Source organism: Haliotis rubra, unplaced genomic scaffold, assembly GCF_003918875.1.
Source record: "Haliotis rubra isolate DU_JTF1 unplaced genomic scaffold, ASM391887v1 Scf296, whole genome shotgun sequence".
In the NCBI taxonomy this organism is placed as follows: Eukaryota; Metazoa; Mollusca; class Gastropoda; order Lepetellida; family Haliotidae; genus Haliotis; species Haliotis rubra.
This window is the reverse complement of record NW_025766964.1, coordinates 184651-328829: the sequence shown is the minus strand read 5'-3', so window position 1 is coordinate 328829 and position 144179 is coordinate 184651. Positions and strand designations below refer to the sequence as shown.

The following is a 144179-nucleotide window of genomic DNA, read 5'->3' as shown; positions in this document are numbered from 1 at the left end:
ACATTGATGGAACATGGCGCCATTAAACTAAGCTGACTTACTATGTTTGCAGTTGAAGGCACGGATTGATGAGGTTCACATTGTTGAAATCAGCAAGCCGACAACAGGAAAGGTGAAGAAGGGGAAGGCTGAGATTGTCGTGCTGGATGATGATTGAGCTTTCATCCAATAAATCAAAGCCACTTTGTTGTCTTTCTCTTTTGTTTGTTTGCTGTTTTACGCCGCACTCAGCAATATTCCAGCTAACGGTGGTGGTCTGCATACAATCGAGTCGATCAACACAATTGGCAATCAACGTATATATAGTGGTACTCTGGCTGGCGGAGTGGTATCGCCGAATACCATTACAGATACACACCCAAATCAGTCATGTTGCCTTACAATGATTTTTGCGTAATATTCAATGGAACGCCCCAAGAAAATCTGAAATTATTACATGAGACCACTGGCGAATTCTCTAGTTACGCCCTAAAGAGCACCATAAGACTTTAGTGTATGCTGTGTGATTGGAGACAATATGTGCTAACTTCATACCCCGACGCACGCAGGCACGCACACAAACGCACGCGCGCGCACATACACACAACTAGACTAACCAAAGACAGTAGCTTAGCCTGTTCTGTTCTATAAGATTCCGGATTGCACTTGGCTCCAAAAGCATCCAAATATAATAACTTCCACACCACCTTTTCACCAGATAATAATACATTCCCGACAACTAACTGTTGTCAGAACACATTGTTCTGAACCTATCATGACCTTTACTGTATTGTAGTGCTGTAGCGATGCATCGAACTATCGATTGATTGCAATTGCTGAGTCTCCGACAGCAATTAATCGACAGAAGAAACGAAAAACTATCGACGCATAGATAGTATGTCACCGTGACTATCGATAGTTTAGCAACTGATTTCCGTTGATAAATGCGCAGCGCAAACTACAGGAAGTGCCAGATTCGTTCACTTTGATTTAGAGTTATCCGGCCCTGTAACCTCCTAAACAAACATGGCGGCAAACACGACATGCGACTGAAAATTGTTTGGAATTGTGACTAACAATAAGTTTATGTTTGAACTGTTTACTTGATCTGGGTATGAAGCAAGTGACAATTAAGCAACTCCCTGGTCACGACATCTTTGGAAGGAGGAAAACAGTATAGTGTTTAAATCTAAGTTTAAAGAGTTATATTATCTGTTAAAGGATGAAATTGATCACCTAATACCAACAGATGTGAACACTGCATTATGTTTATTTGTTAATGTTTATCAAGAAGCAGCATCTATAAACAAGAGAGTCTACTTCACTAGTTCTAACCATAATTCCAAGTCCAAAATATACAGTCAACCTTTCTGGTGGGACAGTGAACTTGAAGACGTAAAGAATGAGAAATATCGCGCACTGAGGGGGCAAAGAGACCATAACTTGGACTTTAACCTATTCAGTGAGCTACGTACTAAAGCATTTGCTATCAAAAGACAATCTTATTTGGATAAACAGAAACAAAAACTAATTGATTCAAGAGGAAACCCTAAAATATTTCGAAATTGCTGAAACAGGGGAGACAATCACACAGATGCCAGATGGAATCAGTACCCAGGAATGGACAGATCACTTTTCGTCCTTCCTCCAAACAGAAAATCCACCCACTTTACCTCCTACTATAGACGAAGATGACTGTGGAACCAAGCAGAATTAATAGCTTCCCAGAGTTCTAAAGCTATAATGGCTATAAATAGATATCAGAGGACACTGGGTCGGTCGGGTAGCCTAATGGTTAAAGTGTTGGCTCGTCACGCCGAAGACCCGGGTTCGAATCCCCACATGGGCACAATGTGTGAAGCCCATTTCTGGTGTCCCCCGCCGTGACGTTGCTGGAATATTGCTAAAAGCGGCGTAAAAACAAACTCAGTCAGTCAGTCAGTCAGTCAGAGGACACTTGGTGATATTCCTTGTAAAGATTTATTCAAGATATTTGACAGTATTGTTACTCCTATCCTGTGTTATGGTTCTGAAATTTGGGGGTTTAATTACAGCAAAATAATTGAAGATGTCCATGTGAAAATGTGCCAATCTTTTCTCAAAGTGTCGAAGAATACATGTAATGTAATGGTGCTAGGTGAGTGTGGTAGAGCTCCACTGCAGCTTACATATATGACAAGAGCTGTCAAGTACTGGCTGATACAAATAGGCCCTGTGAGACTCCCCACCAGTGCTATAGGATGCTCACTGCCCTTGATGACATCCTTGACTCATCACTTCCATCTCGCTTAAAAAGGATTTTATGACGCTTCACATACAGTAACTTTAGAATAGCATTCGAAGACACCAAGCTACACCATATGAAGAAAGACTCTGTCCTCCCTGTTTATCTAAAAAAGTATTTTATTGAAAATTAATATCATGTACTTTTAATCTGTGAAGCTTATAGGTTGTTTTTTTTCTGTTATACACTAGTACCTATTGGTAAATGCATCAATTCTACCTCTCCACGTACAAAACAACAAATATATTTATATAATTTAATCTCATGATTATGATATTTTGCTTAAAACTTCAATCTTTATATTTAAAGCACTACAAATAAGGCAAAGTAATATATAATATATTTATATCATACATTTGTACTATTTTATGCCATGGAATGTATGTAAATATGTATATATGCGCAGGGATATTTTTGTAACCCCAAACTTTCTGTATTTTGGGCCAAAGGCCTTATACTGAATAAATCTGTCTGTCTGTCTGTCTGATCTGGGTTTCAAAAAACACCAACTATTCCAATTGTATTGCTATCGAATTGTATCCCTATCGAATTTTGCAATAGACTATCGGTAGTAGTAATAGTGGTAGTGGTGTGATGGTAGAGCGTAGGACTTGTAATCGAGCGACGCGAGTTCGAGACGGAGTATCAGTGGAAACTTTTGCAAGTGAAACAAGATAGGACCGTCCTTGCGTAGTAAAACAAGATGTCCGTCCAGGCTAGTAACGCCGTGGCTGGCAGATACGTCGTTGCTAAGCCAAACAAAGATGGCGGCCGAGCTTAGCAACAAAGCAAGGCAAACAGCCAAAAAGGGCTGTTGGCTGGTCGTAGCGAAAAGGATGTTTGAAACCAGTCTTAAAACCGGTCAGTTAAAAGTTTCAAGGGAACCAGTCTATAGCTGAAAACAATTTTTAGAAGCCACAATCAATTATTTAAAAATCGGGTTACATAAGTTTGGAAAGCAAACAGGGTTTGGACTGGATTTAAATGTAGCCATAATATTCGGCGACGACTTTATGGAGTGGGTCTGCCATGAACTCGTCCAAGTAGGCTGTGGAGTAGGTGGAGTACGGGGTGGTGCGTTCCCTGGTTTGTTGATTAATGTATCCATGAGGCGTTGTAACCGTTCGGTGCCCACGAGACCTAAACTAACATACAGGCTGGTGAAATTCCCTCCACTTATGACTCGACGCAGGGTGGCGTAAATGTCGAGGCCACTGACGTCCACCCCGACACGTCTGAACAACTTTTTCTCGATCAATCTCCACATGTTGATAATGAGATACATAAGACGAATCTTTAATAAGAAGGGGGCAATACCGTGTCGTGAGGGACGATCATCAATTCCACTCGAATGAATCCCCTACCCAGTCCGTCTTGCAAGTAATACAAATTCGGTTCATCGTCTTTGATATCCACTTGGTTGATGCCGTATGTTTTCATGGACCATACGGGGTCTGTGGCGTGACGTTTGTCCCCTCCTTCATGTTCACCGGGCTGGTATAGATACCTCACAACGACCCGGTCCGGTAGTTTGTTCTCTCGGCCGTGACGCGATGGCGCAGCCGATTCGATCATCACAGATTTCATTCGAATGGCTTGACGGGTCTTTTATCGATGAGTCGAGTGACTTCGTTGTTGATCGCCGACACCACTCGCAGTAAGCGTACGACCCATTCCGTCAATCGTTTTTCTGGGTTGACCATCTGTCGGGCATACTGATGTCCGAACAAACACTCGGCTAAAGTCCTGTTGAATCTTTCGACGATGGCTTGGCTTCATCTCACCTGGACTTTATGCTTCGATAACAACTGTGGCATGGCTCCCATGAACTCGCGTCTGGGATCGACTTGTAATTTGGTCGGCCAGGTCAAGCGACTGCATTTGTAGATACGTTCTAAGGCCTTGGCGACTTGACTCGAATCTTTGGTCGTCAACGGCTCCGCTTCCTTGTAGCGACTGGCAACGTCCATGACGGTCAGGGCGTACTTGTACGTTTTGTTTCTCACCCTGTGTGCGGGAGAAACAGGAGGTCGGCTTGATGGGTACGATTGAGTGTAGAAATGTCAAACTTTCTTCTCTCGGGCTGTATCGGGGAGCCGGCAGGTACACTTGGCGGCGAGGGGAGTTTCCTTTATTGGGGGTCTCAGAAACTCCCAACACGTCGAGGTCAACTGTTGGTACCCATAGCTAAAAGTGTGGATGCCATCATTCGCAACCCATCGTTTGGTATCCAGGGGCGACAGCGAGGTCATGTCATCACCACCTAGACGTGCCCGGTTGAGCTTGATGCGGCTTTTGTTCAACTGTACAGGTTGCTGGCGTCGAGATACAGAAGATGGTTGGTGGGTTTGCTCGAGTCGTAGCCTTCCACATATTTGTTGTTGGCTTTCGTGTACCGTTTGGAGACCATGGAAATCCCACCGCGCATCCCTTTCTCGACGAACAGGTGCATGTCGTAATCCGTGAGCAATTCCAGTTTAACTCTGGTATTCTTCAGCAGCACATCCCACGAGAGACCGGGGCTGGTGTAGTACCAGGCAGGGTCGAGTTGATACTGTTTCAAACACGTTGTTCTGAACGTCTCGAACACGTCGGCCAGCAGCAGGACGTCCGTTTTCAAGTAGAGGTCGTGATAATCGCCCAAATGTTGACAGACCAGTTTCTCCCATATGTTCTGGGCGTGGTCGTTATCGTCCTGGGAGATGGTCGAGTCGTTTAAGCCACTGTAAAAGCAGTCAAGGGGAGATAATTGTGGCTCCTCGAATTTGGACCAATTGTCCATGTACTTGTACAGGAACACGCCCTTCCGTAGCAGCAGAGGTCGAGTCGCCGCATCGGTGTATCGATCGGTGATGGCGAAGTTATCGTTGGCTTTGACCAAACTATCGAGCGACGACAGGAGAAACTGAGCACTATCGATAAATCTCAGACCGTTGACGGAGAACGAGATGTATTTCTCCATGTTGTTGGGGATGCATGTTACCTTGCCCTCGATTTTTAGAGATGGCCTGCATGGTCAAGTGAGCATCGTACCCTCTCAAATTGTGAAACACCACGGGGATGGGAAGGGTTTGGGGATGTATTCTAAGCTGGAGGTTGCACGCGTTATGGGCGGAACCTCGCTATCGACCGATGATCTCTCACGACATCCCCGTTCAGGGGTTGGTACACACGTAGCAATTCTTAGCCTTTTTGTGATCGAGTTTATCCTCCGGCATCATATCCATGGGGGCAGGGTCCGACAAAGCTTCCCTGATGTTTCTCTCTTCTCGTTGTAAGAACATGAGTAACATTTCGGCCGCGTCGGGACCTCGGTATATCACGGGAGCGTTCGTTCGTCCGTCACATCGGACAACCACGTACCCAAACCCGCAGGCTTGGTGCTCTTGCATTTTGTACATGAAACTGCGATTCATGTCGGGCGGCGACGTGTTTGATGAGCGCTTCGAAGTCGGCGTAAATGACGTAAGGCACAGGCATTTGATGTTTGCGATTGATGAACATTAAGATGTTTGATGTTCTCAAGGCATGTCGATTCGGACGGCCGTCTCTCCCACGCCTCAGCAATCCTCCTGGTGCACTTCTAGCAGGTTTTCTCGCTTGAAACCGTGCAGGCATCGTTTGTAGAAATGTTTCTTTTCCTTGTGGTTTGACTGATCGTACAACAGTCGGCTCAGAGTTTTGATCCACGCGTAGTGATACCGGTCACCTTTTTCGATGAGAAATTTATTGATTCTGCACACATCATCGGGCCTGGAGCTGATTCGGTGCATGATCATCGTATTGCCTTTGTGGCCGAACACGTTGATGGCTAAACGGTTTTGTTTTTCCAACTTCGTCATTTGAGAGATGGGTGTGGGTGTGTCTACACCGTCCAAGTTCAGCCCATCGTCTGCAGGATAGCTCGAAGGTCTGTTTGCCACTTTAGAATCGACGGGGAATAAGGCAGATCTCAGCGCCCATCTTAAGCATTGATCGTCATTGTTTTTAACGTTCACGATGGCTTTTTTATTCTTCTAATACGGAGGCAAGTCTAGGTACGATCCGCCTCTGAACGGTACGTAGTTCGCTATATCAAAAAAGATGGTGTTGATACTTCCCACCACCCACCGAGAGCCCCTGTGCGTCCATCGTTCCAATGATTCTTGTATTTTTTGTAACGAGGTATCGAGGTCGAAGGGATCGAGTATGACTTCCTGCTTGCCTCTGAAGTAAGGCTCAATGGACTCGGTACTGCCATCCGTCTGCTGTTTGTTGAGCGACATGTGGATGGTCAACTGGTATGTGATACTTTTAAAATCATCCAACTCTTCTTTGACTTTGTAGGCGATCAGAGGTTTGACGCTGTTGATGTCGATGTTACACTGCACGGTCATTTTCCAACCTCTCAGATACTTACCCACGGCGTGGTCTGTCGGCACGAATTTCAACTCGACCGGCTCGGTGTCTTCCAACAAGGTGAGCAGTTGGGCTTTCCTCATGCGAGAATAATCTTTCAATCCCCGTTCTTTAGCTCGGAGTTTGAGGTCTCGCACGGTAGGTGGCTTGACATATTTCATGTCGAGCAAGGTGAGCAGTTGGGGTTTCCTCATGCGAGAATAACCCACCAATCCACGACTTTCAGCGAGAGCTTTGAGTTTGCCGACGGTAGTCATGATTGCTATATCCACTTGCAAAGTCAAATGTCTAATTGATTTGATATATCCACATGCAAAGTCAAATGTCTAATTGATATGTTTTGTTTTTCAAAGGGAGATAACTCCATCAGTCTTCTCTTATTGAAATGAAGCGCACATAAAATCTTTCCTTTTTAATTTTTTTTTATTCTGAGGAGTCAATTACATTCACTGAGATAATCTTTTTCTTTTCGTAAATCAGTTGGTTTCGGACCACGTCTGCTCCGTGGGCACTTCAAAAACCATAATGGCATTTCCCTCCAATACCACATACCGAGCCGGTGTAATTCATGAAACCCTTTCGCATGGACATCATGTGTATGCCGCAGTACTCCTCGGTCCTGCATTTCTTGCCGCAAGTCTCGGCTTTTCCTAGAAGCACGTTTTGACAACGATATGGAGCGGGTCTCATCTTCGCTATATGCACTTATATATATTTTTGTCTAATAGCATGGCGACGAATACGGTCGCGGCTAATCCTAAGGCCACAAAAAGCAGCTCCTGGTCTTGCTGTGCCTTGGGAGGGGTGTAATACTGGGAGAGGGTGGGTTCGCCACCGATGGGGTCAAAAGATCGACCCGATTGGAAGTGGCCTCCTCCTTCAGAGACGAGCTTCGATCCCAGATCAGCCTCATGCACGAAACCATCGACCGAGTGTTAAATGAGGACACCACATTGGCCGACAGGATCCAAACATTGTTCTGGAAACAAGGGATCACCATCGCCAGCATTCTGACGGCTTTGGGCTTCATCGTATCGACCCTCATCTTAGTGCTGACGGGCGGCTGTGGCGGTACGACACCAACACCAGCACCACCACCCAAAAAAGGTGGTGACGTTAGAGACTGGGTAAAAAAACAGTTGAAATCGCTCGGGGAAGCCCTGGCAAGACTGGCCTGCAAAGCCGCGGAAGCCCTGCCTGGCATCTTGGCAGCATCGTGTCCTGGTTGCTGGGCTTGTTGTCGAAAATGGTCACATGGCTCAGCCAGAACCTGTTGGCGGTCGTCGTTGGCATGGCCGGCCTGCTTTACACATCGCCACTAAAGAATTTTTAACCAAATGAGACACAATCCAATGACGATTCCACCAACAACAAGCGCCGTTTTGCGGTCGAGGTGTTGCTGATGTTCGACCTCCTCGCATGGTGATAGGCGTGGTGGTGATGTTTGAACGCTGGGCTCTGGTGCTGGTGGCGGTGTCATGATCCTCGTTTCGCCGGTACGCATGGGCGGTGGGACGTGAATCACGTTGACATCGGGGTTGACGCCCAGTTTCTGATCGCAATGACGATTTCGTTGTTGTAGCCCACCACTTTGTGGATCCTCAGTCGCATGTCGCTCAGAGCCATGTACAGTCCCACGCCGAACACGTAGTCGACTCTCAACTGGGCATATTCCAACATGTCCTGGTATCGCTTGATGGCCGTCGGTAAATCCATCAGTCTGGCGATGGCGTCCTCGACGTTTGACACGGACTGTTTCTGCACATCATAGGCCGCCCCCTAACTGAGGATGCCGGAACGCGTTTGCGCCTGCAGCCAAGCAGCGCCCACACGTACATTCGAATCGAATCGTTCAAACGGATGGTGCCAGCACGAGTAAACCCTTTGGACGTGTCCAGCATAAACATTTCCCAATTGTCTCCAACGTAGGGGGGTTGCTCGACCTTTTTGATGATGAAAGCAAGGTTGCCTGTAAAATCCATACGATCATCTCGCCATTCATTACTCGACAGAGCAAATTCTGGTCAAAGTAAACCTCGTTTAGATAAATCATCGCTGACTCCTTTCACCGTTTTCGGTCCACTGTATGTAGTTTTAGGGACGAGGTTGGAGAATGCATGGAAACAATTACCCGACCTAAACATATTGTGTTTGATAAAGTTTACCACTGTATCTTTTCGTAATGTTTTTACGGAGAGTCCATCACTGTACAGAATACCCAACCCGTGGTTTGTACCCGGTATATGCCAATCCGTGTTCGGATCGATTTCGAATTCACCGCAAATCCGTTCATAAGCCCGCCAATCGTACGGATTGTTCAACGCATCCCCACACCTTGTCTTGCAGAAGCGGTGCGCCGATCTCTTTCAGTATGCGTCTGATCTGGTAATGCACGTGGAAATAGAACACAGACCGACTCAGTGCATCACGACGCGTGTCTTTCAAGGTCACACCTACTCTGTCGTCGTGCACCACACGTAGAAATTGAATTGATTCTGACAGAATTGCATCGGGTTGTGAAACCATGCGTGGACTGCCTTGACGTTCATGACCGAATGCCTATACTTTTCAAATACATTGATAAATCGAGCTTGAAAGTGGGAACCCTCCTTCGCATCCACCACGATTTTCATGTGCGTGAGATCGGTAGCACTTAAATTATCGCTTTTAGGATAAATCACACCCGGCTTGTACTTGGGTGTAGCCATATTGAAAGTATACCGCAGTGTCCCGTATATGTGTAACATGTACGTCACGCTCCCGGGAATCCCGGCAAGCCCTTTTTAGTGCTGCATGCAATCGATAACAAGTCGGGGGACCTCAAAGTCGCGCTTTGCGATCTCACCTACTACCCGCGATGGACGAACATCAGTCAGCGTCAAGGGAACAACATGCTATTCATCGATGGAAATCGCCACGAGTTGTCCGATGGTTATTACAGAGTGTGCATGCTCAACGACGAAAGTTTCAAACCCATGGGAGCCAGGCTCAAACTCAATGAGTCGAATGGCACGCTGACGTTCACGAATGATGAAAAACCCATCCGAAAAACCCAGGCCCTTGGCGAGAACGCTCGGGTTTCCGTCGAACAACATACAACCCTAAGACACCGTTATGGGTTCGAAATTACCGAGCCTCGTGGTCTATCACGAGGTGTTTGTTCATCTCGATCAGGTAAGTACGATGGACAACATTCAAGGCGAACGCCCTTCCACGCTGCTGTGATCCGTGCCCATCAAAACGAAAAAGTGCAACGACAGCAGAACGGAATCGTTTTCGACCTTACAGTACAAAACGTTAAAGCGGGGCAACATCACGGAACTCAAACTATCTGTTTTAGATATGACATAAACTCATACATATCGGCTATCTTGGCGCAACTAGGAATCAAGCTTCGGGTCCAGGAACGGCCATGCGAGTGAGAAAATGCGCTAACCTAGCGATCTCTGACCTCGGGGTCGAAGGTAAGGTATACGCCTTAGAATTAAGAAACGACGTTTACAGACGAAAAGAAGTGGGCAGTGGTGGTGGTAACCTAGGAGATTTAGACGATATCGTCACCAGAGGTCCCTTATAAAACTCCCAGTACAATGTCGTCTTCAACGACAATGACAAATGGATGATGGTCCCGGCATTCGATGGCAATCTAGGCAATTTAGACAATTTCGAGACCAGAGGTCTCTTAAAATACACGTTGTACCAGTTCGTCCTAACCGATGATAACCAATGGACGTTGATCTCCCAAATCGACTGGCTACCCGTTTTCACCCTCGTTTCTCCCTACGTGTTTGCGGAGACGAAGGATCATTATTTAACGAAAGTCCTCAATAAGGGGATTCTCATCGCGTCTTACGTCCCCTCGCAATGAAGGAGTGTGCTCGTGAGCCTCATCCCTAGAAAAGCAGGTCATTTGCTAGCAAGTCGACCGGATAGCAGAAATACGAGTTTACAGTTGGTGCCTGACTTCAAAGAGGTGTCCAGTGTCCTAGAAAGGATTCCAACCAATTCAAGGCTTTATATCAAAGTCTTTCTCGGGGAGGCATCACCCAACCAAAATATTGATGTTATACCGGGAGTATACCTCCGTTGGCCTCGAAAACATCAAAATAATGTGTTCTCCATTTATATACAGAAAGACGTCAATGCTTCGGCGAGTCTCGAAGATTAACTTGGATAATATAATCGCTCTCACGAAGATTTTTAACCCTCCAAAAATCCATCTCATCAGCTTAAAGTTTACGCTCGAGAAATTATCGGAGAACCAATTGAAGGGTCTTCCCTAATACGAGAATAATCACCATGAGTAATGTGTCAAACCAGGCTACCATCGCGTTCTCCGATCTCGGGGACACGCGAGGATTCGACCAACCCGGTACGGAAAACACTTTGTACGTATTGCATTTACAAAACAGCGTGTACCAACGACGAGAGGTGATACTAAAAGTTGACTGGTTTATTAACCTTAAATTCATCTACCCCTACATAAGTTTAGATGATAATGGTTACGTCATCGAAATAAAAAATAAAGGGATTATTTGGACGACTGCCACTCCAGCACCTCATTCCATACAACTTTTGGAAATACCCGATCATAGTGGCTCTATGTTAGCCCCCACCCATAAACAAGCCGCACTGATATTTGGTATTCCCCCATATCAATTTGATTTTATAAATCCAGATTTCAGTATGAAATTATACATTCAACACTGATTATAGAATGCTATCTTGGAAATACCCCCGAAAATGAGGTGATCCTTTTGGATGGGTTCAACATACACTGGGTTAAGGAACATAAACATCAACGTTGCCGTATTTATATACAACCTGGAACAGTTCCCACGACCAACCTGGTGGGAGTTTTTGTTCGTATTCCTGATACCACGAAATTCATTATAGTATCAAGCGTTTATTTATATGACAATCTCAACCTCATTAGCTATAAATATATTAATCAAAGATTGACGGAGGACCAATTGAAGCTTATCTCCTAACTTCTAATATACTCGAGATGGGATTGTATCTGGCCATGGACGACGTGGCTCAAACGCTCGAAACCGTGGATAGTTTTCGTTTGCGACAGATCAGCGAGATTAAATGCCAAGTGGAACGAGAACGTGACGTGCGACTCAGATTGCACAAAAAATACCATCAACCGTCAATGCCATCAATGGTGTGGACACATCTCTCGTGGCAGCTAGCATGGGATTAGGCATAGCAGGCGTTTGCTTATTATCCACCATCGTGGCCACACTCGTCGTCCTCGGGTTAAATATAACCGCCGGCATATCGGGGCTGGCGGGTGTAGCCCTTACATTTATTTCACGTCGTCTGCAACGGAAAGCGCTGACGCATGACGAGATCAGGGTTCTGGTCGAAGCCAAGTTAAACACGATCAACGATCATATTTCCATCGTGATCACCAATATCAAAATCTCTGAGGAAGAGTTTCATTTGGTGATGTAGGACATCGCGAAATACCACTGAATGAAAGAACAGATTCGAACCAAGAACCGAAAAACCGCTGACATCGGGGAAGACGAGAAAAAAAGCTCATAGAACAGGGTCGACAACAAATCATTCAAACCTTCCTTACCAAGAACAAAGATCTCATCAAAGATTCACTTAAACTGTTTTGTTGATGTAAACATAACCTAGTAAAAAAAAAAAATCCTCATCGTACTACTACTTTTCAAGAAACCCACATTAGGTCAGCACGACCGTAGGCAGTCAGGCAAGAGCAGCTAGGCAACAGCTACTGTGTATATCAATGCACATCAAGCAAACTGTTTTTTGTAGATTTTAGCAATGTAACTCATACGCTTTCCAAGCTTATGTAACCCGATTTTAAAATAATTGATTGTGGCTTCTAAAAATCTTTTCAGCGTCTGGTTTCAAACATCCTTTTCGCTACAACCAGCCAACAGCCCCTATAAAGCTGTGTGCCTTGCTTTGTTGCTAAGCTCGACCGCCATCTTGTTTGGCTCAGCAACAACGGATCTGCCAGGCCATTCGTCACCACTTGCCCCTTTCGGTAACCTCCCAGAAGACTCGTCCCCCACTCGATACTTCTTATGTGCGAAAATACGACAAACCAATCAGAACGCGCGTAAATGAGCGGGTGCTTTGATAAAAATAATCCTGAGTACTTAAATTGTTTATGGCATTATGTCATTGTTTAAAGAATCATGAAAAATATACATCGTCATATAGAAAGTACAAAGAACGTAGCTAAAAAGATTTTGCTGGTTATTATGAAGTTTTTAATAAGAAGCATGCGATTGACGGTGAGAGATTCAAATACACGCACGTGCGTTTGTTGACATAACTGCTCTCATGGGTCCAACTAAGTGTATTTCTGACGATCTTGCGGGCTTGTTATGGAGATTGTACGTGCGCTTCGACCAATTTTAGGAAATGTAATTATAATCGCTACGAGTTTCAAAACAATAATATCGTATTTGTATGTAACTAATCAACCTTAATCTTTAACACTGGGCTTATATTTCATAGCTCTGGGATATTTGAGTCTGAGTGTTTTTTGGTCATTCATATTTTTTTCAGCGAATTCATTTGAAATTCCACCAGGGGTGTGACAGCAAGGTTACACGAATGTTCAGTTGGAGAAATATTTTAAAGTCATTTTTGAGTATCTGCTTTGGGATTTAATGTAGATGAAATATATTTTGTGTGTATTCAATAAAACAATTCCCATTTGTGATGATTAAACCCTATTAAGAAAATTAACATAATTGGAAATATAAGGTGAACAGCTGGTAATAATTACATTAGAATATGTTTTTAACTAATATGTTTTTCTCCTTCTTTCAGTTGTATCAAAGAGGTTTAATTCTTTAAAATAAATAAGTAAAAAAAAACCCCAAAACAACCTAGCAATACAATGTACATGTGCTTCAGTGATTTTTAGAAACATTGGAATCAAACAGGGATAAAGTTATCGTTCTTGTTTCAAGTAGTTCTGATGTTCATGCGCCAATATGAAATCCTTCCAGAGGGAGTCGCTATTGGGCTATTCGTGACCAACTCGTGTTATTCCGTGACAAGCCGAATAGCGGTTACGGAAAGGGGCGAGTGGTGACGAATGAGTAACGACGGATCTGCCAGGCACGGCGTTACTAGGCTGGACGGCCATCTTGTTTAAATCATCAATGACTGTCCTATCTTGTTTCACTTGCAAAAGTTTCCACTGATACCCCGTCTCAAACTCGCGTCGCTGGTTTACGAGTCCTACGCTCTACCATCGAACCACCGGGACTCCCGATCAGTCAATATTCGGAACTTTGTGTCTAGGCTGGAAACACATCGAAGGATGCCTCTCGATAGAACATCGCCGTTTTTAAGGGGGCTGGGGAACTTATTTCATAAAAATAAGCCTCTAAGCCTCTAATCTGGGACAACACCCACCCCCAACCCACCCCCACCCCTACCTACCGATAGTCTATTGCAACATCGCGATAGCGATAATCTAATCCGACCAACTATAGCAATACAATTGGAATAGTTGGTGTTTTTTTTATTGAATTGTCTCATTTATTTGAAAGCCAGATTAGACAGACAGACAGACAGACAGATTTATTCAGTATAAGGCCTTTGGCCCAAAATACAGAAAGTTCGGGGCTACAAAAATATCCCTGCGCATATATGCATATTTACATAAATTCCATGGCATAAAATAGTACAAATGTATGATATAAATATATTATATAATACTTTGCCTTATTTGTAGTGCTTTAAATATAAAGATTGAAGTTTTAAGCAAAATATCATAATCATGAGATTAAATTATAGAAATAAAGTTGTTGTTTTTTGTACGTTGAGAGGTAGAATTGATGCATTTACCAATAAGTACTAGTGTATTACAGAAAAAAACAACCTATAAGCTTCACAGATTAAAAGTACATGATATTCATTTTCAATAAAATACTTTTTTAGATAAACAGGGAGGACAGAGTCTTTCTTCATATGGTGTAGCGTGGTGTCTTCGAATGCTATTCTAAAGTTACTGTATGTGAAGCGTCATAAAATCCTTTTTAAGCGAGATGGAAGTGATGAGTCAAGGATGCCATCAAGGGCAGTGAGCATCCTGTAGCACTGGTGGGGCCCATTTGTATCAGCCTACACCAGTACTTGACAGCTCTTGTCATATATGTAAGCTGCAGTGGAGCTCTATCACACCCACCTAGCACCATTACATTACATGTATTCTTCGACACTTTGAGAAAAGATTGGCACATTTTCACATCAACATCTTCAATTATTTTGCTGTAATTAAACCCCCAAATTTCAGAACCATAACAAAGGATAGGAGTAACAATACTGTCAAATATCTTGAATAAATCTTTCCAAGGAATATCACTAAGTGTCCTCTGATATCTATTTATAGCCATTATAGCTTTAGAACTATGGGAAGCTATTAATTCTGTTTCGGTTCCACTGTCATCTTCGTCTATAGTAGGAGGTAAAGTGCGTGGATTTTCTGTTTGGAGGAAGGACGAAAAGTGATCTGTCCATTCCTGGGTACTGATTCCATCTGGCATCTGTGTGATTGTCTCCCCTGTTTCAGCAATTTCCCGAATATTTTAGGGTTTCCTCTTGAATCAGTTAGCTTTTGTTTCTGTTTATCCAAGTAAGATTGTCTTTTGATAGCAAATGCTTTCTTGAATTTAGTACGTAGCTCACTGAATAGGTTACAGTCCAAGTCATGGTCTCTATGCCCCCTCAGTACGCTATATTTCTTATTCTTTAGGTCTTCAAGTTCACTGTCCCATCAGGAAGGTTGACTGTGTAATTTGGACTTGGAATTATGGTTAGAACTAGTGAAGTAGACTCTCTTGTTTATAGATGCTGCTTCTTGATAAACATTAACAAGTAAACATAATGCAGTGTTCACATCTGTTGGTATTAGGTGATCAATTTCATCCTTTAACAGATAATATAACTCTTTAAACTTAGATTTAAACACTATACTGTTTTCCTCCTTTCAAAGATGTCGTGACCAGGGAGTTGCTTAATTGTCACTTGCTTCATACCCAGATCAAGTAAACAGTTCAAACATAAACTTATTGTCAGTCACAATTCCAAACAATTTTCAGTCGCATGTCCTGTTTGCCGCCATGTTTGTTTAGGAGGTTACAGGGCCGGATAACTCTGAATCAAAGTGAACGAATCTGGTACTTCCTGTATTTTGCGCTGCGCATTTATCAACGGAAATCAGTTGCTAAACTATCGATAGTCACGGTGACATACTATCTATGCGTCGATAGTTTTTCGTTTCTTCTTTCGATTAATTGCTGTCGGAGACTCAGCAATTGCAATCAATCGATAGTTCGATACATCGTTACAGCACTACAATGCAGTAAAGGTCATGATAGGTTCAGAACAATGTGTTCTGACAACAGTTAGTTGTCGGGAATGTATTATTATCCGGTGAAAAGCGTGGTGTGGAAGTTATTATATTTAGATGCTTTTGGAGCCAAGTACAGTCCGGAATCTTATAGAACAGCACAGGCTAAGCTACTGGCTTTGGTTAGTCTGGTTGTGTGTATGTGCGTGCGCGTGCGTTTGTGTGCGTGCCTGCGTGCGTCGGAGTATGAAGTTAGCACATATTGTCTCCAATCATACAGCATACACTAACGTCTTATGGTGCTCTTTAGGGCGAAAGTAGAGAATTCGCCAGTGGTCTCATGTAATAATTTCAGATTTTCTTGGGGCGTTCTATTGAATATTGAATATACTTATTATTGATAAGTTTTTTCAAGTTCAGCTGTGAAACTGTCTGATTATGGCAGACTTTCGGGAGGTGTGTGCGTGTGTATACATCAGTCTATTAGCAAGTTTTGTAAGTTCATAACTACAGATATCGACAATTTGATATGTATACACATGTCAAAAGCTCTATTTGCTATTGATAAGCATGTTATTTTGATATGCACATATATACCACCTGAAGGCTCTCCTTATTACAACCATGTTGATACCAGTTGTAGTCTAGATAAACTTGAGGAATTTTTATTAGATATACAATCGGAACTTAGTGATTCACATACTGTTTTGTGTGGTGATCTAAATTCCCGAACTGGTAATGCAAATAACCCTTCAACATCCTCACGTGATGATATATTACATAGATACTTTCCATTTCATGAAGATGATGATGTTAGTGTTGAAAATCGGAAGACTCACGATACATCTACAAACAAATTTGGCCAGAAACTTTTAGATATATGTTACGCATTGCAATTGTTTATCGTTAATGGGAGAGTATATGGCGATTTACAAGGGGAATATACATTTTGTGCGAATCAAGGTGCTAGTGTCAATGATTATTTTATATGCTCGCCCGATTTCTTCCAGTACATAGGCAGGTTGAATATTGGGGATCGGCATGAATCTGACCATTTACCTCTTGAATTAACTTGTAAGTTCCCCAATATTAATCATAGCATGAACGATGATAACGGGTCCACAAATATCAAACGACTTGTGTGGAATGATAATTTTGCAAGCACTTTCTTATCGAACGTGAAAGAAAACATAACTTCGTTTGGAGGAATTCTACTCGAAACAATTGATACAGATGTAAATGGAGCCATAAATGACTTTGTGGAACTGTTATCGACTTCAGCTAATTGTATGCTCAAAAATGGCAATCGCAAAGACCGAACAAATACTCTAAATACAGATTGTAGAAATGCGCGACGCAATGCTCGTAAACATCTTCGTAGATTCAGAGTGACTCGTAGTAATTATGATAGACGGAAATATTGCGAAAGTAGAAATAAGTATAAAGCTTGTTGTCGAAAGTATAAGTTTGATATGAGAATCCGCAGACAAGAAAGGTTAGAAAGATCTATAAACAGCCCGTCTGCATTTTGGAAAAGCATCCGCCATTTACAAAAAAGAAATACGTCCGGAAATAGCATAACTAAAACTCAATGGTTAAATCATTTCAAAGATGTATTTTCAAACGGTGAGATATTAGACTCAACATTCGACGATGAAATTAACACTGTAGATTCCAATAATGACTATTATACAGAAGTAGATCAGCTTGTACTAGACAGTCCTATTGCCGAACAGGAAATACTAGAAGCGATAAATCATCTTAAAATTGGGAAGGCTGCTGGACCTGACTTTATCATAATAGAAATGATAAAGTGTTCTAAATTCGAAATTATGCCGTTCCTTACAAAATGTTTCAATAAGCTGTATGAACATGGAATTTTTCCCTGCTGTTGGTCAAGCTCTATAATAAATCCACTTCATAAAAGGGCGACAGAAACGATCCAGATAATTATCGGGGTATATCATTAATGAGTATCTTGGGGAAAGTATTTACGTTGATATTGAACAATAGACTATCAAACTGGGCGAATATGCGTGATAAGATTCCTGAATCCCAGGCAGGATTTAGAAAGGGATATTCTACCACTGATCATATATTTACTCTGTATGCACTAGTCCAAAATCACTATCAAAAAGAAAACATAAGTTGTACATAGCATTTGTAGATTTTAAAAAGGCATTCGACTCAGTCAATCGTTTTAAATTATGGCAGTGTTTACGCAAGGCAGGTTTACGAGGGAAAATGGTTAGCATTCTCAAATCAATGTATTCTAACGTTCGATCTTGTGTGCGTTGCAAAGACGGGGTTACAGATTTTTTCGATTGCCCACTTGGTTTAAGACAAGGTTGCTGCTTAAGTCCACTCCTATTTTCCTTCTTCATTAGTGAATTATATCACGATATCAATTTAGCTGGAAAACATGGAATCCAAATGTACCCAGATCTTGTAGAAGTCCTAATGCTCCTTTTTGCTGACGACGTTATTTTAGTTTCGGATACTGTGGTCGGTTTACAAAATCAATTAAATATCTTAGAAAGTTATACTAAAGAATGGAAGTTAACAGTAAATTTAAGCAAAACAGAAATTGTGATATTTAGGAGGGGCGGTCCCGTGGCCAGAAACGAACGCTGGTTTTTTGATGGTCAGTTGATTAATGTATCCGATCAATATTCTTACTTAGGGTTTTTGTTTTCAAACAGAATGAACTTGAATAAATGTGCACATAACTTAACTTTACGTGGAAAAAAGGCTTTAATACAAGTTTTATCGGTTTTATACAAAGTTGGAACTATGTCACCCAATGTGTTTTTTAAGATATTTAATTCTCAGATTCAACCCATTTTATTATATGGATCTGAAATATGGGGTTTTCAGCGTTTTGATTGTATTGAGAGAGTGCATCTTTTAGCCTGTAAAAGTACCTCAATGTAAGCTCAAAGACACCTAACTGCATGGTATATGGCGAATGTGGCAGATTTCCTTTGTATATCAATTCTCACATAAGATGTTTAAAATATTGGTTTAAGGTTCTAAATATGCACGAACAACGTCTGCCAAAATTAGCTTACAATATGCTTTTAAATCTGGATAATTTGGGAAAACACACTTGGGTAACTGATATCAGAAATTTATTATTTTCTCACGGTTTCGGTTTCGTATGGTTGAGCCAAACAATTGGCGATGTGAACTGGTTTATTAATGAATTTCGTGTTAGATCAATAGATATGTTCAATCAAGAATGGAAATCCACCCTAGATTCAAGCTCACGATATGAATATTACAGGACCTTTAAAACGTTACTCCAGCCAGAAAAATACTTATCAATAATTACAACATATAGTTTAAGAACAATGTTCGTAAAGTATCGTTTAGGTTTGTTATCTTTAATGATTAATGAGGGTAGAAAAACCTCTGTCCAGAAAGAACGTCGATATTGTCCTTTATGTAACGTTGGAATAGAAAATGAAATTCATTTTACCCTGATATGTCCTTGTTATCACGAATTAAGACAGAAATATATACCGCACCATCTTCTTGCAAAGCAGCCCCATTATGCATATATATCTTTGTTACAAACCAATAATGAAAATATTCTTGCTCAATTGTCCTTATATATAAAATATGCATTAGCTAAAAGAGATCTTCTTATAAAGCGAATTGTATACCCTTAAATATATATGTAAATATCCAGAATATTCCTTTATCACTGTAAACTCTCATGTATATGGGCCGGAGGCCTTTTCATACAATAAACATCTTTTGACTTTGACTTTGTATTAGCAATGTTCCAGCAATATCACTGTGGGGGACACAGAAAAGGTGTACTCACGTGGGAAATCGAACCCAGGTCTTCGGGTTAACGTATGTATCAGTATCCTTTACATCGGATAACTATATTAATTGGGTAGCGTTTTATCAGTTCGGAAGTACAACACTGACTAACGTTATTACTGACAACGTCTGGTTCGTGAGTGCGACGTTCCGATTTAGAATTCCTGCTTGACAACGATACAAGAACATGTATCGGAACGTCATAATCACGAAATAAAATTTATCAATAAAAGTTGTTATCAATAAAATTTGTCATTATCGAATAAATAAAAAATCTGTAACAAGTATTCTCCACTAACGTTGTTGTTTTTGACTGGTACTTTAATGGTCGCCGTCATCTCGCCATCTTTAAAGAACACGCGACCCTTCAGTTTCTGTATTGCCAGGGAATTCGCGGCCCTTTTGGGGTTAATGCAGTAGTCGAGGCGGGCGACGCCTTTGTTTGTCGTCCTTGTAATGACGACCATAACTTCGCCTGCATCCTCCTTTACCGTCACACACTTGACGGAGTACTCGACCTCGTTGCCTGAAACAAGCGTTGGTTAGTTGGTTAGTTTGTTGTGTACCCCGCAATCAGCAACATTGCAGCTATATGGCGGCGGTCTGTAAATAATCGAATCTGGGCCAAACGATCCAGTGATCAACAGCATGAGCATCGATTTACACAACTGGAATACGATGACATGTATCAACCAAGTTAGTCGCCTGTTACGACACACATGGTTTGCTGACGATACCGGCATGAGTGAGTGAGTGAGTCTAGTTTTACCCGGATCTTCACGGGTAGATACCGGCATGAGTACGATGTGTGAAGCCCATTTGAAAAAGCGTAATAATATATATTCACTCACTACACCAATCTTATTATTGCGCCATGATCCCCTGAACCTTCTTTGCTGCATTCTTCTTTCAAAATCTGTCTTTATTATTATGTTTTGGCAAGAGACTATTCCTGAGCAGTACGTCAAAATACTTCTGTTTCAGTTTTAGGCCGGACTGACATTATTTTTGATAATTCACTGCCAAAGGTGTATCTCATTACTTCCCACGAAGATAAGGCTTAGAAATGCTCTTTAGCACCCATGCTTGTCGTAAAAGCCGACTAACGGGATCGGGTGGTCAGGCTTGCTGACCTGGTTGACACACGTCATCATGTCCCAATTGCGTAGATCGATGCTCATGATGTTGATCACTGGATTGTCTAGTCCAGACTCGATTATTTACAGACACAGTTGTAAATATTGCTGAGTGAGGCGTAAAAAACCCCAAGCAAGCAAACAAACAAATTCACTGCTACAAAATTAGTCAGATACATGTATGTGCAGACGTAATGAAGGTAGATAGAAGGGGTAACGGTTGAGAGGGAAACAACTACTGCGATAGCGATAGTCTGTTGCAACATACTATTGCAATACTATTGCAATACTATTGCAATAGATTATTTCTTCTTGAATTGTTTCATTTGAAGTTATTTCCCAAATGAATGTATAGTTTGTATGAAATAAAAACAAGTTGAAGTAAATTTAGTTTCTGTCTCTTTTAACAACTGACAAGAACTTTGAAACCCAGATCAAGTAAACAGTTAAAACATAAACGTATTGCAAAGACATATATTCGTCTTTGCTTATTGTTATTCACAATTGCAAGCTCCAAGTCGCATGCCGTGTTTGCCGCCATGCTTGTTTAAGGGCGGATAACTCTAAATCAAAGTGAACGAATCTTGTACTTCCTGTATTTTGCGCTGCGCATTTATCAACGAAAGTCAGTTACTAAACTATCGATAGTCACACATACTATCGATGATCAATAGTTTTTCGTTTCTACCATTGGCAAATAATTGCTATCGGAGACTCAGCAATTGCAATCCATCGATAGTTCGATGCATCGTCACAGCACTAGTAGATAGTCTCTGTAACGAAGTGTACTCACCGTTTTCATCGACGTTCGCCTCACACGTGACGTTGGTGTCAGGAGCGACTGTTGTTGTTTGTGCCGTCGTCATACCTGGTGTCAGAAATATAATGAATACATGACTGCGTTTGGTTTAACGCTGGTACAAACAATGCTTCAGTTAAATCAGAGAATCACAGCTACACGTAGGAGGAAAGGGTGGAGAGTGATGCTAGACCTATACTCCTACTACTTTAGTGAAAACCTGTAACACTGCTAACCACAGGCAAACTGTAGCGAAAAGGGTTGCGCAACTGAGAGAAAAATGACCAGTCTAAGCAAGCGAATTTTTCTCGGTGTTGCGCAACCTAATTTGCGCTACAGTTTGCCTGTGTGCTAACCAGCCTAAGAACATACGCAGGGCAAATCTAGGATTCGACCCGCCATCATGGGTTCCGAAGTGATGACAAGGTGTCCCCACCCAACACCCCACAAAACCCCAACCCCCACCCCCACCCCCTACCTTTCCCCAAACACCAAAACCTGGTCATGATTCATATGTCTGTTGATATGTTGTTTTACGCCGCACTGCATGGCCACGGAAGCAAGCATAGTTGGTGGGATCTCTTCTAATCCGGAATCACCCACGAAATTCCTATGTCTGATCGAATGAATGAATGGGACTTGACGTTAGTAAAATTGAATCTGGAGGAATATCTGACGGTATCTTAAAAGTGTAAAACGTGAAACAAATAAAATATTGTTCTTCTCCATGCACTCGAAAAGAACAAAACACGACAAAACACACAGATTCCTATTAAATGTTAATCTCCATTAATGGACGTATTCAAGTACAAATGTCCATATCTTCTCGGAACTTCAATTTTTGTTCAAATTTTAAATATGCATTAAAACCGGACGTACTTATAATTAAATAATAATAATAATAATAAGTGTTCTTGTATAGCGCACAAATCAAACTGCAAGGCAATTTCTCTAGGCGCTAAAGTTCATAAGCTTGTTTAAAAAGGAAAGTTTTCAGTTGGGACTGGAAAGATTCCACGGACGCGGCTTGTCGGATGTGAAGAGGCAGTGAGTTCCAGAAAAGGGGAGCTGTGTAAGAGAACTGTCTATGTCCATATGACTTTAATCTGACCTTGGGGACATTCAACTGACAATTAGAACTTGATCTTAAAAGCCGTGGTGGGACATATTCACTGAGGAGATCTTTCAGATAGATTGGAGCTTTGTCATGGAGGCACTTGAAAGCGAGAGTGAGGATTTTATATTTTATATTTTAATTATGTACTCTCGAATCATTTTTATAAGTTTATGACCAATCTATTTTAACGGTCTATTTTGAACATGCTATAATTCATCAGGTTGTGGTGTCCTGATTAACAAGGTCCGGAATAACGGAGGGGGGGGGGTGGGTGTGTGTGTGTGTGTGACGAACTGTTAGAATGGTTTTACTTACTTCCAACAGAGAGGACGCCCACCATGACGAGCAGCCAAAACCAGAGTCCTTTCTCCATCTAGGTAAAATACACAAAAACCTGTAAGCCGATGTCTTATTCAATTTTAATATTTAAATACCCAGAAACCAACCAGTGACAGAATCTAAGATGCGCCTTAAGGTTAAAAATGTGTATGTTTCTTGTCAAATTTGCACACCAAACCATTTAACTTATACAGATATATTTTCGTAGAGCTGATCACTGACCAGTGGGCGACGGTTCGTTTACAAAGTGTTTGGAAATAATATCTGCGAATACTTTTCCGTCGTTTTTCAACAGCGTGGCTTTCGTTTTTCGGAATATTTTGTCTTTTTAACCAATTGCGCTTTCGTCTCATCACATCGAGCTATTGCGTGCGTGAAACTGATGTCTGTTTTAACAGTTTCTCATTTTAGAATGAGAATTCAACAAAAAAGGGTTTTAGTAGTTGGCTTGTGAAGTCAAGCCCCTACCTATCAGCCGATTCGAAGATATAAAACGTTTATTCGGTACGAAATCTTTTCAAGGATTTAATTCACGAGAAACGTACACATTGGCAACGCTTCATGGCCCCGTGTGCAGGATACAACAGCAGCAGACAGAAAAAAACCCATTCAGATGAAGTTCACTGTTAAATGTTATCCGTGAAGATCCGGGTGAGAATTGATCTTCAGTGACCCATGCTTGTTGTAAAAGGCGACTAACGGCGGTCAGGCTCGCTGATTTCGTTGACACATGTCATCGTATCCCAATTGTGTAGATCGATGCTCGTGCTGTTGATCACTGGATTGTGGTCCAGACTCGATTATTTACAGACCGCCCCCATATAGCTGGAATATTGCTGTGTGCGGCGTAAAACTAAACTCACTCACTGTTAAATGTAACCGCTCGTAGTCATGTGATGTTCGAGTATTACCTGGCTATCACGTGATCAAAACACGATGATAAAATTTATCGTTAAGCAAGATGGAGATTTCTTGAAAAACACACATTTTTGTCATTAATGCAAAGAATATTCCTTCATGGCCAAATGGCTAGTTTTCACCTTATAAGCCTGCTGCTGTTAATCAATCATGGCGGTGTTTGTATTGTATTTGAAGTGGCGAAAACTAGAGCAGATTTATAACTAGACATTTATTCAGGTTTCCTGTAAGGTAAATACAAGACAGCATTCTATTCTGTGGGCCTGGTGTCTGTTCCCTTAACCAACGGATGGACCTCACACACCTCCTGATAAAGGGGCGGTGGGGTAGCCCAGTGGTTAAAGCGTTCGCTCGTCACGCTAAAGACTCGGGTTCGACTCCCCACATGGGTACAATATGTGAAGCACATTTCTGGTGTCCCCCGCCGTGATATTGAAAGCGGCGTAAAACTAAACTCACTCACTCCTGATAAACACCAGGCGGACCACTAAGAAGAACTTCATGGCGACTGTCGGAAGTCACGATGTCAGGGTACAGGTAACAAAGGATCATATTCCCTGGTGCAGAGTGTTGCATTGTGGGGATTTATCGAAGAAGAAGAACAAGAAGGAGAACAAAAACAGGAATAGGAAGAAGAAGAAGGGCGAAAGTGTTTACTGCAAAGACACCTTGAAAAGTGTTCCGCTCTATTTTGAAAGAGAGGAATTAAAGCAGGGTTTTAATTTTTATAGATCGGTTTTCCTTATATCGCCGTTGTTTATATTTCTTGAATATTCGTCAAAGCGGCTCGTTCACAGTCTTAAAGGGCTATCAATTTGTGAAACCCACGAGCATGGGTATGGTGTTGACATAATCTGGGTGAAATATACTGAACCACAAAAGAACGCCACACCGATAGAGGGTTCTTAAAACACACACACTTTAATTCGCTCTAATTAACAATCAAAACGGAGTATTGAGTTCAAACTGGACAATAATGGTTACCACATTTAGAGTTCACACAAACACCAAAAATGGTTTCACTAGGATACCTCAAAGTCAGTATCGTGTGTGGCAGCCATGGTATTGATGACGGCGTTGCATCGTCTGTACATGAAATGTATTAGCCGGTTGATGAAGGCCATAGGCACTTGGGTCCATACTCTGTGAAATGCCTGATCGAGTCGGTTTTGGTTGGAGGTCATTCAGTCTTCTTTGAATCTCGTCCCAAAGGTGTTTTTTAACTTACATCAAGACTGAGTGCAGGCCATTGTAGGGTTTGGATGCCATATTGTCACAGGAAGTCCAATGTTGTTCTGAGAGTGTTGGCACAAGCATTGTCTTGCTGAAAGATGTGATTTCTGTGACGTCCAAAATGTGAGTGAGTGAGTGAGTTTAGTTTTACGCCGCACTCAGCAATATTCCAGGTTTATGGCGGCGGTCTGGAAATAATCGAGTCTGGACTAGACAATCCAGTGATCAACAGCATGAGCATCGATCTGCGCAATTGGGAACCGATGACATGTGTCAACCAAATCAGCGAGCCTGACCACCCGATCCCGTTAGTCGCCTCTTACGACAAGCATAGTCGCCTTTTGTGGCAAGCGTGGGTTGCTGAAGACCTATTCTACCCCGGATCTTCACGGGCCTCCAAAATGTGGTACAACGTGGTACAACTTATGACTTGGTCAATATAGCGAGCAGCTGTCACGCCTTTTCCTCGTCCTGAGCCGAGATTCTGGAACATCACGGTGCTAACTGTCTGGTTCAGACCGATTGCACCCAACGCCATGATGCTTGGACCACCCCATGAGTCTCTTTCAACAATACACTCGGCTATATCGGCTTTCATGAGAAAAAAGATAGTTTCCCATTGTCGATAACGCCAATTTCGATGCTGAGTTGCCCATTGCAGTCGGTTTGGGCGGTGAAGAGCCGTGAGGACAGGACCAAGATATGGTCTATGACAGCAGAGGTTTCTTCGGCGGAAACGCCGACTCACTCTATCGGCACTGATGAGTCTGTTGTGAGTCCCAGTGGTCTGGCGTGCTGTTTCCGTCGCTCTGGTGAAGCGATCCTGCAGATGGTGGCGCACAATCTGTCAGTCTTGACGTTGTGATGTTACTAAAGGTCGCCCACTGCATGGACGGTCTTGGATGCTGTTAGTGGCCTGATACCACTCCTGCAGTCGGTAGATTGTCCTAACATGAACATTAAAATGATTGGCTACTCTCCGTGCAGTCGTCCCTAGGCCTTGTTCCTCTGATCCCTCGTAAGTCGTGGCATGGCGATTGTGTCAAAACAAGAATGATTTCAGGCAAGTTTGGGACTCGCTTTCATTGGTAGGGTTGTCACGATATGCACGTGCATTTTCATTTTCACGAATGTTATACCACGTCTGCCATTATAGGTACGGTTGGACCATATGCTTTTTCATCAGAAAAAAACCCCAACAAACACTGATGTTGGTAATAACTGTCATTTTGGATTGAAAACATGTTAACAAAACGGTACAATCATAATAAAACACCACCTTGTAAGAACAAAATGGGGCATTTGGTTTAGAAATGTGGTGTTTCTTTTGCGGTTCAGTATAGGCATTCGAAAACACTATCACTGGTAGAAGAAAAAGATATATATTATTTTTTTTGCATGGCTGATCGTATGTTTAAATACAATCATGTGGAAGTATTGCAAATGTCCGGCTGAACATACGTAGAACGTTTAAAAATACACGTCAAAAGCATGAGATTAAGAGACATGTATCATTTCTAATAACATTTATGGATGTAGAATCTATTGATTTATCAATAATTATAATTATTATATTTCGGCTTTCATCCGACATTATGTTGACACGTTGTGGTGTAACTGAATTCCTGTTAAAAACGTCCAACCAGATATAAGTTGTGTTTTTGCTACAAGGAGTGAGTAAGTGAGTGAGTTGGTTGGTTTTACGCCGCTTTTAGCAATATTCTAGCTACATCACGGCGGGGGACACCAGAAAAGGGAATCGAACCCGGAATCGCTACCCGACCGCCCCTTTGCCACAAGAAAATGAAACTAATAAATAACAACGCCAAAGAATATTAATTCTCGATTGTCGCCAACATTGCTTCTAGTGGGCGTGGCGTTCAAATGGCAGTGGAAATTGTATTGATGAGAGGCTGGGAAGGCGAGACGACACAGGTGTTCGTGAAGCGTTATGTCAGCTGTGGTGTGATCTCGGATCAAGCAGATCTAGGAATAGTAGTGTTATCGAATCACAGCTTGTGTAGAAAGCAAACTGGCACACGCCCAAACAATAAACACAGTGACATATTTATTACAAAAAGACAACAGAACTGAGAGCCTTTAACAACATAGAATATAGCAATCTAACTGCATCAAATAGTACAGTCACAATTTCAGAGAAACCATCTTCAAACCTACTGTTACGGAATGATTTCCAATTTGAAACGCAGAGGTAAATCCTGAAATACATGATGTTGGTATAGAAGCACGGCCACCAAAATATCTCTCATTTGTGCTGAGAAATTGTTATCATGAATGTTTGTGTTATTCAATGTAGAACGGCATTGGATATATAAACTATTTCGACCAATTTACAATTTAATTTACAATTTAACTTTATAATCATACGTGTGTTCACTATGTTCCTGTAACAAAAATATATTGTTCATTAAAAAGTTTGTTTCAATTAGGAAATTTATATTTATATTTTTTTTATAAATTTTATAAACGTTGTTCGTTGTTGTTGGTAATTCTTTTCATACACATGCTTATGTTGTTTTAGTTAATCTGCGCTGTACACCTTTTAAACCCCTACTGAAAACCAGTGGCAGGACCACTTAAAACAACAGGATCCTAGGTTTTTGTCTACAAAACCATTTGTGACTTCAGCAAAGTCTTTATATGTAAAACTTCCCACCCTACAAATGTCAGCCTAAATGAACACATACAGTAGTTGGCCATAAGTGAGTCATCATTAGTGAAATTTCCATAGTCTTACATGTTAATTATCTGTTGCAAGAATAATTTTCATAAACTGAGTAGAAGTCATTTTATTTTGATATTTTGCAAACATCTTGGAAATCATCTTCAGCTACGTGTACGTAATCTTCTTTCATCTTTCCGTTGAATAGTTATCGAATGACACCTGATTAAGCACCATATATAAGTACAACTTTTAATCTATCCCATATATGTCTAATGTATGTTGTTTAAATATTTGCAGTTTTCTTAATAATCATCGGAAAATTGAATGGAAATTATGTGTATGTAGCCGATATGAATTCCCAGCTGGTAGATAAGTACTGAAAGCAATTCGACCGAACTAAATTTATGAAAATTATTCTTGCAAGAGTTAATTAACAGGCAAGTCTATGGGGATTTCACTAATGATGACTCACTTATGGCCAACTATACTGTACATCCAACACAAACTCAGACCCAAAACCGGCGACATCATCAACCGCCAGAATCTATACTCGTGAAAGCCTAACGCTGCCATTTTTGTAGGTGTCTCGCCGACTTGGTTGACACATGTCATCATATCCCACTTGCGTAGATCGATGCTCATGCTGTTGATCACTGGATTGCCTGGTCCCAGATTCGAGTATTTACAGACCGCCGCCATATAGCTGGAATATTGTTGAGTACGGCGTAAAACTAAACTCACTTACACTCCCTTGTCTTAGTTAATCCCTATTAAAGGTATCTTGTCTTTACTGTTACTGACTAACTTATAAAATGCCAATTAAACAGTGCTTACCTTTAGCCTGTTACCTAGTAGCGGCGCAGTTAAACTCAGAACCGATGAACTTCAAATGTGTTCGCAAACTTTACATTTGAAATTTGGTCTCAAGGAAGTGATTTAACAACTATATATACTAATGCAACAAAATACGGACCAATCACAACATGCCACGCCCTGGAACTATCCAATGAACTTCAAGTGTTTTATCCGTAACGTCAGGTGCAATTATAGAGGAAATCGTGATTAAAAAAGTAGGACTTTGGTACGCCCTGATCCGAGGCGTGACGTCCTGTTTCGTCATGCGTGACTCTGCCCTGGTGCGAGACAACGTCGCTGTAGGGCCCGTAAGTCTCGCGAGGCACTACTTCCGCTACTAGATTTCCGGTGACAAGCGAATACGCAAGAACCAGTTGTGGTGCCAAATTGCGCGACCGCCTAATATGACCTTACTAGACCGGACCAAGTGTACTACCATGCTTGGCTGTCACAGCTGGTGACAGTCGTAATAATTGGATCATTGGGGGACAATAAGATCGAAAAATTATTATTCCTTCAAGGATTATCGGTTCCTTACTGACAACCGACAACCACGAGTCAATTCGAAAACATATGAGTACCTTTCTTTAGCCATAATATATTTTTGACAAACCAGTGCAGTTCTATCGCTAAACGTGATTCTTTTCAGTATCGCGGACAGTGTTTGTCACAAAACATATTTCGGGAATCAATGACATGGTTAACGTAAAATGCATTTGAGTAATCTGTATTTATATTGAATTAATAAAACTATTAATGAATATACTGTAATTCATAAAACAGCCATGTGTTACCAACTTTATCAAGTTGATGTTCTATTCATATTTGGCCGCATTGACTCTGTCATTTCCCTTTTCAATTAAAGTATGTAATTCCAAATTAGAATATTTTTGTTTGTTTAATTTGTTATTTATTTTCTAAATACATTTGTTATGCTGCAGCAATATTTTGTAACTATTCCAAATTAAAAACTATTTTTACATATTCAATATATTTATATGTGTTAGGAACTATTTGAGAACAAATAGTTTCTAACAAATATCAATATTGATATGTAAAAAATAGTTTTTTAATTTGGAATAGTTACAAAATATTCAATAGAGACAATTGGCTTTATGCAATGTAAAATGCATGTGTATAAATACTTGAGGTACTAATATATATACTTTGTAAATTAGTTGGGAGGCTTAATAATTTTACTCTCTTCCAAGTCCAAGGGATGACTGTATGCAAGTTCAGGTGACAGAATGACTCAAAGATACAAGAAATAAATTGTTTGTTGTTTTGCAAATGTGAAAGAAAATGCATTATAAATTTTACTTTGGATAGATGACAGGGATCTGCATGTGTCAAATTGTTTCTTTGTCATGCTGTAAATATACTGATAATGACATATTGAATACAGGGATTGGGATGGAGACCTTCGACAATTTCAGGATTATTAGCCATTTTCTGAATTTAGAATGGGCCACTGCCCTTGTTTCAATAGTAAACTTCAAAATTTTAATGGGGCATTTTTATTCTAATGTGCAAAATGGCCCCCGTCTTTCCCAATGCCTGGAATAAATAGCAGGTCTTGTAACATTATAATTTATTTTATAAATATATTAACTTTCCCATTTATGGTGACGTTTTTATTCACACAAGAAGTCATAGTGTCACAAATCAATCAACAGCTCGACAAAATAACCTTGATGGCATGGTTACACTTATTTCGGTTACTACTGTCAGATATTCAAAACAAAAATGTGAAAACCCTCAGCCATATGAATATTCATCATGAAACAATTATTTATCAAATTATGTAAACATTATTTTAGAGGTGATATATAAAAACTGATTGTTGGACAATATTTATTACACTTTGTACTAGATGTCTTGGAGTGAGTGAACTATGTACTATGATCTAAAGTACATGAGTGTTACTTAGTTCTTGGTTATGCAGGGGTGAAGTTCTGCTATGCTGTAAGCTAAATATGAAGCAGCACACAGCACCTTCAAGTCACAATTGGCAAAAATGCAAGAACAAATACACTCAAAATATGGAGTAATCACTCAAAGACATTTCCTGTATTGTAAAATATACTGATCAATACATGGGGCAACTAAATGCGCATATATACTATGTCAGGACTGTAGATTCTGCAGACACTGGCTGATAGCAGCATGAGTATGATTACTTGTTGGGTGTTTTTCACCCATTTTAAGTAACTTATATATTCCAAATATTCTGCCAGTGAGGCCAAGGTTGGTAACTGGCATTCCATATTTTCCACTATACAGTTAGACCAATATGTTGTAAAATAATTGAAAAGAATAACGTGTACTGGTTATTGTGCTATGAACCAGTGTTGTAATCTTACAGCAAATAAAAACATAGAATTTCATATTTCAACAAAATTCCATGTCATGTAGAATCACATGCCCATGCCATTGATTAAGTTTAACTTTTCATTGGTAAGCATGTTTTTTCATGGAAACTGGGGTAGTAGGGTAACCTAGTGGTTAAACTGTTGACACTTGTCACACTGAAGGCCCGGGTTTGATTCCCCACATGTGTGCAAAGTGTGAAGCCCATTGCTGCTCTCCCCAGCATGATGTTGCTGGAATATTGCTAAAAGCGGTGTAAAACCCAACTCTCTCACTTGGAAACCTTTGCCATATACACTGAAAATCTAATCTCCTACATCCATCGTTGTATATTTACTGTCAAATCAATATCATGGCTAAAAGCAGAAATCTTCCAAACCATTCAATTTGTGCTTGCTTTATCCACACTTAAAAAACAATAAACAAGTTTTAGAACTATTCTGCAATTTTATTCCAAAGACATAATTACTCATAACATATCAAACATTCTTTGCATTTCCCAGATGCTTAACCTGAAAAAAAATACTGTAACAGTATCATCTGGAATACAAATATTCTTTCATGGTCACTCATATAAATTCTCACTGAATTATCTGAGAGTCCCAAGATGTCACAAGACTTTCCACAACACCTTGCTGGTTACAAGCATTTCCTGTTCCAGCAAGTGTCCAAAAGATGATGTGTAGGGCTTTATATGTTTTATAACTGTATATACAACACTTCAATGACTTGCTGTTTCTTCATTTGCAATGTATATTGCTTGACCACCAGATGTTAAAAGAAATCTGAAGATCTGTTTCAGTTTGTGTTGCTCTTGATGTCAATGGTAATTGTGGTGATAAAGAAATCTATTCCTCCTTCTTTCTCCTCTTAAAGATGTGCATCTGTTCCAACTGAAAATAATACATAACACTCGTGAGACCAAGTATGGTATACTTAATAAAATGTAAACAGTTTCCTTATAATGTTGACATCAAGATATTATTGATAAATTAAGCATGTGGATGTTATGTTTAACTGAACATGCTGCACCATAACCAATTGCTAAATGGGGTTGTAATAATATATTAATCAAGCTCATATTACAGAATACATTTGTGAGAGACACCTATTCAGAGCTATTGGTATCAATCAAAGTGTGGATATAATCATCATTGTTTACGCGCTATTAAATTACTATTTAATTCATTCATTTATTTTTTTAGAATTACACCTGGATTTTCATTGCACATTAAGTTATCTTCTGGATAATTCCAACTGCAAGATACTTTATTTATTAACACAGTTTTTTGGGTACACATGCATTATACCGGATACCTGCCTTCCGTATTTTATTCGATCCCCTCTCCCTCTCACCAATCTGCACACATGTCAACTCCACCCTTACTGTGCGTGCCATGCTTAAACAATACCAGCCTTTAAATGAAAACAAAGAAATCCATGTAACAAACTTACCTCGAGTAATGAATGGGCCAGCCTGAAGACGGCGCTGTGACAACTCTACATCTGTTTGGCAAATATTCACGTGCTATTCATGCAACATTGCCTTAGTGCTTTAGGCTTAGCAGTCCATAGTCTGTTACATGGCATAGGTTTCTGATTCACACAGCCAGTGTCGAGTATGATTATCCACGGCATACCCCATGTAACAGTGTTATCGCCATTGCCGAAAAACGTTGTTCGTCACCGGAAGTACTAAACAACGTAATCTCTGGCGAAGTGCCGTGACCTACTTACGGGCCCTATAATAGACCGATCCAGTCCCGGCCGATACGCCCCGCCCACTTCGTTTTTGACGTTAGGGGGAACAACCACTGACTAATCACAATGGCGTCACCGCCGGCGAAACGTACGTGATTGCGAATGTTGTTGATGAATTCTGTTTGTTGTACTTTGGTATCCGTCGTTTGTGAATGATATTTAAAATGAAAACTTATACGTATTTCATTTTCAATATATTTTAGTTGACTGGTTGTATAATTGGCGAGTGAAAATGTAGTTAGATCTACATGCCCGATGAAAAATCGTCTCAGCCAGCTGCTGAGATTGGGAAGCGTATTTTCTACCAAATAATCTATCCGGCAATTCACGTTCGTCTAAGATATTAGCAGGGGAAAGGTAACTGAATTATACTGAGTCAAAAAAGAAACTTCACAAAATGTAATTTGAAAAATAATGAATAATTTTTCTCTGATGATACATCTATGTATCCGAAATGGGATCCCTATCTTTCGACTCTAGAAAAACGTCAGCAAAACCCACTCAAACCTATCCATTCGTCGTGCAAATGACGTTAGTGCCAAATCAGGTTTTGCACGTGTAGTCGATCACGTGATCTTCGCATCGAAGTTTTCTTCATATGCACGTGTTTGCATTGGCCTCAAGAATTGAAAAAACACTTTTAAACCACAGTTCTAACGGTACTTGAAATGCCACGATTGTCAAATGTGCAACGTGGACGTGCTGTTGGCATGTTGAAAGCGGGAAGATCAGTTATTGACGTCGCAAGAGCAATGGGATGCAGCCGTCGTACTGTGTATGACTTGCGAGGTCGTCTACAACACACTGGCACCACTTCTGATCGCCCAAGGTCGGGTCGTCCACGTGTGACGTCACGAGCAGAAAACCGTCAAATCGTCCTACGTCACCTACGTGACAGATTTCTGCCGGATACACGAACCAGGGCTGAGATGTTTAGAGGTCGACTGTCCTCACAGACCATTCGAAATCGGTTGCGGGCTGCCAATCTCCATTCTCGACGTCCATATCGTGGGCCAATATTGACGCCGTTTCATCAACGTCAACGTCTGCTGTGGGCCCAACGTCACCTCCGATGGACCCAGAGAGACTGGAATCGAGTCGTCTTTAGCGATGAATCCAGGTTTACCCTCAGATTCGCGGACGGCAGGCATAGAGTCTGGAGACGACGTCGTGAACGGTGTGCCCAATGTTGTGTACAGGAAGTCGACAGATTCGGGGGCGGAAGTTGCATGGTGTGGGGTGCTTTCTGTGGGAACAACCGTTCCCGACTTCTGGTCATCCGTGGAAACCTCACAGCTGCTGCTTACCGCGACCAGGTGCTCACCCCTGAACTCGTTCCTTTCATGGCGGCTCATGGCCCAGGTCTACAGTTCCAGCATGATAATGCTCGGCCGCATATCGCGATGTTGACACGAAATTTCGTTCAAAACGCTGGAATCAACGTCATGGACTGGCCATCGAGGTCCCCTGACCTTAATCCAATAGAGCACGTTTGGGATGCACTTGGGAGAAGGCTTCGTGGTCTTAGGAACCAACCTCAGAATTTGCAGGAACTTGGCGCTGCCTTGCAAGAGCAATGGCGCAGAATCCCCAACCACGTGTTCACAAGCATCAGGCAGTCGATGAGGAGACGGTGTTTGGCAGTGGTGAATGCGCGGGGCGGCCATACACGAGATTGAACTGAGAAATTTCGCATTTTTATTCTTGTGACTTGACATTCTGTATACCCATGTTTTGGAACGGCGGTGTAGCCTAATGGAACTGATTATGGCACTGTCAGTGTATCGAGTACATCACACAGATCTCAGCAATGAAATAATAACAATTTAACCATCTAACCATCTCTTGTTCTTTTATAGTGCCCTGAAGAAAGAATGTGAAGTTTCTTTTTTGACTCAGTATATGTTGTTTGTTGCTTATTCTCAAAATTTCCCATCGTAATATTATAAAAACCGTGAACACAACGACATGTGCAAGTTGCAGATCGTTTCGGTATCTATAAAGAGATTGTCAAAACTGCGCGTGCCGCCTTTATTTATTTATCCGTTGTTCAAATTTAGTTAAATTAGAAGTTTGTGAAAACATGGGTTTCTACCTTTCAAGGAACAACGCAGGAAAACAGTATCCCGTCTACTACTTCGTCAACCTTGTTTGTCTGTATATATTATCTGGAAAACGTTAGTGGACCTGTCAACACAGTATGTTTCCATGGATGTATCTGGACATACCCAGAAGCAAATATTCAGCAGCTAATCTGCAGCTATTCTCAGTAAAATTTCTCTCTTCAAAATCTGTACACCATCTTAAAATGACAGTGAATATAAGGAAATCCGTTTTTATTAATAATCCTTTCCAATTTATTTTTCTATGTGTACTTTGTTGTGGAATCCTAATCTACAAACCTCCACTATAATGGACTTTATGAACTACCAGCATTTGTCTACAGGTATGTCACACCACCATAAACACAAAGAATCCAAGATACAGTCTGCGCCTGTACACTGACACATCTTCCATAAATAGGAAACGTGTGATGCAAAATCTTTGAACAGAGGATCCACAGTTATCCCAACAGTTAACTAGCATTGAAATAGAATGTTACACAACATACAAATATACTGCTTTTTCTTCAGATATATTTAACTGCTAAGTACTAATGTAAATAACAGGCAAAGAATATATTCAAAGTTTAAAGCTTTTTGTCAATAAAATTACATATTGACATTATTGCTTCTTAAACAATGATAATCTTATTAGATCTGAGACCATATCCCTTAGGGACATAACACTAATTCTGATCTATTTCCTTTTCTGAGATACTTACTAGTGTCATCAAAATTATATTAAAGTTGCTTAAAAATTTGGTAAAAGTCATAACAAAAGTTTAGGAAAACATACATGAAAATGTCCTGAAGCTTTCACCTCCTGCAATTAAACCAGTGTGCAATTTAATATGAATTTAAGCTTATTTTCCAAATAAGCATCAACAAACCTTGAACAATTTGTCCAAAACCAACATCTTAATATACACTATTTTGGCTCAGTCTTCAAATATTGGTAACCTCCTCAAAAGGTGATGATTTCTAAGCAGTATTACATGAAATCGGGGTTGAATATTATGTTTCAATATACATTCCAGTTACATGAACAGTCAACTTAGAATTCTGTAAGTTATTTGGTTCCAAGACTGAATAATGCCTGGGTGTGAACAAAACGTAGCCTTTGTTTTTTTTCAAATTCTCTGGATGTTGAAATAACTTTATTATGAGTGATGATACTAGTGATCACTCTCTGAATAATCTTATTAGTAAACATATTATTTAAAGACCAAATATATCTTAAAACAAACTAGCTATCTTAGTACCAAGTGATTGTTCAGCCATGATATGTATATAGTGTTTGTTTGCCTAGTTCTGCCTTAAATTCACATGAATCTGATATGTGAGTCAATTAAGTAATTATTTATAATTGATTGGATTATTATCTATGTTATTACCTTTCCACGTTTCCTGAAGGAGGCAAGATTCTAAAAACATACCTTGCTATCATTTCCAGTGAATTATAATTAAAATGACAGAACTATGTTATTACTCCTAAAATGTACCAATGTACCCCAAACCCCACTCCCCCCACCCCAACCCCAATGTAAAAAAAAAAAAAGTATGCTGTGACAAAAAATCAAAACAAATAATGTTCTCATAGTTAGGAAATAAACTTATATTTCACTCCGTCCGATTTTCCAGAAACTCACTATTCTTCTCACATAGTTTTCGTCTCCGATCCACATGGAGTAAGCTAAATCAATTCAAGGTCCCATCTCGTTATAGAAATTCTGAAATATTTAAGACATGGTTTTACAGACACTCATTTGAATTAATTTTGATTTTTGGATATTGCGTGATAGGCAACTGCTGACACTGACAATATTTCCGTTTGGATAAAAAAATATTACTCCTCGAATATTTTGCACTATCAACAGATACTGTACTGTTCATAGGCTTTCAGATTGTGCTTTTGAAACTTTAAAACATCCTAAAATGTGTGACAAATTTAAGAATATCTAATCGCGAATGCAACCATATCCACCACATTGTTCTTTAATGTAACAAGCTTTGCAATTTCGGTCGACCCTAACCGAAATCAGCTCGCTGTCAGATTTGTTTTCATTGTGTCACGGCTTTCTCGCCTGTCTCATTTCAGGTTTATGGTGTACCAACTCAATGCCTAGTAGTGACTAAAAACGTGAAGCAAAAACAATTTTGTAGTTACAAGAATTGTCCGTGTTTATAACACTTGCAAAATCCTAAACTGCTATTTGTTGTCATCTATTGGTAATGCTTTTGCACACGTGCGGAAGTGTGTAAATTCGTGTAAATTCTCACCTTCGAGCAGACGTAGGTTTCGTGAACGACGGTGCCGACATTTAACTGCTCGTTAGGCCTATCGCATTCCTTGATCCGCCTCAATTTTTGTCTTGATCGTAATGGTTTTGGTAAAGGTACACATCAAATCACAGCAATATGTAATAGATATAGCGAGTGTAAATGGCATAATTCAAAGCCCATCGCTTCGGAGGCATCGTTTGACCCCGGAAATAAGTCTGACAAATCCACACAGCGCGCCCGGCCTGCTGATTGGCCCAAATTGACCCATGCGCCAGTTTTGATTGACAGACTGGATCGGTCTATTTCGTTGTGAATTGTCAAACTGAACGTGCGAATTTGCGATTTTAAGTTTAATACAAAAACGCTACATCCATAATCATAAAAATATCCACAATCCGTTCACATCTCCATCAATAGCATTTGTTTCTGAATCAATGCCAAAGAGCCACCATACCAGGTCGTACCGAAAAGATGGTCACATCGGTACCGCCTTGACCCGTTGTAAACACATTCAAAGACAAGTCAGTAACCCATGCTTGTCGTTAGAGGCGACTAACAGGATCAGGTGGTCAGGCTCGCTGGCTTGGTTGACACATGTCATCGGTTCCCAATTGCGCAGGTCGATACTCATGTTGTTGATCACTGGATAGTCTGGTCCAGACTCGATTATTTACAGACCGCCGCCATATTGCTGGAATATTGCTGTGTGTGGCGTAAACTAAACTAACTCACTCAACAGTCAGTTTCATTGGTTAAATACGGAAACAAATACAGACAAGTCAATAATAGGAAATTACATCGTACATCATTTTGTTACAGATGCTCAGCTGTATAGTATTCCCACAAAGAAATTATTAATACACGTTTATAAACTATGAAAGTTTTACTTAAATTAATATGTGGAGATATGATTCTCATACAGTCTAAGTGTCTTTTCAGTACTTTGTGAGACCCCCTTGCCCTGCAATACACGACTGGATGGGCCAAGGTACACTATCGATGAAAGTTTGTAGGAAATCGTGTGACAGCGTATCCCAATAATCGACCACTTCTTTCTTCATATCCTCAATATTTCTAAGTCCTTTTTGGTTTATACTGCTCTTTATTAGTCCCCACACATTCTAAAACTGGAACGTTGTTTTGAGTAGCCCGCAGTGTGTTTTTGGGTCGTTATCCTGATGGAAAATCCAATTATCTTAAAAAACAGTGTTCGGGCCATTGGAAGGAGGTGATCATTTAAGATGTCAACATCTTCGTCAAATTTCCAGTGAAAATACACAACGGCGTCACTCCACGTGATGATATCAATTTTCCCCTACTCACAATCTGAACGTCGCTGGCGATCTGAACTTCCTTGGCATTCCTTGCTCAATCCCAACTCCTGACTGAATATTCTTCAAGTTCTGTAAACTGTTGACAGAGGAATGTCATGTCTACTGTAGACGGAGGAATGTCATGTCTACTGTAGACGGAGGAATATCATGTCTACTGTAGACGGAGGAATGTCATGTCTACTGTAGACGGAGGAATGTCATGTCTACTGTAGACGGAGGAATGTCATGTCTACTGTAGACAGAGGAATGTCATGTCCATCAGCTAACTCTTTTGAATTAGTCACATCCCTTTCAAAATCATCTAGAACCAGCTTTCTTTTTTCATCTGCTGTCAAAACTGCTGGTCAACAAAGGCCAGGGGAGGTAACTTTTGATGTAAAACGGTTCACTCGTAAGTCTACAAGAGTTGCCTCCCATATTGAGTACCTTACTACGTAATGTAACACCTATATTAAATTTCTTTTATCAGTATTAGGAAGCAAAGATTTTCTCAATAATTTCTGGGAAAACTGTGTTATTATTATTATGCTAACATTTGTATAGCGCCGATATCCAGCTCAGCTGCTCAAAGGCGCTTTGTTTTTCCTCGATCACTGGATGTCAGTCTCAACGGCACATCGTATTATCAATCCCAACTCCATGGAGAGCACACAACTCTTGCAGCCACTAGACGCACCAAGTTAGTGTGGCTTTCCCATCCTTACGAGGAACCCATTCACAGCTGGGTGAACTGGGACACATAGTCACAGTGCTTTGTCCAAGTGTACTGCATGTTGCTGTGACCACCATCTGGTCATATACAAACGGATTCGTGGGTTCTTTTAAGTGCACAGGGTCGTGTACTGTACACTAGGGGTTGTGACAACACTGAAAGAGTCTGCACTAGGGGTGATCATGACTATTGAGGGGGAAACAACTATTGCGATAGCTATAGTCTATTGCGGCCAACTATTGCAATAATATTGCAATAGTCTTTTTCTCCTTGAATTGTCTGATTTGAAGTCATTTCCCAAATACAATCAAGCTGAAGTAGTTTCAGTGACAAGAAGCTTGAATCCCAGATCAAGTGTTGAAGAGGTAACAAGGGCGTGTAACTCTAAATCAAAGGGAACGAATCTGGTACTTCCTGTATTTTGAGCTACTCATTTATTAAGGGAAGTCAATTACTAAACCATCGATAGTCATACATACTATCGATGCATCGATAGTTGTTCGTTTCTACCATCGATTAATTGCTATCGGAGACTTAACAATTGCAATCCATCGATAGTTCGATGCATCGTTACAGGCCTGGTCTGCACACAAAGTGTCAGATTTTGAATTACTAATTTCTAAGGGAAGTGGCTTGGGAGTTGGGGGGTTTATGGAGAGACATTCTGATGACGTTTCATAATTTTGTCACATGGTCGAACCAAGAGCTCTCAAACCTGAAGATACATCCATTCCTCTTCTGTACTGGATTCTACTGAGAGTGGCTGAGTGAGTGAGTTTAGTTTTCGCCGCTATTAGCAATATTCCAGCAATTTCACGGCGGGGCGGCACAAGAAACAGGCTTGACACAAAGGCTACCCGTGAATATCCTGCTACTATGAACTCTCATACCTGAAGACATCCATTCCTCTTCTGTCCTGGATTCCAAAGCTACCCGTGAAGATCCGGGTTAGGATTGGTCTTAAGCAACCCATGTTTGTCGCAAGAGGCGACTACCGGGATTTGGTGGTCAGGCTCGCTGACTTGGTTGACACATGCCATCGTATACTGGCGTAGATCGAGGCTCATGATGTTGATCAGTGGATTGTCTGGTCGAGATCGATTGTTCAGAGACCACAGCCATATAGCTGGAATGCTGTTGAGAGAGTCATTACACAACAAACAAACAGACAAACAAACTGGTTTCCAAAGCTCCATAAAATGTACCACAGTAGCCCTGTCTCTATGATTAAACACAATCCTTATTACAATCCAGGAAGGGTTTTGCTTTTATTCACAGAATATGTTTGAGAACGTGGAATTAATACCCGAACTCCTGTGGAGTTTAGCAATGTCAGAACAAAAAGTATTAGTTCGGTAATGTGGACTAGAGGGATCGGGCGCTCATGTCATCGTACATCATTTTGTTACTGATGCCAACAAGAAGAAGACACAGTGTACCGGGGTTAAAACGTCTTGATACATGACATCATACACCCTTCATCGCCTGCCCTGTGGCTCAATAGGACCATCGTGGGTTACTGCATGCGATATGAGACGTTGCAGGTTCGATATACACTCAGGGGCAAAAGAAACGATACCAAACTTTTTACAATGATAATTTGTGTTTGGACTTTGATATTTTGAGTATTTATGGCTAGAAACATTCAACCGAACGCAACAAAGCTGACTCAATGAAACAGTGATGCACGTGCAAAGCAAGAACCCAGAAAATTGAACTTATTCACGAAGGTTTCGTGCACGTGCCCACATGACACACGTGACAAATATTCGGTATAAAAGCACGTGAAAATGTTAATGGACATCCACATTTTACGATTACATTTGCGACCATGCCGAGATTATCGCAAGAAGAGAGAGAAAGGGCAATTGGCATGATCCAGCTTGGCGCTACCTACAGTCACGTCGCCAGGATCTTCGGTTGTAGCCGATTGACAATAACCAGGCTGGTGACCCGTTACAGACAGACAGGCAGGACACAGGACAGGCCGATGAGTGGCAGACCTCGGGTCACGACCCCAGCTGAAGACCGTTACTTGCGTACCCTGCATTTGCGCAACCGATTCTTCACAGTGACATCATCAGCATCGACTGCGCTGGATCATCGTATCAGCCGAAGGAGGGTGTCCAGGAGACTTCGTCAGCATGGTATCCGAGCCTACAGACCCTACCGTGGTGTAGCACTGAGGCGCCTCCATCGACGTCGACGTGTGAGATGGGCACGTATCGTTCAAGGTTGGCAGCGCAGACAATGGGACAGAGTCTTGTTTACTGATGAGAGCAGATACCTCCTGAACAGACCTGACGGCAGGACACGAGTGCATCGACGCAGAGGAGAGCGGACGGCACGTTGCTGCGTGCAGGAGGTTGAGCCGTTTGGCGGTGGTGGCGTTATGGTGTGGGGAAAAAAGGGTGACAGAAAGACAGATCTGGTTGTTGTCGATGGGAATTTGAATGGGCAGCGTTATATCGACCAAGTCCTTCGGCCAGTTGTTCTACCCTTCCTACAACAGAATCCAAGAACCGTATTTCAACAGGACAACGTCCCATGTCACACAGCTCAACGTGTTCAACGGCTTTCTGAACGCCACAACGCTGTAGTCCTGCCATGGCCATCACGCTCTCCGGATCTTTCACCCATTGAGCATTTGTGGGACCATCTTGGGAGACAGATTCGTGCCAGACAGGTCGCCCCAGTGAACAGACAAACCCTTATCCAAGCTTTGAGGGAGGAGTGGAACAGGATACCTCCTCACGTGATCAGACGTCTGACCTCATCTGTTCGACGTCGTGTTAGAGCCTGCATCGATGCCGGTGATGACCACACTCGATAGTGACTCGCAGGAGTGTCTCTGTGTCGCAGACATTGACTTATCTCATCGTACTGGAGTGATCGAATACAGGACATATAATTATTATGTGTTTTTTTGCAACTATCTCAAACAATTATTGGCCTCGATTAATGAATTTGATTTTCCATGCTCCTCACCTATTTGTCTTCTCATTACAACATTAATTTTCTGTTTATCTTTTGTCATCTTTTATTAATTAGCCTCAATAATATGGTATCGTTTCTTTTGCCCCTGAGTGTACATGTACTTGCATGTAAAAATAATTAAAACTTTTAAGCATCTGCAAGTCAATATGAGAGTCACATTTAAAGGCCATTCTATAAAATAAATGTGTTTATTCAAATGAAAAATATTTCAGCAAGTCTCTGTTTAAAGAAGTACCTCTTATAAGGTTACTTTGAGACAGCAAAACACCTGCAATGCCATAGGCATAAATGACAGTGGGTTCATGACTATCGATTCAACTAATAATTGATCCTCGTACTTGCCTTACTTATATCATATCTAGGTCATTACACATATGCAATTTATTTCTCGACAAGGTAGTTATAATTCGGCATCTAATCCTTTTCATTACAAAACACGGCTGTCGGAAAGGCGTAACCATCGCGGAAGTGCTGCATGTTTTGTTTGTTGTTTAACGCCGCACTCACCTATTTTGCAGCGGTCTATAAATAATCGAGTCTGGACCGGACAATCAAGTGATCAACATCATGAACATCGATCTACACAATTGGATACGATGACTTGTGTTAACCAAGTCAGCGAGCCTGACCACCAGACCCCGATAGTCGCCTCTTAAGACAAGCATGGGTTACTGAAGACCAATTCTAACCCGGATCTTCACGGGTCAAGTGCTGCCAGTACGAAATGTGTTGTAAAACATCAATTATGTATACCCGTTTTATCGGTGTGAAATGTTCAGGAATGTCATATTGGACGAGGAATAATAGCTGCCTTAGGGACAATTAACACTCTCCCAAATTTGAACTAGGCTCATAGAATCAGTATCGTAAGCTGACAAAACCGAATAACACCAGGTGTTCGTGAAACTGGGGATCTCAACAACCAGCACGTGTCTTGGGATGGGACACCGCAGCTGATACTGCTGCGCCTGCTACGTCTGATATCACCACCACTCACTCACTACTACTACTACTACTACCAGTATTAGCAATAACAGTGGTAGTAGTAGTAGTAGTAGTAGTAGTTGTTGTAGTAGTAGTAGTAGTAGTAGTAGTAGTAGTAGTAGTAGTAGTAGTAGTAGTAGTAGTAGTAGTAGTAGTAATAGTAAGACTACAACCTGGTGTAACCATTCATCGCGACCTTGACGAACAACTACCGAATTATCCCACGAACCCATTATCCACGCTTGATAAACCATTAATTACGCCGCGCAACAAGCCGAGGCGGGTCTAGTTTAATGTCTACGATGGATTCCTAGTCCAGACGTAGTAACGATGTCACGCTTTGGTTAATGTTGATAAACTTCCGCAAGCGAGCACGTCCCTTTTAGGAATCCACAGGAAAGATAGCAAGTAGAGGACCTTCTTATTTTGACATTTCAAGACCATACAGTTCTATTAACTCTGAGGATTTCTGCTACAAATTCAGAAGATGCAGTTCACCATGGTTATAATACTATCGCTTCCCACTTGGCTTCTCATAGGATTTCTGGTGATGGTCATCCACCAACAGGCTTCTCTTCCCAGGACATGTCGACCACCATAGTGGTGCACCACATTGTCAGTGTTCTACCTTGCCTTGCCGGCTACTTGTCCATTCTTGCAATGTCATGAATGGGAACAGTATATACTGGAGATTCTAGATGCAGAGACACCAACACCTGTTCCCGCCATCTTTACTGATCACTTCATCGTGTTGGACTTGGTCATCACGAACTTTGACCCAAACATCACCTGTTCCCGCCATCTTTACTGATCACGTCCTTGTGTTGGACTTGGTCGTCACAAACTTTGACCCAAACATCACCTGTTCCCACCATCTTTACTGATCACTTCATCGTGTTGGACTTGGTCGTCACGAACTTTGACCCAAACATCACCTGTCCCCCTATCTTTTCTGATCACGTCCTTATGTTGGACTTGGTCGTCACGAACTTTGACCCAAACATCACCTGTTTCCACCATCTTTACTGATCACGTCCTTGTGTTGGACTTGGTCATCACGAACTTTGACCCAAACATCACCTGTTCCCGCCATCTTTACTGATCACTTCATCGTGTTGGACTTGGTCATCACGAACTTTGACCCAAACATCACCTGTTCCCGCCATCTTTACTGATCACGTCCTTGTGTTGGACTTGGTCGTCACAAACTTTGACCCAAACATCACCTGTTCCCGCCATCTTTACTGATCACTTCATCGTGTTGGACTTGGTCATCACGAACTTTGACCCAAACATCACCTGTTCCCGCCATCTTTACTGATCACGTCCTTGTGTTGGACTTGGTCGTCACAAACTTTGACCCAAACATCACCTGTTCCCACCATCTTTACTGATCACTTCATCGTGTTGGACTTGGTCGTCACGAACTTTGACCCAAACATCACCTGTCCCCCTATCTTTTCTGATCACGTCCTTATGTTGGACTTGGTCGTCACGAACTTTGACCCAAACATCACCTGTTTCCACCATCTTTACTGATCACGTCCTTGTGTTGGACTTGTTCATCACGAACTTTGACCCGAACATCACCTGTTCCCGACATCTTTACTGATCACATCATCGTGTTGGACTTGGTCATCACGAACTTTGACCCAAACATCACCTGTTCCCGACATCTTTACTGATCACGTCCTTGTGTTGGACTTGGTCATCACGAACTTTGACCCAAACATCACCTGTTCCCGCCATCTTTACTGATCACATCCTTGTGTTGGACTTGGTCATCACAAACTTTGACCCGAACATCACCTGTTCCCGCTATCTTTACTGATCACTTCATCGTGTTGGACTTGGTCATCACGAACTTTGACCCGAACATCACCTGTTCCCGCCATCTTTACTGATCACTTCATCGTGTTGGACTTGGTCATCACGAACTTTGACCCGAACATCACCTGTTCCCGCCATCTTTACTGATCACTTCATCGTGTTGGACTTGGTCATCACGAACTTTGACCCAAACATCACCTGTTCCCGCCATCTTTACTGATCACATCCTTGTGTTGGACTTGGTCATCACGAACTTTGACCCGAACATCACCTGTTCCCGCTATCTTTACTGATCACTTCATCGTGTTGGACTTGGTCATCACGAACTTTGACCCGAACATCACCTGTTCCCGCCATCTTTACTGATCACTTCATCGTGTTGGACTTGGTCATCACGAACTTTGACCCAAACATCACCTGTTCCCGCCATCTTTACTGATCACTCCCTTGTTGTGGACTTGGTCGTCACGAACTTTGACCCAAACATCACCTGTCCCCGCCATCTTTACTCGTCACCTCCTTGTGTTGGACTTGAACTTCACTAACAGAGAGAACACAGTAAAATCTTCCCGTCGTCTTTACCAGTGTCACGAAGACGGGTTTTAACATCTTCTAGCTCAAACAAATGTGGGTACAGATAGTTGTTAAATCAACATTCTAGACCATTGTTATGTGTGTCTGTAAGTGACTAGGTGGATTCTAACAACATCTCCATTCCATAGTTTGGGTAAATAATTTAACTAAAATCTGTTCCCCTTTTCAATTAAAAGACGAGTGTGGTTTGTTATCTATGCTCATAATCTGACTGTTTGCGGCAGATTTGGGTAGGAGAGTTTATTTGTCATATTAGAGGAAAATACTACAGTCCGTTTGAGAACGAAAAGCGAGATGCACGTGTATTAGTGACGTCAGAGACGTGTGATTACTGCTGATTGACAAAGTGAGAGAAAATGAAAGTCTATAATTTACAAAGTCTATGATTTCTTCAAGGATGAAAATGACAGGGGCTGACCCAAGTATGCAATTACTAAGTACATACAGCGCACTGCCTGTGCAGCCTGGGTACGTGTCATCTCGCCAGCTCAAAAAATTGTTGAGAACCCGTTAACGCACGTGCATCTCGCTTTTCGCGCTGTTCCTTTAGTTGCCCCTGCGCCCTGTAACAAACTTGGAAAACGCACAAATAAATGACATCTTTTCTATTCTTGTGACACAAATTATGCAATTTCTTCCTAGGGTCGGTCTGTTGGTTTCATTGCAGTCCGCGTTGGTTTGGTTCTTGTCTATTTGTTTTTGTGATAGATTGCAATTCATCGGTATCATTTTGTCTCAAAACGGACTGTAACAATTACCAACCCTGATGTTCTCGTTCCTCAAGTTCCAGCATTTATCCCAAGATGTGCCAGGTCTGTCTGTTCACAGTTCAGGTTTCATGTTCAGCCTCAAAACTTATTCAAAGAGCCCTGAGTTTTAGCCGATCAACTACAGTCTGTGTATCTGTGACTTGTGACATGTTAGCAACACGTTTGTCTGTTTGTCTGTCTGTCTGTCTGTCCGTTTGTTTATTGTTGAACGACGTAGTTTGCAATTTCCCAAATTTATATTAATCGAACTACACCCAATGCCAATCACCTGATAATGGCAACCTGCCAAATAGGTCACCGAACCCGCCACAAACAATCTGAAATATTTTCGAAAGCGGCACAATATATTGAATCGGCATAATTTTCACACCGTTATATAACAGTGTTTTAAACACAAGACGTGATAACAGTGCAAAGCACGTTCGCCAAAACATAAAAAAACAGATACAGGTAACAGATAAAATATTGAAGAGAGAAAGTAACTTTACACAGACAAAGCTCGAATTATTTACCCAATTTCTCTTCTGAAATATCAGGAGAGTTTCGTACAACGACAGCAATATTTTCCACTTTTATGATGGTGGTGTGTGGATGATCGAATCTTGACCACACCTATCAGTGAACGCTGTCCTGGGTGAGTTTAGTTTTACTCCGCTTTTAGCAATATTCAAGCAATATAACGTCGGTGGACACCAGAAATAGGCTTCACACATTGTTTCCATGTCAGGAATCGAACCCGGGTCTTCGGCGTGACGAGCGAACGCTTTATCCACTAGGCTACCCCACCGCCCACATGGGTGATATGTTCATATGGATAACTGGTACACACCGGCGCAGTGATGACTTAGCAGAACATCACTGCAACAGGCTAATTTGCATATCAGGTGACCGGACTGTCCGCTTGTTTGTAAACAAACGTGCGTAATCTGTAATCATTAAAGAGTGACCTCCCGGTGCGTTTTTCGTTTTGTTTTGCATAATTATATAGATATTCTGCTACGACTATGACAGGAAAGTATGACAATCCATATTCCCACAACCATTTTCCCACATCCAAGTGATTCTGTCGCCAACTCTCCGCGGGGCTTCGATGAAGCCTCACAACCAATGTAAACAAGGGATGGAAATAGTTCTTCACCTTCTTGGATATTTTCACAATGAAACTTAACTATTCTAGCCCATATGACTAACGATATTTATTGACACGTAAAAAAACAACAGATGAAAAAGCATATACAAGATCTTGACTGGACTGTGTAAGAGGTCACACGGAGGCTGGTGTAGCCGAAGTTCTGTGTTGGCCGCTTGGAACTCTGGGTAGGTGAGCGGATAATTGGATACCGTTACCAAAATATATACTTTTTATGTTTCTTTATGCAGGCGATTTTGCTTTGATAGTTTAAAAATCATAAAGAAAACTGCAGCTGTTGCACATCTATAAACACCACTTCATCCATTCTTGAGCCCATAAAGCGAATTTAAACCTGTAATCCAAAAGCGAGATATTACGCAAAAACGTGTGGAACGCCCAGACCAGTGTAAATACACCAAAAATAAAAAAACAAATCGTTCACGGTTTAGTTTTCAGTAAAGAGGTCATTTTCGAAGATTTGTGTTGCCGGTGTATTTTTTAACTTTAGCTTTTCGTTTTTATCACCACTACTTTTTTAAGTTAAGCTTTCCTTTTTTATCACGTTTACAATTCCATGTTTATCAACACTCACAACCGTCTAAAGAAGGACATACGTTCAACTGGGTGGTTCTCTTCTCTACTTGCATCGATTTCCACAAATCCCACTTTGATAACTTTGATTATTATATCATTAAACTGAGGCACATAAATGCAAGAAGAATCCTGTGTATTTAATGCTGAGCTCATACAACTGGTCACACCCGTTTTGCTATTGGCCTACAAAGTTCAATGATCTATCCGTCTTAAGTGGGGATATTTTCCATCGACTTTAGGATGTGATATCATATAGTAGACACAACAACTCCACTGACCGTGATGCATCACAAATAGTGTCATATGTTGACGTTTGGTCTGGTTCATTGTAAAGGAATCCTGAGTTTCTGTTGATGATGTTGATGCCACAAATCAACCAGCCAAGAACTGTTCCAGGAGTGATTCGGATCCAGAATACATTCAATAAGACATACAGCCAAATAACGTCGTCTCGAATTGACGGTTGTTTCGAAGTAAAAGCTAGCTCCATGCTTGTACCGAATTTAGTTATGGTTCTTCGGATGACTCGAGCACGGTGGTGTAGTGGTTAGCTTGCTGGCCTCTCACGCCAAAGGCCCGGGTTCGAATCCCGGTGGAGACACCAACATTTGTGACCTGGGTCTCATACTGTGTTGTGTCCCTGGCCAAGAAACTTCGTCCACATTGCACTCAGTCCACTCAGCTGTTCAAAATGGGTACCTGAGAAGCGAATGTACGGACCTATACGGTCGCGCTTAGCGCTTAGTAGCAGCTTTGAAAGCACAATTCCGTCAGGGTAATAATGTAACGCCAGAGAGCAACATCGTGTTGGATTCTAGGCGCAAAAATTAGCATTATTATTTACGCAGTCCCCTTAAACTTCGACACAAGGGTATTTGGCTGTGAGATAGTTGCCCTGTCAGAAGTAGAAGTGACACACCCATTAACGTGTGTTTAGTCTGAGATGTGGCATAATAAAGTAACTCGGTGAAACCGTCACTGTAAAGGTACTGAGACAAGCTTGCACAATATATTTGTGTTGCTCACTTCCGAACTTCCAGAACGTAACGAAATTTTGCTTTTTCATAAAAGGATTATGATGATGTAAATCAGATATATCATCACATACCAAATATAGCTATCCTACGACTACAGTGTAAATACCATGATTATTTCAGGTATCTCCATCGACGGTCCATGACAGTGTCCCGATCGGCATTATGAGACGAGATTCTTCTTTAAATCACTATGTACATATACGAAGTATAATATTGTGACTTTTGATGCTGTAAGGTATATCATCTGTTTTTTGTGAGTTTGGGCTCAAGTTACCAAATTTCGTTTCATCGATTACTCTGTGATTGATGTCAATCATGTGCAAAATAGCACTGACATAAAGAACATTATTTTGACTGAAAAATCACGTGGTGTGTGGTCCTGTGCACAGAGCTCGGGTCACAAATCAGTTGAAGTTAAGCAATGTTGGGTTCGGATAGTCCTTGGATGGGTGATCGAGTTAGGCAGCTTGACTCTTGAGAGTTTCTTGGACTACAGTACTGCCCCACAACAAAGCACATGTGATACATGTTGTCTCACCTTAGGCAAAAGAGTTTGTTCAAAATTGCCTCTGTTCACCCACCAGCAAGTGGGTACCCGGTGGATATGTAACCATTAACCATCTAGCGCCTCACAGGCAGCTTGGGTTATCCGGGGTAATAATTAATAGAAGCGCTTTCAGCATATTTCTGTGACGTGGAAAGGCGCTATAGAAATGGCCTATTATCATTATGTTAGAAGACCCACTCCTAGATTTGAAAAATGCCGCAAAAACCATGTGAAGCTCAAATGAATATATTAACAATACATCGGCAATATTCTTCTGACTTTCTTCCACTTATGAACGAAATTTATTGCGTGAACTGTACATATTCAGTAACAAAACACAAACTAAAATCCACGAAGAAGAAAGTATACTCAAGTTTGATGGTGGCGAAACATTAAACACACAGGAAAGGAATGTTTGATGGTGATGTTAGTGACCAACAGTGTTTAGGGCGTAACGTTTGATATGGTTTGGTAACTGTTTTCTTGAATTTTGGGGTATTCGGCTAACATCAGTAGTGTGCCACACAGTACGTTGGTAAAGCCGCATGTTTTTCTATAAGACGTGGATGCAGCTACAGATAATCTGGACTCTGGCTCCTACCTAGAAACAGTATTGGCAGTGTATAGCAGAACCAATACACGGGACTTCCTACAGCAGAACGGTGTCAACATTATGCAGTGGCCAGCCCTTAGTCCTGATTTAAACCCACTTGAACATCTTTGGGATGAAATTCAAAGGAGACTGAATAATGTCATACCAAGGCCGAAGAAAGCCGATTTATTGCGCCAGGCCTTTCTCAGAGTGTGGATCAAGGTGCCAATGGCCTTCATCAATCGATTAGTGCACTCCATGCATAGACGCTGTGCTGCAGTTATTGCCGCTCGTGGTGGTCACACTAGATACTGAGGTCAAGAGTCTGAATCAGTGAATGGACTGCAAACGTTCACGTAATGTCTTGAAATTCTGCCGAGTTATTCATTGATGTGTTATGATATTGTACACAAAAGATGTTTTTGATCCGCTTATTATGTCCATTTCTGTAATGATTTGATTACAGTGCCTCTCTAAATTTGAATTCGTACTGACGTTTTTTTTTGCTGCTGAGTATATGTAATGCTCTCTGGTTCACTGTTGTTCATGTGATCAATGTGTTTCCGGTGTGCTGATACCAAGAAGGGATAGCTGGGTTTTGTATGAGCAACATAACTGGGCTATGCAGCGTTCTCATTGTTCGTCACTTATCTATGCCCAGTTGCATGAGATGGAGAGTCGAAATAGTATGGAGACCCTCCTGTGAAATTTGTTTGGCTGCAGAGCTGTTACAATACTCATATATGTATTTATTTTCGTTGGTTGTAGTATGTGAGTGAGTTTAGTTTTACGCCGCTTTTAACAATATTCCGCCAATATCACGAGGGACACCAGAAATGGGCTTCACACATTGTACCCATGTGGGGAATCGAACCCGGGTCTTCGGCGTGACGAGCGAACGCTTTAACCACTAGGCTACACCACCGCCCCCTGTAGTTTGCGTACGCGTAAATGTTAGTATATTTATTGACAATGTACTGTGCGTCAAATCTTTGAATGGCCTTTAAAAGTGGAATGCATAAGAAAAGCAAGATTTCTGGATATCAACTTCTTGGGTACAACAAGGACTGGTCGGTTTGGAGTCAGTGTAATGTGTCTGAGTGGGGTATTCATGCTTCACTGCGGCATGGAATCTCAGTGGGCTGGCACTATAAAACCAGCTTCAGTCTGGGCTAGTACAAGCAGCCGCACATACACATACACACGCATGCACGTCGTCATATGAGCGAAATATTCTCAAGCAAGACGTTAAACCCAATTTCACCTCACCTCGCCAACATTGAGTGTATTTCAGACGATCTTGCGGGCTTATTTTAGAGATTGTACGTGCGCTTCTAACATTTATAGGAAACATAATGTGTTTTAAAACAATAATATTACATCTATACTGAACTACAAAAGAAACGTCTCCTTTCAAAACAAAATGCAAGATTTTGTTATAAAAAAAAATGGTGTTTTCATTATGATTGTATGATTTGTTAACATGTTTTTCAATCCAAATTGACAGTTATTACCAACAGTGTGTTTTCTGATGAAAAAGCATATCGACCAAACGCACCTAAAAAGGCAGACGTGGTAAAAGGTTCCGTCTGACATTCGTAAAAATGAAAATGCACGTGCATGTCGCGACAACCCTACCAATGAAAGCGAGTCACAAACTCGCCTGCAATCATTTTTGTTTTGACACAATCGCCATGGCACGACTTACGAGAGATCAGAAGAACCAAGTCTGCAAGTTGGCAAGACTGCACGGTGGGTAGCCAATCATTTAATGTTCATGTTAGGACAATCTACCGACTGCAGGAGTGGTATCAGGCCACTAACAGCATCCAAGACCGTCCACGCAGTGGGCGACCTTCAGTAACACCACAACGTCAAGACCGACAGATAGTGCGCCATCATCTGCAGGATCGCTTCCCCAGAGCGACGGAAACAGCACTCTGTACCATTGGGACTCACAACAGACCCATCAGTGCCGATACAGTGCGTCGACGTTTGCGCGGAAGAAACCTCTGCTGTCACAGACCATATCGTAGTCCTGTCGTCACCGCTTGTCACCGCCCAAACCGACTGCAATTGGCAACTCAGCATCGAATTGGCGTTATCGAGAATGGAGAACTGTGCTTTATGAAAGCCAATATTGTGTATTGACAGTCGATGACAGAGTGAGAGTATGGTGAAGACGTGGGGAACTTTTTATTGTTGAAAGAGACGCGTGGGGTGGTCGAAGCATCATGGTGTGGAGTGCAATCGGTCTGAACCTGATAGCTGGCAGCCTGGCACCGTGGTGTTCCACAATCTCGGTCCAGGATGTGGAAATGACGTAACAGCTGCTCGCTGTATTGACCAAGTCATAATACCACATTTTATCACATTTTCCAGCCAGGCAACGCTCGTGCGCCCACTGCCAGAGTAAAATTGGACCTCCTAAGACAACATGGCATCCAACCCGTACAAAAACTTGTACTCAATCCGGATTTGAGTCCAATAGAATACCTCTGGGACAAGATTTAAAGAAGACTGAAAGACCTCCACTCGATCAGGCATTTCACAGAGTATGGACCCAAGTGCCTATGGCCTTCATCAACCTGCTAATTCATTCCATGTACAGACGATGTAAAGCTTTCATCTATGCCCATGGAGGCCACACACGATACTGACTTTGGGGTATCTTAATGGTACCATTTGTGATTTTGTTTGTGTGAACTGTAAATGTGATTCCCGAAAATGTGTAAACCATAATTGTCAAGTTTGAACTCAATCCTCCGTTTTGATTGTTAATTAGAGTGCATTAAAGTGTGTGCTTTAAGAAACCGCTATCGGTGCGATATTTCTTTTGTGGTTCAGTATATATAATAAGGCTGGGACGGGTAACCCGGATACCCGGGACGGGTGGGTATTGGGTAATGATTTGGACCGGGTACCCGACTCAATACCCGGAGCCGTTATGATCATGTGACTGATAGATTAAACAATGTTATGTGTTAGTATTTCTTGATTAAAATGTTGTATTGTCTTTGAAACTTTAGACATTACAGTCACTTCTATTGAACAATAAACATGGATAAGATATTGAAAAACTCGAAATTTTAGCCTCCGAGCTGAAGAATATGTTGCCATTTCTTACAAGTTTGATATCAGGAATCAACATAACGGATATCCGGGTAGGGTTGGGTAATAGGGGGTGGTTACCCAGGTGGAAAATGTGGACCCGTCCCAGCCCTACTCTATAACTAACTTTAATCTTTAACATTGGCTTTATGTTTCAGATCTCTGGGGATCTCCAGGGGTATGACATGTAGATGTATCTAAGAGGTTTAATTCTTAGAAATGAATGGATAATAACAAACCAAAAAAACAAAGAAACAGCAATACAATATTCGAGTGCTTCGGTGATATTAAGTACCACTGGAATCCAGCCATTCGTCACCACTCGCCCCTTTCCGTAACCTCCAAGAAGAATCGACCCATTCGTGACCAACTCGTGTTATTCCGGGGAAAGCCGAATAGCGTCTTGGAGTTTACGGAAAGGAGCGAGCGGTGACGAATGGATGCCCCTTTCCGTAACCTCCAAGAAGACTCGTCCCCGTCTCGATGCTTGTTATGTGCGGAAATACGACAAACCAATCAGAACGCGCGTAATGGTTGCGGTGCTTTAATAAATATAGTCCCGACTACTTATGTCATATAGGTCGTCATATTGAAAGTACTGAGAACGTAGCTAACAGAATTGTGCTGTCTAATGTGAAGTTTTTTTTATAAGAATCATGCGATTGACGGTGAGAGATTCAAATACACGAACGTGCGTTTGTTGACATAGCGGCTCTCACTGGTCCAACTGAGTGTATTTCTGACGATCTTGCGAGCTTGTTGTGGAGATTGTACGTGCGCTTCCAACAGTTTTAGGAAACGTAATAATAAATCGCTACGAGTTTCAAAACAATAATATTATATCTGTATGTAACTAATCAACTTTAATCTTTAACATTGGGCACATATTTCACATCTCTGGGAATATTTTAGTCTGACCAAAAAAGGTCATTAATATATTTTTCAGCGATCACGAAATCATTTAAAATTCCAGTTAAGGTATGACAGCAAGGTTACATGTATTTCCAGTTTGAGGAATAAAGTCATTTTTGAGTATCTGCTTTGGGAATTAACGTAGCTGATTTGTTTCTGCATATTCAATAAAACAATTGCCATTTGTGACGATTAAATTGGAAATATAAGGTGAACAGCTGGTAATAATTACATTAGAATAGAATACATAGAATATGTTTTTCTCCTTCCTTTAGAGTTGTATCAATGAGGTTTAACGCTTTAAAATAAATATGTAAAAAATCAAAAACAGCAAAACAATGTGCGAGTGCTTTGGTGATATTGAGAAACATTGGAATCAAACAGAGATAGAGTTATCGTTCTTGTTTAAAGTAGTTCTGATACTCATGCGCGAATATGAAATATGCACGAGTCGCTATTCGGCTTGCCCCGGAATAACACGAGTTGGTCACGAATGCCCTTATAAGGTTGTGTACCTTGCTTTGCTGCTAAGCTCGGCCGCCATCTTTGTTTGGCTTAGCAACGACGGATCTGCCAGGCATTCTTCTTTCTCAGAAGACAAGGGCTTGTAACGCTAAAAACTGCCATCAAGGTATATACTGTCACTGACGGGGCCTTAGTACTATATAAATGGAAAGGGATGTAACGAGGTCAACACACCAAGTTCGTTTCAGGTCGAATTCAACAATACTCTATGTATCTATCCCATTTATCTTACTGTATGCACCCATTTCAAGCCAATAGATTTACCTACAAAATGAGACATACAGCACAAAAATCGAAGCAGTACTTTGGGAGCTAGGGTCTTCGGAAGCTCGAAAAATCGTGATTTCTCGATTCCGAGCCAAAATCCCTGCTCAGAATTTGTAGCGGTAACTCACCCATTTTCTTGTTTATTTCACAGTATACACAAACGACATGCACCAAAACATGTTGAACTGATCGCACCTATCAGCGCGCTAGTCGCCATTCTTACGGAGTCACTTACATCTCACTGTCATAATGAGTTTACGAACATTTATTCATCGCAAACAGAATTGTGTCGTGCCCGTTCGCCATTGACGACCTTGGCCTTAACCTACCCCGCACTTAAAAGAGCAAGGGAGCTCATTGGCTAAAAATAAATTATGTCCCATCAAATCGTTGACTCTTTTCAGTGCGGGGCAGATTTAGACCAAGGTCGTCAATGGCGAACGGGCCATTTATGGTATTTCATGGGCCCGTAGGATCACAGGTTTCCCAGATCCTTGTGCAGATATCCTGGTTATTAATGTTAAAGAATCAGCAATGAGAACTTGTGTTAAACATGTGGTTAGGAAAGATCCTGTCACCCCAGGTATATTTTTGAAGTTGCTGAATATATTTGGCGGAAGCAATGCTACTTTGCTTGATTTAAGGTTCTTATCAATGTCTTTGTTCTCATACGCAGGATTTTAAAAAATTCCGAAATAGTGAACATAAAAAGGAATTATATTACTTTTCAAAGGCTACATAAGTGTATTTTCAACAAAAATAAAACTGACCTTGGGAGAAATGTTTTGATCAGTCACTAGTTCTCCTACATGTCCAGTTACTATGTTAAAGAGGTATCTTAAGGCAGCAGATACAGTCAATTCGTCTGAAGATTAAACATATATATACTACAAACAAAAAGTATGGGAACACCTTAAAATTTCACAGTAATATATAAACTTTAACGTGGTGAGGTCATTTATACTCTTTTTGTGAGCTTAATGGGCACTTTAAACGACATTTTAAAACATGCACTGAAGCAACTGATACAATATTCGTTATGTTTGAGTGAAATGAAACATTGTCGAAATCAGCAAAAAACAAGGGTGCTGAAACACACCAGCACCATTTTTGATTCAGAGACAACATAAGGCGGTTACATTTAAGACGATGTGAATTCATTGCAATTAGTGACTGCGAATTTGGGAAATTGATTTTTTTTGTATTGTATGGTTGGACGTAAAGATGTTTTGCCCGTTCTTTTACAGGCCTGCAGACTGCAGCCTATATTACGAGTACGTTGAAAATATCGTATGTTTGTTTGAGCGTAAATACGGTAAAATAGTTTAATCTGACTATCGTGGATACATTCACTATTCAAAGTTCTGTTAATTTCAGTAATATAAACAGTGTTTTCATCGCAACCGTTTGTTTCATTGTACGGCAGTTGTAGTGGTATATTGAGTGGTATTCAGTCATGTGACCTTTCTGCGCGGACTGCCAGATCGCTGCTCGCACAGGCGAACCGCGTGGTCCTTTCAGCTTTTCAGCCAAACGTTAGTGAGAATGATGGACGACTCTCATAGTGAGACGCGTTTTCTTTCTACAGTAATTACAATCTCAAAACTTTTGCAGGATGTGCAAAAAAAGATGTGATCACTGGATAGTCTGGCCCATGCTCGACTCCGGCATTTAGGCCACATCAAAATAATTTCTTTTTTCTCATTACCGCCCGACCCTATCTTTTTTTGTACTGGTACATTTGCATGTATACTCCCCATCAAAGGTTTAGACTCACTAGTGTAAATGTACTGTAAATGTACTAGTGTAAAGTCAACTGTTCTGAACTAAATTTTGTATAATAATCCATACAGTTTAAAGGTACTATTTATACATGATACATTGTAAAACAAACTCGTGACGTTGAAACGTTGATTGTCATGTGTTCAATATTAATGATGAAACTCGGTGAAAAATTGCGATTTTTTATCAAAACTTTACTACGAAAACGCAGCTGTTGACGTGCACGATAATTGTAAGTGCTTTTCAGCAATTTGATGCATGATCCTCGTGCAATTAATCTGCATAAGGTTTGCAGATGTTTCCCCCCAAGTTAGTGGAGAAATTCATCTTCGTTGTAACCATATGCACATACATAACATATTGTGATTGATTTAAGCAGAGACCATATAATAGATTATATGGTCTCTGATTTAAGCGAGTCTAAACTTTTGATGGGTAGTATATAAAGCCGGCAGACTTCCGAAATCCGTCTCAGCTTCCGGCATTCCAAGTTTTCGACTATCATAGTATAGAAAAACAGAATGAAGTCATTCGTCACCACTCGCCCCTTTCCGTAACCTCCAAGAAGGGTGTTCGACTTGTCCCGGAATAACACGAGTTGGTCCATTCGTGACCAACTCGTGTTATTCCGGACAAGCCGAATAGCGACTCGTGCCCCTCTGGAAGGAATTCATATTGGCTCATGAACATCAGAACTATTTTAAACAAGAATGATAACTCTATTCCTGTTTCATTCCAATGTAACTTGACATCACCGAAGCACTTGTACATTGTATTGCTGTTTTTTGTTTTTGCTTATTTATTTTGCTGGTCGACCTGTACGTCGGTGGAAGCGACCTGACTGTGAGAGAGTGCTCTTTACGGATGAAAGTCGGTTCAATCTGTTCAGAGTTCGAGTTTTTCGAGAGGTTCAACCGTTCGACGTAGGAGGGGTCTGAATGCCCAGCGATACAGGGACGAAGTGTTGAGACCTTTTAATGTGCCCTTAATTTGACAACAGCCAAGAGCAGTCATTTTGCAGACAACAACGCAAGGCCTCTAAATTGTTCAAGAATATTGCCTTGGTCAGCCCGTTTTCCAGACATGAACCCGATTGAACATCTCTGGGATCATCTTGATCGTCAGCTGAAACAGCGTGTCCCACCTCCAGCGAACCGACAGGGACTTAACAGACTCTCTTGGACCTGCTGACGACGTCCGCCGACGTCCTCCTGTTGACGTGTATTTGATGTATGGATGCCCACACTCGCTATTGATGACGTGTCCCCTAACTCCTGTCTCATATGACTCTTGAGGCACTTTTGAATTGTAATTTTTTAAACCTTGACACTTTCTTAATGAATTGGAAAATGATTTCTGTTTGAAAAATAATTATCATTAATCTCTCATACGTCTCTGTTTCTAGTAGTTAAGTCGGTGATAATTTTCCTTTGCCCGGTAGTTTATAAAACCCCAGATATGTGAACAATATCATTCCGTTCAGACAGCGTCCAGTTTGTTTAACTGCGTCCAAGTTATGGTCAAGCATCAATGTACAACGTTATTCAACTAAATACCCTCAAGGGTAGATCTAGGCATATAGACATCTGGCTTCCATCGGTTAACTATTAAAGGACGTTTTGGGTGATAGGTTTGGGAGAAGCCGGGAAAAACTTATCTTTATTGGTATATTAAGTGTCCATGCTACACATTACCTATGGTATTCTCCAAATGACTGTCTTGACAAGGTGACACCATTAAACTCTATCGACTCCCACGTGAATGACTAATGCTGAAATCTATTAAATCAATCGGGATTACTGAATGTCCCTAAACCGACATTGCTCCCGATGTTATCGACGGGTTAATCACTAGTGATTGGACTGAAACCGCTGCTGCAGTGTTGGCGTGAACCATGTGGCTGAACATCAGTGAGTTGTTGTCGGTTTGTTGTTTAACGCCGCACTCAGCAATATTCAATCTATATGGGGGTGGTCTGTAAATAATCGAGTCTGGGCTAGACAATCCAGTGATCAACAGCTTGAGTGAGTGAGTGAGTGAGTGAGTGAGTGAGTGAGTGAGTGAGTGAGTGAGTGAGTACTTCAGTTATATAAGTAAGTGTGTTGTTAGGGGAAAGGCCAAATTGATCCAGGGCCTTCTTTCACAAAACACCAAGGTGATCGTAAGTCACTAAGGTAACCCTAGTGCAATGTTAAAGAATGGGAGTTAAGGTTAACCTTAGTGATTGAGTGAGTTTAGTTTTTTACGCCGCACTCACCAGTATTCCAGCTATATGGCGGCGGTCTGTAAATAATCGAGTCTGGACCAGGCAATCCAGTGATCAACAGCATGAGCATCAATATGCGCAATTGGGAACCGATGATATGTGTCAACCAAGTCAGTGAGCCTGACCACCCGATCCCGTTAGTCGCCTCTTATGACAAACATGGGTTACTTAAGATCAACATTCTAACCCGGACCTTCACGGGTGTTAACCTTAGTAAAGGTTGCTTCGTGAACGGAGTCCCAGGTCCTTTCACTTTGGTATCTATGGGGGAGGCGATAGATTAAAGAGTTCGCTCGTCATGTCGAATTCCCGGGTTCGATTCCAATATGGGCACAATGTGTAGAACGCTAAAATCCATTTCTTGTGGTCCCCGCCGTGATATTGCTGAAATATTGCTAAAAGCGACGTAAAACCATACTCACTCACTAACTGTATGGTCATCCCACTTAACCCATAGGGATTTGGGTAAAGACGAACAAATCTGTGACAACAGATAGCACTGGCATTTTATCCATATCACAGATTAAATGTACTTACTGAATCATTGAATTAAATCACAAAGCACAATACAGAAGTTACTAGAGTGCAGTTCTGTAGACAGTTGCAGTGCAGCGCTACATCAGTGCGGGCAATGTAAGTCGGACATGCAGTTCATTTTATATCAAGTCAGTAACGATTGTATCTTTGTATCATATCCTGTAGCCTGTATATGACGTAGCGTGTATATGGGATATGGATATATGGTGGAGCTTGTTTACAGGGTATGATTATATGGTGTGACTTGTATACAATATATGAGTATATGGATGAGCTTGTATACAATATATGAGTATATGGTGGAGCTTGTATACAATATATGAGTATATGGTGGAGCTTGTTTGCAGGGTATGATTATATGGTGTGACTTGTATACAATATATGAGTATATGGTGGAGCTTGTTTACAGGGTATGATTATATGGTGTAGCTTGTATACAATATATGAGTATATGGTGGAGCTTGATTATATGGTGTATTGTATACAATATATGGTGTGGACTTGTATACAATATATGAGTATATGGTGGAGCTTGTATACAATATATGAGTATATGGTGGAGCTTGTATACAGGGTATGATTATATGGTGTGACTTGTATACAATATATGAGTATATGGTGGAGCTTGTTTACAGGGTATGATTATATGGTGTGACTTGTATACAATATATGAGTATATGGTGGAGCTTGTATACAATATATGAGTATATGGTGGAGCTTGCAATATATGAGTGTATACATACAATATATGAGTATGATTATATGGTATGGTGGAGCTTGTATACAATATATGAGTATATGGTGGAGCTTGTATACAGGGTATGATTACAGGGTATGATTATATGGTGTAGCTTGTATACAATATATGAGTTTTTGGTGGAGCTTGTTTACAGGGTATGATTATATGGTGTGACTTGTATACGGGATGTAATATTCTGTAGCTTGTATGCGGGATATGAATATAAGGTGTTGCTTATATACAGGTTTCGGATATATGGTGTAGCTGTAGCCAAAAACATGAAATGTGAGCAAAGTACACATTCTCGCCCATTGAGTTTTCGAAAAGAAAATTTTCATTTCTTCATCCTTAGCATATGCTCATGATAACTGCATGTTGAATTTTTGTCAAATTCTTTGTCAGAAACTGGCCGCAGTACGGAAAGTTTCAGGACTTTGGGGTTTCCAGAATTAAATTGAGATCACGATGTGTTATATCTAAACCACTATATTGTTTGTTAATTCACAGCATGAAGGCTACCTGTGTCTGTATTTTGGCGGCCATCATTGCGATCAAAGCAGATCAAGCAGAAGGTTTGTTAACCATGAACTGTTTCAATTAAAGGTGATGGGCAAGCCTTCTGCGTGCGTGCGTGCGTGCGCTCGTTATAATCCGGACTTTTATAGGGCCAGCAAACATAAATATGTAACAGTTTAATATGGATTCCCAACTTTAAACTCAAGTCTGTGTTTATTGCCCAGGCAGGGTAATATCAAATACCATCCTTACGTCACGTTGTGTGACGTGGCAAAGGGATCCAACTGGATGAAATTTAAAGGCACAATGTCACAAATTTTCGACAATATTTTGGCCTATATTTTATATATTAGGGGCATATGCACTCACTTTAAGTCACCGACAACACCGCGTGCGACACATTCGTCACCACTCGACCCTTTCCGTAACCTCTAAGAAGCGGCATTCGGCTTGTCCCGGAATAACACTAGTTGGTCACGAATGAAGTGCGTGTTGGATATTCGTAAAAAGCGCTACAAGGGACATAACTCCATGGGGTTCGCTTGAATTAATGTTCGGCCGGTAGAGGATGCGAGAGTAGATTTAATGCAACGATGTATTAATTCATTCAAACATTTTAACTTAATATTGTTATCTACATACGTAATTCTTTTGGGAATAAATTATACGGTAGTTTCCCTGGGGGCTGATAGTTATTATTATTGAGAGAAATGCATGATGTTTTTTTTAGAGAAGTGTGCTGTGGCATTATGCCCTTAAAGACACTTTTACGAATGGTTAAATTTCAGAATGTCAGATTAATAAGTTCACAGTGACAGCCGTACACGTTAACACCTCTGCTGACAAGTAGACCCGTATAGTACATGGGACTTCTCCGAGAGCATAGTTTTGTCCATATTGGATAAAAGATAGGTGTCTCATACATCCGGCATTATGTTTCTGTGAGTTTCTACTGTTCAGAAGATACAAATGCGCTTTATTTGTACACCAGCCTTGGAATTCTCAATATCAACGCACAATTATAAACAGTAGTCTTGCGGAAAAATATAATGAAGCTGTTGCAGTAATGTTTAATAACGTCTTAATTACTGCCTGCTAATTATGACAATCTGTTCAAAAGATTAACATTTTTAACTTCAGGTTTATCAAAGACCTGGTATTCATATACACCGCTTATGTTTCAGTTTCTGATTTACAGGATCTTGGTCCCGATGCACATAGCGTTCGTAACGTTACGACCTGTCGTAACTCTATAGTTAACCTTTGGCGTACGAATGTCGTAGCGCTACGAATGCTTTGTGGATTGGGGCCAAAGTCCTATAAATCAGAACCTGAAACTTAAGCGGTCTATATGAATACGAACATCATGCACTGTATTCACAACCAGGCAACCGAGAGTCAGTGTTCATCCACTTTGAGCGCTATGCGGTGAACGAGGGTGATCCAGGTGCTGTGGCGAGGGTACGTGTTGACCGCGTGGGTCTGGCGAACAGGCGGACAACAGTCAGCTACTCTCTGCTAGAAGACACCGCCACAGCCGGTGACGACTTCGACGGGATACCAGGCACCGTTACCTTTGAGGCGGACGAACGTACACAGTACATCAGGATTCCCATCTTTGATGACAGCGTAAGTGTGTCGTCATCATCCCTCGAATAACTGTAAAACATACAACTGTGTCATCAGGTTGGAATGTTATTTTTTCCCCATTATAACTCTATTTTTTCCCATTCCAATGTTGTTTTACGCCGTGATTTGAATGCGCGATCTGAAACAAAGCTGCGAGTAATTAATGGAGAGTCTGCCAGACAAACAAGGTAATATCATTATGAATGACGTCTACCGTCTACTACGATGTGTAGGCAACCAAGTCAAAGTTGTTATCGACAATGTACATTATCTTGCCTCACACATAAATGCCGTTTTCTGGTTGGCTGAGCGCTCTTCTATTATTTTCAATGTATCCCGCTTACAAGCAAGTAACATTTTCTGTGTGCCCCGCTGGGAATGCCGAACTCATTTGGTACTTCGTAGTAGAAAGTCTTTATCTCGAATAACGTTGAATCACGTATGATGTACGGAAATTACCGAATGCAAATCGATGGAACGGAGATAACTCTAAATTTGTTTTTCTTTTCTTGTCGTCTGGTACTCCATACTATGATCCATTACCCGTGCTTCAAACAGTTCAAAATTACCATTGAAGTGTTCTGTATATACGTTGTTCACTGGTCCCTCGGGGCCCTTGGGTTGATGTACCCCTCGAGACCAGTGAACAAATAATTATGTTTTATGGACATGCTGACGTATCAACCATTTTGTTTTGACACTCAGCCTGATCAACCTTTACAACCACCCTCATACAAAATAAACGGATGATCTAATCCTGGGATGTACATGATAAGAATAGGTCGTGGGTACCTTCATTTCCAAGAATGGTACTGGCCAGACTAAGGCTGCACAGTCAGATTTAAGATCTTCCTCGAAAATTTGTTGCTGACAGGACTAGTTTATAAACGCCCATCGCCTCCACTCTGTGTAATATGTGCGTGCGTGCGTGTGTGTGTTTAAGCACTGTAATACTCCAGACGTACGAGGGATGTTAATAATCGATTTTAGACCAGACAATCCAGTGTGTAGGTCATGAGCGTCGATCATTGCAATTGGGATACGATATGCCATGTGTAACCAAGTCTGCGAGCCTGACCACCCGATCCCGTTAGTCGCCTCTTACGACAAGTTCGCTGACTTAGTTGGTCGACACATTTCATCGTATCCCAGTTGCGTAGATCGATGCTCATTCTCTTGATCACTGGATTGTCTGGTCCTGACTCGATTATTTACAGACCGCATATGGATGGAATATTGCTGAGTGTCGCGTATAACTAAACTCACTCATAACTGACTTTTTTCAGGAGTTGGAGAGTAACGAGATGTTTGAGGTACGTCTTGATCACACAGACAACGGCAGTCTCGGAGAAACAAGACAAGTGGCTGTGTACATCATGGACGACGAACTGAAAGCGTATCTGCAAGCTAACCAACGTTGAATCTGCTGTCATAGCCACGAAACGAAATGCAGGACTTACACTGAATGTATCATAGTTCCAGTGATTAAATATACCCATAACAGGCTTACGTATTGTCTGGTGTGTCGAATAAAAGGTTCAATGTGTAATCTCTACAGGGGTTCAGGTTATTGCGCTATGTGTTTTATAGGCAAGAGTTTTTTAAACAAACACTTGAACCGAGGTTCGATCTGGCCCTATTAGTGAGTATTGTTTTACGCCGTTTTTACCAAAATTCCACCAATAAGAAATGGGCTTCACACTTTGCATCCATGTGAGAAATCGAACCCGGGTTTTCGGAGTGACGAGCGAACGCTTTAACCACTAGGCTACCCCACCGCCTGACCTTATTAACTGAGCTCTGAAAGAGCTTCAACGTACAGTTGACGTTTCCGAAATAGCACCAAAACAGTTTTACCCTTTTTACATGTCATCATGTGTTGTCTTGGTTGTCGTTTACCGTCTCACTGCAGTACTCCTGCTGCATGACGGCAGTCTGCAAGTAATCCAGTCTGGATCAGACAAACCAGTGATAGAAATTATGAGGTGAGGTGAGGTGAGGTGAGGTGAAATTGGGTTTAACGTCGTGCTTGAGAATATTTCGCTCATATGACGACGTGCATGCGTGTGTATGTGTATGTGCGGCTGATTGTACTAGCCCAGACCTAAGCTGGCTTTATAGTGCTAGCCCACTGAGATACCATGCCGCAGTGAAGCATGAATACCCCACTCAGACACATTATACTGACTCCGAGCCGACCAGTCCTTGTTGTACCCATAAATGCCGAGCGTCAGGCAGGGACCAACAAGTGCCATATTTTAACGTCTTTTGGTATGACGCGGTCGGGGATCGAACCCGCGACCTTCCGCTCTCCGGGCGGACGCTCTAACCACTACACCACGGAGGCGGTAATAGAAATTATGGGATGCGACCTACGCAAATGGATTACGATGACATGCATCAACCAACGAACCCGTTTGTGGTTTCTTACGGCAGGATGGGAAGCTGATATTCGTGAAATTCTGGTAACTGAATCGCTAATCAACCCTATACTTGTCTCCTTAAAACTGACAGCCTAAAGATCATTAGAATGACCAATACTGGTATGAAACATTTATCGTTTAAGAGAGATAGAAAACGTGTGTATTTGTCACTTGCAATGTGGCAATATAGTATTACTGAACAAAAATGATTCGAAATCATGACAATTAATTATGTACCGTTAACATACGGAAACTCAGCTTTCACTGGATCTAAGTAATCCCCAAAATATTCAGGACCCAGGTGTTTTGCTCAATATATGAAACACTACTTGAATAACAATTACGACAACACATTTTGAATGTATTTAACAGATACATTTGTCATCAGCCTATATGACATGATGATTTAAATTAACTTCTAAAACAGCCATTATTTTTGTCGAAGAGGAACACTTTTTATGTAATGATACATTAACTTGATAACGGTGTTAGGATCTACACCGAAACGTCGCATCTATTACAATAGAGAAGTTGTCTAGCCATAAAAAGTGTTCCTCTACATCATACAGCTTCTTAATGCCACTTGGGGCGGTGGGGTAGCCTAGTGGCTAAAGCGTTGGCTCGTCACGCCGAAGACCCGGGTTCGAATCCCCACATGGGTACATTGTGTGAAGCCCATTTCTGGAGTCCCTCGCCGTGATGTTGCTGTAATATTGCTAAAAGCGGCGTAAAACCAAACTCAGTCAGTCAGTCTAAATGCCACTTAAGGAAGTTATCATTTTTGTTGCTCAGAAACAGGATCCTTAATTCCCCAATTACACTTTTGAATGTGAAATATTTTACATATTTTCTCCGCTAATGGTTAGCCGATGTATAATGAGAGAAGTGGTGTATAAATGACCTATTTAACACACTGACATGCATTACCATTCCTCTAAGTGAAGGTCCTGGGTGGATGACGGTGGTCTGCACATGGCCTAACTCCGATAATAAACTTACAGGGCGATGTAGAACTAACTTTCCTTACTTCATAGTGTAAAATTACTGGAAATATACTTAAATAACTTAAATTTCAGAGGTTGTTCAGTTAATTTCCTTGGCTCAAAATACAATGATTCCCTGCTGGATATATAAAGTATTTGTTTGTGCCTTATACCCTTTCCGCATGCGCATGATTTACATGAGTATATTTACATACATGCAAATATATGCAAATACATTGTACACAAACATATATACCCAACACCCTAGCCATAAATTATGGAGAGTCCTCGCATTTGAAAACAAATCAGACATTTTTGTTTGTTTATTCTCAATTGACGATTCGAGAGCGATTTTCTCGGCGACACTTTCTAAGTTCTTAATGTGGGACAACAAGTGCGTCTCGCTAGAGGAAGCGAAGTGCTTCATTTCTTTGAACATTTTGAGGAAGTCTCTCATTGTCATGGAGAGCTGCTTCCCTGGAACCTCTGTCTCTTCGTCGGAGTAAGAATGCACTGTGTCTTCTTCCTTGGGTGTTGCCGTCAACAGTTGGTCCTCCCACAAGTGCGTGTCGGGGTTTTCTGTAGGGATGGCCATGTCACTGGTGACGAAATCTGCTGACGTCATGTCAGGGTAGAGTATGGAAATGAGCCTAAACAGGGGAATGTCGTCATCTTCGTCATCGCTGCGATTTTATGCCGATAACTTAAATTACTCTTTCAAAGTAGAACAGGGCTACCAAATTTTAGGACAACAAATCCTATGTTACCAATAGAAACAGGCGCTGGCTAAATATTTTGAAAAAACACCGACTTTGTAAAATCTTTGTAATCAAGCTATATATGACGAATTCCCTTTTTTACTCATGTGTCCATCACTTGTTGAGCAACGAAAAATCTTTTTATCAAAATATTTCCGTGTGAATCCCTGTCTGTCAATATATTGATCTCGTGAAATATGATTATTAACCACTCATCCTCAAAATAGCCAAATAAAACCCTGTTTAATCCTCTTCAAATGACATCATGTGAATGTTTTATTTACATTTGTATATACCTGTATGTTTTCTATATCACCTTTTGGTTTTTTTAGAATAAAATTCTGTCCTGTTCTTCTGTTCTGTTAAGGGCCCGTGGGGTAGCCTACAGTTTGTTCAGCTTGACCTGATCAAGTGAATACTAATGCATTGCGTGATCGTGTCACAACTGGTTCGGTCTATTATTGGGAAGGGGTGCACCTTTGTCTGTTGATTGTCAACATTTCCTAACTTTCTTTAAACAAGAAGCTACAGCTGGTTTAATGTTTCCGATTCGGTCTTTAGGCAGCGAGCAGCAGCAGCAACTGGTACGCCGGTGTTTCCTGTGATAATTGAACTGGGTGTAAAGAGTGATAGTGAGAGTGAATCGGATTGCGAAAGTAACTGACGTGTGTACGTTGTAAAGTAAACCAAAATAGATAGCATATGACCATATAAACAATCCAATTAAAACATGAAATGATTGTTTTTTCAGAAGTGTTTTCCGGGACAAGTTCTGTAACGAATCCATGTATCCATGCTTCGCACGAACGCAACATTAATTACATTCTCTGTTCCCCTATTTAATGAAGTTAACTCGACCTGGAGTTTGTGCCATTTGACCTCCCGGGTCATGCATATGTAGAGTAGCTCAGGTCAAGCTGAACAAGCTGTAGTGGTTAAAGCGTTCGCTCGTCACACCGAAGACCCGGGTTCGAATCCCCACATGGGTACAATGTGTGAAGACCATTTCTGGTGTCTCCCGGCGTGATATTGCTGGAATATTGCTAAAAGCGGCGTAAAACCAAACTCAGTCAGTCTGTTCTGTTCGACACTTCACGGATTGGCCAGCCGCCTGTTTTGACAGCTTCCACTGTACTCAGTTGGTTTCCCTATGGGTTATGCTGCAGTAGGCCTTGTTCAAAATATTTGTACTAATCGAAGAGTAGATTAAATCTATGATTTATTTACATGTCGTTTAGGTGCAATATATTTTATTGTATGTTATTGTACCAAATAATGTTCTGGCTATGTACTCAGAGAGTACGAATTTTACATACATAATCAGAATATTTTGACTCGCATTTTCAGACTGGTCAGACAAGACTGTTTTTCTTTCCTCTGAAGTCAATTAAGTAAAAATCATACAAAAACAAAACATAAAACATCCACTGGGATAATTGCTTTTCACAATGAAGGCAAACTGAAAAAGGTAACATTTAGCTTATGGGAGATACTAGATGGCAGATTTACACTTAGGATAATTAATTGGGTTCACCTTTTTCGGTTGGTTATCCTGGTCCACATCAGTGACATTTAATCATCAGTCAATGTATTGGTGTCAGTAATGACTTTGTAACCTTTGCGTTTAAAACTGAGAATAGGAAATTTAAATATATGGTCGTCAATTTAGACTGGCAGCCCAAACTAGCCATTTTGGATTCCTACAGTAATAGAAGAACCAAAAGCAACGGAAATTTACCAATTTTATATCAAATTCAAACAAGACAGGGGAGGTATACAATTATTTAAGAACATTTACATCTGTTACCATAATGTAGAATATATAAGAATACACTTATGTATAAACCAATTGTTTTCTTGAATAAAGAGATTTAACCACAAGGCTTCCCCACCGCCCCTTTTAAGCATTAGCTTCCAGTTCCTTATGCTACTTGTACCACCTTAACACTTGAGGCGGAATGAGCCGGAACGGTGTCGGAATGAAAATTGCTGGAGATCCTTGTAAATTCGAAATGAATTCTAAAACTTCTTACTCCATTCCGAATGCACTCCAACTATTCGTGTCAATTCTTGTAACATGCCCGAATGTTTTGAACATGTTCAAAACTTTCGAGGTACATTCGAAGCGGAAGTATAGCGAATAGCATTTGAAGTGCATTCTAACTGCATTCTAAGTATTCTTACTGCATTCTAACTGCATTCTAAGTATTCTGAATGTATTTGAGGGAGAATCGAAAAGGCAAGCCACTGCAAAACCTGCAAGAATGACCCGAATGCACCTGGAATGTTCTTTGATTGCTGCTGGTATTTAGGTGGAATATTCTTCAAACGTATCGGAATATTTCGCTTGCACTTGGAATACAGCTCGAATGTACCTCGAATACACCTCGAATACAGTGCGAACGTCCCGAATGCTCTTCAAATGAGCCCTCGCGTCACAAAAACGTAGCCACCAAAAGTAGTGTAAAATGGGAATTACATTTAATTGAACTTAGAGAACTCAGAGGACACAAAGTGGCTGGTAATATCATAACACATTAAGATGTTGGTGTCATATATTTATAAGAAACCTTATCAATGATAAAAATATAGCAAATCGAATGCCCATATGTCACTTATCCATCAATCATCCTGTTCTGCCAGGGCACGGCTCCAACTGGGTTGTTGAAGTAATACTTGAGGATCTCCCGCTGATTCTTTCCAGCCTGGGTGTCTCTGTTTCCTCCTGCAACATGCTGCACACCTTTAAGCCGCGCAAGTTGTCTCCAGCCTCCTGGCACCACGTTGTGTTGCTCATCTTCCTCATCCACCATACCATTGTGGAGACTAGGATAACTAGTCCTCATCAAGTTGTGGAGGCAGACACAGCATTCAATGATGTCCTTCACAACGGAAGGCCTTGGAAGCATAGTGGTGAGGAGGATTTGCCACCTCTAGGGCATGATTCCAATGCATTTTCCACTACCCATCGGCCCCTGCTGATCCTGTAGTTGTAGATTCTCTCGTCTCTTTGGAGAGTCCTATGATCATACGGTTTCATCAAGAAGGTCCTTATTGCAAGGGCATCATCTCCCAGAATAACGCATGGCATACGCTCGTCGTCTTTGGGTAAGGGGAACGGGTCAGGATATCCTGAGCTCCCGTCTTCAAAACAATCCTTGAGCTCGCACTCGTTGAAGATCTGAGCATCAGACATACTTCCGTAAGCACCAACGTTCAACCATCCAGCCCTTGTTGTTGTGGTACAATGAGCCGTTCTTGGCAGGTTTCCTAATGGCCACGTGTTTGTCATCTAAAGCTCCTACGGCATGAGGAATAGTGCACCTGTTTCTGAATACCTCTTCAATGGGTGCCCATTCTTCTGGAGTGGTAGGGCAGATGATAACCTCATCCTTGTATTCCTCCACAATGGCCTTACATGCTTTTGGGATGATGAGGCTGATTGTGTTCCTTGCCACGCGGAAGCTGTACATGATGCTGAGGTACCTATCACGTGAAGCCAGGAACCTCAATGTGGTGGCTAGCTTCAAGCCCGGAGGTAGCTCCCTTCTCATATATGTTTCCTGCTTCTTTTTTCTTGGTCCCACTCTCTGCACCAACTCATCAAACATGGCAGGCTCCATCCTAAGGTAGTTGAAGAAAGACTGCGTGTCCCCAACTCTGAGCTCCTCCATCAGTCTTGTGTAATGTCCATACAGCCTCCACTTCTGAAAACACATTTTATGACTTTCAGAAAATCACTTCATAAATGTTTTGCTAAATTCATAAAACATGCAGAACCTGTGTGCCCAAAAGGGTGTTTATCCTACATGTACCCTATTCATTTCTTTCTTTATATATACACAAAGAACTTAGTTAAACACCCCCTTACATATCACGATTGAATGAGCCCCGATCTTAACTCCTTAGATCATATCTCGGACATGATTGGTCGTGGTGTGCAACAATGGGATCCTCCTTTACAGAACCTGGCCCAATTGGAAGCTGCTTTACACGAGGAATGGCGTAGACTGCCCCTTCAGAGTTTCGGGAGGGATTCGACAGGGAGTATGAGGAGGAGGGTGCTGGCTGTTATACAGTGACATGGAGGTTACACTCCGTATTGACCTTGAATCGTGTAAGACACATAAAATGTCATTTGAATGTTCACATTCACCAATAAATTCAACTTTAAACATTCCAGGGCCACGCTTGTACAAACATGGTTTTGTATGAAACTCAGCGTTATTTTTAGAATGAGCAATTATCATCATAAAATCAACAAGGATTTCCAATCATTTTGTCTTTTTTATGAGTCAAGGATCATACGGGTCAGAAAAACTGACGGTTTTTCCACCGTGGTCACCACGAGAAGTGTTATGAAAGCCTATCATTGCAAAATACAGCGGATGCCTAATTCATTAATATATATATTATTTGTGAGACATAATAAAATGCTTTCAATCTATTTTTTTAATACAAATATACCCTTTTGTAATCTTCTATCTTGCACATCTGCATTGTTTTCGATAGCCATATAAACAGTAAAAATTATTTATAATATTTTCAACATACTCAGAATCATAAGTTAATGTGTAACGAACGACATATTTAGGTGACTCTCCAAGAATACTCAGTGGCCTCTTATAAGAAAAGGGATTTCACTTGGACTTCATAAACATTTCGATAACATTGATACAAAAAGTTATAAAAAATAAAACATGATAAAATGACTTAGAAAGATCGTATTTATTTGTGTCGTCACGGTAAGCTGGGTGTATGTCACTCGATAGTGACGTCACAGAAGCCGGTCCACCTTCACGCCGGGTACACGTGTGAAATCTACCAGCATGAAACGTATGAGAGTAAATCCGGTAGGAGCTATGATGGAACCATCACCCAAGCGGAGTCGAACGGTAAGTGGAACAATTGCAGTTTGGGGTAGTTAATGTTAATCGGAATACGTTAGTTACCTTCTAATAAAGGGGCAGCTATGTGTATCTACTAGTTATATAAACATGGACTCTGTGTTATGACGTCACCACCATTTGTGCATAACGTCACAGAACAGAAACTCTCCAACTTTCATTGCGGGTAGATGTGTTCAGTCTACCAGCATGAAACGGAGTAGAATTAACCCGACTGTAGCTATGATGGAACCACAACCAAAGCGGACGCGAAAGGTAAGTTAGTATTTAAGGTAGTGATGCATATTTGTCTCTTCACGTTACCTTCATTCGATGATTTTTAAACTAAGCCTTAGAAACATGTCTAGCGTGTGCATGCATGGCGTCACTGCATAGTGACGTCACAGACGTGCCAGCACTAATGCCGGGTAGATGTGTTCATTAAGCATATAACGGGGTAGAGTTAAAGTTAAACCCGTTATAGCTATAAATAAATAAAACCCAGCTCAGAAGAGAGCAGTACGGAATTATTATTATTCCACCTACATTATATTTAATGAATGTGTCTTTTACTCTCCCTTCGAAACATTCTCCCCATGGACTATTTTCAGTGGGTGGGTTCCTTTCACATTGTGCCACAGTGTCTCTGAATTAATTGAGACGGAATATATTAGAGAGCAAAAATAAGTTAATGAGTTTTATGATGTGTAATATTTATCTTTGAAACTGCTTTGTAGCTACAAACTTGCAGTTATATAGCTAGTGTGCAAAATGATTCTAGGACACACTTTCTTCGTGAGGATCGAACGAAGGACCAAGGACCATCAAACTAAGCACACATAGAACTTTCAATACAATGTCTGTTCTCGAGCATTTAATTCTATGAATGAATATGTGCTTCGTATGATGAGTTAAGATTAAGACATGCTTTAATTGGCGCTAACATTGACATTACAACAGGCATTTAAACTGGGGCTCGTATGCTGAGAGACATTTCCTTTTTTAAACCAAAGAGCTATTAACCTTAAGAATATTGGCTGAACAGTGAACACAAGGAAAATATAAGCAATTTGGGCAAATACATTTCCCCCTTAACCTTGAATGTGACAACCATGTTATTAAATATATTTAAAAAGTCTCAAATTTTAAAGAGAAAGGGTAGTTTAGGAAATGAGGACTTTTCTGGACCTAAAAAAAAAACCAACAAAAAAAACAACAACAATCAACCACATGTACATTTTTGTCCTTTAGTAGATAGGTAGGTTTTTGAAATAGTATCAATCAAGCTTTTAAGAAAAGTACAAATATAAGCAGGTCCTAGGCAAAAACAAATCGTTTAATCATCGATTTATGTTGTCAGTATGAAAAAAGCTAGTGTCAGCTTCCTGAAAGTTTAGGTCATTATCCTATATTGTTTAAGTCTAAATTAGCAAATGTAAAAGTAATGGACAAACAATTTTCATTCGTATGAATAGAAACCATAACTTTCAAGGACATTCTAAATAGTTTGCTTATTTCTAAATCATATCGATATGCATTTTTTTGTGTGGATCAAAAGGGTTTTAGCACAACGTAGTCACAAGGTCTTTTGTATGGTCCTACAACCTCACTCGTTGACCATCTTGGACTGAAATATAGTTTTAATTATGTATAAGTCTTTAACAATTCATTAGGAGACTTTGATCCATGCCAATTATCTACGTGATATTCTTGTTTTTGACAAAGTAGTATATTGAAACCTAATCCGTTAGATTTAGCCGTTTAGTCCATATAGGATAGATGAAATGGCTCCCCACATACCTTTCAGAACGTTCTGCTAGAGACATTCACCTTGTCTATTCTCTATTGACCAATCTTCGAAGGAAAAGAACTTACGTCAAGCGTTACCACAACGGCAGCCATTTTAACTTTTGAAAAGGGACACCACTCTAGATACCATATGTGAAAACACATTCTTCAGAAGATAGCACGACGTTTGAAGTTCGATTCCAGCTAGAATGTTCATGTTTCACATAGATACAGAAATTTCGTGTCATGACATACAAAACTTAAGATTTATACAACATTTGCTGTACCTAACAAAACACTACTGCCAATACAGGGGTACAGGAAGAACAGAGCAACATCTTAATAACAAAATAGGATATTTTGTCTTCGTAAACAAAATTTATGTGTATTGATCATTATACACTTCATGGCAGTGTTCCTTTATTTATTCTCTGATTTCCTCCCACAGCGCTATTCAAAGTTGGTGATGAAAACTGAAAAGATTAAAGGAACACTTGAATTTTCCTGTGTTCCTTTATTTGTTTCTCCCGGTATATTTTAGTCTCAAGATGTATTCTGGTGGCAATGAATGTACCAGTATGTTCATTTCAAGACGGTATTAGTGAATACTATGCATCAGTTAACCGTAAATTAAACAAACAGTCTTAAGGTGTTAATCAACAATAACATTTCTTGATAATTCCACTCTGTAATTTATCCAGATATGCTTCTAAAGATAATTATGCTTCAGTGTGTTAGTTTTGTCTTACAAACATTTCATTATTGCTGGGTCTTTATAGTTTTGTGTTCTTTTAAAGTTGGTAGAATGAATAAATAACTTTGATTGTTAGTGGCTGTACCCTCGGAGGGGGTTGAAGTAGCGTTACATAATTGACCTCCGAAGAGGGTACTTAGGACCACCTCATTCAATGTATGTTGATCATTGCCAGAGTTTTAATCGTAGAATGTTTGTAGTTTTAATTCATAGGTAAATTGCTCACAATTTTTATTTTTTTGTTAAAGATTCCATGGATGGCCTTGTGTCACAAATATACACTTTTAATAATTAGTGACTGCATCAAACTACCATTTGATGTCTGTTTTGACCTTTCAGCGCACCCGAGTGAAAATTCACCGTCCCCGGTCAAAGTCGAGTCCAGAACTTGTGAAAAGGAAGAAGTTTGACCTCAGGGAAATAGGGTACGTTTCTTACATCAATGGACCCGTGAAGGTCCGGGTTAGAATTCATCTTCAGCAACCCATGGTTGTCGTAAGAGGCGACTAACGGGACCAGGTGGTCAGGCTCGCTGACGTGGTTGATACATGTCCCAATTGCGAAGATCGATGCTCATGCTGTTGATCACTGGATTGTCAGGTCCAGATTCGATTATTTACAGACCGCCGCCATATAGCTGGAATATTGCTGAGTGCATAAAACTAAACTCACTCACTGACTGTTACACCAATGTACAGCACGATGCCATATTTGCCAACAAAAGTGTTTACTATGGTTCTGTCCCGAGTTTCGGATGATAAGGGCAACTGATCCATCACATACAAAAGACTTGGAAAAACTGAAGACATTGCAATCTGCACCAGACTGAGGCAAATAAACGGCAAAGAATCGTAATACATACATACATGTTATATAGCGCTAAAATCAGATAAGCTCTGCTCTAAAGCGCTTTGAGTTCCACATCTATACAGTGAGTTTGCATGTGTGCATATATACAAAGAGCGGGTTAGTATAATTGCTCCCTGAAACTAAGTTCTAATGATTCGACTGATTAATGATTCTTGTTGTGAAATGATAATATACATAAATGAACAGCCTTTTACATCTCACATATACATGTTAAGGACGTATATCTCATCTCACTTGCACACTAATTCTTAACTCTGTTGCGTAGCACCGATGAAGCATAATATTCAGAGAGTTATATATTTTCTGTTTAACAGTCACTCACTTAAGAGACTGTTCAATCGGGAACCCGATGTCAAACCATTGGAAACCTTCACAAAGAGCAACCTGGACAGGAGCTACATGAAGCATTACATCCAGCACGAGGAGGAAGCGCTGGAAGCAAAGGTAGGAAGCAGTGTTAGCAGAGGTAGGAGTAACTGGAAGCAGAAGTAGTAACTGGAAGCAGAGGTGGGAAGCATTGTACGCAGAGGTAGGGGTACTTAGAAGCAGAGGTAGGAAGCAGTGTTAGAAGAAGTTTGAAGTAGTGAAAGCAGAGTTAGTAGTAACTGGAAGCAGAGGTAGTACTGGAAGCAGAGGTAGAAAGCAGTATTAGCAGAGGGAGGAGTAACTAGAGGCAGAGGTAGGAAGCAGTATTAGCAGAGGGAGGAGTAACTGGGAGCAGAGGTAGGAGTACTGGAAGCAGAGGTAAGAAGCAGTGTCAGAAGAAGTTGGAAGCAGTGAAAGCAGAGTTAGTAGTAACTTGAAGCAGAGGTATTGGCTGTGAAAGCAGAGGTAGGAAGCAGTGTCAGAAGAAGTTGGAAGCAGTGAAAGCAGAGTTAGTAGTAACTGGAAGCAGAGGTAGTGGCTGTGAAAGCAGAGGTAGGAAGCAGTGTTAGCAGAGGTAGGAGTAACTGGAAGCAGAGGTAGGAGTACTGGAAGCAGAGGAAGGAAGCAGTGTTAGAAGAAGTAGGAAGCAGTGAAAGCAGAGCTAGTAGTAACTGGAAGCAGAGGTATTAGCTGTGAAAGCAGAGGTAGGAAGGAGTGAAAGCAGGGGAAGTAAGCGGTAATAGCAGAGGGAGGAGTAACTGGGAGCAGAGGAATGAAGCAGTGTTAGCAGAGGTAGGAGTAACAGGAAGCAGATGAAGGAAGGAGTAAAAGCAGGGGTAGGAAGGAGTGAAAGCAGATGTAGGGAGGAGTGAAAGCAGAGGTAGGAAGCAGGGAAAGCTGAGGTAGGTGTACTGGAATGAGCGGTAGGAAGAAGTGAAACATAGGTAGGAAGCAGTAAAAGCAGAGGTAGGAAGCAGTGAAAGCAGAGGTAAGAAGCAAGGTTAGCAGAGGTAGGAAGCAGTGTAAGCAGATGTAGGAGTAACTGGAACCAGTGGTATAAACCAGCGAAAGCAGAGGTACGAAGCAGTGTTAGCAGAGGTAGGAGTAACTAGAAGCAGAGGTTGGGAGCAGTGAAAACAGAGGTAGGACTACTGGAAGAAGTGGTAGGAAGCAGTCGAAACAGAGGTAGGAAGCAGTGAAAGCAGAGGTAGGCGTAAACTGAAGCAGAGGTAGAAAGCAGTGAAAGCAGAGGTAGGAGTGAATGGAAACACAGGTATTACGCAGTGAAAGCAGAGGTAGGAGTGAATGGAAACACAGGTATTACGCAGTGAAAGCATAGGTAGGAAGCAGTGAAAGCAGAGGTAGGAAGCAGTGAAAGCAGAGGTAGGAAGCAGTGAAAGCATAGGTAGGAAGCAGTGAAAGCGGAGGTAGGAAGCAGTGAAAGCAGAGGTAGGCGTAAATAGAAGCAGAGGTAGAAAGCAGTGAAAGCAGAGGTAGGAGTGAATGGAAACACAGGTATTACGCAGTGAAAGCAGAGGTAGGAAGCAGTGAAAGCATAGGTAGGAAGCAGTGAAAGCATAGGTAGGAAGCAGTGAAAGCAGAGGTAGGAAGCAGTGAAAGCAGAGGTAGGAAGCAGTGAAAGTGGAGGTAGGAAGCAGTGAAAGCACAGGTAGTAGTAGTGAAAGCACAGGTAGGAAGCAGTGAAAGCAGAGGTAGGAGTGATGGAAACAAAGGTATAACGCAGTGAAAGCATAGGTAGTAAGCAGTGAAAGCAGAGGTAGGAAAGAGTGAAAGCAAAGGTAGGAATCAGTGTACGCAGAGGTAGTAGCAGTGAAAGCAGAGGTAGGAAGCAGTGTAAGCAGAGATAGGAGTTATGGAAGTAGAGGTAGGAATCAGTGAAAGCAGAGGTGGGACTGATGGCAAAAGAGGTAGGAAGCAGTGTTAGGACAGGTAGGAAGCAGTGAAAGCAGAGGTGGGATTGATGGCAAAAGAGGTAGGAAGCAGTGTTAGGACAGGTAGGAAGCAGTGAAAGCAGAGGTAGGAGTGATGGCAACAGAGGTAGGAAGCAGTGTTAGGAGAGGTATGAGTAACTGGAAGCAAAGGTAGTAAGCAGTGAAAGCCGAGGTAGGAAGCAGTGTAAGCAGAGGTAGGAAGCAGTGAAAGCAGAGGTAGGAAGCAGTGAAAGCAGAGATAGGAAGCAGTGAAAGCAGAGATAGGAGTGATGGAAGTAGAGGTAGGAATCAGTGAAAGCAGAGGTGGGAGTGATGGAAACAGAGGTATAACGCAGTGAAAGCATAGGTAGGAAGCAGTCAAAACAGAGGTGGGAAAGAGTGAAAGCAAAAGTAGGAAGCAGTGTAAGCAGAGGTAGTAACAGTGAAAGCAGAGGTAGGAAGCAGTGTTAGCAGAGATAGGAGTGATGGAAGTAGAGGTAGGAAGCAGTGAAAGCAGAGGTAGGAAGCAGTGTTAGCAGAGGTAGGAAGCAGTGTTAGCAGAGGTAGGAAGCAGTGTTAGCAGTGTTAGGAGTAACAGGAAGCAAAGATATGAATAACTGGAAGCAACTGGACCCAAAGGTATACATATATATAGGAGTCACTGGAAGCCGGGGTAGAAGACACCTCTAAGGAAAGCCAGGAACCGGCCCCCTGTGAACTCTATACTGATGTTTATAGAATATATGTCCGTGACAAAACGTGCCTGCCGTCACCCGGTATCCATTGTACATGTGTACATTTCAACATATATGCTTTAGATTCGAAAGATAGAATCAAGACACAATCCGAAAAGGGCCGATATTTCCACACGTTTGATGAAACGTCGAAGGCGTCCATCAACATTCAGGCGCACCTCATCCCAAGAGCGTACAGCGAAGGACAACCTCGCTGCCCAGGATGTCATCGCTGAGACCTGTGCAGGGATCCTTGGAACCAAGCGGAAGAACGCGTATGCGCATGTGCAGTTTCCCTTCCCGGACGAGAAGCGGACGATCCAGGGAACCTTCTCTCAGGCGAATATTCCAAAAGTGGAGAGGATGTACGTTTGTGTTTCTTTTGTTTCGGTCGCTGTTGAGTGAGTGAGTGAGTTTGGTTTTACGCCGTTTTTAGCAATATTCAGGAAATTCACGTCGGTGGACACCTGAAATGGGCTTCACACATTGCATCAGTCGCTGTTGGTATCAGTTATTTGTTTGGAGTCTGGATTAAGACAGTTTTGAGTCTTAGTTGGTTTGGTTGAGGCACTTACGCTCCTGACAGAGAAAGGTAATACCGTGGGTTGATGGGGGCTATGAAAGAACAAATAAGAAGTGGTTATCCCATGGTGATGCACTTGATACATAGATATTTTTTCAGGCTCAAGTTTGCAGAGTTAGGGCGAACGTTTGTGAGTTTATTGTTTAATTTATATACAAGCGTATGCTTTTGCACGCCAGTTAATACCAATCTGAATAAATGAAAGCCTGTAGGAACAGCGACTCATTCAAAATCACTAATTTAAACATTTTTGACGCTGATTGGAAATCAACATTTTCCTGACATCTTGCATGTGTACTATGCCCTCGGCTAATGATCAGGGCCTAGATTTTCGAAGCTCTCTTAGCGCTAAGATAGTCGTAAGTGCCATACATTAAAATTAACTTATGACTATCTTAGCGCTAAGAGAGCTTCGAAAATCTAGGCCCTGGACCTCGTTCCTGAAAGCGACCGTAACCCTAAGATGATCGTAACTCCCATACTTTAACATAGACTTACGACAGTCGTAGCGCTACGATCGCCTTGAGGAACGAGGCCCCCGTTCCGCAAAGCAACCGCAGTGCTACGACAGTCGTAGCTGCCATACTAGCATAGATTTATGACTGTCGTATCGCTACGATAGCTTTGCGGAACGGGGCCCTATGTTGTAGAAAGCTATCGTAGTGTTACGACTGTCGTACCTCCTATACGTACGAATGTCGTAGCGCTACGCTCGTTTTGTGGAACGGGTCCGAGGGTACTATGTGCACCCTATCTTCTTCACATTCCTGGATCCGTCTCTCGCTTTTGTAACCTATGCCTGTTTGAAAACATCATTGGTTTACCGCACCGTCCTGAACGACTCCTTGCGCTGCAGCTCTCGACACCTCAACCAGCAGTGCACATCTATGGCCTACACAGCTATCGTAGCCGCCAAGAATCTGCCGACAACATACTGGACGCCCAAGTTCATGGACCGCTTGGTTGTCACAGCAGACCGACTTCACCATCAGACCCTCATCAACAGGATGTGGAAGCCTGGAACAACAGAGAGACTCGCTGTGGATGAAGTACAAACATTCCCACAAGACACGCGCTCGTGTTGGCCTTTCAAGTAAGTCCAGACTTCGAGCATGACGTGCAGAGGGCTTTTATTATGAGTGAGTGAGTGAGTGAGTGAGTGAGCGACGTCTTACGTCGTGTTTAGCACCAATGCAGTAATATCACGGCGGGGGACACCAGAAACGGGTTGGGGGTTGGCCACCATTCCTAGTGGGTTTCAACAGAGACCATATGAAATGTTATTGGAGACCAATCATAATTTATGGCTAGGAAGGGGGTGAAGTTGATTGTTATGGAGGAGCATGTAAATGTGAATGACCCCAGTACAATTTATGTACAAAGTAGGTCACCCCACCCCACCCAATGGCATGTACAAAATCAATGCCCTTCCCCTTCCATAATTTTTAAGCATAATTGTTCAATATTAACATTTACAAAATTGCGGACCCCCTCTAGTACATGTGTACAAGATTGATGAGCCCCCTCCCTTACCTCCCCAGAACAAAATGGGTGACACCCCCACCCCACTCTTAAAATCATCATCACCCCCTACATTAAATTATGAACGGTCTCTTATTGTAAGGTCTCTGGTTTCAAGTACGTGGTACAAATCGAAGTCTTACTTCCCTCACACGTCAAACTGATACTGCGATACTGTTAGCAGTTAAACTAAAGCTGGTTGGTGATGACAGGTCCACTGACCCTCCCCTCATGCTTAGTCTGAAAGAGCCCCTTGTCCTCGTACATTTTATTCAAGCAAGTATGTGTAATATTTCTAATGACAAACCCCTATAGACTGTCATGTTTTGGTGTTACTTGTCCTCAACCCCAAAACCACCCATCCACCATCAACACACACACACACACACACAGAGAGAGAGAGAGAGAGAGAGAGAGATATCTCACCATCATGGCGTCTGTCCTTGCCCAGGGTGCTGCCTACAAAACACTGCCACGGGTTGGTCATACCCCAAACAGATATTCAGAGGAAGAACCTCAGAGACATGAACGGCATGTCGCTCCAACAGGCCATAGAGGAATGCTACGGAAGCAGAGCAGACGGCTGCCTCGTCACTGTCGGGGCGTTCTCCACCGCCGTCATCAAGGACCCAGCAGGCCGACCCTGCGTGTTCGATTCCCACAGCAACAGCAGACACGGATGGGGCGGGTCTGGGGGCGCATCCCTCTACACATTCGACTCCCTCGAGCACCTGTGCAAATACTACGCAGCAAAGCACGGGAACTTGGAGGTCTTCAATGTAGCCGGGCTTGAGGTTGAGAACCTTACGCCCGACAAAATATGCCGGTGAACAGGTAAAAAAACTAAGGTTGCACTTGTTGATAGGTCGAAGGGAGACAATTCACAGTGAACATTGCTAAATTATTACTGTTAATAGTAATTTCACTTTAATTTGCATAAACGTTTGACAGACATCTTCACATGTTCGTGGCTCCTCCTCTAACATCAGCCTGCTGAAGTTACGACCTTTTTTTATAAACTAAAATCCCAATACATACTTCTCTATGTGTATGTGCTGTATTTACTATTATGCTATTTAAAAAGAAATAGGAATAATGTCTTAAAATTGTTTCAGAATCGACACATTCTATTAACTTGTTACGCTTTCAGGAAAAAACATTAACACCACTGGTGAACAGCGGGCAGGCTATGTCGCACTGGTGCCAGATTGTAAATACAGAGTCGTGCAAAAAGTATTCGGACACTTGACGTAATTTCCATAGACTTACATCTTAATTTAGTGTAGCATAAATAATTTTCATAAATTTTGTTTTCTTAAGATCCAAGTCAAATTTTGCACATTTGTGAGGAATCATCTTTCCTACAATCACATAATTTCTGTTTAATTTTCCGTTGCTTATTAATCGAATGGCAACAATTTAATCAACATATGTACAGTGCCGTGAACTCCTTTAACATGGCGGCCTATGGGATTGTGCATTGTGGAACCATACGTAAGTTGATGAATGTGATGTCATTAGGTAAATAGTGGTCGGAAAATTGAACTGAAATTATGTGCGCAGAGCAGAGATGATTTCACATAGGCCTGTCAAATTTGACGAAGATCCGTCTTAAACTCACTTCATGAAACTTATGTATGCTACACTAAAATAGCATGTAAGTCTATGGGAATACTTTTTGCACGGGTCTGTAGCTTATATTTTACGAGCGCTTAATATATTTTGGCATCGGTACTTCGTTATGTTTAGAGTAAGTTCCCTTGAAAGGGAAATCATTACGAATAAACTACGAGAGATACTTTATTAAATATTACGCGATTAGTTGGTCCCTTGTATATTTTATCATGAAACTGTGTATGTAGATAATACTAGTAAGCCCATGAGACGATGTTATTAACAGAAAAGCGAAGTGTTTTGTTCAAACATGCCCAAATGTATTTTCATTAAACGATGTCTCCCCCACACGGAAGCACGTGGTGAACATCAAAACATTGCAACACACGTGTTGACGTTTCGGTTTTATTGGACTATTTGGGATTGAAACATTCACCAAGGAAATGAGGTGATATAATAGTGTGTCTCTCTATCAAATATACTTGATAGAGTATCATTTACGCCATGTAACCGTGATAAGTTATGCTGAAAAAAAAGTAAATGGGGAACGTGTTGATGAGATTTCAGTCTCGTGTACGTATTCTTTTAGTTTTGTGAATGGTGCTTCCCCATCTATGGCACCTGGTTCCCGATCCACAAAGCGTTCGTAAAGTTACGACCAGTCGTAACTCTATACCTTAGGCTTACGAATGACATAGTGATGCAAACATTTGTTTGGAACTGGCCCCTGTACTGGAACTGCGAAACATAGGCCCCCACTGCGGGTCAGAAAATCGATGAACTAACCCCCGGTTTAGTATCCACACCCCCTACTATATAATATGTATCCACACCCCCTACTATATAATATGTATCCACACGCAGTGGGGTGTGGATACTAAACCTGGGCCTTGTTCGCAGTTGGGGCCTATGCTGCGAAAGGCCTGCGCCCGCAATCCCCCTCAAAAAGTCAACTGTATCCTATGCATTGCCGCTAAATGCTTAATAATATTGTTTTTTAGAAACTGTTTTAGGGAAATAAACCCGTATTCCAGCCAAGGCTTACGCAGTGCAAAGTCGTCCAGTTTTATATGCTGGAGTAGGACATATGGTAGTCTGCCCCAGAATAGTCTGCAGTAAGCAGTGTATATTTGTTACAGGATAAACACATGAAATACGGACTCTGAGGTCAGTCCTGTCTCACTTCAAAACTGGGTGTTCGAATGTCCTCATAGTCGACATATAATGGATCAATGTTCACACTTTCAGTGACTGGCTGGACTGATCCAGACGTCTTTGTTTACATGTCTTAATACAGCTGGAAGTTTGCTTTGCAGTGTTAATTACTTTACTCCACATTCGTGACTTAAAGCTGGACACACACACGCACACTACAGAATGAAAGTTATGGACAACATGTTTTTTTCTCATCACTATTGTTAATGTGACATGACAGATTAACTACAATGAATTGGATGGTCCTTAACCTTTAGGTAGGAGAAGTTTTTCAGTTTATCCACCATCCTGTACATGTTTGTGACAACCAGCAAATTATTGTTTGACAGCACCGGCGTAGGAAATGGGGAGGTAACTCCCCATAAGGAGGAGGAGGAGGTGGGAAAGCGCGTGCTGGCCCAGTTCAAGAGCGAGACGGGGGAGGTAGCAGGAAATCCGTTTGACTTGCCGGTTGATATCACCGTTGACAAGCTCAAACTAGTGTGCAATGCCATCCTCCAGAAAGTGAGTCACGTGTTAGATTGATTTCAAGTAAAAACACTAAGTTCACTGAATGTTTTTTTGCCAGTGACAATATATCAGACTGAACCAGTGGCTAATCTTACGAAAAAATGGTGTAAGTCCTTTTGGTTTCGAACAGTTTTAAAGCAAATCACAATTTGTTGATTAATTGTGGGTAAGAAATTTGTTCCATTACTTATGTAATCGTCATAATTCATGGTATGTAATTTCTCTGTTGCAGGATGAAAGCACGCCATATTCATTCTTTGTCAATGAGGCAGAGATTCAGGATAGCCTTGAGAAAACCCTACAGAAGGTCGAAGTGACCTCTTCAGAACAAGTACTTGATATTGTATATCAGCCCCAAGCTGTGTTCCGAGTACGAGCCGTCACACGCTGTACCAGTACTATAGAGGGACATGCAGATGCTGTTATAGCTGTAGCCTTTAGTCCAGACGGAAGGTACGTACCTCCATGTCGTGACATACTCCTCTGATCAGTAAGAGATGTAGCGTGTATGCGGGAAAGAATACTACCGCCCCTTGTTCATGAGACGGGTGCTCTCTGCGGTACTAAGTGATAGGGATGCATCGATACATCAAAGCATCGATACTTTTTCTAAGACGATACAATTATCGATACATTCAGAACTGTATCGATATTTAGTTTTGAAAGTATCGGTTTAAATATGTTTTTGTATCGTTTACATTTTGCAATTGTATCATGTTTTTTGATGTTATGAGAGTTATAAATGATTATTTTTCATGCACAAAGATAGGAAATTAGAACCTTTTAATGTCTGAGGATAAAAAATGTTGATCTTTTCATGGACAATTATAAAAAATAAAATATTAATGTTCAAAATGTAACTAAATTTACGCAATAGTGCCTCGAAAATAGTCTGCATGTCTCGGCAACCCTGACTGGTGAGGTCACAGATGTGTTAAAAATATCATCCAAATGTGTATTCTGTAAATTGGTAAACTGAGTTTTATTTATCGGTGGATAGTTTTTGTTTCTGATTTAAACTTTGTTTTTTTTTTGCTTGTTGTTTAACGCAGCGTTCAGCAATATTCCAGCTATATGGCGGCCGGCTTTAAACTGCCCACATTCATTGAGTCTGACATTGTCATAACATTTACTTATCAATATCATGTAGTTATATAGACAGGAATGCAATGTGTTGATACTGTTACCTTTTTATTGCAGATACCTTGCAAGTGGATCTGGTGATACGACAGTCCGGTTTTGGGATGTCAATACAGAGACTCCCCAGTTCACCTGTAAAGGTAGGTAGAGAGTGGCAGTGTATGTGACTCCCTTTTCACATGTCAGAGACTCCCTGCATTGCCTCTTCGCAGACAGTCCCTTGAATATTTGACCGCCTCCGTGGTGTAGTGGTTAGAGCGTCCGCCCGGAGAGCGGAAGGTCGCAGGTTCGATCCCCGGCCGCATCAAACCAAAAGACGTTAAAATATGGTACTTGTTGGTCCCTGCCTGGCGCTCGGCATTAATGGGTACAAAAAGGACTGGTCGGATCGGAGTCAGTATAATGTGTCTGAGTGGGGTATTCATGCTTCACTGCGGCATGGTATCTCAGTGGGCTAGCACTATAAAACAGCTTAAGTCTGGGCTAGTACAAGCAGCCGCACATACACATACACACGCATTCACGTCGTCATATGAGCAAAATATTCTCATGCACGACGTAAAACCCAATTTCACCTCACCTCAACCTTGAATATTTAAATTCTAATGAGTTGAATTCCGCTTCACATGTTGTTGAGATTACTATCCAACTTATATCTGATTACACAATGCCATTTAGAAAGTGGTCAAATGTAACATATATGTTATATTTGGGATTACACTTTTTTAGTAAAGTACAAATTCTAGTACGTTTTTAAGTTGAGCCCCATCCGGGATTCGAACTCACACCCTCAGAGTCAGGCACCTAATCACCAGTGGAAGTCGCGGTAGCTGAGCGGGTTAGGCAGCTGACTTTGTGTGCTGGCGATTAGGTGCCTGACTCTGAGGGTGTGAGTTTGACAGAGTATTTTGCCGTTGCGGGGGATATTGATGTCTTTGTCTTCTTGGGTTTTTTTAGGCCTAAAGCAGAAAATTGACAAGAGCCAAACCTTACATGGTTTAATAACATGGAAAAAAATTACCATAATCTTTGTTATTTTGAATGAACAAAACTGTCATTTTATGACTTGATAGAAATGACGGTACGAAAACCAAAAATAACGATTATTTTTTTATTACATTACGGTATACTGAACCGAAGGCAAAATACTGTGGTTCTACTTTTACCGCGGTATACCGTTTCACCCCTAATGCTTATCTTGAACTTTGCATATTGACAATACAATTTCGAATTTTGACTGACTTGCTGCGTTCTGCCAGGTCACCGACACTGGATCCTGTGTATTGCCTGGTCTCCAGACGGTAACAAGTTGGCTTCCGGGTGCAAGAATAGTCAGGTAATAAGACAAGTGATAGTTCAGTGTCATGTGTTGCAAGGGCTGTACAGGGTTGTGTCCCTTGTACCCCAAACCCTTGGGATTGTTTGTTCAAATTTCAGGTTGGCTTTGCTTATGTGACCATATCCATTTTTATGGATTTAACTAAATTGGTAGACATTTAAGATCTGAATCACTTTTGCCTTGAGTTGATGTGGAGTGATGTAACTGAAATTAGGGTTAAATAGTGATGTTCCGATGATCGAAAATAATTGAAAATCGATTGAAAGAAGTATTAAAAATAATTATTGATTGTAAAAAACATATTTTTGATTAATCAGAATTTTGTTGTTTTTGTATAACACCCTTGAATGAATTAAACTAACCATCAAATTTGATGAATATTCACGAACAAACATGCGCTCAACAGCGTAAAGCTATGCACATAACTCAAAGACCCAAAAAGATTATGTGTAGCTCTGCCTGAATTAAAGAAAATATAGTATTTTTAAACTTATCCTATCTCACGGTATGCACCTCTCCTCTTCTTCTACGACCATGTGTGGAAACGTGCTGTAGGCTAAGTTGAATCAAATCTTACTGGCCTCTGCCCCGCCCTGACCTCTGCCCCCACTCCGACATCAGCACCTGTCAATCATCTCTGTAAGCGTGTAGCTCGCTCAGATGATCACGTGACTACCAGTGCCTGTCATTCTCTTTCTTGTCGCTACGTCGTGTGGACGTGTGCTTGTCTCAAAGAAAGTTTGATTGCGTTTCCAACAATGGGAAAATCTAATCACAGTGGTTCTAAGAAACGCAAACATTGCGATAATTGTAACAGTAACTTCTCGGTGGCAGACCCACATGCTTTATGTGTTGACTGCTTAGGTCGGTGTGAGTGATCGCACCATTGTACTTTTTGTGCAGACCTCAACGACGATGATTTCTCTGAATACCGCCGGGTGGCTTGTAGACGCATGTCAGATAGGGATCGTCGAAACCCATCTGAGGGTCCGTCTGCGTCTAAACGTCTTAAGGCAGAACGCTGTAAGAAAACTGCAGTCCGTCGTTCGCAGTCCCCGTCTCCTAATGAAGATTTCTTAGGGGAGGCGTCGGATTCTTACCTCGGTGAAAACTTATGGCAACTTTTCCGACCATGCCTCTAACCCCATCACTTTAGAAGACTCTTCTCCACCTAGGGTTGTAGTGTTATCTACATCTTCTCTTCAGCCCCGTCCGTCTTCGGTGATAACTATCCCTCAGTGCACTTTGGGTCCTGAGGTGGGGGTTTCTTGTGCTGCGCTTGGTGTGATTCCTAGCATTACATCTCAAGTGACGCTTCCTTGCAGTGCGGCGCTTTCCACTTCGGTGGTTGTTACTACGTCTGTTTCCCATTTGGTGCTTGCGTAGAATGTGTCACTTGCTTTGGGTACAAGGGATAGTTTTGATGCAGCTCTTTCTCATCCTCTGATGGGGTTGACAAGTGTGTCGATGGTTCCCAGAGTACGTTTTTCCACTTCTATCCCGTATCCTGTACCGTTTGGTTATGGGCCACCACATTATTCTAGTGCTCCGCTTATCTCTCAAGCACCGCTTACTTCAGGACAGATACCTGTGGGTAGAGCGCTGCTTGTTGCCGATCACATGATGTCATTCAGAGCACCGCTTCAGTCCAATTCGGCGCTCTTGTTTGCCCCCGGCTAGGCGCTTACTACTGGTACTCCTGGTTCAGCGCTTCCTCCTGGTGTTCAGTTGCTTCCCTCCTGGTGCTCCAAGTTCGGCGCTTACTCGTGGGGTTTTTGTTTCGGCGCTTAATCCCGGTGCTCCCAGTTTGGCGCTAATTCATGCAGGCTTGGGTTCGGCACTTTCTCATGGTGCTCCCAATGCGGCGCTTACTCACAGTATTCCCAGTGTGGCGCTCGCTCACAGTATTCCTGGTTCGGGGCTTGCTCCCAGGGCTCCTGGTTCGGCGCTTACTCATAGTACTAGTACTCCCGGTTCAGCGCTTCCTCACGGTGTTTGTGCTTCGGCGCTTACGCATATTGTTCTTGGTTCGGCGCTGTCTCATAGTTCACTGGCTTCAAGGTTGACTCATGGGGTGTTTGGTTCGGTGCTTCCTCAGGGTTCAGCGCTCACCTCTCATGTGTCTTAGTTCGGCGCTGGGTCCGCTCAGCTCAACTTTTGCTGTTAATGTCCGGGACCTTACGGCTTCATCGTTGCCTCATGGGGGTGTGTCTCAGTCTGCTGGAGGTCCGTCTTCTCTTAGTGAGGTGCCTCGTCATCTCTCAGTGTCTGCTTCTGTTTCGTCGGTTCCTACTACAACAGGATCGGTGGCCAGACCCATTTTACTGGTATCCGGGGTCTGAGGCTTCGAGTTCTCAACCTCTGGACTTTGATGCTATTGTGCTAGCGGTAGCGTCAGCATTACGACAGTTTGTTTTGTCTTACCACCTGTATGTGGACGGGTGGGGAGCTCATCTTCTCAATCAACTATGGCAGGGCGGTGGTCTCCCATCGATCGCGCCTGTCACATCAACATTCTGGAGTTCTGGGCGGTGATGCTTGCAATCAGTCACTGGCAGGATGACCTACGAGCAACTACCCTCATGATCCAGTCGGACAACACAGCGGTGGTTTGGCATATCAACAGGATGGGGTCCACGGGGTCTACTCAACTGCTGCAGTGGACCCAACGGTTCTTCGATCTGGTGGACTCTCTCCACATCTTGGTACGAGCCACCCACATTTCGGGGGTGTAGAATGTCATCGCAGATTATCTGTCCCGACCGAGTCGTCCCTCTCTAACGGAATGGAAATTGCATCCTCAGGTGTTCCAGACCTTTTGCCTTCTGTTGACGACTCCGACAGTGGATCTCTTCGCCACTCGATTCAACCATCAGCTGCCTCGGTTTGTGTCACCGATTCCGGATCCTCTGGCTTGGGACCTCGATGCTCTAGCCATTCCGTGGGAGGACCTGAACGCTTACGCGTTTCCACCAGTGGCCCTTCTTCCTCGCGTATTAGTGAAGCTGCGCGCAACTCAGAGGATGACTCTGCTTTTGGTCGCGCCCTATTGGCCGGCCAGAAGCTGGTTCGTAAACCTTCAAGACCTAGCCAAACCAGATCCCGTGCCACTTCCGGTTCGGCCCGATCTACTGGTACATCCGCACTCCGACCAGCTACATTGGTCCCCGATGACGCTCCATCTGGACGTTTGACGCATCTACATCGGTCGTTAACGGCTAAGGGCTATTCTAAGCGTGTGGCTACTGCTATAACTACAGCGCATCGTACTTCTACGAGGTCACTCTACGAGGTCACTCTACGATGACAAATGGAAGAATTTCGTATTGCAGGAAGAGGGGCGTCTCATCCCCGCAGATGGTGGCAGAGTACCTTCAGCATCTCCGAACCTCCAGAAAACTCAAAGGTTCTACACTATCTACCTATCTGGCGGCTCTTAACATGGTTATTGCAGAGGCCTCAAGTGTGAAGGTGTCCACTGTCCCTGAACTCCAGTCTCTCCTCCGGTCTTACAAACTGGCTGACCAATCTCGGAAGTTCTGGCCTCCAGCTTAGGATCTACCGTTGTACTTGCTCATCTCACATCAGCTGATTATGAACCTTTGGAGGAGAAAGATTTTGAACATGTCTCCTTTAAGACCTTCTTTCTATTGGCCTTGGCTACGGCTGCTCGTATTTCTGAGTTGCATGCTCTGGATGTCTCTCGGGGTACGGTTTGAAAGGTCTAGACATGCGAAAGTTTTCCTTGGTTTGCGGGAGGCCAGTAAGATTTGATTCAACTTAGTCTACAGCACGTTTCCACACATGGTCGTAGAAGAAGAGGAGAGGTGCATACTGTGAGATAGGATAAGTATATAAATATACAATTTATAATAAAATTTTCAATTTTAAAGAAAGACTCAATTTCCAACAAAATTACATTTCCTTTCTTTCTTTGTCAGCCAGCCAGTGACTTTAGCATGTTCTTAGTTCAGGATCCTGGGGGTACGTGCTGATAGAGATATTAGCACTTGGATGATTGTGACTCCTATTCCTGAATGTAAACTGACTATAGTCGAAATGTGGTCATGAAAATTGGCTCCAGAAAGTAGAGCACAGTCATCTCGATCACCTTTGTACAGCTGACTGACTGAGTTTGGTGTTACGCCGCTTTTAGCAATATTCCAGCAACATCACGGCGGGGGACACCAGAAAATGGGCTTCACACATTGTGCCCATGTGGGGATTCGAACCCGGGTCTTCGGCGTGACGAGCCAACACTTTAACCACTAGGCTACCCCACCGCCCACCTTTGTACGGAATCTGACACTTTGTAAATAGACTTATTGAAGATTTATCTTTTCATGCTAAGAAATTGTGTGTGTATTATAATTTTTGGTAAAGTAATGATGGTGGTTGGTGGTGGGAGTGTAACTGTAATTTTTCTTGGTTTGTGTTTTTCATTCATTGACAGGAGGAGGATGACTTTATTCGCTTGTTTCATTGCTCAGATATGTGTGTGGGATCCTAAAACTGGGAACCAGATTGGCCGAACTTTGACCGGACACAAACAGTGGATCACATGGATGTCATGGAAACCACTTCATCTGTAAGCATGCCTATAGCTACTTGGTTATGTCTATATATCTATATGTAGCAACTTTTAGAATCTGTGTAGTGCATAATACTACTACTAGTAATTGTTTAATTGGTACACGGTGTATGCAAATATTGTTTTGCTTCAGTGCCAAATTTAGAACATGTAGAATGTGGTGTTTGATCATATTGAGTTCAAATGGAAACAGCTACAATGCTGTCCGGTAATTCCGTGGACCTAAGCACATCGATCGCAACATGTCAACAAACATCTCTTATTTTTTGTGGTTTACGTGACTAAACATGCTGCTATGCATCATATTTACATAGAAATATAAGTTTTATTGACGACTATAACATTCTAACGTTGCATTATGCCATACGGTTGACCTAATCGGCGATCTGACGGCATCGCTTGCTGTCCGGTAATTCTGCGACTCAACTGACGCACATAACATCCAGCTGGAGATCTGAAGTATGGAAGCGTATTATGGCCAGATTATTTTCAAAAATCACTTCATCAATGTAAGGAAGAGTGTTTCATATTAAATCCAATTATGAATAATGAAGAAAAATGTTTAAAAGACTGAAGAAAACGAATTTTCATAAAATTGTCAATATATCTGTCAATTACTGTTATTTAATTAACTTTAGTGATTAAATGCCAGTCCCTTGTAGAAATGTCCCGATTTCAGGCGTAAATGTGTTTACCTTCGATAAAGAAGTACGCTATTGCAGCTGCGCATAATTACCGGACGCACAGAATTACCAGACTCGCTTGTATTATTAGGGCTGTAACGATGCTATCCCAATAGTATGTTGCTATAGACTATTGCTAATGAAATAGCATGTTGCAGTAGACTATCGCTATCACATTAGTATGTTGCAATAGACTATCACGATCGCAATAGTATGTTGCAATAGACTATCACTATCTTATTAGTATGTTGCAATAGACTATCACTATCGCAATAGTATGTTGCAATAGATTATCACTATCGCAATAGTATGTTGCAATAGACTATCTCTATCGCAATAGTATGTTGCAGTAGACTATCTCTATCGCAATAGTATGTTGCAATAGACTATCACTATCGCAATAGTATGTTGCAATAGACTATCATTATCGCAATAGTATGTTGCAATAGACTATCTCTATCGCAATAGTATGTTGCAATAGACTATCTCTATCGCAATAGTATGTTGCAGTAGACTATCGCTATCGCAATAGTATGTTGCAATAGACTATCATTATCGCAATAGTATGTTGCAATAGACTATCATTATCGCAATAGTATGTTGCAATAGACTATCTTATCATAATAGACTATCTCAATAGACTATCAATATCGCAATAGTATGTTGCAATAGACTATCTCTATCGCAATAGTATGTTGCAATAGACTATCACTATCGCAATAGTATGTTGCAATAGACTATCACTATCGCAATAGTATGTTGCAATAGACTATCACTATCACAATAGTATGTTGCAATAGACTATCGCTATCGCAATAGTATGTTGCAATAGACTATCACTATCGCAATAGTATGTTGCAATAGATTATCACTATCGCAATAGTATGTTGCAATAGACTATCACTATCGCAATAGTATGTTGCAATAGACTATCACTATCGCAATAGTATGTTGCAATAGACTATCACTATCGCAATAGTATGTTGCAATAGACTATCGCTATCACAATAGTATGTTGCAATAGACTATCACTATCGCAATAGTATGTTGCAATAGACTATCACTATCGCAATAGTATGTTGCAATAACTATCGCTATCAGATGTATCACTATCACAATAGTATGTTGCAATAGACTATCACTATCGCAATAGTATGTTGCAATAGACTATCACTATCGCAATAGTATGTTGCAATAGACTATCACTATCGCAATAGTATGTTGCAATAGACTATCACTATCGCAATAGTATGTTGCAATAGACTATCGCTATCGCAATAGTATGTTGCAATAGATTATCACTATCGCAATAGTATGTTGCAATAGACTATCACTATCGCAATAGTATGTTGCAATAGACTATCACTATCGCAATAGTATGTTGCAATAGACTATCACTATCTCAATAGTATGTTGCAATAGACTATCACTATCGCAATAGTATGTTGCAATAGACTATCACTATCGCAATAGTATGTTGCAATAGACTATCACTATCGCAATAGTATGTTGCAATAGACTATCACTATCGCAATAGTATGTTGCAATAGACTATCACTATCGCAATAGTATGTTGCAATAGACTATCACTATCGCAATAGTATGTTGCAATAGACTATCACTATCACAATAGTATGTTGCAATAGACTATCACTATCACAATAGTATGTTGCAATAGACTATCACTATCACAATAGTATGTTGCAATAGATTATCACTATCGCAATAGTATGTTGCAATAGACTATCGCTATCACATTAGTATGTTGCAATAGACTATCACTATCGCAGTAGTATGTTGCAATAGACTATCACTATCGCAATAGTATGTTGCAATAGATTATCACTATCGCAAAAGTATGTTGCAATAGACTATCACTATTGTTCAACAATCTGTATTTTTGTTGTGTTGCAAGCTCAGAAGATCCTTATAATTTTGTAAGGACTGCACATTATGTTTGATATTGGCTCTTGTATAACAGAACCTACTACACATTAAGACTAACACTTAGTCTATGAAAATATATTATGTATATAGAAACAACTAACTTCATTTGAAAGGGAGCCTCAGGGGGATGGGAAATTTGAAACCTTTGGAAAGTCTAGACTTGTTTGCTGGAATATTGCATTAACATGTTAAACAAGTAGAGAGTCAAAACTTGAAAATCTTACTGAAGGGCATGACCATGTTGTATTTTGTTCCTTGTTACAGAGATCCAGAGGGTCGCTATTTGGCCAGTTCATCCAAGGTAAGCCAAGTCAGGGAGATAGCAGATTAAGGATAGTCGCTATTTGGCCAGTTCATCCAAGGTAAGCCAAGTCAGGGAGATAGCAGATTAAGGATAGTCGCTATTTTGGCTAGTTCGTCCAAGGTAAGCCAAATCAGGGAGATAGCAGATTAAGGATAGTCGCTATTTGGCTAGTTCGTCCAAGGTAAGCCAAGTCAGGGAGATAGCAGATTAAGGATAGTCGCCATTTGGCTAGATAGCAGATTAAGGGAGATAGCAGATTAAGGATAGTCGCTATTTGGCTAGTTCGTCCAAGGTAAGCCAAGTCAGGGAGATAGCAGATTAAGGATAGTCGCTATTTGGCTAGTTCGTCCAAGGTAAGCCAAGTCAGGGAGATAGCAGATTAAGGATAGTCGCTATTTGGCTAGTTCGTCCAAGGTAAGCCAAGTCAGGGAGATAGCAGATTAAGGATAGACACAGCTGAACAGTTTTATGCCTCCTATGTAATGCAAACAATATTAAGTATAATTCAAAAGATTAAAAAGGAGAAACGATCCTTGGATATATTGTAAGTCCTAGCAAATTTTGTTGAGGCTGCTCAAATTTTGTTCCATTCCTGATAAAGCTAATTACTAGGATTACATATTGACATTTGTCAGTACCTGCTAGGCCCTTATGACAATGTCCAGACAATTCATCAGCATAGTCTCTATTGCATGACTTTATCAACTAGTGAGTGAGGGAGTGAGTTTGGTTTTATGCCGCTTTTAGCACTATTCCAGCAATATCACGGCTTCACAAATTAACCACGAGGCTACCCCTCACCCACACAGAGTTACAGAGACATGGTACTGCTACCACGAGGCTACCCCTCACCCACACAGAGTTACAGAGACATGGTACTGCTACCACGAGGCTACCCCTCACCCACACAGAGTTACAGAGACATGGTACTGCTACCACGAGGCTACCCCTCACCCACACAGTGTTACAGAGAAATGGTACTGCTTGAAGTGAGTGACTTGGTTTTACGCCGTTTTTACCAATATTCCATCAATATCACGGCGGGATGCCCGAAATGGGCTTCACACATTGTACCCATGTGGGGAATTGAACCCGTGTTTTCGGTGTGACAAGCAAACGCTTTCACCACTGGGCTACCCCTCCACCGCCTCCATGGATACATGATGTGATGTATGTTTTTTTGTCCACTAGGACGGCACAGTGAGGATCTGGGACACAGTTTTAGGCCACACCCACCTGACACTGGCAGGGCACCTGCAGTCTGTGTCCTGCGTCAAGTGGGGGGGCACGGACCTCCTTTACACAGCCTCACAGGACCGCACTGTCAAGGTGTGGAGAGCCGCTGATGTGAGTTGTTTTTGTTTGTTCGACCATTTTCAGTACTGTTTATTTCATGTGCTAGTCATTACTACTGCTGCTATTTTTGTTGGTATTGTAGTAACAATGGAAGGCCTGTTTGTGCCCGTTTAATGGACTTTTCTTTAGAGTTGTCTCCCTTGGATTGTGAGTTATACCAAATGCTTTTCATGAGTAAGACTTTATGACACTTTTAGAAATATTCCAGCAATATCAACACGCTGTATGAGTTGTATTACACGTCCATGTTGTAGGGAGTGCTGTATAATTGCCCTTGTGTGTGTGTTGTATACAATGTTGTATGAGTTGTATTACACGTCCATGTTGTAGGGAGTGCTGTATAATTGCCCTTGTGTGTCTGTTGTAAACAATGTTGTATGAGTTGTATTACAGGTCCATGTTGCAGTGAGTGCTGTATAATTGCCCTTGTGTGTGTGTTGTATACAATGTTGTATGAGTTGTATTACACGTCCATGTTGTAGGGAGTGCTGTATAATTGCCCTTGTGTGTGTGTTGTATACAATGTTGTATGAGTTGTATTACACGTCCATGTTGTAGGGAGTGCTGTATAATTGCCCTTGTGTGTTGTATACAATGTTGTATGAGTTGTATTACACGTCCATGTTGTAGGGAGTGCTGTATAATTGCCCTTGTGTGTTGTATACAATGTTGTATGAGTTGTATTACACGTCCATGTTGTAGGGAGTGCTGTATAATTGCCCTTGTGTGTGTGTTGTATACAATGTTGTATGAGTTGTATTACATATTTTACGTGCAAACACGAGATTCTGATTTATACTCTATAATTATCATTCAAATAGATAATAAGAATTGTCACAAATACTTCCACAAGAATAACTTGAGCTATCTTTAATGCATACACAGATTACATAGCAATAACATCATATAGCAATAACATCATATAGCAATGACATTATATTTCTCCATGTAAGTTGTTTATGTCTTAGCAGTCAACATCATTAGCAGTCATAGATCTTTTACAGTTGACTATCGGAAAATCCGTAACTTGTGACGATATTTAGGAAAAATCGCGCCCAGGTTAGTGTTTATCCTCTTGTCAACTAACTTGCCCGCCAAAACCACGTCACTCATATGCCGTATTATATATATCAAATGGACATGGGAATAATTAATCATATACACAGGATGTCATTGGTTACTCCCCAGAAGTTGTTCATTTCAACTAATCAAAGCCCAGGTTGCAAATAATAATATAATCAGTAATAGATATGTAAAACCCCTTTATTAATGATCGTCGGCAGTCAGGAAGTGACTTCAACACCCGGTATAAGCAAACTGCAGTCACATCTTGATTGTTCATCATATGCTGTATAATTGCCCTTGTGTGTGTGTTGTATACAATGTTGTATGGGTTGTATAACACGTCCATGTTGCAGGGAGTGCTGTATAATTGCCCTTGTGTGTGTGTTGTATACAATATTGTATGAGTTGTATTACACGTCCATGTTGTAGGGAGTGCTGTATAATTGCCCTTGTGTGTGTGTTGTATACAATGTTGTATGAGTTGTATTACACGTCCATGTTGCAGGGAGTGCTGTATAATTGCCCTTGTGTGTGTGTTGTATACAATGTTGTATGAGTTGTATTACACGTCCATGTTGTAGGGAGTGCTGTATAATTGCCCTTGTGTGTGTGTTGTATACAATGTTGTATGAGTTGTATTACACGTCCATGTTGTAGGGAGTGCTGTATAATTGCCCTTGTGTGTGTGTTGTATACAATGTTGTATGAGTTGTATTACACGTCCATGTTGTAGGGAGTCCTGTGTCGTACCCTACAAGGTCACAGTCACTGGGTGAACACCATGGCCTTGAGTACTGACTACGTCATCCGGACAGGAGCCTTCGACCCAAAGGATGCTAAAGTAGTCCACAGAGATGTCACAGAATCAGGTAGGTAGCAGAATCCATTAATCAACAGATGTAGATAATATAGGCTCTGAACCCATGAAAATCGGGGTCAGAATTGGCCTTCAGCAACCCATGCTTGTTGTAAAAGACTAATAGGACACATGTCACTGTATCACAACTGCGTAGGTAGACACTTATGATGTCAGTCACTGGATTGTCTGGCCCAGACTTGATTATATACATGTACATACACTCTCCATATAGCTGGAAAAATACATAGAGAATACTACACTTGGTCTCATTACATACGAATTATACGAAACGAGTGTCCTTCCTATCAATAACAAAAATACGCTATTTTGTCAATTCAATGCATGTAAGACGTGGGATATAAATAAAATACCACACTCGGTCTCATTACATACGGAACCATAGGAAGGTCACAAGTTTCGTATAATTCGTATGTAATGAGACCGAGTGTGGTATTTTATTTATAACCCACGTCTTACATGCATTGAATTGACAAAATAGCGTATTTTTGTTATTGTTATGGTTTCAAACCGAAACCGGTTTCATAAAGAGGTTGCGGAAGAATTATGTTCTGTAGTACACGTTTGCATGGCGTCACACTGTATTGACGTCACTACGCCATTCTCGACTGTCCCCTTGTTAACTGACGTCACGATGCATGTCAGTTGTCATCACCTCTCGTACAGCCTCCTACAGTAAACTACTCCTTAGCACCCCTTTTCGTAGTGTGCAGTTGCTTCACTCGGCTAACATCACTGGTGGAAACATTGCGTTTATGTTTTTCGACGGATATAATGTCTCAGTTCAACTCACAATTAAACAGCGACACGGTTACGTTCGCACTGTTTACATTCCCACAATGCATCTAAGTTGTAGAATGAATGAATTCACATGTTTGTTACGAATGAACAAGTAGTTCCGTCACAACGTGACCTAACTGAGAGGTCATCGGTTATCCAATCAAATCGTTAGAATCTCAGATCAAGTCGTTACGACACAGGTCAATGTGATACGACACTCGTGTGACGTACGAGATTAGTATGCAACTACCTATACGTTGACCACGTGGGTACTAAAATGGCATCTCTCATCGAACAAACAAGATGATGATCTTGAGGGATCCTCCATGCTGTATGGTGTTTCTACACAGTACTGATATTTTGATGTCCTGTGATGGAACAGGTTAGAACTGGCCTTCAGTAACCCATGCTTGTCTTAAGAGGCGACTAACGGGATCGCGTGGTCGGGCTCCCTGGCTTGGTTTACACATGTCTTCAGTTCACAATTGCGCAGATCGATGCTCATGCAGTTGATCACTGGATTGTCTGGTCCAGACTTGATTATTTACAGACCGCCGCCATATAGCTGGAATATTGCTGAGTGCTGCGTAAAACTAAACTCACTCACTCACTGACGTTTTGGTGTTATATCTTTATTTGACTGTAGATGTGGAGGATTGATTTTGTTTGAAAGGCATGGCAGAGGGAAACTGGCTAGGGCCGATAGACCCAACCTGATTTCCTGAGGCCAAGGGCTTACTTTTTTTTAAAAAACGACTCCGAGGTTTTGATCCAACTTGTGAACCGACTGAAGATATACTTTCGATATATTTTGAATATTTGGTATTTACTGTTTAAATCAACTGGGATGCGATGTTCAGCTGATTCCTTACCTTGCACGCGCAATACACATGCTCTGCACGCGCTACCCATGTCCTGCGAATGCCCTGCATGCACTACCCGTCTTTTGAGGAACACATGGTTCATACTAACAAACCCTCACATTCTTCACAGTGATCCTTCATAGCCTAGTGAATAAAACCGCCAAGCTAATAAGCAGGTTCTAAACCAGGCATCTGCACAATATATAGAATGTTTTCAATAATGTGATATTTTACAATCGTATTCAGTGATAGCAAGACAAAGTTATATCAATCTCCTAAACAGGTAAACTGATTCAAAGTCAAGGGCTATTCCTCAGAAAATCCCCAGGCTGCAGGCAATTCTGTAGAAAATCCCCAGGATTTCTTGAAGAATGCCCACGAAACTGCCTGCAGAGGGTTTACTCGGTACAAGTAGAACCTTGCAAGACAGGTGACGTCACTGGAGGTTTATAAGTGTTAAAGAAGCACTTTTCAATTATATGAAAACACAACACAACGCAGGTTACCACAGTGTTATGATACATGTACTTTATCCAGATATGTAGATATGGAATATATGTGAAATAAGAAAATGCACACATTCCAAGCATAGATGAATAAATTAAATATTTCTGTACATGTTGTAGGGGTTTTTTTTATACATCATTGTTTGTAAACGTTGACAAAATAGACTCTATATATAAATAAACACAAATGTAAATTTAACAATCATATATCAGAATATTACAGCCATTCGTCATTCATTAAAACTGTTACTGTCAAAATCACCATGTGCTCTAATGCCTTGTCTTGGTGTTGGTCCTTTTGGGCAGACTGGTGGTGTAGTCTATAGTTACACCATTATTTCTTGTTTTATGGATATTTGTTTTCAGAAAACCTAAAGGCAGGAGGGGAAAAAAAAATCACCAGTCATTGCGAAAACTCACCTGAATTTCCATGTTAACTTTTTTGGTTTGTTTATCCCAACTAAAAGGAAGTTGAGTGAGTTTAGGTTTCACACTGATTTCAAGAGTATTTCGCTTATATCACATTAACATTAGGATTTTATTTTTTGAAGCGCTGAAAATTATTTTTATATTTTTTTATTATTCTTGAAATAATACAACCGGTGGATCCGTAAATGAAGAAATAAAATTGGTCTGGCCTTACTTATAGATTGGGCATGAAGTCTGTCTGTATATATTGGAGTAGGCTCTTGAAACATCAAATGAAATAATGATACAATATGTTTATACTGATTGTATTGATGTTGTGATACAAATGACTGTCATTAATGCCACAGGCCAACACAGACAATAATTGTAATGAGCATATATGTACGTGATGGTGAAGTTACATTATGTGAATAATATGCAAAATGCCAAACCGCTGACAGATATGTTCACACCATGTATAGTGATACCAAATTGTTAATACTTTGATATGTTGTATATTTACTAATAATTTAACTGCCCTGTTCTCTAGTTCTTGAAAGGGTGGTGTGTACCCTCATGATTAAAGCATCCATTTGTCTCAACGAAGGTCGTCACGATATGGCTGAAATATTGCAGGTGTGAAGTTAAATAATAACTCACTCACTCACTCACTCACTGAAGGCCCGAGTTCAATTCCCCGCATGGGTAAAATGTGTCAAGCCCATTTCTGTTGTTCCCTGCCATGATGTTTGAATTTTTCTAAACACATCTTAACAAGTCGATCATTATTCTTATTCTTATTAGTGTTATTCACAGTTCAGAGCTGTGTCCCTTTGACTCGTTGGAATCCTGGCTCTGGTTATGATGTTTGAGTGAACGCTTTCACACATCTGTGAACCATTTAGCTGAATGTTCAGCAGGTCCCTGAGAGAAAACATCCTCTGTGATATCTTTCTTATCAACAGCGGGGGGAAATAACTTTAAAATTGCTAGTGTACTCCGGTACAGTGGCACATGTAAAATCACTTGCCCTATATTTTTCCACTATACCGTACGTTTACTTGTTGATTTTTTAAACAAACAACATAATTAATATTTGAAAGTCAACTGGACACCGGTACAGTGTGATATACAAATTTGCTTGCCCAACAGAAAAAAACACTGGCAATGGGTTATTTCCACCCCTGATCAACAGTGTTTGACACTGACCAGTGTGAGTGAGTTTAGTTGTACGCCCTCAGCAATATTCCAGCTATATGGCGGCATGTCTGTAAATAATCAGCATCGATCTACGCAATTGTGAACCAATGACGCGTCAACCGAGTCAGCAAACCTGACCACCCGATCCCGTTAGTCGCCACTTACGACAAGCATGGGTTACTGAAGATCAATTCTATCCAAGATCTTCACGGGTTGACACTGACCAGAAGGATCTCCACATAGAGATATGTATCAGGCATAAAGATACTGTTTGAAATATTGTTACTTCAACTTCTGTCATTCTGTCACATGTCCCTCAGATTGTAGTACAGGGTGGGTCAATGTTTAGGTTGATATGGGGAGCCAGGCTGACACCCCCTCCCATCCCATCCCCACCTTCACATGTCCCTCATATGGTAGTACAGGGTGGGTCAATGTTTGGATCGACATGGGGAGCCAGACTGCCCTTGGTCTCACAGTTCAGCCAACCCGTCTGCCACACTTTAGTGATGTCGACCAGATCCTCCTGCCTGTAAAACCTGGTTCCGTTCTTTAGGATGATGTGACTGTCTTCACTGACAGTTGTCCGGTAGTAGTGAACCGTGATGTCGACTCCTTCTTTCAGACCATCTTCAATGCTGTCGGTAATATTGTCAGACGATATGGACTCACAGACACCCTTGTTGTTACTATATTTAGCATTGAATCGGATGTCCCCGAAAACTAACTTCCGGAACACTCTGTCAGGTGGAATAAAGGCAAATTTGAAGAAGATTGATATCCGATCACCGCTTAGAAAGCTTCCACAGTTTGATTGTTTGGTAATAACGGCTGTTGTTTTATCGATTGAATAACACTCAATGGCTTCCCATAGGGAGTTGTTGTTGTTTTCCCAAAGGACAATCTGGAGTTGAGAAGCAGTGTCTCTGTATTCATAGTTGAACATAACCACCTTATCTGGCAGATCCCGTACACTGTTGATGTTGATCAGTCTCATCCAGTTAGCGTCAGAGGCGTTGTTTGTCTCCACGATGTCAAAAGTTGGGTGATGGAAGTAGATGCTGACATTCTTGAAGTATCGCTCATCCTGGTACTTGTCCTCAAATATTGTGTCCGGGATCTCAAACACGATCTTCCCATTAAGATCCCGCTGAGTCTGGGTGAAGAAGAAAATCGCACAGGCGCCGGCGAAGTTGAAGATGAGGCCCAGCATGATAAACGCGTGGTAGGTCACATGCAGTCGGGATACTTTTGTCTTCTTTTTCAACTCCGCGATACTTTCTTTGCTGCAGTATCTGGCGAGGGAGATGATGATTCGGAGGATGATTCCCAGGATGATGACACTGGCTTTTTGTCAGCTGAAATACACTGATTGGATCTTCCCGACATAGTGCAATGAAAACGTTTATGGATATCTGCGGAATGTCCTCGATCCAAATAATAATCACAGTCACAAGGTCAACGTTGAACCATGGCTTACCGGTAAAGATTTCCTTGCCAAGATTGCACACTTCAAATATGAAGGTGATGGTGCCTATTATTGAAAAAAACAATAAGGCGACGACAGCTCCTTGGTCGGGCAGTCCGTACACAAGTCCTTGTTCTGCGATGCTGACATCAGCGTAAAATAGCCAATCACTGAGCAGGTCAGAAATGTCAAGGCCAAGGATTACCAAGAACACAATAACTTGAAGGTATCGGTGGCGACGTATCTTCTCTTCCAGTTTTTTGTTTCAACCCATCAATGTCGTCAGCGTCAAGTTGGTCAGGATGGACTTTTCCGCCTTTCTCTTTCACAGCTAAGGTCTGTTTGGGTTTGTCTGGCATCTTTCTGATATCGTCTATACTCTCGAGTTACCTGCAAAAACATTGGTCAATTACATCAATATACTGACATGGCTTTATATGGGACTTCCAAATGAGGTTTTGGGGTTGGTTGGTCCCTAATTAGTTGTTTGGATGTTTAACCCTCCATTCAGCAACATTCCAGCTATATGGCAGCGGTCTGTAAATAATGGAGTCTGGAGTAGACATGAGCATGGATCTACACAACTGAGATAGAATGACATGTGTCAACCAAGTCAGTGAGTCTGACGACCCGATCTCGTTTGTTTCCTCATGTTCAGCATGGGTTACTGAAGGCCAATTCTAACCTGGATCTTCACGGGTTTGGTCCTTAGTAACTTGTGCTGTCTGCAAGAGGCAACTGAGTGAATTGGATGGTCAGGCTCCGTAAGTTGGTGTGATGCATGTCATCCTAACCTGACAATACTGTAACAAGATAACAATTACCGGAATACTTGGTCCAGAATTAAATAATTACAGGCTGCCATTATAGAGTTTTTGCTGCATTGGACATCAATAAATTAACAAGATGAAAGAATATATTGAAAAGAAAATGCATTATATAATTATATATAAGATATATATCTGAAGTTGATTTTTATTTAAATATCTGAATGTTTTGTAAGGTATGGAGTACAATAACATTTGCTGGTTTTAACTTTGGTTATAATGATTCATTGATATTGAATGGGTTTTACGCGACACCTAAATATCCGTCCAGTACTCACAAATGTAGAGAATGGACGCAGAAAAAGAATTCACTGCGTCCAGTGGGATGCGAAATATTATTCATTGTACCCACAGCACATCTATGACTTTGCTAAGTGTTTGATTGTTTCTTTCAGAGCAGTTATGTACATCATTTCATCCATCAGTCCATATGATCAATGATTCATTCCTGGCTCTACAGAAATTACCGGTATCAAAACATACAGTTCTCTACACCTTTACTTCATAGGACCCTCATATTGTCCTTATGACCCATAAAACTAATAATTGGGGATCCCTAGGACCCCCTTGTTAGTGAGTCGAGGTAAACCCTGTATAATTGATTTTTAAATGTTTCTTTTTGTAGGCACATGGCAAAAAACACAATCACGATCAACAACCACTGTGACTTACAAGTATTGTTTTGGTCGCTGTGCCCTGTATCATGTTCAGTGTTTGACCTTAACCCTGAAAAGCTGCAGGCCCTAAGGACCCAGAAGCATAAAAAGTTGTGGGTCCTGATCAGAATGTGTAGGCGCTATATTTTACCTACATTGTAAGTAATTCCCAGCAAACAAAAAATGTGACATCTAACAAACTGAGTTAAAGAGTTTAATTTAGAAATTTAAACCAGAACTTACTGAATGATATAATTTGCTTACTTATTTGGAATGAAAAAGCTGTCAGCCATATGGACCTGCCAAAAACAAAAGCTGTGGGTCCGAGTGGATTTCAGTCGTTAATTTCGACTGCTGGTCATGTCATCTGTTTAAAGTGGAAGCATCACCTGTAAATGTACCTGTGATGTTGATATCAGTTTTATCTGTTGATTACCATCACCAATCTGACATGACTCAGGTGTTGTCATATGTTATTTTTGGAAAGTTATGAAAATCATTTACGGTAAAAATATGAAATTCAGCAAGTTCAGGTAATGAAAAAACAAATCATGTTTTACCTTTGTGAAGTTGAAAGATCTATTTGAAGATCTCAAGTACTCTGTGAACGATTGTGTAAAACAATTATTAATCAGTGTTATTTAGCTCGACTTAAGTATTAAAACATAAATTTTACACAGCATAATCAATTCTTCTAAACAAGTAACAAGTAACATCACCATGGACAGACTCAGTAGTATTTAGATTTAATGCAGTCAGCAAATATGAATTACTGATACTATAATCCATTACTGTAGGAGAAAACAGTTATACCATATCCCTTATTGTGGGAGAAACAGTTATACCATATCCCTTATTGTGGGAGAAACAGTTATACTATACCCCTTATTGTGGGAGAAAACAGTTATACTATACCCCTTATTGTGGGAGAACCAGTTATACTATACCCCTTATTGTGGGAGAAACCAGTTACACCATATCCCTTATTGTGGGAGAAACAGTTATACTATACCCCTTATTGTGGGAGAAACAGTTATACTATATCCCTTATTGTTGGAGAAACAGTTATACTATATCCCTTATTGTGAGAGAACCAGTTATACTATACCCCTTATTGTGGGAGAAACAGTTATACTATACCCCTTATTGTGGGAGAAACAGTTATACTATACCCCTTATTGTGGGAGAAACAGTTATACTATACCCCTTATTGTGAGAGAACCAGTTATACTATACCCCTTATTGTGGGAGAAACAGTTATACTATACCCCTTATTGTGGGAGAAACAGTTATACTATACCCCTTATTGTGAGAGAACCAGTTATACTATACCCCTTATTGTGGGAGAACCAGTTATACTATATCCCTTATTGTGGGAGAACCAGTTATACTATAACCCTTATTGTGGGAGAACCAGTTATACTATATCCCTTATTGTGGGAGAAAACAGTTATACTATATCCCTTATTGTGGGAGAACCAGTTATACTATACTCCTTATTGTGGGAGAAAACAGTTATACTATACTCCTTATTGTGGGAGAAAACAGTTATACTATACTCCTTATTGTGGGAGAACCAGTTATACTATACTCCTTATTGTTGGAGAACCAGTTATACTATACTCCTTATTGTGGGAGAACCAGTTATACTATACCCCTTATTGTGGGAGAACCAGTAATACTATACCCCTTATTGTGAGAGAAACAGTTATACTATACCCGTTATTGTGGGAGAAACAGTTATACTATACCCCTTATTGTGGGAGAAAACAGTTATACTATACTCCTTATTGTGGGAGAAACAGTTATACTATATCCCTTATTGTGAGAGAACCAGTAATAGTATATCCCTTATTGTGAGAGAATCAGTTATACTATATCCCTTATTGTGGGAGAAAACAGTTATACTATACTCCTTATTGTTGGAGAAAACAGTTATACTATAACCCTTATTGTGGGAGAAAACAGTTATGCTATACTCCCCATTGTGGGAGAAACAGTTATACTATATCCCTTATTGTGAGAGAACCAGTAATACTATATCCCTTATTGTGAGAGAAACAGTTATACTATATCCCTTATTGTGGAAGAAACAGTTATACTTTACTCCATATTGTTGGAGAAACAGTTATACTATACTCCTTATTGTGGGAGAAACAGTTATACTATACCCCTTGTTGTGGGAGAAACAGTTATGCTATATAATCCTTATTGTGGGAGAAATAGTTATATTATACTCCTCATGGGAGAAACAGTTATACTATACCCCTTATTGTGAGAGAAACAGTTATACTATACCCCTTATTGTGGGAGAAACAGTTATTCTATACCCCTTATTGTGTGAGAAATAGTTATACTATACTCCTTATTGTGGGAGAAACAGTTATACCGACTTACCGGGTGAGGTTATTTTCAACACGAACTGCCAGATTCTCAAATTCACCTGCCCGATGGTCAGGCTAAAATTTAGACATGTATATGAAGAAATTTTGTAGGCAGGAAAGTTTTGGTCAGGACTGCCAGGTTTTACATCTAACCAGCCCTGTGATCTGGTTGAAATGTTTGGGAGTTTCATACCCTGCCTTAATGTGGGAGAAACACTGTACTCCTTATTGTGGGAGAACCAGTTATACTATTCCCCTTATTGAGCTAGAAACAGTTTTTATTGGATAATGGTAAATTATGTTATATTCACACAAAGATACAGGTTGTTAGTGCTGACAATATTTACACTTGTAGGTACATACTTGTTCCTTGACTGCTGTGTAAAATATAGATATGGTTGACCTCAGTTTCAGGTCAAGCTGTACAATAACATGGCTTTGCTGTAAGAGGATTACTAATTTATCTTGCCCGTGGGCGTTACACTGTGATCAAGTATATTGTTACATTATGGTATAGTTTATCTTAGGTCACCTTATCAGGTGTGTAGAGACAGAATACTTTTTTATTGTCTGTATGTAGAACAGCACACTGCTTAAAGCTATATTCCAGCAAAGAAAAGTACTTTGATGATAATTAATTAAATGCAGTGTTCTACATTTCACGCACAATATTTTCTATCTGCGTGATCTGCATGCAAAACATTCTGTGTTCTGGGTAGTTACATTTAAAAAAACACTTCCTTAATTCTCATGATACTGAAAAGTAACATAGTCCTTTTTGTGATGTTACCAAAACTTGAAATTCGAGAGGTTTATAAATAAAGACTTCGCCCGATGGTGTGCAAAACTCGTGTATGACCATATATATCACAAATTCATACCTTATATAGTTATTCGCAGTTCAGAGATTTTCAAGTCATGTGTTGTGTGCCACACCTCCCCAACACAACAGGTAACCAAACAAAACTATTTTCCCAAGGAAACAACAAAGCAGAATAAGTTTCTCTCAGCTAATTTGACTTGCAAATGATGATAAAATGCTCTGAAATGCAGGGAAGTTTCAAAATTTTATGGGGGGCTATGCCCTAGTCCCCCCCTCATGCGCATGCAAGATTCTAAGGACTATACGTTTCAGGAATGCGAAGCTTTTTATCCTACCACGAACACTGTAAATGACTAGCGACATTTAATTCCTTTTGGGAAAACATGCCGGTTTTATACTAAGATGTCCACAGCTCAATATAAGAAATTTTCAAACTACTTTTAGACCTATGTTCAAATATAATCAAATGCTTGAATTGTACTTTCTTAAGTCGGGCGGTGGGTAGCCTAGTGCTTAAGTGTTCGCTCGTCACGCCGAAGACCCGTGTTCGATTCCCCCATGGGTACAATGTGTGAAGCCCATTTCTGGTGTTCCTCGCTGTGATATTGATGGAATATTGCTAAAAGCGGCGTAAAACTTAACTCACTCACTCACTTTCTAAATTCTTCCATTTGGAATTATGTTATTCCAAATCTTAACGTGAACTCTTTCAATTAATCACAGTGCTGTTTTTCTCTGTGACTTGTGGTGCTAGTAGACTGATAACTGGATTTCTTGTTTCAGCGTAATTTAACATCTAAATATTAATGAGGAGGTTTCAAACTGCCATGTGTCATTCCTAACTCCTTTCACTGATATATATAAGAGAAATTATTCAGGGAGTCGTGCCTACTTTATCACTTGGCATTGTGTTAGAGAGTCTAATAAGACTGCTGCTAGGCGTTGCCAGGTGTGGTGACAAGCAAACCTCTCATGACACGGTATAATTTATATACACACTGTGTCAATAATCCATTATTTGTACTGGTGGAATCTGGAAATAGTACTTTCCTCTAAGGAAATATTGCAGTAGTTAGACAACTCTATGGATGGAACAGAAATCTGGCCTATAGTAAGGTCTAACATAGACAAGATACTTGGCTTGAGCTGGATGATGGTATGGTCTAATGTTGGCTAGTTACTTCCTTTGATATATGTTGATAGTATCGTCTAATGTTGGCTAGTTACTTGCTTTGAACTGGTTGATAATATGGTCAAACAGTTACTTTCCTTGATATTAACCACTTTGGTTATCATAAGATTATCGGGGGGCGGTGGGGTAGCCAAGTGGTTAAAGAACCACTAAACTTTGTTTTTTGTTACTCTTTTAACCATTACATATGAAAGATTTGTGGTTAGTCTTATGCGGAACACCAAATTTATTCTTTAAAAACTTGTGGTTAATTAATACCGAGCGATTAAAAGTGGCCAAAAAGTCGCCTGCTTCCCTCTCGCCCGCCAACGAAACCACAGACAGGTTACGTAACTCTGTCGCCAGAGCACTGCAGTGACGTCATATGAGGAACGATTTTCAGTTAGTTGTATAGAAAATGTGTAGCACGCTCATCATTTTGATGATTTCTCGACATCAACGGCGACATGCCGAATCGTTGCTTTGTCGCCAATTGCTCCTAGGGTCGGGCGATGGTGTCCCCATGCACAGATTTCCACAGGACCCGCGCAGTTCGTAAAATGGGTTATGTTTGTGAGTCTGAGCGGCGTTGTGGAAGCCTGAAGCGATATCTTACTTGTGTTCAGATCGCTTCACGGAAGTTAAAGAATCAAAACTACTTACTAGTTGTAGTAAAATATGCATATGATTGATGACCATAAAGATTTTCTATGACACAACTTGTAACATAACGATTTCTTCCTCGGAAGTGAGGTTGTGGTCAAGTAACAATAATATTGTAAGTAGTATTATATTGACACCCACCTGCGCTGCCACGAGAAATTGTTATGATATACGCTATGTCATGCAAAATCCTATTGGTCATCAATAAAATACATATTTTACTACCAGTAGAAAGTAGTTTTGATTTTAGACTTCGGTGAAAACAAACCTAAATACCATTTATCCTCAGACTGGCGGATGTTCCCGATAGAGGCCGCCATTTTAAAAATAAAAAAATCTGTTAGAATTAATGAGATTATAGTTTGTTTTCATCAAGTTAGAAAATCAAGACTACTTTCTACTTCGTTGTTAAATATGTATTGGAATCATAACCAAACGGATTTTGCATGACACAACTTATAACATAACGATTTCTTCCACGGAAGCGAGGTGGGGGTCAAAGTCACAATACTAGCGATAAATTTCTTGCTACATTCCCATGGTTAATGTCCACTCACCAGTATGTAGATACTAGTCAATGTAATGCGTCTTTATATTTGGTCTTATAATCCTAATTAGTTTATTATCACACTTGTATGCATTTTGAAACTAAATAAAAAGCAGACGATCTGCTGATACTTATAGTGAATTTATAACAGAACTGTAATATCTAGACATTTTATAGTTTGCCAATGTGAATCATAATTTGCACACACACCCTAGTGCATGCTGTCTGTCTCATTACACTTCACGGCGAAAACAATGATTCTGTTGAATGCTACGACAAATGAATAAAAACAAAATGCAAATATTAAAATTAAAACAGATTAAAGTTATAGGAACAATATCAGGCCATTACCTTGTTCGAGGAATGTATCCATCAATATCCACAAAACTGTTCCAAATGATGTGTCTTTTAACAGTTTAATATACGAAAAAGTGATAAATCTTTTCAGGTATTGGTGTATAGTCTCATTGGTCACCCAAGATAGCACACCTGGCAACTAATTGCATAATGTCCGCCTTTCTTTAAAAACAGTAATTTAGTTAGCCAATAATGGGCAATCAATCAATGTATTGCCGGTTAATCCTTTGAAAGAAGGACGTTGTTTTTACGCAGACACCGACACGGCAGAGTGTATTCAGTATAGATTAGTAAATCTACATACATAAACACTACCTTTTGACAATTCCGCTGTGTAAGATAAAAGTAATTAATCAATCAGCGTGTTATCGGTTAATCCTTTGATCGATGTTTATAATGTTGAATATTTACTCCAGACACAAGAAATGCCAAATGGGAACCTTTGTCGGGTAATCTAAGTGTGTTACCACTAATTATACCTGTTATAAATTCATTAACTGACCATCAAGTGAATGATGACAAATAACATGTGTAGGTTTATACCACCTAACACGGGTTACAACGAGGGAGTATTAATTGCTGTATTGCATGTGAAAACTTATGGGCCGACACTGTTTTGAGAATACAAACAGATTTTTACATGACATGATTAAATATCGAGGTAAAACAACACAGAAATGGGATCAATTTGGATCAGTCATTATACAAATAGGGCCTAACGACACCAATCGATTTTGACAGAATCGTCTATGAAAACAAGTTGTAACTTCGAAACTAGGCAAAGCAGGAGACAAAATTAAATGAAAGTAGATTGTGAGAACATATAGCTTTCATTTTCCACAACAATTGTCACGATTTCAGGTTTATACAAGCCTGTAAACACGATAATTTACCCCCTAAAATGTAGATGAATTCTGCATCGGCTCTCAAAGCTATTCCTCATATGACGTCACAGAGGCGCGCCGCTCTGATTGGTTGAAATTTCGTTCGCGGGTGAGAATTGTGCACTGTTGTCAAAAAGGTCGATTTAAGTCAATTAAAGGTCGAAATGAGTAGTTTTAATGACGGGGTTTCATTTATAACGATGCCAGTTAGTGATTTATGTATTTGTACCCCCTAGGGTTTATGTGACCTTTAAAGCGTTGGCTCGTCATGCCGAAGACCCGGGTTTGAATCCCCACATGGGTACAATGTGTGAAGCCCTTTTCTGGTGTTCCCCTGCCGTGATGTTGCTGAAATACTGCTAAAAGCGGCGTAAAACCAAACTCAGTCAGTCAGTCATAAGATTACCATATCACAGTATAAAACTTAAAACAAACACAGGATTGCCTTTTTTTCTGGTTTTGGAACCAGGTTATTAATGATATCATTATTCGAATTGTCGACATGATAAAAGCACTGATGTTGCAATTGTTAGATTGTGTTTATAATTTGGTGAGGTGGTAGGGTAGCCTAGTGGTTAAATCGTTCACTCATCATGCTAAAGACCCGGGTTCGATTCCCCACATGGGAACAATGTGTTTTACGCCGCTTTTAGCAATATTCCAGCGATATCATGGCGGAGGACACCAGAAATGGGCTTCACACATTTTACCCATGCGAATTGAGGATGTGGGACGATGGGGTAGCCCTGTGGTTAAAGCGTTCCTCGTGATGCAAAAGCCTTGGGTTTGATTCCCAACTTGGGTATAATGTGTGACAAGCATTTCTGGATTCCCCTGCTGTTACATTGCAGGAATGTTGCTGGAATATTGCTGAAGACAGCAAATAACCACACTGACTGTCAAGGACGTGTTAAGATTTCATCGTCCAACCATTATGGGTAGGGCTGTAAGGATGCACCATTCTATCAATGGCTTGCAATTGTTGAGTCTCCGATAGCAATTAATCTATGGTAGAAACAAAAAACTCTTGATGCATCGATAGTATGTATGACTATCGATAGTTTGGTAATTGACGTATTGATAAATACACAGTGCAAATTACAGGAAGAACCACATTGTTTCGGTGCAGACTTGCAGCTTCATTGAGTTTATGTTTTAACTGTTTACTTGATCTGGGTTTCTTGTCAGTTGTTAAAAGAGACTGAATCTACTTCAGCTTGTATTTATTTCATATAAACTGTATATTCATTTGGGAAACGACTACAAATGAGACAATTCAAGGAGAGAAAAACTATTGCAATAGTTTGTTGCAATAGCATGTTTCAATAGACTATCACTTTTGCAATAGTTGTTTCCTCCTCAATAGTCACAGGGGTTCAACTTTTTTTTAAAAGCCACTTGCCACAGGGCAAGTGACTTTAAGAAAGTAACTTGTCCTGACTAATTTTCCACTAGCCCTGATTTTATGATGTAATTATGAAAGAAGAAATCAACATGGTATTTGATGTTAATGTTTACTGGACTATTTATTGAAAAGTGATAAATAGCAAAGAAAGATAACTCTACTTTATTATCATTGCGAAATTTAATAGCTACATTTTGAGCAGATATGAAATTAAATCCAAGTTTATTTGCAGTTTGAAACCATAAGTGGAAATTATCTAGTAGTCCACGGACAAGTAAGATACCATTATTTGATTGCCCGAAATGAAAACTGACTTGTCCCGGGCGTCGGGCGATGGGATTTTTTAACCCCTGAGTCACCCTAATTATGGGTGAAAAAAGTACCACATACAATGTGGTTACAACACTGAGTTTGTGAGTCTCTTGAACTAGCCTATAAAATCATGACTTTACGATGCTGTTGAAGCAATAGTTAACTTCAGTGAAAGTGCCGTAGGACCATCAGAGTTGTTTTATTGCTACTGGAGTGTTAGGGTTGGTGAGTTCAAGACGTTACTGCACACAAGCATTTTTATGAAACTAAACAATTGACACTTACCGTTGGTAGATTGTACACGGCTCAACTGACCGCGGAATGACTCCAATCACAACAGTGACATAACAAGCTCAAATAAACTCTCCTTTCCTTCAGAGCTCTGGACAAGTTGTTGGTTTGAGACACGTTGTGAGTGTTTTTGTTTGGGTCACTCGCAGAAAAGTAAACAATGCGAGATTTACACGTTGTCGGACAAGCTGCTGTAAGCGTTGGAAATACTCCCGTCATCCGAGCATGCTTATATAATACTATACCAGCTTCGTGTTCCAGCGCTATTCTTGGTTGTGATTCAGGTCATGTTTGTTTTCAAATCACCTGTTATCAGGGCTGATAAGGTGGATTGAACAGACGTGTCCGCCTAAGCTTGAAACTTGAATTATGAGAAGGGTTTATTAGATCGTAGCAAATATGATGTTCATAATTAATACCTATACAGTAGTTACTTTTTTTGGTAATAATCTGTGAAAAGATTACCCTATAGTGATACAGCATGCATGAAATGGGTGTCTTGTGGGAAACAGAACATGGTTGTGTGGTGTGATAACCAAACTTTAACACTAAGCTGAGAGAAACATTTGCAAAATAAAGTGACCATGTATTATTGTGTAGGTAATACAAGTTTGTGATTACAAAGATTTTTACTTCCAGCCAAGGTAGCAGTATACACTTGCAGCATTCTATCAAGAACATAAGTGTATGACTTAGCAGTTTCTCCAAGGATTGTAGTTCTTCCTTAGAGATCATGAATTCTTGTTGAATGATGCACTCAGCTGTATTTCAGTCTAATGATGGAGTGAGTGAGCTGGGGTTTATGCCGCTTTTAGCAATATTCTAGCAATATCACAGCAGGGGGACACCAGAAATGGGCTTCAAACATTGTACCCATGTGCAGAATTGAACCCGGGAAATCTGCCTGATGAGCAAACACCTAAACCACTGGGCTACCCCAATGCACCTCTTTGTGATTGAGGTCTGTGATGAATCGATGAACCAACCAATCCAGTGACTGATACCATGAGCAACAATCTTTCATGGGTGACAAGGTCGAATGATTAATACTTTCATTGTTCACTAACTTCATATCTCCTGCCTGATCTAAAATCAATAGATTCAAATGCAGGTAATCAATAATGAGTATTGACATGAGGTAGGTCAGTTCACACATGATACCCCCAGGTGTAGTTTCATGAGTGTAATCCTTTCAGACTGTATGAGCAGTGGTATGTATTCATGGCTGTCGTTATAGTACTGGACGATTTGACTATGTGAGTGAACATTGTTTATCATGTTGTTATAAGATTATTGGACCAGGTTACCAAAAACAAAGACGCAGTGACACAGTGTTCGTGACTCCCACCTACTTGATAAACTGATGTAAAATACACTGGCTGACCACACTTTGTGCAGAACTTTGAGAAAAGCACTTAATTGAAGTGAGTGAGACAGTGAGTTTTGTTTAATGCACACTCAGTAATATTCCAGCTATATGGCGGTGGTCTGTAAATAATTAAATCTGGACCAGACAATTCAGTGATCAACAGCATGAGCCTTTGAGCAGAATTTAGTTTAATGCACACTCAACAATATTCCAGCTATATGGTGGTGGTCTGTAAATAATCAAATCTGGACCAGACAATCCAGTGAACAACAGCATGAGTCTTTAAGCAACAGAGCTGGATATTGGCGCTATACAAATTTTAGTATAGTGCTGCTGATTATGATGAGCATCGATCTACGCAATTAATTAAATTGTTACTCATCGAACTAATTCCATAGTCTAAGGACTAATAATAGCTGCTACATCATCCAGTACTTACAATATGTTGTGAAACTGATTAGGTTTTCCCGTGTGCTATGTTGGGATCTGACGATGTATACAGTAACGTGTTATCTGATATGATGTCTCCTTTCTGCGATGTTCACTCACATGGGTATGCTCACCCTGATGAGGGGCGGTGAGGTAGCTTAGACCCAGGCAACGTAAAACCAGACTCACTCACTTAACCTCATGCAGAGCCTTGTGGTTAATGTGTTCTCTCATCACGCCAGCGACCCAGGTTCAATTCCCCACATGGGTATAATGTGGGAAGCCAATTTCTGGTGTTCCCTGCCGTGATATTGCTGGAATGTTGCTAAAAGCGACGTAAACCAAATGCACTCACTCACTTTGAATATGATCCTAATAAATGATGATCAGGAAGATTACTGTTCACCCATAATTTGAACAAATGGTGATATAACCAGTGCTTCCATTGACTATTGCATGCAGTTGCCACCCGTGAAGATCCAGGTTAGAATTGTTTTTCAGTAACCCAGGGCGACTAATCGGGTAGGCAGGATCGCTGACCTGGTTGACATCGTATACCAACTGTGTAGATCGATGCTCTTGCTGTTGATCACTGGATTGTCTGGTCCAGATTCCAGATGTACAGAACGCAGACATATAGCTGGGTGCAGTGTTAAACAACAAACAAACAACACAAATAAAATATGTAGTTGCAAAATACAACAGGAATATCTTATTGCAAAAGAACCTCACGTCTCTTCTCTCTCACGAGAAGGACAAACCTATATTACCTATATTACATGAGATGTTCCTGTTATTGACCAGTCAGAGTGACAGGTGTGATGAAGCCGGTGTATACGGCCTCACTGAGTGGTCTATCCTGACATGGATCGTACCCTATCCACTGTTTACTTACAGTATTGACACAGTGGATTATATTTCACTGTGCTGGAGATATGTTGAGAGTGTGTCCCCATGCTGCCATCTGTTTCACAGCATTCAATACTTGTAGTCCCTGTCTGATATAGACTTATGCTTAGTCCCTGAACATATATAATTTTGATAGTAACAAATAAACCCATTTAAGTTAAAAAGGAGCCCCAGTGAGTTGGTAGATTCAAGGAAATCTAGACTTGCTTCATTTAGGGATTTAGCATTGCAGGAAGGGCTAGGCAGTAGGGGAAATGGTTCAGGGACTATGAGACAGACTATGAGACAGACTATGTCTGATATTGCTCAGTTATTTGTTAACTATGAGCCATCTTGACATCTTATTAAACAATTAACACGTTTTATTACTTCATTTCTGTTCAAAGTTGTTTGTAAAAGAAGATAGGTATGGTATGACCATTGTAAGTCCATGTTACTTTGGGAGTTACGATCATATATGTGCTAGGTCTGAAATGTCTATGTGAAAGTATTAGAGTTACAGTTATCCAAGAGTTAAGGCTCTGACTGTCGTAAGTCTGTGTTAAAGTATTGGAGATACAACCATCTTAAGGCTCAGACTATTGTAATACTATGTCTGTGTTAAGATACTGGAGTTACGATCATCTTAAGTCTCTGACTGTTGTAAGTATGTGTTAAGATACTGGAGTTACGATCATCTTAAGTCTCTGACTGTTGTAAGTCTGTGTTAAAATATTGGAGTTACGATCATCTTAAGTCTCTGACTGTTGTAATACTATGTCTGTGTTAAGATACTGGAGTTACGATCATCTTAAGTCTCTGACTGTTGTAAGTCTGTTATTATTGGAGTTACGATCATCTTAAGTCTCTGACTGTTGTAATACTATGTCTGTGTTAAGATACTGGAGTTACGATCATCTTAAGTCTCTGACTGTTGTAAGTCTGTGTTAAGATACTGGAGTTACAATCAGTGTGCAGGATTCCCATGGGCTTCACATTTTACCCTATAAAGGCCCTAAATTCGTATTAGCCTAGAAAAGGCACTAATTGCCAGTGATCTGCCCCCAAAAGCCCACATTTAGCAAAACTTGTCAAGTTGACTATACAGGAAACTACTACACACTATAAGTAGTCCTTGCAATGACTCTCCATCTCAAGGGGCGGCGGGGTAGCCTAGTGGTTAAAGCGTTCGGTCATCACGATGAAGACCCAAGTTCGATTTCCCCCATGGGTACAATGTGTGAAGCCCATTTCTGGTGTCCCCTGCCGTGATACTGCTGGAATATTGCTAAAAGTGGCGTAAAACTAAACTCACTCACTACCTCTCCATCACAAAGCAATACTTTCCCAGTACAGTGACATAGCTAAGAGTTATCTCCGTCTGATAGTCCGTCCCACATTTGACCAACCTTGTTACAATATTCAACTACTTGTGTGTTATATGTGTTTCTATAGTTCCTTACAATTGTTGATTCGGCCTTGAAAAGTCCTTAAAAAGGCCTTAAATGTGATGGCTGAGTGAGTGAGTGTGGTTTTGTGCCGCTTTTAGCAATATTCCAGCAATATCACAATGGGGGACACCATAAATGGGTTTCACACAATGTTCACATATGGGGATTCGAACCCGGTGTAACAGGCCAAACTTTCCCCCTGGCCAAACCTTCCCCGGGGATACTTTAGCCTAGGACAAACTTTTCCCCCTTAGGCTTAATCTTACCCGGGGAAAGTTTGTCCTAGGCCAAACTTTCCCCACCCTTGAATCAACTTTAAAGGCTACTTGTTTCAAACCCTGGTTCTTATTTCTGGCCAAGCTGGGCTATTTCTTCCCCAACCTTGTTTGCATGTTTATGTTCATCTTGAAAAAGTCAGAAACAAAAACAACACATTACTATTCACGTGAACACATTGATAAGATATTCATGTTGATGTCAAGTTCCATTAACAATTTACATGTCATCTTCATCTTCATATATAACATGTACATGGTTCACATTTTGTTACAATACCCTTATATATGGTGAGATGAAACAGAAAAGCAAGCATAAAGCAAAGATATTATATCATTACTATTGTTTTGTATTATCAACTACTTATTTTTGTATTTCAATCATTGTAACTTATCTCCACTTACTCCAACTTGGCTTATCTCAAAATCATTACTATATTCGAAACTTTAACTAAATACCCAAGTTTGATAAGGGGTATACTTGGCCCTTGGATATCTGAATCATATTTCATTCACCAAAAGTGATGATGGATTAGTAAACAAGCACAGGTAAATAATGTTCCATTGCATTTATACATAAATGCAACAGATATTAGATAATAAACAGCATGATAAGAGAGCAAGCAACCTGTGTATATTACATCTTTTTTTAACTATCAAACATGCGATTGAATGTTTACATCATATGATGACATGATTTGGACAGATGAAGAACTAATGCAATGTGTCTTCATAGGAATGGCGGCAGGAGCAGGATGGATTTAGAGGTATATGCAGTTCAAACATGTATGCATTCAAACCGCTACACCCAAGTCAGAGGCAAAAATGGACTATTTGGTAAAAATGTGTACCAAACTATAAGTCAAAACTACTGTCTGTTTATAAGAGCAAGGGTGGGGAAGAAGTAGCCTAGCTAGGCCAGAATCTTCCCCTTTTGATATAAAAAAGGGTGGGGAAGAAGTAGCCTAGCTAGGCCAGAATATTCCCACTTTTCACAGAAAACAGAACAAAATATCCTAGTTTAAACAGGGGGAAAGTTGGTCTGTGGGGTGGGGAGGGGGGGAATGGGACTTTAGCCTAGCCCAAACTTTCCCCGGGGTTAGAATATCCTAGGACAAAACCTCCCCGGGGTAAGTTTGGCCTAGGCCAGATTCTCCCCGGGGATTATTTAGACCAGGGAAGAAATAGCCTGCTACACCGGGTCTTCGACATGACGAGCAAACACTTTAACCACTAGGCTACCCCACACCCCCTGATGGCTGATAATCTGTACAAACCCTGGTATGGGTGTATGACTAAGAGGACTGTGGGGGGGTGGTCATGATTTATGTTGAAGATAAGGTGATCTTGTTTACACTGAAACATGTGTTACCCTGGCTTGTATTTGTCTACCCACAAGTAACTGTGGGGTGGGTATCATGGTGCCAAGCCTGTTCAGTGGTCAACGACCAAAGTCTGCAGCAAATGTCAAGGCTGCAATAAATGCCAATTTGAATTCCCAGAATTCAATAATTGTTGATAATAACTGATAGTACGAATAAATTAAAAGGGTCTTTAACGCTTATGATTAGTTGGCCGGACTGAATGTCATGTGAACTGATGTCGTGGACTGACTGTCTGACGTCTGAAATATGTGACATGTTGTTTGTCGTGAGTGTTAGACATCTTCACAATGAATGATCCGTTATCTGGCATTTTCCAAGAGCATGAAACCGCCAACAATGTATTAGTTTAAAATCAAAAGTGCAGTCTGCAAGATGAACGCTTAGACATTTCAGTACACAATTTGACTCTTTGCACTTTGGACCCATGAAGATCCACATTAAATTGATCTTCAGTAACCCATGCTTGTCGTAAGAGGTGACTAAAGGGATTGGGTGGGTTTACACATGTCATCGGTTCCCAATTGCGCAGATCGATGCTTACATGTATGCTGTTGATCACTGGATTGTCTGGTCCAGACTCGATTATTTCCAGACCGCTGCCATATAGCTGGAATATTGCTGAGTGCGGCGTAAACATAAACTCACCAACTCACTTTGCACTTTGACCATTTCCTCGCACTGTTTTCGTATTCACTTCTGAAAAGGCTGGAGCTTTCACTACACAGTATTGTTCCTACCAGTAATGCCACAGCTATTATGACCATTACTCTCTGCCAGTTTTGTACAAAGTGTAATGAAATTTAGTATTAATTTTGACACTTTATGGAAATAATCTTGTGTTTTGTCAAAGTATTTGGCTGTAAGCTACTTCTCTTCTTAATTTGCCACCTGTGAAGATCCGGGTTAGAATTGATCTTCATGCTTGTCATAAGACAATCCAGTGATCAACAGCATGAGCATCGATCTATGCAATTAGAACGCAATGACATGTGTCAACCAAGTGAACGAGCCTGACCACCCAATTCCTGTTAGTCGCCTTTTACGACAAGCATGGGTTGCTGAAGACAAAGGGCAAAGATCTGGGTAAAATTGGTCATTTGTTGAGATGTTTTTTACATAGGCTGGTACCCGTATCAAGATATGATATGAACCTTTTCACTGATATGCTTTTCAGCTTAAAATGTGCCACTCAAATAACGATATTGAAACATTTGGATTTGGAATTTTGGTTGCAAATGTTCTTCAATGAATTGATTTTATTTGCAGGAGATGAGTTGTCAAAGCTAGCTCTACAGAGATACAATGCAGTCAAGGTAAATAGAGGCAGTTTGTGTTCATTCTCACTCCAAGGGAGCAATGACTTTATTGTAAGAGACAGAAGCTGAGTTTAGGTTTCAGGTCAGCATTTGGATTTTTAGATGTTTTGAGAATAAAAAGAAAAGATTTTCAATTTAAACATATTCAAACAATTTTTTAAATTAAATCAAATAAGAAACTAATTTTTTGGGACACTTGTTTGCAAGAATATGTCACACTACTTTTCCCCGCATATGAGGTATATGTAAGTATTTTCTGTAAAACTGACATTTTTTATAGAAGACATTCTGTCCCCCTCCTCTTGAAATTAGGTGGATTTACTAGAACTATAGGCGGTGAGGTAGCCAAGTGGTAAAAGTGTCTGCTCGTCATGCCGAAGACCCAGGTTCGATTCCCCACAAGGGTTCAATGTGTGAAGCCCTTTTCTGGTGTCCCCGCTGTGATATTGCTGGAATATTGCTAAAAGTGGCGTAAAACCAAACTCACTCACTCACACTCCATCCCTCACTCACATGGACTAAGAAACTTGTTCAGGGACAATGTTAATAGTTGGTATCTCCTGCCCAGGAGTGAAGCTTTAATTACTGTGTTGCTACAAGAAATAAGAGCTGCACATAATTATCATCTCCATTGTGCACTCAGAGTTGTCTCCCTTTATCTGTACAGGGCACATCTCCAGAGAGACTAGTGACAGGGTCCGATGACTTCACGTTGTTTCTGTGGCACCCGGAGGAGGAGAAGAAACCCGTGTGTCGCATGACAGGGCACGCCCAACTCATCAACGAGGTTCTCTTCTCCCCTGATACCAGGCTCATCGCCAGTGCATCCTTTGACAAGTCAGTGAAGGTCTGGGACGGAAGAACTGGAAAGTAAGCAGTTTCTGAGGGTGTTGTCAGATGACTAAAGTATCAAGGGTTGAGAGTGAGTGAGTGGGTGAGTGAGTGAGTGTGGGAGTGAGTGAGTGAGTGAGTGGGTGGTTATGTAAGTGTGTGAGTGAGTGGGTTGGAGGTGAAGTGACCAAGCTGGATAATGAGTGAGTGGGTGGGTGGATGTGTGTGAGTGGGTTGTGCATTGCTGGATGAGTGAGTGAGTGAGTGATGCGGAGTGAGTGGGTGGATGTGTGTGTGCATGTGCTGGATGTGTGAGTGAGTGGGTTGGAGGTGAAGTGACCAAGTGAATGAGTGAGTGCTGTGCTGGATGAGTGGGTGGGTGGGTGGATGTGTGTGTGAGTGAGTGGATTGGAGGTGAAGTGACCAAGTTAATGAGTGAGTGAGTGCATTGCTGGATGTGTGAGTGAGGTGGGGTAAGTGTGAGTATGTGTGTGAGTGAGTGGGTTGGAGGCCAAGTGACCAAGTTAATGTGTGAGTGGATGGATTAGTGAGTGAGTGAGTGAGTGGATGAGTATGTACTTGTATGTCACTGCGACCAATCTTCCATTATTACAATTAATCAGAACACCACTAATTTCAAGACATATCTTCTTTTCTTGTTCATTTTTTTTATGTGGATTTCAGTAAAATTAGATGTTGCACTATGTGAGGTGTGTTGGTTTTGGAATTTTTTATTTGAAAACAAAACACAACTGGGGTAAATGTCTTGAATCTAACTCATAGTTATGACACAATACTATTGAGCAACATGATATAGTTGTTATTACACTTTCTCTGTAAAGAACAGATTCCAACACAAAGTATGTGATCTGGACTACCAGTTGACTGATTGTTGGAGTTTAGGTGACTAACTCTGAAAGTACAAGGTCTAATCTCAGATACCCTTGAAGATCCTGGTTAGAATTGGCCTTCAGAACCAATGCTTGTCGTAAGAGGCGCTTAACGGGATCAGGTGGTCAGACTCGCTGACTTGGTTGACCAACATGTCATCGATCCCAGTTGCGTAGATCGAGGCTCATGCTGTTGATCAGTGGTTTGTCTGGTCCAGACTTCATTATTAACACACCACCACCATAGAGCTGGAATATTGCTGAGTCCGGCGTTGAACAACAAACCAACCTAATCTCAACCAAATCTAATCTCAGATGGGACTCGAACTAGAATCTGTTTACTTCACTACAAAGTGTAATCCCAAATATAACATGTGTAACTCATAATTCATTATTTGTCCTGCTAATTACGACCATTGTTCATGTATGTACAGGTATTCACAGGTAATCAGCATCAGTTTATTTAGCTTATCCACATGGCATCATGGTCCATGTATACAGTCACCTGTTATTTGTTTTCAGGTTTATAGCATCCTTGCGGGGCCATGTGAGCCGAGTGTACCAGGTGGCGTGGTCCGCCGACAGTCGCCTGCTGTGCAGTGGGAGTTCCGACTCCACACTCAAAGTCTGGGACATGAAGACCAGGAAGCTTCTGTCTGATCTTCCTGGACACGCAGACGAGGTGGGTGGTGGCAGGAAGTATTCATGTCGGCCCCTGTAACTGTATTCGCATGGCAATCTGATACTGTATTCACATGGGGACCTGTCAAAGTATTCACATGGGGACCTGTCACAGTATTCACATGGGGACCTGGCTCAGTATTCACATGATGACCTGGCTCAGTATTCACATGGGGACCACTCACAGTATTCACATGGGGACCTGGCTCAGTATTCACATGGGGGCCTGTCATAGTATTCACATGGGGACCTGGCTCAGTATTCACATGGGGACCTGTCTCAGTATTCACATGGGGACCTGGCTGTCACCTGGGCTCAGTATTCACATGGGGACCTGGCTCAGTATTCACATGGGGACCTGTCACAGTATTCATTCACAGTATTCACATGGGGACCTGTCACAGTATTCACATGGGGACCTGGCTCAGTATTCACATGTACCTGTCACAGTATTCACATGGGGACCTGGCTCAGTATTCACATGGGGACCTGGCTCTTGTATTCACATGGGGACCTGTCACCTGTCACATGGGGTCACATGGGGACCTGTCACAGTATTCACATGGGGACCTGGCTCAGTATTCACATGGGGACCTGTCACAGTATTCACATGGGGACCTGTCACAGTATTCACATGGGGACCTGGCTCAGTATTCACATGGGGGCCTGTCACAGTATTCACATGGGGACCTGGCTCAGTATTCACATGGGGACCTGTCACAGTATTCACATGGGGACCTGTCACAGTATTCACATGGGGACCTGGCTCAGTATTCACATGGGGGCCTGTCATAGTATTCACATGGGGTCACATGGGGACCTGTGTCACAGTATTCACATGGGGACCTGTCACAGTATTCACATGGGGACCTGGCTCAGTATTCACATGGGGACCTGGCTCACAGTATTCACACATGGGGACCTGGCTCAGTATTCACATGGGGACCTGTCATTCAGGGACCTGTCACAGTATTCATGGGGACCTGTCATTCACATGGGGACCTGTCACAGTATTCACATGGGGACCTGGCACAGTATTCCTGGGGACAGTATTCACATGGGGACCTGTCACAGTATTCACATGGGGAGTATTCACATGGGAGCCTGTCACAGTATTCACATGGGGACCTGGCTCAGTATTCACATGGGAGCCTGTCACAGTATTCACATGGGGACCTGTCACAGTATTCACATGGGGACCTGTCACAGTATTCACATGGGCTTTATGATTTTTACTCTGGGGCCTGGTGCGTAATTAAAAGAGCAATAACATAATAGATGTGCCACTTTGTATGTATGTGGATGTATGTGTGGCTTTCTCTGAGAGCATGTTACACTGCTCCAGTGACATGGGGGAGCATGTTCCCGCTATCAATCACATGCTTGTCTGACCCTGACAACACAAAGAAGGATTGTCGTGTGTGGTCTGTCTGACAGTATTATACTCCCAGTGACATCGGCAAGCATGCTCATGCTCTGGACCACTAATTCACAGGACAAGGACGTCACAAAACTCCATCATTCAGTCTATACCACAGAAGATGCAAACACATCTGACCTGAAGAGTTATGGCCCTTTGGTATGACAGTATCTGCTTGTCCCTTCCAATAACACTACTGACTTCAGTGTTTAGTAGTTAGCTTAGTTTCCAAGGTAGTAGTCTCTCCATGTAGTAAACATTCTGTATTGTGTTCCAGGTGTACTCAGTAGACTGGAGTCCGGATGGCCAGCGAGTGGTCAGTGGAGGGAAGGACAAGGTACTCAAAGTGTAAGTATACACTGTGTCGATAATACAGTGTCATGATACACTTACGGATGTATCGATGCATATTGTGCAACTTGAATCACTGCTGTGCTCAGTTTGTAATAGTTTTATGTGAAATTCTCCATCTTGGGACCTATGAAGATCCATGTTAGAACTGATCTTCAGTAACTCCTGCTTGTTGTAAGAGTGAGTGAGTTTAGTTTTACGCCGCCACTCAGCAATATCCCAGCTATATGGCGGCGGTCTGTAAGTAATCGAGTCTGGACCAGACAATCCAGTGATCAACAGCATGAGCATCGATCTACACAATTGGGAACCGATGGCATGTGTCAACCAAGTCAGCGAAACTGACCACCCGATTCCGTTAGTCGCCTCTTACGACAAGCATAGTCGCCTTTTATGGCAAGCACATGGGTTGCTGAAGACCTATTCTACCCCGGATCTTCACGGATCTTGTTGTACGAGGCACTAACTGGATGAAGTGGCCAGGCTCGCTGACTTGCTAGACACAAGTCATCATATCCAAGTTGTGTAGACTGATGCTGTTGATCACTGGATTGTCTGGTCCAGACTCGATTATTTACAGACCACTGCCATACAGCTGGATTATATTGCTGTGTGCGGCGTAAAACAACAAACAAACAAACATCAATCTGATACTTTCAGTTTTGAATCCCCCGAACTTTGGGTTTATTTTTCCAACTAATGCTGAGGAAGAGTGTTTAATACTTATGGAGAGTCGCCAAAAATACCAGAAACAAGTAACATCATTGTGAAACAACACAGCCATTGATGTAGGAAACACATTCACTGACAACAGCTCACTAACTTGGTGACCGCCTCCGTGGTGTAGTGGTTAGAGCATCTGCCCGGAGAGCGGAAGGTCGCGGGTTCGATCCCCGACCGCGTCATACCAAAAGACGTTAAAATATGGTACTTGTTGGTCCCCGCCTGGCGCTCGGCATTAATGGGTACAACAAGGACTGGTCGGCTCAGAGTCAGTATAATGTGTCTGAGTGGGGTATTCATGCTTCACTGGTATCTCAGTGGGCTAGCACTATAAAACCAGCTTAGGTCTGGGCTAGTACAAGCAGCTACACATACACATACACACGCATGCACGTCGTCATATGAGCGAAATATTCTCAAGCACGACGTAAAAACCCAATTTCGCTTCACTTCACTGACTTGGTTGATGAGCATCAAAGTGTCCCAAATACTCAGATAGATGCTCATGGTGTCAATCACTGGATTGTCTGGTCCAGACTCGATTATTTCCAGACCGCCGCCATATATCTGAAATACTGCTGAGTGCGGTGTTAAACACCAAACCAACCAACAAATGTGATACATAAACAAACAAATAAATAAATCTTAAACATTTAGCAGTTCATCAGTTATTTAGATTCTGTTCTCAAACATGTATCCACACCAGTGAAAATTATATTAGTTTGTTGTTTAATGCCACACTCAGCAGTATTACAGCCATCTAATGGCAGTATGTAGATGGCTGAGTGTTAGACATCACACATATGGGACATTATGATATATTATTATTATTATCAATATTGTCAATCACTCATCGAGTCTATCCCTATTTTACCCTCTTACACATGCAGATACGTGGTAAAATGTTTTAATGAAATAATATGGTATCTCCAATGATATGGACAATTAAATTTCATTCTCTGAGAACCTTCAGGCAATTTTAAACAATGCCATTTGTGAGAAAATTGCCAATTGAAGAAAATTAAAGGTGATGTAAGTGGTGTCATTAAAATGTCATGGTTTAGTCATCGGACATTCATATCCTGCCTAATGGCAGTTTGTGAATGTTAAATTATTATTAAGTTTAATATTTTTCCTTTTCCAGACTTTTTTGTAAAAATTTTGTAATAACCCTGTTGTGTTTTTAGCTGGCGACATTGACAGTGTCTCTCAGCGCAGACAGTCCCATCCTGGGAAGCAGCCAATCAGCAGCCTCGGAACATGGCAATACATCATTATCTGACAAGGAGAGCAGAGTCGGAGTTTCCTCCCGAACATGGCAGTTCACTCAGGGAAGATTAAACATGCCATGTGTTTTATGCAACAAGCACCAGGTCTTGTAGGAGGAGCTGCAGTATGCCTGTTGCTGGCTTGTATGACCACAACCATTAACATGACAGCTGTGGACAAACTATGTCAGTGGAGGATCTGAGGACGAGCTATGGGCAATGAGCAGCTTGTTTACGTGTGTTGAAACAAGTCTGTATGCGTGTTATATACTGACTCACATGGAAAATGCATATTTGAATTCTGGTAATATTTGGTAATTTGGCCTGAAAATGAAGTTAAGTTGGAATTAATTGGTGGTATTGGTACAAATCTTGTTTGAAAAATTAAGTTAAGTTCTGGATGTTTAGGTGAGGTATTCAAACACAAACTTGTTAGAATTGGGGTTAAAATCTTCTTTGAAAACTTTTGTTAAATTCTGGGTATTTAGAATCACCATCATCAAACACGAAAATGTTGGAATTGGGGTTCAAAGCTTGTTTGAAAACTGAAGTTAAGTTCTGGATGTTTAGGTTTGAGGTAATTAAACACAAACTTGTTAGAATTGGGGTTAAAATCTTCTTTGAAAACTTTTGTTAAATTCTGGGTATTTAGAGTAACATCATCAAACACAATAATGTTGGAATTGGGGTTCAAATCTCATTTGATGTTTTTTCCAGGTATACTGTTGAAATTTTCTTGATTCCTTTTAAGTGGATTTTGCATTTGAAATGTGGTTCAGTATATATCATAAGCATAGGCTGATATCAACATTTATCTGATGGGTTTTATAGGGTTTTATTTACTTAGGGAAATATGGTACAGGGGAATATGGTTTTAGTCAATGTTCATGGAATGTCTCAAACTTGAACTGGTTAGTATTGCTGTAACTTACAAAAAAACACCATTATACAGTTGAAATGTTTGTTAAAAAGGGTGTTTACATTTTTTATTTTATCTGCGAATAGCTGCAAAATTGCTGATGCGGCTTAATGCACATTTACTCACTACTCCTATTTGGAGAGATTATATTTATGGATATGTGAATATGAATTGTTAATGTGTATGTAAATATGGATTATTGTGTTATGGAATAATGTATCAGCATTGTTAACGTAATTTGTTGAACATTTTATGTGAAGTTGAATCAATTAATGTAGATCTCTCCTCTAAATGCTTCACAGGGAGGGGCGCTGGTGTTGAGAACTGCCACCTTGGTCATGTTGGTAATCAATTGTCATTAGAGAATCAGCCATAGAGGGCGATGGCTAACTTGTGAAGCAGCCATTATGTGCACCTGTAATAGATCAATCAGTGTAAAGAGAATCTCTGTTTTGTTTAATTAAATCATGGAGTGTTATATTTTTCAGTTAATGATTATGATGATTATGATTATGATTTATTGAAGGCACAATCACCATTAGAATGATGCAAATGTTCTGAGAGGTTTTTCCCTCTACGCTCTCTCAATGTGTTTATATATAAATGAATGTAAGCTGATCAAAGTCGTTTGATACTGATCTGCATGAATATTCCCCAGTTTTGTATGTACTTTATATATAGTAGACTTCCCATTTTGAAGCTCTTTTGACAGGTTGTAGGATCAGCAGTTTATGTTGGTTTCCTGGTATCTGTACCGAGCACCTGGTATCTGTACCTGTGGAAAAAAATTCTATCAGTCATCATTTAATTTAAGGAAGTCCACCTGGCCTGTTGTTCAGCTTTTTTCAGCAGAGACAACCCAAAGTTGTGAGTTGGATTGGTTTTGGATGGGTTGATTTTGCAAGTGTTGCTAGGCAACCAGGACAGTAACATGTCTTGCTGGAATAGTTTCTGATCATTATTGTGTGATGCCGATTTGTTATATGGCTCAAATGTTAATAAGTCTAACATATATATATATATATCTTTCCAACTGTCCCTCTATCGCTTATGGCTGGCTTAATCGATCACTTCTATCCTGTGGGATTGAAAGTCCCGCCATGCCTGTGTTCCCTACCTGGTGTTTGTTGAATACCATCTTCAGGCATCAGGAGGTGGTTGACACAGGTGTGAGCTGGTTGATGTTCTCTCTCAGGTTCTTTCTTCTTCTGGTTATCTCACCTCTCTATACTATCCCCTGATACCCATGAAGATCCGGGTAATAATTGGCCTTGAGAAACCCATACTTGTTGTAACAGGTGACTATTGGTATTGGGTGTTGAGGCAGGCTGGATTGCCTCTGGTTATCTCAACCATTCACACCCTTCATCCCATGCACTCTATTGTTTTGGGAGGTAGCCATGGGATGTCCTAATAGCCTGATAGTTCAAGTGTTTGCTTGTCACGCTGACGACTCAGGCTCAATTCCACACATGGGTACAATGTTTGAAGCCCCATTTTGGTATCCCCAGCCGTGATATTGCTAGAATATTGCTAAAAGCAATGTAAAGCTCACTCACTCACTCACTCTTCGATCCTGTGAGATTGAAAGTCCCGCCATGCCTGTGTTCCCTGCCTGGTGTTTGTTGAATACCATCTTCAAGCATCAGGAGGTGGTTGACACAGGTGTGAGCTGGTTGATGTTCTCTCTCAGGTTCTTTCTTCCCCCAGTCAACTCACCGCCACACTTATATTCTATACTATCCGTTTCTTTCTCTATTCTTTACGATCCTGTGGGATTGAAAGTCCCGCCATGCCTGTGTTCCCTGCCTGGTGTTTGTTGAATACCATCTTCAAGCATCAGGAGGTGGTTGACACAGGTGTGAGCTGGTTGATGTTCTCTCTCAGGTACTTTCTTCCCCAAGTCAACTCACCGCCACACTTATATTCTATACTATCCGTTACTTTCTCTTCTCTTTGTCCTTGGGGGGCCGTGGGTTAGCCTAGTGGTTAAAGTGTTCATTTTTTATGCCAAAGACCCAGGTTCGATCCCCCACATGACTACACATGTGGAGCCCATTTTAGTGTCCCCCGCCGTGATATTGCTGAAATATTGCTGAAAGCTGCATTAAACTAAACTGACTCACTCACTCTTCAATCCTGTGGTTCTCTTTCAGGTTCTTTCTTCCTCTGGTCATATCACCCATCCACATCTATATTCTATACTATCCATTTCTTTCTCTATTCTTTACGATCCTGTGGGATTGAAAGTCCCGCCATGCCTGTGTTCCCTGCCTGGTGTTTGTTGAATACCATCTTCAAGCATCAGGAGGTGGTTGACACAGGTGTGAGCTGGTTGATGTTCTCTCTCAGGTTCTTTCTTCTTCTGGTTATCTCACCTCTCTATACAATCCCCTCATACCCGTGAAGATCCGGGTAATAATTGACCTTGAGAAACCCATACTTGTTGTAACAGGCGACTATTGGTATCGGGTGTTGAGGCAGGCTGGATTGCCTCTGGTTATCTCAACCATTCACACCCTCCATCCCATGCACTCTATTGTTTTGGAGGTAGCCATGGGGTAGCCTAATATCCTGATAGTTAAAGCGTTAGCTTGTCACGCTGAAGACTCAGGTTCAATTCCCCACATGGGTACAATGTTTGAAGCCCCATTGTGGTGTCCCCAGCCATGATATTGCTAGAATATTGCTAAAAGTAATGTAAAACTCACACACTCACTCACTCTTTGATCCTGTGAGATTGAAAGTCCCGCCATGCTTGTGTTCCCTGCCTTGTGTTTGTTGAACACCATCTTCAGGCCTCAGGAGGTGGTTGACACAGGTGTGAGCTGGTTGATGTTCTCTCTCAGGTTCTTTTTTCTTCCAGTCATCTAACCATCCACATGTATATTCTGTACTATCTGTTTCTTTCTCTTCTCTTTGATCCTGTGGGGGCGTTGGAGTAGCCTAGTGGTTAAAGCGTTCATTCGTTACGCTGAAGACCCGGGTTCAATTCCCCACATGAGTATATGTGAATTGGTGTCCCCCTCCGTGATATTGCTGAAAAATTGCTTAAGGCGGCGTTAAACTAAACTGACTCACTCACTCTTCGACCCTGTGGTTCACTTTCAGGTTCTTTCTTCCTCTAGTCATATCACCTATCCACATCTATATTCTAAACTTTCCGTTTCTTTCTCTATTCTTTACGATCCTGTGAGATTGAAAGTCCCGCCATGCCTGTGTTCCCTGCCTGGTGTTTGTTGAACACCATCTTCAGGCCTCAGGAGGTGGTTGACACAGGTGTGAGCTGGTTGATGTTCTCTCTCAGGTACTTTCTTCTTCTAATTATCTCACCTCTCTGTACTATCCCCTCATACCGATGAAGATCCGGGTAATAATTGGCCTTGAGAAACCCATACTTGTTGTAACAGGCGACTATTGGTATTGGGTGTTGAGGCAGGCTGGATTGCCTCTGGTTATCTCAACCATTCACACCCTTCATCCCATGCACTCTATTGTTTTGGGAGGTAGCCATTGGGTAGCCTAATATCCTGATAGTTCAAGCGTTTGCTTGTCACGCTGAAGACTCAGGTTCAATTCCCCACATGGGTACAATGTTTGAAGCCCCATTTTGGTGTCCCAAGCCAGGATATTGCTAGAATATTGCTAAAAGTAATGTAAAACATACACACTCACTCACTCTTTGATCCTGTGAGATTGAAAGTCCCGCCATGCCTGTGTTCCCTGCCTGGTGTTTGTTGAATACCATCTTCAGGCATCAGGAGGTGGTTGACACAGGTGTGAGCTGGTTGATGTTCTCTCTCAGGTTCTTTCTTCTTCCAGTCATCTAACCATCCACATGTATATTCTGTACTATCTGTTTCTTTCTCTATTCTTTATACGATCCTGTGGGATTGAAAGTCCCGCCATGCCTGTGTTCCCTGCCTGGTGTTTGTTGAACACCATCTTCAGGCATCAGGAGGTGGTTGACACAGGTTAGAGCTGGTTGATGTTCTCTCTCAGGTTCTTTCTTCTTCTTCATTGGCCAAACCACTGGTTTATCGGGCCTTAAATCTGTTACTTGCAGGCAGCATTGCTGTTTTTTGGTAATATATTTATTCCCCACAGCCTCGTCTTCATCAGGGGGGTGTTGGGGAAGCCTAGTGGTTAAAGCGTGCGCTCGTCGTGCCGAAGACCTGAGTTCGATTCCCCGCATGTGTGTAGCCCATTTCTGGTGTCCCCTGCTGTGATATTGCAGGAATATTGCTAAAAGCAGCAAAACAAACACTCGTCTTTATCAGTATGACAGGTAGGTGGTCAACCCAGTCCAATTTCAATTTTGGGATGTCAGACAGCTGCTATGTAAAAGAATTATGTCTTCACATTCAGGCTACTTCAAAATGCCAGCCAAGACTTCCAGGCCTGTTCCTTTGTTGAATCCTTTTGTTGAGAGTGTTTGGTGCCAAGTAACATTACAAAAAGGTCTTGTCCTGGTTCTCAGTGACAACTGTACCTGTATACTACGGTTGTCCACTGATGATCAGCAAGGACATTTTGCTACGAAATTTTGAACACAAGCTGATCAATACCTATAAAATTTTGCAACGGTCATGCAAATGATCATCCAAGTAGATGGGTCACCTATGATTCTGAGTTTGAATCCTGGTTTGTATGCACCATAACTGTTTTTTTCTACAAAGTTGTACATATGTAACACCTGCATTACTTCAAGTTTGTAACTAAAATACTGATTGAAGTATAGCTGTACGCATGAACTGTCTGAGAGGCATTCTAGAAGTTGTAAGCAATAGGAGTGACAAGTGTTTATGGATGATCAACTTCTTTATTGTACAATAGTGACGTTTCGGTATAGATACTTATACCATTTTCAAGCTGTACCCAACTCACTCACTCAAGTGGGATATTTTTAAGGTCCAGTTCAGGCATATCCAGATACAATTGTAATTTCCAGAAAATGAATATTGTGACCAAAGTCATTGCTTCTATTTATGCAGTGTGTTATTTATGGCAATATATATGTACAGTTGTGTGTGTGCTAATTAGTTTATGCACACCTTGTACACACCTCTGAACCACGCTCATGATGAAATTGTTGGTTTTTTAAGATTGTCAAGAGAGGTTTTATTCAGGTTGTTACTGGTAATCCTGCCAGTGTGGTTTCAGTCTAATATGTATACTATTTAAGTCACTGCAAGACCTGAACATCATTAAGACCCTACTGATCAGATTGATCTTGGGTTCACTGACATTGCCTAAGGATGATTTTTAACTGAAGACTAGACTAGGCAAGTGTGGAATGTAAACGTCCTTCAGAACAAAACACATGTTGATGTTGTCATAATCAGATGCTTCCTGAAATTTTCATTCTGATGAACGTCTCTTTTAAATATAGCCCTTCAATACTTTAAAGTGTAGAATAATCCTGAATCTATCTGGTCTTTTGAATTATCATTATTTTCTCAGGGCGAGTTGAAAATAGATGCATTATTGCAACATGAAATAATATATGGTAGTTGTATCATTTACTGTATCAGATGGAACGCTCTGTGCTTCAGTGAATCGTGTATGAGTGAATTGTGTATCATTGAACTGTGCATCATTGAATCATGTATCCGTGTGTTGTATAGCATCGAATTATGTATCAGTGAATCATATACTAGTATCATTGAATTGTGTATAATTGAACTGTGCATCATTGAATCATGTATCCGTGTATTGTATAGCATTGAATTATGTGTCAGTGAAGCATCACATCCACAACCTACACCTGCAGTGATCAGATTGGTACAGATTGTTCATAACTGATATAGATTCATCCAAGAGGTATTGATTTCACATTGGATGCAGGTAGTGTAGAATATGTAACCATGGTGATCATCATGAAGTGTGGCCTGTATGCTCCATTGTTGAAGCTAGGAGTTATTCTGATATTGTCACAGACACCTGTATTCTACCCATCATGCACTGGTCCTTGTACAAGCCTGTGTTTTTGTCATGGCAACATGGGATGCCAATAAATGAAAACCTTTTCAACAGTCTTTGTCTTTCTTTATATGTATATGGATATGATGACATCAGATGTTTGAATATAATGTTCAAGAATCTTCCACTTCAAGCATTGGAGTGATGCTGATATACCTGCGCTACAGTTGATAACAATGATATTCTGCTGCCTGCTAACTGAAGGCAAAAGCTTGATTTTTATGCAAACATGGTGTAATTGGCACATCTCCAGTTTTTGTCGTCAATGTGAGGGTCACCCCACTCAGAGAGTGCTTTACTTTCAAGTAGTCTGCAAAGATATGGTTTAGGTGTTGAAAATGACCCATAAAGATCCAGGGCCTAGATTTTCGAAGCTCTCTTAGCGCTAAAATAGTCGTAAGTGCCATACATTAAAATTAACTTACGACTATCTTAGCTCTAAGAGAGCTTCGAAAATCTAGGCCCAGGTTAGAATTGGTCTTCATCAAGCTGTGCTTGTCATTAGAGGCGGTTAATGGGTGGTCAGGCTCGCTGGCTTGGGTGACCCATGTCATTGTACCACAAATTGCATAGATCGATGTTCATGATGCCAGTCACTGGATTGTCTGGTCCAGATCCGATTATTTACAGACTGCCATCATATATAACATGTTATATTTGGGATTACACTTTCTTAGTTAAGTACAGATTCTAGTACTTTTGTTGGGTTGAGTCCCATCCGGGATTTTAACCCACACCCTCAGAGTCGGGCTCCTAATCACCAGCACACAAAGTCAGCAGCCTTATCGCCCAGCCACCATCATATAGATGGAATATTGCTGAATATGGCATTAAACTGTAAACAAACATAGGTGTTGAAATTAGCTTTCCTGTTTTCGTATGATATCAAGATTCAAATCACTGCACATCATCTACATATTGGACTGGCATACCACTAAATATGCTACTTCTGTTGTTTATCTCCCTGCCTGACGCTTGGTATTGAGACAATGAAACAGAACAGCTCGGGTGGAAGTCATTAAGTGTGTCTGAATAGGGTGTTGATGTCAAAACCGAGGCATGGTATCTCAGTGGGCGAGCACATATCACCACTTGTCTGGACTAGTACAAAGCAGCCACAAACATTGAAGTCTGAGGACTCGTGGCCTGTATCATGTACCTTACCTACACCCCTGACAATCAGCATGTCTCCCATGGTGCATAGGTGCTCATTCTGGGTTCAAATCATTGATGGGACTCAAAGCCCAAAAGTACCTGTATCTTACCGACAAAGTGTAATCCCATATATAACATATGTTACAGTTGATGACTTTCTAAATGGCACTGACTAATTTATTTGTAGATAAGCAACACAACCAAAATTGCCTGAATATATGTCTGAAATAATTCTATTTAAAATCGGGGCGGTGGGATATCCTAGTGGATAAAGTGTTCGCTCCTCACGCCGAAGACCTGGGTACAGTGTATGAAGCCCATTTCTGGTGCCACCCGCCGTGATATTGCTGGAATATTGCTAAAGGCGACATAAAACTAAACTCACTGTATTCAAGATAGTGGAATGGCCCTGTAGTTACATCAGTCAGGAATGACCAATATTCAGTCCTGCAGTTTTTCACAAATAGGTTCAACACCACATTACAGTGCAGTTCCCCCCCCAGGATAGAAAAGGTACCCAGTGTCAGCACCCTTGTATTTTGACCGGTGGTCCGAGTGATTATTGGTCACATGATTGTTGTCATTGTGTGATACTAAGCAGCAAAAGAAACGTCAGTTTGGAAGTTTCCTTCGCAGAAACGGATAACTGTAAACTCATTTAATGTTTTGATTGTAGATTTTTGACAACATCTCCAACTTTACCTGAGAAAAGACATTCCTTCCCAAACTCGGAATGGAACCCAGGGAATGGTCTTAAAAACTCAACCTGATCTCGGAGATGGTACGGTGTTCTCCATGTTTTTCATGCAACTCATGTGGCACGTTCTGTTCACAAGGACCAGCCCTATAAAATGCACCTGGTTGAAACATTAACATTACAACGTCAACAGGATGCCGCGACTCGCGCTAGGAACCAGGCGCTGGGAAGACTTGAAGCTGGCCTTACTGCACAAGCCGTTGCAAATCACTTCCAGGTCAACGTTCGGACCATCTACAGGCTGCAGCAACGTTTCCGGGCCACCAACACCACAAATGATCGCTCCCGTAACGGCAGACCAAGGGTGACCACAAGACGACAAGACCGCCATGTTGTGCGACAGCATGTACAGAATCCCTTCATGCAGGCATCCGAAATAGTACGCCAGACAGTGGGAACACACGGAAGACCAATGCAGTTCTGATACAGTACGCCGACGTCTTAACACCGGGAACCTCCATTGCCGTAGACCTTACCGTGGACCTATCCTCACCCCTCGTCATCGGTGTGAACGTCTACAGTTTGCCTTACAACACCAAAACTGGCGATACAGGCAATGGGGAACTTTTCCGTTCACAGATGAGAGTCGATATTGCGTGTCAACTGCAGATGGCAGAACAAGCATATGGCGATGACGTCGCCAGCGTTACTCAGACCAATGTGTTATGGAAAGAGACTCATGGGGAGGTGCAAGCATCATGGTATGGGGTGGAATAGGCCTGAACCAGAGAGTGGGTCCTGTGGTGTTCCAGAACCTTGGCCCAGGGAGGGGAGGCGCCATCACAGCAGTGCGCTACATCGACCAAGCTCTCAGACCCCACGTCATACCACATTTCGCACGTCACCGGAACAACATTTTCCAGTATGAAAGCGCTCGGGCCCATACTGCCAGACTTCCTCCAGCAGAACGGTGTCAACATTATGCGGTGTCCAGCCCTTAGTCTGATTTAAACCCAATTGAACATATTTGGGATGAAATTCAGAGGAGACTGAATAATGTCATACCAAGGCCGAACACAGCCAATTTATTGCGCCAGGCCTTTCTCAGAGTGTGGTTCCTGTTGCCAATGGCCTTCATCAATCGATTGGTGCACTCCACGCATGGTCACTATCCTGCAGTTATTGCCGCTCGTGGTGGTCACACTAGATATTTAAGTCAAGAGTCTGAATGGACTGCAAACGTTCACGTAATGTCTTGAAATTGTGGTGAGTTATTCATTGATGTGTCAAGATATTGTACTCAAAAAAATGTTTTTGATCCGCTTATTCTGTCAATTTTTGTAATGATTTGATTACAGTGCCTATCTAATTTTGGAGTCGTACCGACGTATTTTTGTTTTTTTGCTGATGAGAATACATGCCTTTAGTACTCATCACACAATAGTGTGTTTGGCTGTTTCAACAAATGCACACATATTAACGAATTACCTTCTGAAGGGCCGCCTCCGTGGTGTAGGGGTAAGAGCGTCCGCCCGGAGAGCGAAGGATCGCGAGTTCGATCCTCGGTCGCCTCATGCCAAAAGACGTTAAAGTATGGTACTTGTTGGTCCCTGACTGGCGCTCGGCATTAATGGGTACAATAAGAACTGGTCGGCTCGGAGTTAGTATGATGTGTCTGACTGGGGTGTTCATGCTTAACTGCGACATGGTATCTCAGTGAGCTAGCACTATAAAACCAGCTTAAGTCTGGGCTAGTACAAGCAGCCACACACACACACGCATGCATGTCGTTATATGAGTGACATAATCGTAAGTACGACTTTAAACCCAATTTCACCTCACCTCACCTGAAGTTGATGATCCTTGGCAAAATTCGAGCAGTCTAGTTTGAGAGACGACTGATAGGTGCAAGAGCACCGATATCACTGAAAACAACAGGTGGTGAGATACGTGTACATGTAAATACAGACCACGATTTCGTGTGTCCCATAAATTCACACCAGAGCTACAACCATGTTGGTTCTACTTTGTCTCTCCCTCGCTTTCACCACGGCGCTGGGTGAGTAGATACTGCTACGGTGAGACGAAATGGGGTTTAACGTCTTACTTAAGAATATTACGCTCATATGACGACGTGAATGCGTGTGTATGTGTATGTGTGGCTGCTTGTACTAGACCAGACTTAAGATGGTTTTATACTGCTAGCTTACTGAGATACCATGTAGTAGTTAAGCATGAATACCCCACTCAGACACATTAGACTGACTATTGCTATACCCATCACCCTAACATCAAATCCTGACGCTGTGCAGGGGAGCTAATCCTTCACTGAGGTCACGGCCCAGGTCACATTAGCTCACCCATGAAAGGGGGGACCATACAGAATCTTAAGTTTCTGAATCGCCAAGGTCCGGATTAAAACCGTCGTCATATGAGCGAAATAATATAAAGTGAGACGTTAAACCCCATTTCACCTCAGCTTGCATGTTATAAAGAGAAAACTACTCTGATAAATAAAATGATATGAATGGAACACTGAAATCAGTGATGACACCAGGTGTTCGCGAAAAGTATAGACATGTCCTGCCCTTCGGGTAGCACCATCTAACTAACTCCATTTAATTTGAGAAAGAGCCCCGGTGAGATGTGAGATTTAGAACCTGAGGAAAAGCTAGACTGTTTTCATTAAGGTGAGGTGAGGTGAGGTGAGGTGAAATAGGGTTTAACGTCGTACTGGGGAATATTTCGCTCATATGACGACGTGCATGCGTGTGTATGCGTATGTGCGGCTGCTTGTTCTAGACCAGACTTAAGCTGGTTTTATAGTGCTAGGCCACTGAGATACCATGCCGCAGTGAAGCATGAATACCCCACTCAGACACATTATACTGACTCCAAGCCGACCAATCGTTGTTGCACCCATTAATGCCGAGCGCCAGGCAGGGACCAACAAGTACCATATTTTAACGTCTTTTGGTATAGCGGTCGGGGATCGAACTCGCGATCGACTTTCCGCTCTCCGGGCAGATGCTCTAACCACTACACCACGGCGCAGGCAGTTCTTTTCATCAAGGGATTTGGTGTTGCAGAAAGGGCTGGGCGGAAGGGAAATGCATGTGGTTCAGGGACTGTTAAGTGGACTAAGATTAAATGAGTGAGGGTGTACGGGTTTGTACGCCAACGTTGTAACAGAAGCGGGAAAACTACAGATGTGGCCGTCACACACAGACCCCAAATTGAACTTAGGGCCCGTTCGTAATTTATGGCTAGGGAGGGTGATGATGATTTTACGTGGGGTCACCCATATTGTACTGGGGAGGTGGGGGGTCAGCAATATTGTACACGTTTCTAGGGGGTCAGCAATTTTGGAAAGGGGAGGTCATTGACCTTGGAACATGACATGCAGGGGGTCACTTACTTTGTACAGATTTTAGGGGGCTCATTCACATTGTACATGCTTCTCCATAAAAATCATCATCACACACACACCCACCCAGCAATAAATTATGAACGGTCCCTTAGTTCGTAGGCGAGACCAGCGAACACTTTAACCACTAGGCTTCGAACTGATCATTCTTTCTCCTAACAAACCATTCAATAATGATTCAATAATGCTATATATCTCATCTGCTTTGTCTATTAGATGATGGTTATACCAAATATTTGTATATATAAAATCTATTGAGGTCGATATTTAGTAATCCTGTATGAAATTTATTAAAATGTCTAAATGTCTTACATTTGGTTGCTCGGTGAATGCAGTGCACTTATTAACCCAGTAATACAAAGACAGACGAGAGTAAATCAGTTGATAAAACAACATTTTGGCGAGAGGAACTTCAGTGCTTCAAAACTCTTGATTTGAGAAACTGTGGTGTTTTTAAGGCGACTCCTGCACAGACCACGTACATCCAACGTATGGCAAGGTCGGGAAGTGTATTAAGAAGTCCTGCTGTGAATACTCCACCTATATATCCTCCCTGTGTGCTGGGGATGATACCGCCTGCTGCTTCAAACGGGATACCTGCGGATCTCTGAGTAAGGTTTCCATAGTCTAGCGGCGTAACATTCCTGACCATTCGTCACCACTCGCCCCTTTCCGTAACCTCCAAGAAGATATTGGTCATTCATACGTCACCACTCGTCCCTTTCCGTAACCTCCTCGGCTTGTCCCGGAATAACACGAGTTGGTCACGAATGATTCGGCTTGTCCCGGAATAACACGAATTGGTCACGAATGCCTACAAGCAGCAATTTTAACACAATACTGAAAGGGGCCAAAATACATTTTTCCAAAATATTTCTATAATTTTGCTTGAAACAGGATTATATCTCATTTAGTGCTTCATGACATGCTGTTGATCACTGGATTGTCTGGTCCAGTTGTTTGTTGTTTAACGATGCACCCAGCTATATGTCTGAGTTCTGTACATCTGGACCAGACAATCCAGTGATCAACAGCAAGAGCATCGATCTATACAGTTGGCATATGATGTCAACCAAGTCAGGGAGTCTGCCTACCCAGTTCGTCGCCCTGGGTTACGGAGAAACCAATTCTAACCCGGATCTTCACGGGTGGCAACTGCATGCAATAGTCAATGGCAGCACTGGTTATATCACCGTTTGTTCAAATTATGGAAGAACAGAGCAATCTTCCTGGTCATCAAATTTTAGTTTCATATTCAAAGTGAGTGAGTGTGTTCGGTTTACGCCGCTTTTACCAACATTCCAGCAATATCACGGCGGGGGACACCAGAAAAGGTTTCACACATTGTACCCACGTGGGGAATCGAACCCGGGTCATTGCTTAAAGCGACGTAAAAGGATACTCACCCTTTTGTAGTGCAGTATTTGAAGTACTTGTTATATTTCCCGAGGTGGTGGATGCCCCCACATCGTGTCCCGCGCTTCCTGGGGTGCCCGTGCGCCACGATCTTCCAGCTATATGCCGGCGCCTGCCAAGTACGTCTTCATCCACCACGGGGAGAGTGGGTCGTGTTCCAGCCAGAGCGCATGTTCTGCCATCGTTCGAAGCTACCAGAACTACCACATGGATACACACGGTGAGTCGAAGACGTTGTTGTTTGTTTTCAGTAGTTTAGCAACATCGGTCTGTGGTCGAATCTGAACCCCCAAACCAGAAGTTGGATTTATTAGCAGCCTAGCCGACATCTAGGAAATGATGATATTCTTTCTTGGTCGTCTTGTCTTATGTATCAGCAATATCCAAGCTATATGATCGCCTTCTGTAAATAATCAAGTCTGGACCAAACACTCCAGTGACTGACTTCATGAACATCGACCCAAGGCCTGCCCACGCTAAAACACCACTTTGGCAACAAACTGGGTCTCGTAGCAACAAGGCACACCCTATCGGCAGAAAAAGGACATAGTTGCTCTAAGTTAATCAACCGATACAGTACCCTCTATATATAAAGTCTTCTGTTGCAGGATGGAGTGATATCGGGTACAGTACGATCTATATATAGAGTCTTCTGTTGCAGGATGGAATGATATCAGATACAGTACCCTCTATATATAAAGTCTTATGTTGCAGGATGGAGTGATATCGGTACAGTACCCTCTATATATAAAGTCTTCTGTTGCAGGATGGAGTGATATCGGGTACAGTACGATCTATATATAGAGACTTCTGTTGCAGGATGGAATGATATCAGATACAGTACCCTCTATATATAAAGTCTTATGTTGCAGGATGGAGTGATATCGGTACAGTACCCTCTATATATAAAGTATTCTGTTGCAGGATGGAGTGATATCGGGTACAGTACCCTCAATATATAAAGTCTTCTGTAGCAGGATGGTGTGATATCGGTACAGTACCCTCTATATATAAAGTCTCCTGTTGCAGGGTGGAGTTATATCGAGTACAGTACCCTCTATATAAACTCTGTCAAAAAAGAAACGCAACCCCTGTCCTCAGATATGAAAAATTCGTTTGAATGAAGTTATTGCTTCCAAACTAAATTTTATTCGAATGTATTGAAATGATACACGTAATTAATGAAGATTACCATCCAAACAACTGCATTTGTACGCATAAGTGTATTTTATTGCTTATTCCGTCACAACGCATGAAATGACCCTCATGGTGACTTCGCACAAAAAAAACACATGCAAATCATGAAAATGGCAGTTAATGTAGGGGTGTATAAAAGCCCATGTGGTTCCGTATTATATTCATTCATTTGTCGCCGAAAAGCTGTGTTAAAAATGCCACGATTGAGTGCTGCCGACCGAAATATCGCCATTGGTCGTGTTCAAGCCGGAGAAAGTTTTGGAACGGTTGCACGGCACCTAAATGTTCACAAAACAACGATATCCCGACTTTGGAGCCGCTACAACAACTTCAATTTGACCAACGATCGCCCGAGAAGTGGAAGGCCAAGAATCACGACCCCCCTTCAAGATCGGTACATCCGGGTCCATCACCTGCGTAATCGGCATGCCCTACCAACCGTGACTGCCACACAAATACCAGGTTTGAGGAGAGTGTCAGCTCAAACGATTAGGAACCGTCTGAAAGAAGCGGGTTTACGTGCCTGTAGACCAGTTGTTGGACCTGTACTACGCCCCCTACATCGACGCCGACGACTCAGGTGGTGCAACAACGTAAGGATACGGACTTTACAAAACTGGAGGCGAATCTGGTTTTCTGATGAATCACGTTTTCTTTTGCAACGTCACGACGGAAGACAGCGTCTGTATAGGAGACGTCATAAACGTTTTGCGCCCATCTGCGTCCGACAGGTGGACAGATTTGGCGGAGAAAGCGTCATGGTTTGGGGAACCATCTCATACAACCAGAAATCAGACTTGGTGATCGTTCCAGGGAACCTGACAGCCCAACGTTACATCAACCACGTGTTAGAGCTTCACCTTCTCCCGATTATTGACCAACAGACACAGATTTTTCAACGGGACAACGCCCGGCCTCATACTGCACGTGCAACAATGAACTTTCTGCAGAATTCCAACGTCAATGTCTTGCCATGACCCTCTAAATCACCAGACCTCAACCCTATTGAACACCTGTGGGATACTCTGGATCGACGCGTACGTCAACGTCAGCCGCCGCCACAGACGCTGCAACAGCTCGCCGTTGCACTGCAGGAGGAGTGGAGAGCCATTCCCCAGGAAAGAATCCGGCGTCTTATCCGTTCTTGTCCAAGGAGATGCCGTGCAGTGATTGCAGCGCGTGGTGCTCATACGAGATACTGAGAAAGACGCCCCCCCTGGTGACAAACTGGTGTCTGTGAGATGACTTTTGAAATGACAATTTTAAACATGCCCATCTGGGTTATTATTCTGCCAAATTTCAGACTTCTGTCTTAAATAATAAAAATGCCGTGTCGTCCTCAAACTTCAGATCAAAATCTCTAAAATACAGGGGTTGCTTTTCTTTTTTGACAGAGTTTATAAAGTCTTATGTTGCAGGGTGGGGTGATATCGGGTACTACCCTAGCCTCTATATATAAAGTCTTCTGTTGCAGGGTGGAGTGATATCGGGTACAGTTTCCTCGTGGGCGAGGACGGTAATGCATACGAAGGGCGTGGCTGGGACAAGATTGGGGCCCACACCCAGGGTTACAACTCAGTAGGTCTTGGTGAGTTACACAGTCTTGTGGAATACGGTGTATTTCTGAAGTCACCTAAACATGAATATCTGGGTACACAACCATTGTTTTGTCCCTCATATCATGTTTTCGTTACATTTAAGTATAATTTAATATTTTGGTGTTTTTGATTGGACAAGGCACGAAATTCAGGACATAGTGAGTGAGTAATGTTTTACACGGCTTTTAGCAATATTCTAGCAGTATCACGGTGGGGGGACACCAGAAATGGGCTTCACTCATTGTACCCATGTGGGAAATCAATCCCGGGTCTTCGGCATGACGAGCGAACGCTTTAACCACTAGGCTACCCCACAGGACATATACACCCTCACCCAGCCGAGATATTGTTGGAATATTGCTAAAAGCGGCGTAAAGCCATACTCACTCACTTACTCTCCGAAAAGATTTGGGTACGTTCGACTAGTCAGCACTTTCTGGGTGAAGTCCCAATCACTGTCATGGCTACAGTACAAGGGTTTCAGAAGTAATTTGTGAAAATTTTGATTGAAGAGAATGTCACATGGACGATCTAATGCCCGAAAGTGTAACGAAGCAACGTCTTGTCTAATTCTAATAAATATACATACTCCATGTACATCGTTCTCGTCCCAGGTTTCTGCATGATCGGCTCATTTGACAACCACGTCCCTAACGCCGCTGCCCTGAACACTCTCAAGAACCTCATCGCGTGTGGTGTTGGAAAGGGCAAGATCAGCTCAAGGTATACTTTGAGAGGCCACCGTGACATGAACCAGACATCGTGCCCTGGAACAGCACTGTACAACCTGATCAAAACCTGGCCCCACTACTGAACACGCGGACAGATGACACTGAAATCATACAACAGAATACAAGGATAACATGGACAACAAACTCTTTATTTTGTGATAAAGAAATTGACATCCAGAAAGCATCTTGCCTTTATCATTACTAATCAACTTTCAAACTGCCAATCAAAAAGAACAATAAAATTATATATGAATGAGTGAGTGAGTTTAGTTTCACGCCACTTTTAGCAATATTCCAGCAATATCACGGCGGGGGACACCAGAAATGGGCTTCACACATTGTTATATATACATAAATAAATTAGTTTTGTTTGTGAAAAGATTTGATCATAAGACTTTGCACTTTAAATTGTAAGTGACAAAGTTCAGGAAACACTTCCTTTCTTGATCAATGGATCATTTGTTTACAAATGTTATTTCCAGAGATGTGTGAATTGTAGAGGTTCAGGATAATTTGACAAAAATGAAGGCGTTGATAATTACTGAAAAAAACAATTAAGTGAAAATATAGTTCCAAGCAACGATGGGGGTCCTTGGCTTTAGTTCTATCTACCCTATTGTGTCTGTCACATATTTGATGAAAGTTGTAATAGTTTTAGTTAATATGAATCATTTCACTGCTAGTCTTTGGAGATACATTACTGCAATCAGTAGTTATAATCGACACTAATATCCCACTTGTACAGCTACATTTTGGTCGAAATCGGACGGTTGGTTTGAGAGTTACGGGTGTTTGAATTGTATTTGAGGGCTAGAAATCATCGTCCAAAACGCAGCTAGAACACGTTTATGACAGGCGAGCGACAGCCGGGGTCGCGGGGTGGGGGGGTGGGGGTGTACTTTTTAAGAAGTTCTGGCGAAGAAATAGTTCCCTCTTTAAAAAGCTGTATCTCAGTTGTTCATGGGTGTACGATCAAAACAATTAGTGTTCTGGAATCACCAAGACTTCATCTATCATACTGGCACTTTTGTGTGCAGAGTTTGCACTTTTTGGGAGCAAACTACTCAGAAAACTGCTGAAATCAAAAATAACTGCCAAACGGTACAATTTAGCAACTTGACCCGTCCAGGCAAAA

At 41.4% G+C, this 144179-nt stretch overlaps 4 protein-coding genes and 1 long non-coding RNA gene across 8 annotated transcripts in view; 4 read left to right on the top strand and 1 right to left on the bottom strand.

The window, feature by feature from the left end:
• The window catches only part of LOC124282245, a 3465-nt gene extending 3280 nt beyond the window's left edge, over positions 1-185 (top strand). Inside the window, exon 4 of the mRNA XM_046718197.1 lies at positions 53-185. Coding sequence (XP_046574153.1) covers positions 53-157 — 105 coding nt within the window. The 3' untranslated portion in view covers positions 158-185. The remainder of the gene's footprint in view (positions 1-52) is intronic.
• Positions 186-60005: 59820 nt separating this feature from the next.
• LOC124282244 (adhesion G-protein coupled receptor V1-like) lies at positions 60006-64366 on the top strand. The gene is made up of 4 exons (XM_046718196.1): positions 60006-60074; positions 61225-61289; positions 62621-62862; positions 64149-64366. Exons 2-4 carry the CDS (start codon positions 61226-61228, stop codon positions 64281-64283), a joined length of 441 nt encoding a protein of 146 aa, XP_046574152.1. The 5' UTR covers positions 60006-60074; position 61225; the 3' UTR covers positions 64284-64366.
• A 6540-nt stretch (positions 64367-70906) lies between these two features.
• Positions 70907-86714, bottom strand: LOC124282218. Its single transcript, XR_006900098.1, has 4 exons — positions 86704-86714; positions 73837-73840; positions 73091-73094; positions 70907-71036 (listed from the first exon to the last, which is right to left on the bottom strand). It is a non-coding gene; the product is annotated as an uncharacterized LOC124282218 (long non-coding RNA).
• On the top strand, positions 81199-130837 carry LOC124282217 (notchless protein homolog 1-like). 4 transcript variants are annotated; one of them, XR_006900096.1, is made up of 17 exons: positions 81199-81293; positions 83618-83792; positions 84031-84251; positions 84999-85078; positions 86198-86274; positions 90768-90865; positions 93763-93799; positions 94994-95149; positions 96957-97092; positions 119709-119755; positions 120426-120628; positions 122002-122161; positions 123858-123928; positions 125842-128036; positions 128535-128728; positions 128998-130148; positions 130647-130837. XR_006900096.1 is itself a non-coding variant. In XM_046718175.1 (14 exons), the coding sequence occupies exons 1-14, from the start codon at positions 81280-81282 to the stop codon at positions 125852-125854; spliced, it is 1488 nt and encodes a 495-aa protein (XP_046574131.1). In that variant the 5' UTR covers positions 81199-81279; the 3' UTR covers positions 125855-128821. The 4 variants fall into 4 exon arrangements, 1 of the variants encoding a protein (XP_046574131.1); XR_006900097.1 differs by having other exon boundaries at positions 125842-128728; positions 129194-130148; XR_006900095.1 differs by having other exon boundaries at positions 125842-128728.
• Positions 130838-136620: 5783 nt separating this feature from the next.
• LOC124282242 (peptidoglycan-recognition protein SC2-like) lies at positions 136621-143301 on the top strand. The gene is made up of 5 exons (XM_046718195.1): positions 136621-136734; positions 138561-138713; positions 139553-139738; positions 142190-142303; positions 142928-143301. The coding sequence occupies exons 1-5, from the start codon at positions 136689-136691 to the stop codon at positions 143125-143127; spliced, it is 699 nt and encodes a 232-aa protein (XP_046574151.1). The 5' UTR covers positions 136621-136688; the 3' UTR covers positions 143128-143301.
• The last annotated feature ends 878 nt before the right edge of the window (positions 143302-144179 follow it).

Excerpts from the sequence above, each read along its gene's own strand:
- LOC124282244 (XM_046718196.1), top strand. The coding sequence starts at position 61,226 with ATGAAGGCTACCTGTGTCTGTATTTTGGCGGCCATCATTGCGATCAAA. Across the intron at positions 61,290-62,620 it reads CAAAGCAGATCAAGCAGAAG|GCAACCGAGAGTCAGTGTTC; the intron begins GTTTGTTAACCA and ends ATTCACAACCAG. Across the intron at positions 62,863-64,148 it reads TTCCCATCTTTGATGACAGC|GAGTTGGAGAGTAACGAGAT; the intron begins GTAAGTGTGTCG and ends GACTTTTTTCAG.
- LOC124282217 (XM_046718175.1), top strand. Across the intron at positions 90,866-93,762 it reads TCATGGAAACCACTTCATCT|AGATCCAGAGGGTCGCTATT; the intron begins GTAAGCATGCCT and ends TCCTTGTTACAG. Across the intron at positions 119,756-120,425 it reads AGAGATACAATGCAGTCAAG|GGCACATCTCCAGAGAGACT; the intron begins GTAAATAGAGGC and ends TTATCTGTACAG.
- LOC124282242 (XM_046718195.1), top strand. The coding sequence starts at position 136,689 with ATGTTGGTTCTACTTTGTCTCTCCCTCGCTTTCACCACGGCGCTGG. Across the intron at positions 136,735-138,560 it reads CGCTTTCACCACGGCGCTGG|GCGACTCCTGCACAGACCAC; the intron begins GTGAGTAGATAC and ends GGTGTTTTTAAG. Across the intron at positions 138,714-139,552 it reads GGATACCTGCGGATCTCTGA|GTGGTGGATGCCCCCACATC; the intron begins GTAAGGTTTCCA and ends ATATTTCCCGAG.